Consider the following 144,179-nt stretch of genomic DNA (forward strand, 5'->3'; position numbering starts at 1 on the left):
ATTACATAGCTTGTTTGGGTGTGTCTGCTTGTCCACTCTGATTGTGAGCTCCTCAAGGGCAGGGACTGTCTTTTGCCTTTCTTTCTAACTTCAGCGCTTAGCACTGTGCCTGGCACACAGTAGGTGCTCATTAATTGCTTGTTATTAATTGCTTATTAATTGACAATGCTTACTGATTGACAGACTCCATTGTAACCATCGTTAGATACCTAAATGAACACATGCCAGAAAATTCTGAAACAATGCACAGCCCCAAACCTCAACATCTTAATAATTAGAGAAAGAAGCATTCATTGTTTGGAGCAGGTCCCTGTCGTCTGCTTTTATAAGTGGGGACATTAGAATGCAAAAAACAAAACCGACTCTGACAACATGTCCAACTGGGATTGAGTTATAAGATTGTCAGCTTCTGGAGAGCAGGCGCCAGGTTTGCTATTTCTTTTCCATTATCACATACCCACAGCAATCCATTGTGATGCCATGTATACAGTAGGCCCCTAACATTTTGAAGTTCAGCAATTCAATGACTGTTAAGGCCTGCCTTCTTTCATACCCCTACCTACCACCTGTCTACTGTGAGGAGGGGACTATTTTTCACCATCAGTCCTGTGGAGTCATTGCATTGATCAATGTTCTGATTTTTTTTCGTGTTGTTTTCCTTTACATTATTGTGATCAATACATGTATTGTTCTCCTTTGTACTTGCTGCTCTCTGCATTACAAGTCTTCCCAAATCGCTTTCCTTCTAGGACAGTATGGAGCAGCAGAAGGAACACTGAACTTGAAATCACAGGACTTGAGTTCAAATTTACACTAGGCCATTTGTAACCTCTGTCACCTTGGGTGAGTCATTTAACACACACACACACACACACACACACACACACACACACACACCCCCTCCCTTACCCCTCCTCTGCTGTCTCACTTTCCTCATTTGTAAAATGAAGGGATTGTACTAAATGATTTCTAAGGTTCTTTCCAGTTCTAAATCTGTGATTCTATGACCTAGAGCCTCTCCCAAAGTGTTGTCCCCATCCTGTACTTCCCTCTTGTCCCTTAAAGGGAAGGAACAAGAATTAATTAAGCACCTACTATGTGCCAGGCACTGTGCTAAGTGTTTTACAGATATCATCTCATTCAGGCCCCACAACAATTATCTGAGGCAGGTGCTATTATTATGCCCATTTTACAGTTGAGGTAGATAGAGGTTAAGTGGCTTGCTCAGGTTCACACTAGTAAGTATGTGGCCAGATCTGAACTCAGGTCTTCCTGACTTAGGCCCAGCATTCAATCTACTATGCTTTCTAGCCACCTTTTGACTAAAGAGCCAAGGAACTCAATTACCAAACTGTCCAGATATGATTACCAAGCCCCTACCTCTGCCTCTCCCCTTTGTGCCCCCCTCCCAACATCCCCCTCCCCATTACCCGATCCCCACTGTTCTCATTCTCCATCATGGACATCAGACAAGATACAATTATCATAAAGGAAGCTGTTCAACAGAATAGGCATTTTATGAAGTTATGTTTGTTCGCCCAGGCACATTGGAATCTTTCAATTTTATCATCCTCCTGAGATTGTATCTGTTTCCTTCCCATTCCGAAAGGCAGCTGTTGATCTCTGTTATAATGGCCTGGTGATTTCTAACAAGCTCCTCACCCTTCCACTGATGGTCCCTCTCAATCACACACCTGAACCAGCAAGACTTGATTTTTTTCCCTTTTTGATTACCATTATTTTCCCCCTTAGTAAACAAAACCATCCCCCCCTCTCTCCACCACCCAGGCTCTCTTTTACTTAACCCTTCCAAGGCCAACCAGGAGGCCCAGTTAGAGTTTTCTGTGCCAGGTGCCTAGATTTTTATCAAGAAGCAATACTGCACAGACAATATAGGCCATATCTCTTCTCTCAGGCTGTGTATGTATATAACTCCAGCATTTCAAAGCTAGAAGCTTCATTTTGATGAGACCAGATTGGGAAGGTCAGTGGAATCAGTTGTTGGAGGAACAAACTGGAAAAATCCAAATGCCAGTCACCTTGGTAAGTGGGCAGAGCTGCTTATAAAGGAGCCCAACTGAGCTGCCCTCAGCAGAAGTCCAAGTCTGTCTCATCAGCTCAGCTATCTCCATCCACAGAGCGATCAATATTCTCCCCAGACATTCATACACCCCCAACTGAACTCATGAGTATGGATGAGGCTTCCCCAAAGTTCCCCTTGCACATCTAAAGGGGGAAAGAGGGGGTTGTAAAGCAAATTCCCAAATGCAAACCAGGTTTCAGGGGGAATGTTTGACCTACTTAAAAGAAACTGTTTTCAAGGACATGATGAGCCCTAAGCTAGGAAACAGGAGACCTGGGTTCTCATTCCAACTAACAAGTCTCCGCGGACCTGTTTCCTCAGCTGTGCAGGGGGAAGAATACTATAACACTGGCCCTCCCAACCTCACAGGCTTGCTGTAGGGAGTCACATATGATAATGGATATGAAATAATCTTTCCCAAACTACTTTTTGCCTAGTCTAATGACCAGATAAAAATGGCTTGCATTTAGAATATCAAAGCTCCAACCTAGGCAGTCCAGAACTCAAGCAATTACATTATTTGCATTGAATTGCTTCCAAGGCCAGGATTGCCCAGGTTGGTGCCTCGATATTCTGATTCCAAATCACTTTTATTTGGCCATTACACTAAAGACACTCAACTTCGTTCAAGTTACTGCACATACTTGCATTCATTCCACAAGCACTCACCAAGTATCTATGTTGTACCAGGCACAAAGGGTGCTAGGCTACAAAGGTTAAAGAAAAAAAAAAGTTGAGGCTCACTCTCTTGTGCTCCAGGAATTTGAGTTGGGGGAGAAGAGGCGTACAACACGTTTGCTAAGTAACACTGCTTCTTTTAAAATGTTAGTAGAATTTGGACTTTTCCTAGTTTTCCTCCTTGCCCCATCTCTCATCCCCTAAGGCCGAATAAAGAGAGTATTTCCTCTGCCAACTCAGATTGGCATCTTAGAGAGTTGCCTGGGCCGCTTAGAGATTGAATAATTTGTCTAAGGTTACATGGTCAGTGTACTCAAAGGGAGGACCTGAACCCAGGACTTTGATTTCCAAGGCTGGCTCTCAATCTACTCTATCTACAATGCTTACACAGTGCCTGGCACAAAGTAGGTGCTTAATAAATGTTTATTGATAGATTGACATACCATCCTGCCTCTGGCTATAGGAGAAGAATCTACTCCTAAATCATGTAGGATTGACGTGGTCCCCAGGCAGTGGAAAGTTATCCAAGAACTGGGGGAGCCTCTTATTGGAGGGTGGGATCCCCATTTTGTTGCACAGACTCTATCAGTCATGAATCAACTAATCAGCTTTGATTTCCCCTACTCTCCTCCCAGCCTTTTTCATTCTATCTTCCAGCCTTTTTCATTCTGCAGAAGACACATTGGATTGTATTTCTTACAACACTTGATACTGAAACAGCCTCATTTATTGGGGGAAATTTTCAAGACTAAATTTTTACTTTAACAGTACATGGAGCAATGGTTTCCCTAAATGGTTTCCTGGCCTTAGGTCTCTCCTCTCCGATTTATCCTCCACACACCTGCCAAAGTGATGCTCCTTGAGTTCTGACCATGCCCCAACTCTACTGAGACAGCTAGTAGTACAACAGATAGAGCTCTAGGCCTAGAGTCAGGAAGTGCTGAGTTCAAATGTAGCTTCAGACCCTAACTCACTTTGTGACCCTGGGCAAGTCACTTAACCTCAGTTTCCTCAACTGTAAAATGGGGGTAAAAACAGCACCTACTTCATAGGGTTTTTGTGAAAGTGAAATGAGAGGTGAGGGAAAAAAGGGGAAGAGAATAAGCATTTACATAGCACCCAGTATTTGCCAGCCACAGCCACTGTGGAGTGGTTGGCAAATACTAAGTGCTATATAAATGCTTATTGTCTTCTCTTTATTTCCCCCACTCTTACTCATTAACTCCAGTAAGACAAGCTCCTCTGTTTAGCTTTTAGAGCCCTTCACCACCTGGTCCCAAACCTATCTTTCCAATTTTATTGGTTGTTTCTTCTTGTCCTGCACTCTGCAATCCAGCCTAAATGTCCTTCTTTTCGATCCTACCCTCCAACTTCCAGACATGCCACTGTCAAGTGATATTTAGGAAGTACTTTTTTTTAAACCTCCCACGATACAAAGCCTCCTCACCTAGAGTTTGTACTGAGGGGCATCACTATGCTACAGGCTCACATATAATCTCCTAGGAAATGTGATAACAAGGAATTTCCCCCATGCAGGAGGATTTCTCGCTCCCAAGCATTGTGGGAAATGGAATCCATGATACCTTCTCTACAATTCTAAAGTCCTAGAGCCTGGTGGAGTCAGAAAAGGGGACCTAGACTTTGGTCCTGGTGAGTCAGAGCTGTTCTTGGTGTCTGACAAGTTAGGGCAAACTGCTTAAGGGCCGGGACTTTGAGGAGGAAGGGCCCTTGTTTCTGGGCAGTTTCTCAAGGAGACTGTTCTCAGAGAAGATAGCTCTACCTTTCCAGTGATGCTAGAACAAGTCTGAGGCTCAAAATAATCACGTCCAAAGCTGAACTCACTATCTTTCCCTCCAAGCTCTCACTTCTTCCTAACTACCTTACTACTGTCCAAGGGACCACCAGCCTCCCAGTCACCCAGTCTCCAAACCTACATGTCATTCTCAATTCCTCACACTCTTTCACTCCACCTATTCAATCTTTTTGTCAACTCTTACCATTTCTATCTTCACAATGTCTCTCCTACATGCCCCTTTCTCTCCTCTGATACTCCCACCACTCTAGTGCAGGCCCTTATCATCCCCATTTTGGATTGTTTCAATAACCTGCTGTTTGGTCTTCCTACCTCAAGTCCTCCCCATTTCTTGTCCGTCCTACACTCAGATGCCAAAATGACCTCGCCAAAATGCTGGTCTGACCAGGTCACTCCCCCATCCCCATTCAATAAACTACAGTAGCTCCCTATCACTTCTAGGATCAAAAATAAAATCCTCTGCCTGGCTGTTAAATCCCTTTATAACCTGGCTCCTTCCTACCCTTCCAATCTCCTTGTACTGCACTTCTCTTGTTCTTTCCATCTAAATATTCCATCTCTGTAATCTGTGTCTTTTCACTGGCTGTCCTTCAAGCTTGAAGTGTTCTCACTTGTCACCTCTGTTTTACTGGCCTCTCTGGCTTCCTTCAAAACTCAAATCAAATCCCACCTTCTACATGAAACCTTTCCTGGTCTCCCCTCCCCATTACCCCCATTGCTAGTGCCTTCTAAGATTACATTCCATCTACATTGCATTTATCTTGTTTATATGTTTTTTCCCCCATAAAAATTAACTACTTGAGGACAGAGACTGTGTTTTTGCCTTTCTTTGTATTCACAGGCCTTAGTGCGTTGCTCAGCACATAGTAAGTACTTGTCGACCGACTACATTTCTACCAGTCTATGGCTTCAGGAGTGCTGGCCAAGGAGTCCAAAGCAATATTCTCAGACTAGTCAAAGGAAGGCCAGGCTGATGCTTATACTGAGTTTTGAATTTTGGCATCCAGGGAAACTGATTTGTTTTTCAAAACATTACAGTTATCTTTTAAGGGGAAGGAGTAAGGCTATGCACCAAGGGTACATGCGTACATGCCCCCTCCCTGCCTTACGCCAAGTGAGTACTGCTGTGGCAGCCTATGCTTCTTTTTGCAAGGCAGGGTGAGAAATTGGACCAAGCCAAGCGGAGTAGCTATGTTTGCTGAGAGGGAGATTGATTTTGTCTCATTCCAGGCTGTTTCAGGCTGGGCAGGCAGAACGGGTTTAGAAATAGCTGATAGTCAGAAGCTCCTAAATGTTATTGCTGGAAGGGGACTTACAGATCTTCTAGTCCCACCCCTTATTTCATAGAAGAGGAAATTATATTCTAGAGAGGGGAAATGACTTGCCCGAGGACACAAAATGTGTTAGTGAGAGGACTAGAACCCCAATCTCTTAATTCCCAGCTCAGTTCTCTCTCCATTGCACTGTGAGCCACCCCCTACCCCCAGCTTTTATGGCTGATACATGACCTTCATTCCCCAACAACCACCATTAGTCCATCAGGGATGACATCTCTTCCCTATCCCTACCTTAACAATCAAACAATTCTCAAACACAACATACAATTTCCCTTCTCTCCCACCAGTTCTCTTGTGAAGTCATGTCAGGTCCATTATACATGTCAGTCACTACCTAAAGCTAAAAGCTCCCTTCCCACAACCATACTTCTCAGAGCTCACTACAATTATGGCTCTTGTAGCATTCCTCTGCCCTTCACCCAAGCCAGATGTTGCTACATGTCCTGCCCACACTTGGGGACCAGGTCATTCAAACCCCACTAGAGCTATAACTAGGAAGGGGTAATCAGGGCTTTGGCCAGTATACCAAATTTAGAGGACACTGACAACTATTGAATTTCTTTAGCAATTAGCATCAATAGAATTTAGCACCTAGTTAGCAAGAATAATAAGTGAACCAGGTGGGGTTCAGGCTCATCTTTTGGCACACCCAAGGTCCCAGGGGTTCCCTTTATTTTCCCCCGTCACCTAATTCTTGCACTGAGTTTGAAGTTCACTAAAATACGCATCCAATAAACTTGTAAGCCCTTCCTGCTCCTTCCTCAACTTGTGGGGGGGGAAAATGAATGATTAGTGAAAATAGGAACCTACCAGATGTTAACTAGGGTGAGCACCTTCCCAGCTTGTCATTCATGCTAGCCTTTCCAACTAGAATAGTATCACAGGGTCTCTGTAACTCCCTTCTCAACTAACAGTGTGCTTCAGGCCATCTTGCAGGCCACCATTTACAATTCCCCTCCCCTTTTGTAGCATCCCTCTGCGTTGTTTTCCCCCATTAGAATGTAAGACCCTCAAAGAGAGGGACTCTCTTAGAATTTCTTGTAGTTCTACCCAAAGTACTTAGCACAGTGCCTGTCAAATATAGGAAGCACTTAATAAGTGATTTTTCCATTCATTGGTCCACCCTTTCTATTTGCAATTGAATTTCTTTCATGATGTAAGGTCTTCCAGGATCCCAAGTAGCCATCATCATCATGGTGTGATGCAGCAGGGAGAGCATAGGACTGGGAGTAAGAAGGTCAAGGGTCAGCTTCTGCCTTGCTTTGGTCAACTCTCAGTTTTGTCACTCTCAGCCTCTGTCCTCATCTGTAAAATGGGATTAGGAGACTTCACTACTTAGCTCAAAGAATTGTTGATGTTTTGCAAACTTCAAAGCTCTGTACCGATGTATGTTGTCATCATTGTTACCTGGTACTGCAAATGGACACACCAAAGGTGTAAGAGAGAAGGCTGTCTGCCCACAAAGCCCAGGACATGCCTTAGAATTCCTTTTATTTGGGTGAAGGGGAGGCAAGGGAGGTTACTTACTAATGATAGACTCATAGACTAGAGCTAGAAGGGAGATTAGTGGTCATCTATCCAGCTCCTTCATTTCACGGGTAAGGAAACTGAGGCCCACAGAGGTTAAGTGGCTTGCCCAAGGTCACATGGAGACTATAGAAGTGAAGATCAGGTTCACTCATTCCAAATCCAGCATTCTTTCCAGTGTATACCATCCCTCAATGTGCATTCACTCTTTTGTTATTTGCCTTCTCCCAAAGTGGAAGGCAATAATATTGTCATTAACTAAGGCATTAAAATTTGTAAGTATATATTTTTTCTAAAAACAATACTTCTATTATTTATACATCACCTTAAGAGGTAGTATGGCACTGTGGATAGAGGCCCAGTCTTAGGAGGGAAGGTGTGGATTCTAGTACTGCCCTTGACATATATTGACTACTGGGACCATGGGCAAAGTCACCAGTCCTCACTCTCAGTATCCAAGGCAACTCTATTAAGTTAAAGAGATTACAGAGAGTTGGAGAAGGAGTCTTTATACCCAGGAGTTTCCCACTCTGTTGAAACTGACAAATCCAGACCCAAATCAAACAAACAAAATATTGTCAATATAGACATAGAAAGGTGCTGAAGACTGGATAAATTAACTTGGTTTAATATAGTAAGGAGTTTGCCTTATCCTCCCTGTCATCCCTGAGGTCCAGGGAGGGTGGGTATTAAATAAATGTTATATATAGGGAAATGAGACAGCAAGGGATTCTCTCTGGCAGGAGGCTAGCCTCTGTTTTATCCCTGGTCTGAGAAAAGGTTGATTCCTAGCTGCCCTATACTGACCCTTTCTTTCTAGGCACAGAAGGTCAAAATGAGAGTGAAATTTCCCAGTTAAGTTTTGGATTCAACAAGGTATCACAACGTTGAGAAAGAGAGCTGAAACATCCTTGCAGATAGCCTCATGCCCTGGGCCAGTAACAACTCCTAGTGTACAGGTAGCAATAAAAAAATAAAAATAAAAATAAAATTTTTTAAACGATTGTGTGAACTTTACTGTCTACGGAGTATAGGCATAGGCACAGAACGTTGGGATAGACCTTGCCCTAAGCAGAATTACGAAGCAAGCAAAGTCATTTTGATGGGAAAAATACTAAGGCTAGCATTAGATGATATGGGTAAAAGTCTGCTCTGCTGCTTATTAGCTATATGACTGTAAGTCATTCTACTCTCTAAGACCAAATTTCCCCATCTGTCAGATGGGCATAATAGCAACTACACTATCCTATCCCACAGTGTAGTGAAGAAAGCACTCTTCTATTACATAAATATGAGGTTATTATGATTCCACACTCTCTAACTACCCTTTTTGTGCCCTTTTCCTTCTTTACAGCAAATCATTGCCTGCTCCAGGCCCTGAATATCCCCACCCTGCTACAGAGTTCTTGTATAATCCAAACTGATAAATTAATTCATAGCAGGAGTGTTTGTGTTCTTCTTCCAAGATGTAATTGAAATTCAACTATTTAGAGATTCATTCCTTTGGGCTAAGGATAGGGTTTGCTAGGATTTTCTTAACCACCAGCTGGGGGGGGGAGGGTGCAGGGAAAGACAGAAGGAAAAGTGTGCTCACAACACACTTTTCAGTTTAATCTGAATTACTAACACTTTCTTAAGTCTAGACTATGAACAAAACAAGCAAGCTCTGATTTGTAGTCTTTGCCCATTTCCAAAGTATAAATGTTCACACTGGAAAACTAACAATTGGCCCCTGATCAAGTCAGCCCCAGTCTACCCCTGGCTAAGGACCTATGTCCTCTTGGAAAATGCAATCATCACCATACCTGGGGAGGCAGATGGTGAAAGATTTCTAGGTAGCGGCCGGCAAATCACACAATGTAGGCAGCTGCCCAGTCTCCCCACATGGCAGACTAGCCCAGAGTAAGCCAAGAGCAGGCTGACAAACATTCCTGGTGGTCCAGTAAATTCGATGCATTCACCCACGCTCTCAGCACAGTTAAGTAGAGGGTAGGAATTGGCTCTTTCATCCTCGACTTGTGTTTAACAGTAGCAGGGGTTTTAGGATGCTGAGACTTGGACCAAGGCCCTTTCAGGTGACAGTTATAAAGTAACTTCATGATGATGCATTTGGGTAGGAGAAAAGGTGCAGCTGTTGAAGGCCCCAGGAATCACTCATGGTCAATTTGAAACCATCTGGTCTGGGTCCTCCTCAGTTGGAATATGGTTTCAGCACAAAGGGCCCTTCACATTTCTGACAACAGCCTTCTTAGCCCTCTCTAGAAAAGATATGATCAGACTTGATGGTCTTGGTGCTATGGTGATAGCAACTAGGGGAAAAGGGAAGAAGAAAGAGCAAGTGTTTTCTCTTTTTTTCCCCTTGGTTACATCTTGAATGGCTACATTTCCTTCTTCCCTTGGGACCCAAGAAGCAGAAGTATGTCATGGATAAAGATCCCTACCTCCTAGAAATATGTCACTGAGTCATAGATTGTGGAGGCCACTCAACTCAATAAAAAGTAGGAATACTATCCCAAAGGAAATCGGCCACTGGGTAATTTTAAAAAAAGGAATTAGAAAGTGACTAATTTCAGTTGTTCCAATCTTCTTTTCTAAAATTGACTGTTCAGAAAGTAGTATCAGAGATAGTCCAGGCCATAAAGGCTAGGTACAGATAGAAATTCCCTCTTCCCAGTAAACTTCAAGATGGAACTCAACCCATCCATCCATCTATAGTAGACACATATAGCCAACTCAGGTTTGTCCAGGCCTTCAAAGGATGGAAGGGCAGAGAACCCAGAGGTGCTGAACCCAGGAAAGAAAGTAACGGCAGGCAGGGGACAGACGCCTAGAGTGAAGTTGAAAGCAAATTGCTTCCGAGTACATTTATTGGAACCATTGGTTAAGCGTGAATATTGGTCGCTGCCCCCACCCTTTTCCAGCCCTATTGGTGAGTCTGGACCAGGAATACAAGGGGGTTAAATTTTCTTTTTTTCCATTATAGACAACATTATTAAAAAAAATAAACTTTACAATAATACATTTCGCTCATCTTTTGGGAATTTTTTTGTTGTTTTGTTTCTTAAAAAAAGGAAAGAAGGGGGAAACCACACAGTATATGTATATGGGGTGTATATATACATATATGTCAATAAAGGAGAGTTCACTATATACATACAGTCTATGTATTTCTCAGGAGGGGCTGGGGAAGGAGAAAAGAGAGAGAGGGAGAGAGAGTCAAACATGTATAGACTTCTAACTGTGGCCTTTCCCGCTGCTCTCTGCTCCTCTCCCTAAAGGGAAACCCACCAAATGAACCAATGAGAAACAGAGTAAGTATTTGCTTTGCTTTGCTTTTTAAAACTCTCACCATGAAGATGGAAGTAAGGGTCCCACCACCCCCATCCTCCAGGCCAAGGCTTATTTTGGTGCCTGATGCATAAGCACTAAGGAAGCCTGAGCCCCTCAGCCTCAGCAGAGACAGCCTTCTGTGATGAATCACAATGAAGGATCCAGCCTCAGAGGGTCTTTCCCCAGCACCTCCCACCTCACACACACACCCTTCACAGGTATCCTTAAGGAGCAGAAACACCAGAATACAGATTGACTGGAACAGGTAATGCCTGGCCCCTCTAAGGGCATGGGAGTTGGGGGGAAGGAAGAAGAGAAAAAAAGGGAGAAAAAAAAGACAGTTCTTGAAGGCGCCATGAGGAAATGCTAAAGGCTGCTGAGCTGGTTCCCCTGGCCACGCTGCCAGGTCCTCCCCCAGCCTCAGTGGCCATGCACACACTGATGCCAGGCTGCTGAGTTTGGTCCCATAGGCAAGTTCCAAAGGTAGAAATGTACCAGGAGCACATCTCCCTCCAGCCTTTTCTGGTCACAGCTTTGGGTCCTTCCAAAGTCAAGTGCTTCACGGTATCACCTGTGTCTCTTGTTTCACAAAGGGAAGGAGAAAGGAAACACGGAGAAAATGCAAAGAGCATTTTGAGAGCCGATTGCCCTCCCCCAGCATTGGGGGCATCCAGCACCAGCTCTCAAGCCAATCACCTGTTTTGTCTGTTGCTTTAGAAAAAATTCTCCAGAGCAGAAAGCTAAGAGGAGATGAGTTCAGAGACAAGGTGAATTTTTTTTTTTGCAAGGAATGTGTGTGTTGGTGTGTGTCTGTGTCTGTACATACTATCTGTTTCCATTTTGTCAGGCAGGTTCATGTGTGTGTGTGTGTGTGTGTGTGTGTGTGTGTGTGTGTGTGTGTGTGTGTGTGTGTTATGTTTTGTAGCTTTTGGAAATCTTCAGATATGGTTCTCCCCATCACCTACAATGCCAGAGTCAGCAATAGGAAGGTGACTGCAGTCAGGGTAATCACAGGTCTGGGCCGGCCATCAACTGAGTCAGGAGATCCCACAAAATCGGATCCTGGAATGATGTTCGTGGTGAGCTGTATGCATGAGATAGCAGGAACCCAATACAGACAAGAAAAACCAAAGTTAGTATCACTGCAGAGTCAATATGGCTCTCTTTAGTGATTCTGTGGGGGACGGGAGGAGATTGAGACCCTGGAAAGAAATGTGGCTTGTGGGAGTAGTGACTAGGAAAGAGAGGGCAAAAAATCTCAAGAATCCTGCCCTACCAAACCCCACCCCCTTAACCCCCGCCAAGTCCAGGCCCAGGATGTATCCTTTAGACTAGGCCACCTCACCCTTGAGGCCTAAATGCAGGTACCAACCTTTCTCAGGGCTGTTCTTAAGGGCAGACAGGCAAAAACGCTGCCTTCTGGCACAGAGGCTGCAGGAGGGCTATGATGGTCCCTCAGGATTAAAGAGGCTTTTCCTCCCCCAACATTTGGGCTAGGCTAAACTAGAAGAAAACCCATCTCCCTAGTCCTGGGTTTGAGTAAGGAGAGTAGAAACTGGAAGCTCATACTAGCATCTTTCCTAGACATCTCCACAGGAGATGCTAATGTCACCCTGTCTCTTTGAGCCCTATTTCCTTGGATTCTTCATCAATCTTTTTAACCTTCTCTACTTGTTCACATTTTCCATAAAGCCTTTCCTGATTACCCCAGCCCTCAGTGAACTCTCCTCCCTCCAAATTCCTCTACCACCTCTGGTCTGTACCTCTCATTTGACAATTAGCATATGCTACCCTGTACCTTAGGCGAGTATGCCTTATTTCCACTCCCCACTATACAACAAGCTTCTCGAGGGCAGAAAGCCTTTGCCCACAATAGATACTCTTTAACTGAATAGTCAATTAACAAGCATTCATTCAGTATCTATTATATATGATAGACACTCTGCTTGCCTCTGGGGATACATACACAAAAGAGATACAGTTTCTGCCCTCAGAGAGCTTATGTTCTATCAGGAGAGGCAACATGTACATATATAGGTACATGCAAAATTAATTAAAGATAATTTTGAAGGGAAACGTACTAGCAGCTGGGGGATTCAGGAAAGGCTTCATGTAGAAAGTGATTCTTGAGCTGAGAAGAGAAAAGGACTACAACCGACCAGCCTCTCTCCTGCGGGGATGGCTTCAGGCCCTTCATGGCCCCTATCCTGCAGTAAGTTCATAGAATTTGAAACTGGAAAGGACCTTAGAGATAATCTATTTCCGCTCCCTCATTTTAAAGATGGAAGGAGAACTTGGGCAAGAGACAGTAGTTAGTAGAGGCAAAATTTCAGCCTAGGTTTTCTGATGCCAAATCCCATGATGTTTCCATTACACTATGATGACTACTTCCTCACTTCTAGAGGTGGACATCTCTCTGTCTTCGGAGTAAGCCCTGCCCACCATGATTTCACTAATAGACAGAGTAAGTCCCTGTTCAACTTAGAGTTGAAACCTAAGCACAGGCCTAACAGGGTATGGTGGGACTGGGTTAGGTTGCTTCTAGATCCCTGGACCAACCTGACCCCATCTTCAGGTCTACTTCCTGCCAAGTACTTGTGGTTTCCCAGCTATTCCCCTTCCTCTGGCTTCCCCATTTCAGCTCTCCGGCCTCCTTACCTCTGCGAAGCACATGCTCAACTCTTTGGACTTGTTGAGTTTCAGTCCCTGCTCCTGTGGAAGAAAAAGCACCATATAAGAACTGAGTCACTGGGATTTGGGCAAAGGAGAATACTGGGCCCAACCTTCTGCCTTAGGATTTCAGAGCTGTCATCACTTTTCCTAACATCTGGATGGCCCTTGATCATTCACAAAGAATTTTCACAAACATTCTCTCACTTGAGCCTCATGTCAGCAGGTCAAGTCTTCTCTCTTCCATTTTAGAGATGAGCGAAGTGGTACAACTAGAGCTTGAACCCAGGTCTCCTAATGGTAGTCTCATATTTAGGCAGTTACAGAATCAACAGAGTGCTGCACTTTGAGTTAGGAGTCCTGAGACACTTATTAGCAGCATCACTATGGGCAAGTCATTTAGTCTCTCAAGGACTATTCACCCTTGAGATTAACTAATCCAAACATGCCTGGCACATAGTAAACACTTAACAAAGGTATATCAAATTGATTTCAATTAATTTATGGGTTTTTTTTTCATTTATGAAATGGTAATAATACTTATACTACCTACCTCACAGAGTTACAAACTTTAGAGTACTATGTAAATATGAGTGATTATTATTACTATTATTTCCTCCATATAACAATACCTCTGCCTCTACGTGTGAAACCCACCTCCCTGCCTTCCTTCTCAGAACCCTCTTTCCTCTCCTCTCCATACATGTTTTGATCTTTCCCCACCAGCATATGGCAAACAGCTACATTCTTTTTCAGCAAATCCATTGTCTACACTCACCATTTCTAGAAGGCCTTTGCAGAATACCCGGCTCCTTTCAATAGTTACCATGGCTAATAAATTCCTGATTCTTTTCTCCCTCAATTCCATCCCACCTGACTCCCTTACCTCCTCATATCTATGGGTAGGGAGCTGATTTCATCCAATTATTTGGATAAGGTCATATGTTTTTCTGGGTGCTCAGTATTTCCTCCTTTTATTAACATCATACAACAAAGTACTAAAGTTCTGAAGTCAGAGTGCAAGGGTTTAATCCCTGGACGGGCCAGTTAGCTCCAAGCTGTCCACAGACTGACTATACCACACCTCCCTTACCCCAGCCAAATGTCTTAAACATGAGTGCACAAAGTATAGTAGGGAGCAAAGAGGAATGAAGGCTGAGAGAATGAAGATCGCTCAGTACAATCTTTCCTTGCTACTGGTTATAACAAATCAAAGCCATACACACTATAGAAAGCATTCCTTTTGTGTGAAGAAGAAAAACTGGCATTTAGGTAGTTTTTAAAAATTCTTTGAAGTACTTTACAAATATTACTTCATTTAAATCTCACAAACCTTTGAGGAAAGGTACTACAGGTAGCCCCATCTTACAGATGAAGAAACTGAGGCTTAGAAAGAATAAGTGATTTTCCTAGGATTATACTACTAGTAGGTTGTCAGGGGCAAGATTTGAACTCAGATCTTTCTGAGCCCAAGTCCAACATTTTATCCATCATATCATACTGCTTCTTTATCAAGTATGACACATCTGAGGAGTGGAAGCAACTCTATTCTATTGCTATCAACACCAGAAACCATAGGGAAGACTGAGAAACCACACCCAGACCACCAATCTAGCCCAAAGCATAGACAAGTCCTTGGACGTTACAGGAATGCTATAGCACAGAGAATCTGGGCTGCTAAATAAGGCCTCCAGCTGTCCCTGAGAGACCCATACCCATAATGCAATCAGTGATGATGGTGGTAATGATGGCTCCTCTTAGTATCATAGGAACATTACAGGGAAATCTATCTAAGGCAGAAATGTATTGATGTCAAGAAAATACAAAGAATTGTCAGGCCTGATAATGTGGTCCTAGCTTACCTACTCAACCTTATTTCCACAGCAGGAGGAGGCAATTTAGGATAGGAAAGAGCAGTGGATTAGGGGTCAGAAGATAATGGCAGAAGCAGCTAGATTAGAACCCATCTTTTTGTATGACCTCTTCACCTCCAGGTGGTCGCTGACATGTTCCAACAAGAGCCTTCTGTCTCTTAAGGAGAACCCAGAGATCAAGCCTATTTAAGAAAGTCTAATATCAGGTATATTGGATTGCAACTCAAGGTGAACCCATGGAAAAAGAAACCAAGGGAAGCCCCGCCATCACCAACTCATCCAGGCCAAAGTCTCTGCCATCTCTCAGCCAGCAGCTAAGCCAAGTGTATGTAAATGAAGTTTGAATTCTAATGTGCTCTGAATGGAGCCAAGCACGTGATTGAATTGACCGGACTTGTTAGGAGCCTTCAAAAGAGAGGAGGTAAAGGAAAGGAGGAAAGAGAAAAGATGGAGAGAGGGGGATACTGGAGAAAGAAGAGGATGAATAGGAAAAAGGAGGATGAGAAAAGGTTATAAAAGGAGAGGGAAGGAAAAGAGAAAGGAGAAAAGAGGAATGAGGGAAGAAGACTAGGAAGAACAGAAGGGAAAGAAGAACAAAGTATAACTCCAATCATCTGACCTACGCTGTCATAAGAACATTGATAATACATACTTGTTCAGGTACACTCAGCCTAGGACTCCACCTCTTGACAGATTGTGGCTCTAGGTAAGCTAGGACCAGGTAACCAGATGGTTCTCTTCTACAATGTTACCTCTAGAAGGTTAAGGATGACCTCATTCTCCCTTACTAGCCCGATACAGATTCAAAATTTATCTGAACCATACTTAAACACATACTGATGTTTCTAAGAGTGAATTAATGAATGAAAAGGCAATTATGAAGTGCTTGCTTGCCATGTGCCAAGCACTGTGCTAAGTGCTGAGAATACAAAAAAGAAAGTTTGATCATTTTTTTAAATTTTTGAGTTCTAAATTCTCTCTCCCCCTCCTACCCTTCCCCCACTCATTATGAAGGCAAGAAATGTGATGATATTACATGTGAAATCATATAAAATATATTCCCGAGTTAGCCATCTTGCAAAAGAAGAAAAGAAGGAGAAGAAGGAGGAGAAGGAAAATAAAGGAAGAGGAAAAAGTATGCTTCAATCTACATTCAAGCTTCATCCGTTTGTTCTCTGGAAGTAGACAGCATTTCTCATTGTGTCTTTTGAAATTATTTTGGATTATTTTATTAATCAGAATAGCTAAGTCAATCACAGTTGATCATCATACATACTGCTATTACTGTATGCAGCGTTCTGGTTCTGCTCACTGTACTTTGCAACAGTTCATATAAGACTTCTCAGGTTTTTCTGAAACCATCCTTTTTTTTTTCATTTTTCATTTTTTTGTCTTTTTTTTTTTTTGCTTTTTGGTGAGGCAATCGGGATTAAGTGACTTGCCAGGGTCACACAGCTAGTAAGTATTAAGTGTCTGAGGCCAGATTTGAACTCAGGTCCTCCTGACTCCAAGGCCACAGAACCACCTGGCTGCGCCCTGCTCATCATTTCCTATAGCGTAATAGTATTCTAACACAATCATATATTGTAGTGTAGTCTTTAGCTAGATACAGGAAAAACTGGATAATCTTGGAGAGAAGGCACTAGCATTAAGGAGGATTGAGAAAGTCTTCTTGCAGAAGGTGGAATTTTATTTGGGACTTGAAGGAAGCCAGGGAAGCCAGGAGGCAGAGAAGAGGAGGGACAGTGTTCCAGATATGGGGGACAGCCAGTGAAAATGCCCAGAGTTAGAAGATGGGTATCTTGTTTGAGGAACAGAAAGGAGGCCTGGGTCTCTAAAGTGAAGAAGATTTAGCCATAGTCCCACTGAATACCACCCTGGCCAGATCCCATTTGAAGTATTGTGCTGAATGCCTGAATGCCTCATCTTAGGAAAGCCATTGATAACTTGGAGAGTGCCAAGGGTAACTGGGACAGTGAAGGGGCTCCATTTATACTTTATGGAATTGATTGAAGGGACTGGTAGGTTTAATGTGGGCAAGCAAAGACTCGGGGGAACATAGGGAAATGCCTTTGAGTATTGGGAAGGCTGTCATATAGAAGATTAGACATATTTGATTTGGTACCAAAAGAACCAAGAGCAACGGTAAAGTGCAAAGATGTAAATTTAGTCTTGATCCAAGGAAAGACTTGCCAGCAAATAGAGCTCTCTGAAAGTGGAGTGGATTGCCTTGAAAGGCCCTGGATCCCCTTCACCTGAGGTCTTCATTAAGAGGCTAGATGGCTATTTGTTGAGTGAGTTGAAGAGAAGAATCTTCTTCACTTTAGAGACCCAGGCCTCCTTTCTGTTCCTCAAACAAGATACCCATCTTCTAACTCTGGGCATTTTCACTGGCTGTCCCCCATATCTAGAACGCTGTCCCTCCTCTTCTCTGCCTCCTGGCTTCCCTGGCTTCCTTCAAGTCCCAAATAAAAGTCCACCTTCTGCAAGAAGGCTTTCTCAATCCTCCTTAATGCTAGTGCCTTCTCTCCAAGATTATCCAGTTTTTCCTGTATCTAGCTTACTTGCACATGTGGTCTTCCTCATTAGACAGTGAGCTCCTTGAGGGCAGGAATTGTCATTTGCCTTTCCTTGTCTCCCCAGCACTTAGTACAGTAGGTACTTAATAAATGCTTATTCACTGACCAAATCCTTTTTAGGTAAAGGTCGAACTAGATGGCCATAGAAGTCCCTTCCAACTCTATAATTCCATGGGTACAGAGATAAATGTCATACCAAAAGTGCACTGCAGTATTTGATCTGACAACCCCCTCCTTCTTGGAAATCTCCGGTCTTTTGATTTCCATGACACTACACAAGCCCAGATTCTCCTCCTATCCCTTTGATCATTGCAGTTCCCAGTCTCCTGTTCCTCTCTTGGCCCCTTAATGGAAACACTTCCCAAAGCTCTGTTCTTGATTCTCTTTTCTCCTATGTTTTCCCCCCTTGGCAATCTCATCTATTCTCAGTAGCAGGATGGAGTTAGGGGTGGGGGTGGGAAGCAAATTCATGAGATCTAAGTATCTCAGGCTTTAACAGAAGTAGTTTGCAGGTGTTTATGGGTACAGGGAGCAGAGAAGAAAAAGAAATGACAAGAAAGAAAATGGAATTGCCTAGTGATGTGGAATACCAGATTTCAGTTCTCTACATTGCTGGAGCCCATTGGTCTGAAAGTACCAGTGAAATTCTAAACAGGGTGTCAAAGAGTTAAGAGGTACAAGTCCCACCCAACATGTTCCCTTTGTCACATACAGACCCCCAATTTAATTCAGTACAGAGCAAGAATAGGACAAAAGGTTTGTCGATACCCTGAGTGAATCACCTCACTGAATAGAGGAGAATCCCCTGGCTTGGGCTTCCCAGAGGAAGCTGAAGCTTGCAGCTGCAGCAGGTTACCTCACTAGATGGACAGGCTGAGGGGGAAACAGTCAGCAACTCTGAATCCCATCTCAGCTACTTTACTAATCTATGTGACCTTGAACAAGTCATTTGCTGACAAGTCATCTAAACTCCCATCCAACTGTGGTTTTCTATGTTTCTGAAAGACTGCACATGAGACACTAAATCCTTTATAGAGGTCTCAGCAGGGAAGCCCTAACCCTGGACTTAGAAACTTTCATCCTTACCCTGCATTACCTTCCTCCTCTCCCCACCCACAATCCTGCTGCCATGGCAACACAGGAGCTAATGAGGGAGGGGAGAGAAGTAAGGAAATAGAATCTTTAGAACATCTGTGCATTCAGAATTAGCAGGGGTGAGAAAGGCCCCCAGATTTTCTGGATGGGGCGCCTCTCATGGAGCTAACCTGTGCTCAGGGGAGGCATTCCAGGTCTGATCTCAGGGCCACCAAGAAAATCTCCTCGCTTCAATCCTATATGCTTATCTTATAAGCAGCCACCGCTGCTTGGGGTTAGGGAGTGGGGGTTAGAACTGGGGAGAGAAGGGAAATCACCCTCCTCAAAATCCAAAATTGAGAAAGCTTGCACAAAGAGAGAGAAATCTCAAAAGTAAAAGGAGGAGTTAGTTCCATGGCTTTCCTCATAGACTACAGGAGGAGGGGGTCGATCCTCTCTGATTCTCATTCACCAACCATCTTTGGTACAACCCTCTTCCCTACTCACTAAAGACCAATCAGAGTAGTTCACTACGTTGTCCTAACAAAGGGCTAGAGCAAATGTCCTTCAGCAAGGAAGCAGAGCCCATGTCCAAATCCATGGGAAGCACCCCAGTCCAGCAAATAAGGGGTCCCCCATCATCCCTGCTACACAAAGAAGCAATGAAGAGCAGAATTTGGGGGAGCTGACCCTGTGGGTAGGTCTGCCTACTTGGTGACTTTTGGTCCTCCCCATTTCCACATAATCCGAATTTCTTCACTTCACTTTTCAACACTGCCTGAAATCCCAAAAATTAAAGTGGCATTTGGGTTACCAAGCCTCTGCTTTTAAAAATGTTAATACCCCATGGGAAGGCTCAGAGGCCAGCATCAATCATTAACACCTTGAAGGGATTCACATTAACTTCTAGATAAGATCCTAGGGGGATTGAGGGGATGAGCATTTGGGTGGTGATAGGATGGTAAGGGAAAGGTGGCTGTTTTGAAACAGAACACTTTAGGTAATAGGACAGGCTCGAGTGGGAGATAGCCAAGGCAAATTCATGGCTGCATGAAGATCCTAAGTATCAGGGTCCCTTGAGAGAGACAGAAGTACTACAAAAAGATTCAGAATGTAGGGGATGAAAGTATGCCAAAGACAAACTTCACTTGATTTTAAAGTGGAACTGGGTCTGGCCCTGAAGGCAGGAAAAGACTGAATCATTGCCATAGACTTGGAGCTGGAAGAGATTTCAGAGGCCATCTAATCCATCCCCTTCCTAAGCAGAAACTCTCTCTACCATAGGCTCTGTACTCTGTACTCAATGACTTCAAGGGATGGAGACCATTCCCTTGGTGGAAAGGGGAGATATTCTTCTTTCTGGGACTCAGTTTCCTTATCTGTTGGACAAGATGATCCCTAATGTCTCTTACATCACAATCGATCAATATACATTTATTAAGCACTCACTATATGCCAGGCACTATGATAAACACACAATTGTGTGGTCTAAGACCACCTGGTTCCCTGCTCCCAAGAGCCACATCACAAGCCCAGCACTATTAGCACCAAAATTTAACCACCCTCTAAGTTAAATAGACCATTGTGGGACAGTCTATGGATCTACACTAGAGATAATAGTGTATGGAAAAATGCGCTACAACTTCCCAACAACTGACTTATAAACTTTTGGAACACACCCTGTTCAAAGCTGGAGGCCACCCATATTCATTTTTATGGTATTCATTATACTTGCTTATTCAGTTCCCTTGTCCAACAACTTCTAGTTAAATCATCTTACATAGCCAAGCTGGCTAATGCCTCCTGTTGAGATTTCAGGAGGAGTGTATATCTGGTAATAGATTCATTACAGGCACTGGGGAACATTAGCAGTACAGGAAGAGGCTAGCTGGCTGCAGTCTCTGATGATGGGGAGGGCTACTGCCCTATAGTCCAATCAAATCTATTTCTAACTCTGCCAGGGACTTATTTGGCAACACAAAGGGTGAGAGCACAAATCAGTTGGGGTTTGGATCCAAGAAAAACAAAGGCGGCATCTGGTCAGGGATTCTCCTGGATTTAGAGAATTTTGGGAAGGGGAGCAAGAATGCAAAAGCTTTAACTAGATTCAGAATTTCAGGGCCCCCCAGAAGCTTGCATCCAGAATGCTGCCTGATGCAGGAAAGTTAGAAAAACTTCACTCAAACAGAAAGTTAGAAAAGGTGAAAATAAGAGGTAGCATGGGTCCCACCTGTCCCAGTACAGAAAAATCAACAAGCTCCCAAGAAGATAAAATGCAAGTGTGTACCACAACCCAGTTGGAAACTCAGTTAAGAAGTCTGTTGTTGGTTCAGTCATGTCCAACTATTCATAACCCCATTTGGAGTTTTCTTGGCAAGGATACTAGAGTGGTTTGCCATTTCCTTACTCCAGTTCATTTTACAGATTAGGAAACTGAGGCAAATAGGGTTAAGTGATTTGCCCAAGGTTTAACAGCTAGTAAGTGTCTGAAGCTGAACTCAGGTCCTCCTGACTCCAGGCCTGGTACTCTATCCACTTCTACCACCTAGCTGACTACCCTCTAATTAAGAATTCTAACTTTGGACAAAGCTACGTTGAAAACGTGCTCTTAACCTTGTCCTCTGACTCCTCATCAGGGATCTTCTTTTTTCTAGATAAGACTATTTTAGGGTGGGGGAGGGGCAAGATGGGGTAAAAATATGGAATTCAAAATCTTGTGGAAGTAAATGTTGAAAACTAAAAATAAATAAATTTATATTTTAAAAAAAGACTATTTTATAAGGGAGTCAGTGTGATGATGTCATGAAGGACTATGGAAGTTCAAATCCCAGCTCTTCCAACATCATCTGTATGACCTTGGGGAAGGTCCTACATCTCTCTAGGCCTTAGTTTCCTCATCTGTAAAAATAAGCGTGTTAACCTCTTTCATTTCTCAATCTGAAGAACTATGTCTTCTATATATTTAAGACAAATTTGACCTGTATCTATTCCTGGTCTATAGTTAATTGTTTCAGTCTGCTTTGCATCTTCTGCCCTGCCCCGTTTCAACTCCATGCAACAAGCCACCCTTCCCAAGGTAAGCTCATCCCTTCTAAATTCACCACCAGGCAGATAACTCAAGCCTTGATTGACACCACCTCCCTCAGCCTTCTCTACCCCCTCACTTCCTTTGTTTGAAGTTTGTACCTGGAGAGCAGGGTACCAATTTCCTCTCTATGCCTTCCTTTACAGAGGGCAGAAATTGGACTCTAATCACTCCCCTTTGCATCTGCTGCTCTTCCTGGTTTCATCTCCATGGAACAAGATTCCCCCACAGTAGTTACTCCCTGATATCCGACCCCCCACCTCCCCAGCCCCCCCCCAGGTTTCCAGCCTCCTTTTTAGATTTGTGTCCTTTTTAGATTGTAAGTGCCTTGAGGACAAGGACTGCCTTTTTATTCATTGTATCCCTAGCATTTAGCACAGTGCCTAGCACATAGTAGGTAATTAATGTAGAGTGGGATGCCAGGAGATTCCCCAGGATATCAATGAATAAGGCCAAAAAATCCAGAAAGAACTGCTTTGGTGGGGGGAGAATATTACATATTACATATATATATATGTAATTATATATATATATATATATTACATGTATATATATATGTAATATATATATATTACGTATATATATATATATATATATATATATATATATATATATATATATATGTATACACATACATAAAATAACGTCTGGCATTTATGTAGCTCTTATAATGTACATTATCTCTCCTAAGCCTTATAGCAATGCTATGAGCAGACATTTCAGGAATTACAATTCCCTCTTCACATATGAGGTAAATAAGGCTCAGAGAAGCTGGCTAATTTACCCATGGTCTCATAGCTAGGAAGTTTAAGAGGTGAGATTCCAACGCAGACCCCTTACCCCCTCAGCATAAGAACTACAGAAACCAAAGAACCCCCAGCCCTGGAAGGGAGTTCAACCTGTAAGAAAGAGGAGGGGAAGGAAAGAGTTGACAATGTGACAACATAATCAAGCTTCCAAATAAGTCAACCAACTAGGTTTAAACAGCTCCCTGATCTCTCAGTGCCAACCCAGAAGCCCAGAGAAAGGTAAATCTAACACCTCTCCAATCCTATTTCAAAGCATCATATCCCTGTTCATCTACTCCTACATTCCCTGGTCCACATGACAGAAATAAGTTTACCCCATTCCCCAATCCATCCCCAAGGCCCCAGGGTTCTGCCATTCAAAGACTGGACAGAGGGGGATTAGGAAGCTGAGGAAGCTGTCCTATCTCCCAAGTTAGACAGTCACAGCCAGGGGCATAGGGGTGTTGTCCTAATTTTTTGCACAAGCTTGAAATACCAGGAATCTACGTGGAACCCCACAAACCACAGCAGAGAAATCCCACCATGGTTTTTCTGGCAGACAAGTAGTGGGGCTTCTATACTCAGCTGTCAAATAGGGAAAAGGGAGAGGGATACTGCTCCCCACATTCCCAGAAGTAAATTGTCTTCTGTTGTGAGCCTGCATCCACCAGCCTCATCTCTGAGCCCCAATCCAGGTGCCAGACAGATGGATCTGGACACAAACATTCAGAGCTGGAAGAACTAGGCATCAGAGGAGAGCAGAGATTCAAGGGATGAAATGAGGACCTGGGATATGCAGCTTGATGAAATTTTAGTATCAAATTCTGGACAGGAGCCACAGGACTTCTTTCTGCTGCCATAGGCTTTTTGTAGTTCCAAAATGTTCAAGCCAAGATGCACAGGTGAGCATGAGCAAGGCACATTCAGAAGACAATGAGTCCATTGAAAGCAGAAACTCTCTTCCACAAAGCCTTTCAGAAAAGGAACTCAAAGAGTAGATCTGAAAGGCATTGAGCCCTTGGTTGCAAGTTTCTTTCTTCTGTACTCTAAGGGTGGATGGGAGTTCACAATTGTCTACGATCTTTCTATTGCCCACAGCAAAGTCACCAAAGATCTCAAAGCCAGGTCCAAAGATGGCAACAATTTGTGTTGTATGAAGACTACGAATGATATTTCACAGACTTACCCCCTATAACTTCAAGAATTAAATTAGCCATGCAAATAAAGATAAGCCCCACCAGACCCAGAGTCTAGAAGAAAATCAGGCTATAGAGAAGTATAACTTTGAAAAAAATTAGAAATCTGTGGGAAAATACAGATTTTTAATTTGATGTTTTATATATTTAATGTTAATAACTCATACCAACTCTTCTTCTTCAGGTAACTGATGATCACTGTAATCAGAAGCTCCATTGCTTTGACATTGATAGAATTGCAGACAAATTTCCAGGTGAGCAAAAGGGTTTATTATGGCCTGATTTCTTTTTTAACTTGAGAGACTAATGTAAATGCATTTTGGTGGCAAGTTGTTCTGTTGAATCATTGCATTAATTTGGGTACACCACCTTTGGCTACTTAAGAGAAGAAGTGTCTGACAGGCAGCTGACCTAACTGGCTGGTGAAGAAGGAACAGGAACAAAGATCTGGACTTACTCAAGCATGCCTGATCTAATTAGAAGCTGTCCCTTTCACCCAGCCTTAACAGAAGGACTAGGAACAACTCTGGTTTCCACAGGAATACTCTCCCCCTCCCACCAATAGGCAGCAGAACAAGGACAGGAGTCCTATCTGGGTGCTTTCAGTCATCAAAAGTAACCTCACTTAAAAAAGGAGAGGAAGAGGAAGCAGGGACTTTTGCTGGCAAGAGACAGGTAAAGGAGAAAGAAATGCACCAGCAGGGCAAGGTATCATGCATGCTGTTTCTCTTGCCAAGTTCTGGCATTCAAGGCCTTCCAGAATTTGTCCCAACCCTACTTATTGACCCTACCTTATCTCCTACCTAAGTTCAACATAACTCTCTGCTTCTGTCAAGTTGGCCTCCAGAGGAAAAGGGGAAGGAAGCGACTGGGTGTTATATTTCTCTTCTATTCCCTAACTCTTATGTATTATATCTCATATCCCTTATATTCCCCAGTGCTTAACACAGTTCTAAGTACAGAGGAGGTACTTAATGAATACTTTTTTAATATATGAACAAATGAATGAGTGAATGAATGAATGAATGAATGCAGTGTCTCCAGGGGTGACCCAATGAAAGGTAACACCTTCTTCTCTAAATTTTCCCTTCCATTCTAATCCTTTGGCCCTAAGATATTTCTCTTGATTGCCCAGGCCATAACTCCATATCTTGGAATGCTTTCACATGAATTGGGTCACACCTCCTCACCTGGATAGATGTACAGGTAGTGATGACACTAGTCCCCAGGCTGGTGCTGTCATTGAGATCATCTGGCAAGGATGGGGTCTTCTCCATCTTAGGAGACTGAGTAGCATGGAACAGGGGATTCTTGGGGGACACATTCACATCCGTGCCATTGCCAAAGGCCTGGATGGCATTTCCTAGAAGGCATATGGAAGAAGGGAGACAAAAAGATTCCAAGCTCACAGTGGCCACCTCATACCACCTTTCCCTCCTGGTACCCCCCTACCCTCCACCCTCTTTCAACAGCACCAAAACTACGGATGGAAGTGGGGAATTCCTCTAATGTCAACATCCAAAGACCTATGTACAAAAGGATTACTGTTATTACTGGTATTTTGCTCTCTGGAGAGGTGGTGAGAGGAAAGAAAAAACAGGGAAGGAGAGGAAAGGAAAGAAAAATGTATGGTGGAGAAAAGGAAAGAATGAAAGATAGGGGAAAGAGAACAAAATGGAAGTAATAAGGAACTACAAAAACCAGGGGTGGGAACATAAAAACCAAGAGAGGATTGCCATGCTCTGGGAGTTCAGCCACCTCCCCAGCTGTGACACCACTAGACAGGAGGTGCCACTTCTATTGCTGTCTCAGATGGGGTGCTGGATGACTTTCAAAGGACATAGATCTGATTCCATGACACAATGGACTCACTAAATGGGAAACGCCACCATGGACAGTGGCATGGTAGAAAGAGTATCTCCAGTGGCTAAGTTAACAGGGAAGATTTGACTGGAGCCATCAGGGCAGTTGCATTAGAGGACAACACAGTTTCAGGCCCCCAGAACATAAATCTTAAACGACCAAACACCAAAGTTCAGACTTGGAGAATCTGTGAAGACTGGATCTACTTTATATAAACTAGCCACCCCTGCAGAGACGATCCATGTCAAGCTGTCAAGAGATGGAGCAAGGGCATCCATGAGATGGAACTTACGGAGACATGGGTTCTCTGTGAAGTCCTTCAGGAACTTTTCACACTCTTCCTCCATGTTTCCACTCCCTCGGCAACTGCACCAAGGGGACACCACGATGCTGGTGGGGTTGGAGTCCACATAGTTTGGTGTCATATCAAACCCTGAGGAAACAGGGAAAGAGGGGGAGAAGGGAAGAGGAAGGTGAAGATGGCAGCAGATTTTTCCCTTTCTCCCTCTCTTCCTAGGACCCAAGGACACTATATACCCTAGGGTAGATACATGCTCTCTATCAGCATCACAATATTAATTCAAATGTCGCTGTTTCTGTTACCACCAGGGGAGAAACTGAGGCATAAAGAGTCACCTGCTTCCTCACCCATTAAGGCAGAAAAGAAAACCTAAGAATCCTGTTTCCTGACTTCCAGGAAGTTTGCTTTCTCCTATTAGGGCAGTTAGGTAAAAGCTGATAGAAAGCTGGGCCTAGAGTCAAGAAGATCTGAGTTCAAATCTAATCTCAGGCACCGACTGGCTGCATAATCCTGGGCAACTCACTCCAACTCTGTCTCAGTTTCCTCAACTGTAAAATAGGGATAACAATAACACCTACCTCCCAAGGTTGTTGTGAGGATAAAATGAGATATCTGTAAAAAAAAATGTTTAGCATAATGCCTGGCACATAATAGGTGCTTAATAAATACTTGTTTTCTTTCCCTCCCCTTTCTTAACCATCCTTCCTTTCCATCCTTTTCCATATTTCAAGTTCTACCTGTTGACCCCCAACTTTGATATCCTTTCAAAACCTCTGGATATCCCAAGGGCAGCCAGCCTATTCTACCACATAGAAGAGCTGGTGCCATCATATCTCTAAGTGGCTCCCTAGTAAGGAAAGAATATCCTCTGGTTCCCACTATTAGCTGCCACTGCCTGAATCCTCGGTGAGGTCAACACACACCCATTGAGTAACTGACTCAATCTACAAACAATTCTAAACCCTGCAAAGACTAGGAAAGGCAAAAAGGTCACCTTTACTCCAGGGAACATTAGCATAGAGGCTTACCAATCATGCCTGCATAGGAGCCCAGACATGCCTGGTAGTTGTCTGAAGGGCAGCTGGTCGTTGTCTGGAAAGAAACTCGACAATTGGCATGGAAGTCTGCCAGCCGGGACCTGATGAGATGAAAAACAGAGGAAAAAAAGTGTGATTTGGCTGGGTTTTTTTTTCTCCTCCTTTTTCTTTTCATCTGGTCCAAAGGAGAAAGTTCTCTTTCCCATACCTTCCAAGGAGTACAGGGTTACAAAGGGAGGAAAGAAAATAAGGAAATGGGAGGAAGAAATAAGAGGGAATAATTTTATGCTGTCTTATATTGTTCAGTGCTGTTTCACGTGGGGGTGTAAGTGTTGTGTTGCTGCTAGATTGTAAGCTCCTTGAAAGCAGGAACCCTGCATTTGTATTTTCCTGCCTACCTCAGTCGGTCCGTCAATAAACATTAAGTAAGTCCCTACTATATGCCAGGTACCATGCTAAGCAACAGGGATACAGAAAGAGGCAAAAGACAATCCCTGACCTTAAGGATTTTACAATCTCATGGAATTGTGAAGAAAGTCCTAAAATACTATAGACTATGAACTACAAGTAGTAATAACATTCCTCATTATATCCCCCCAACCCCCACCCCCGCACCGTGTGGAGCACAGATAGTGCATCTAATAAAGTATCGCATATGTAATTATATACATAGCATTCATTACATGAATTGTAGGTGTAGAGCTAGAAAGGACTTCGGTTGCCTTCTAATCTAGTTTCCTCCTATTACTAATATGGAAACAGTTCTGGTGAGATAAAATTACTTGCTCAAGAGCACACAGGTACTAAGTAGCAGAATCTGGATTCAAGCCCAGGTCTTCCAATTCCAAATCCAGAGCTTTTGCCATAGTAGCATGCTGCCGGTAGGGAAAAGAATGGGAAAGATAAATAGGGAAGGGAAGAAAATAGAAAAGAAGAAGGGAAAGGGAAAAGGGAATGGGAGAGGAGAAAGAAGCATTGGGAAAGGGAAAGAGAAAGGGAGATGGGAAGGAGCATAGAAAGTATTTGTTTTCTGTGGTTCTTTCACTCCAAAACAAAATAATGGCCCAGTAGACTGAGGAGGGAAGGAAGGAAGGAAGGAAGGAAGGAAGGAAGGAAGGAAGGAAGGAAGGAAGGAAGGAAGGAAGGAAGGAAGGAAGGATTTATTAAGCACATACTATGTGCCAGGCACTGTGCTAGGAACTTTACAAATATTATCTCACTTGATCCTCACCACAACCACAAGAGGTAGGTGCTATTATTATCCACATTTTATAGTTGAGGAAACTGAGGCAGACAGGTTAAGTGACTTATCCAGGGTCACACACTAGTAAGTGCCTAAAAATGGATTAGAATTCAATTCTTCCTGATTCTGGGCCCAGGCTTCTGTCCACTGCACCACCTAGCTTCAGGAAGAGTTAGGAAAAGTGACTTGGGCCTAAGGCAGGAGACCCAGGTTCTAGCCTCTTCTTTATTCACCTGAGTGAGCTTGGGCAGACCACTTTGAACATCAGTTTCCGTATTTATAAAATAAGGATAATACCTCCTCACCATCTACCTCCGCTGTGTGGAGATTAAATGAAATCTTCCTTTATCAAACGATCCAAATGTCCACCCAAATATCAAACATTCATATTATTTATTGGTCTGTCTCTGCTTCAAATTTGAACAATAGAATCTAACCTATGTAGAAGTTTCTTCTCCTGTTCTAGCTTCCCAGGCCTGAATCACCCCACCCTGGATTCCCAAGTCAGTTCTGAGTAGCAGACCCCATGGTATAGTTGAAAGAACACTAGACTGGTAAGTAATCCTGACAGCAACACTTATTATCTCTGTGACCTGAGGTCAGTCACCCCCCCACCTCAACCTCAATTTTCTCATCTCTAAAATGAGAGGGTTGGATAAGATGATGCCTAAGGTCCCTCCCAACTCTATGACTCTAGAAAAAAAACTCAGCTTCTCATCATTTACCATTGAAAATTTGGGGAAGGGGGGAAAAGAATCCAAACACAAATGGTTCTTCTGTGGAGATGCCAGTGGAGCTCTAAGTGAGAAGAAGAGGCAAGATCTGTGACTTTAGCTGGAGGTAGTGGCTTTCTTTCCCCCTTTTACATTACGAAGGAAATGCCATTCAGGCTGGCTGGAAAGAAAACATTAGGAATTTTACCTGCCCTAATCACCCAGCCTCCTCACTTCCCACCCTCACCACCACCTAGCTCATGTACCAGTCAGTCTAAAAACTGTGTGAAAAATCTCAGGCTTCAGAGTCTGTAAAAACTTACAGGGAAAAACCTATCTGGTCTTTCAGTGCTTAATGTTCTCATGGTCTCAGGGGGAAGTCTCTGAGAAAAACTCAGATTGAAGTTGAAACCCTTCCAGACATCAGAATCTCTCCTTGCTTTCTTGTCTCCTTTTCTGGCCCTGAGGACACCTTTGCTTGTCCTCATGGCCCTTCAGTCCCTGAGCACATTTGGAGTCAGATGCTTCTTTGTCTATTCAGGCCGTGTCATTCCACTGGTTCAAGCACTGGGCTTATGGAACCAGGGTTATTTGCTGTGACCAATAGCCACAGAATCACCAAATCACAGAATTGGAAAATTTGGAAGAGACCTCAGCAGCCACCTAGTTTAACACATTCGTGAAAGGAACCCTGACTGTGCTTGAAGACCTCGAAGGACAGAGAAACTCCCACCTCTTGGGCAGCCCATTCCTCTTGTGGACTGCACGAATTGGTGCATGGTTTCTCCCGACCTCAAGCCTAAGTTTGCCTCCTTGATATTTCTATCTACTATTCTTGGTTCTGTGGCACAGTGGATAAAGCACTGGGCCTATTAACAGGAAGGCTTGGTTGAAAACCAGCCTCAAACACTGGGTGACCTTGGGAAAATCACTTAACCACTGCCTGTTTCAATTATCTCAACTGTTCAATAGGATAATAATAACACCTACCTCTCAGGGTCGTTTGATGATCAAATTCGATGTTTGTAAAGTGCTTAGTACAGTGCCTGGCACATAGTAGGCATTTAGTAAATGCATGTCCCTATATGACAACCCTCTAAATCCTTGGAAATGGCTATCATATCCCAGTCTTCTTTTCTCTTGGCTAAACATTCCCAATTCCTCCAAATGACACCCCTAAGTCATGAACTTAAAGTCCTTCAACATCCCAGTTGCCATCCTTCAGACACTCTCCAGCTTGTTAATTAATTTCTTAAACAGTGGTATACAGAAATGAACCCAGTACTCCAGATGAAATCTGATGAGGGTAGAGTATGATGGGATGATCACCTTCCAATTCCTGGAAACTATACTCCCCTTAATGCAGCTCAACATCCAATTAGCTTTCTTGGTGCCACATCACCCTATTGACATATTGTGCTTACAATCCACTGATACCCCCAGATTCTTTTCAGAACAACTGCTGCCTGTCCATGCTACTCGCAGCTTATAATTGAAAAGTTGGTTTTTTGCACCTAAGGGCAAGACTCTATGCAGATCCCTATGAATTTCATGTTATTAAGGGTTATTAAGTTCCTTTTGGATCACTCTGTGTACTAACTAGCCTTCCCTCTTCCTCCCACCCCTCCCCATCCTTACCTCAGCTTTATGTCATCTACAAATTTGATGAGCATGCCATGCAGGCCTTTAACTCATTCATTAAAGTGTTAAACAACACAGGTCCCTGGCATACTCCACTGGAGATGTCCTGCCATGTTGACACTGAACCACTACTCTTTAGGTCTGGCCATACAAACTAGTCTGAATTTTATCTCATTGTATTATCTCTTTATCTTTTCCACAAGAATCATAAAGCTCTGCTAAAATCTAGGCAAACTAAGGCTCAGTTGTCCTCATCTATTATTTTTGTAATCCTAGGAAAAAAAGAAATGAGGTTGATCTGGAATAACCTGTTCTTGATAATACCATACTGGCTTTTTGGAGAGAGACAGACAGACACAAACACAGAGAGAGAGAGAGAGACAGACGGAGAGCTAGCAGATGTCTAGATAACTGTAGCCACCCCCCTCACAATTATATAGGATGGCCCAAAAGTCTTAGTACAGTTTTAAGCTTTAAAAGCTTTCATAGCTTTGGAGACAGACCTAGATTATGTCTTTGTGCTAGGTTTATGATCTGTTTCTCAGCCTCCTCGTCTATTTCCTCTTTTTATCCAGGTGGTCTATGCCTGGCACATAGTAGGTGCTTAAAACATGCTCATTGGCCTGTTACCTTGACAAAATAACTTTATCTCTTCCTCCTTTAACCAAATATTCTCTATCATGCTTCCCTCTTCTTGTTCCTGGGTTTCCTCACTTAAGTGCATCCTCTTAATAAACAATGCTACCTTATTTCCCACCACCACCACCTTTTACCTATACTATTCCTTTTGAATAAGGTACAATCATCCAGAGCTAGGGTCCAGTCATGAGTTTCTTCCCAACTAGTGGTCTCAATGATATCCATGAGGTCAAATTTGGCCCCCTGCATTAGGACCTTTAGTTCTTCCCATATGATGCCGCCTATATTTTAAACATTAGCATAGAGACCCTTGCAGCCATGGGTTTCCTTTCTAGTTCTTTTCTTGGATTTTGTTTCCTATGTCTGTCTGGATGTCTCAGATACATTTTTTTTTTGCTATTCTCTATATAGCATCTAACCTTGAGGATATATGCAGGCAGTCTTTTCACTTCCCTAACCTTTTTAGTTTAAAACCTTTTTTATTATTATTATATTTGTTAGGCACCTGACAAATATGTTCTTACCAGCCTCTGTTAGGCATTCTCCATCTGTCACCAAGAACTTGTCATTCCTATATTGTAAGCTATGATCCAGAGATCCAAGTAGTCCCATTCTCAGATATCATCTCATTATATTAGCTATTCACCTCTCAAATTAATTTTTCTCTTCCGCAGTTCTTGCCTTTAATGGGTATCTGCTTTAGGTTTCATTTATACCCACATGAATCATCAAAAGCATATCATCATCATCTGTTTTGATAAGTTTCAGAAGGTTCTTTGTTATGTCTTGGATCTAGACATCTCTACTATTGTTTCAGATCAACAAACAGCTACCTCAGTAACCCTGAGTAGCCCTTACCAACTATTACAACTCTACTCTTCCTTCTTCCTTTATACTTTGGTGAACGACTTACCACCTGATAGCTAGCATATAGATAATTCATATAATGCTTTATAAATATTATCTCATTTTTATCCTCATAACAACTCTGGGAGGCAAATTTTATTATCCCCATTTTACAGATGAGGAAACTGAGGCAGGCAACTATTAAATGTCTTCTCCAGGGTCACACAGCTAGGAAATGTCTGAGACCAGATTTGAATTCAGACCTGACTTCAGGTCCAGTGATCCACCTAGTCAAGTCCACTGAATCACCTACCTGCCTCTAATCATAGCTTGAGGAATTCTACCAAATCTTTCCTGGAAGGACAAGCAGCTCCCTCCTCCTCAGTGCATCTGCCATCTCTTCTTTAGGAAGAACCTGAAATCTCCTTTTAAATACTAATTGTACAGGTACTCTTTCCCTTCCACTTCTTTATGTAATACTCTCCCACTCTCCATCACCCAAACAAGAGTCAAGACTCCCAACCTCCACTTCAGGTTCCTTTTTCCCATTGAAGCCTTGTATCTTTCTATTTCCTTCAGGAAGCCTTCATTTTCCCTAACAACCTAGTATATGGAGAAGCATTCTTTGAGTTCCTTCAATCTTCTTCTCCAGGAGAGAGATCAGTCTACCCTTGGAATACAGATGATAGTCACTCAGCTGCATCAGAAATACTAACATCACATTGCATAATTTCCTCTACTGTTCATAATAATTGAGATTTGCAGGTTTGTTTCTTGAAACTACTTGTGGATATTTACACCTCTAACCTAAGTTAGAAATTTTTTGCAGCCAATTATTACTTCTTCATAACTTAACAACTCTGAATTGCTTTCTGTTTTCTCCACAACTCCACAGTCCCAACCCCATGCATCTACCCTTTAGCCTTGAACAAATTTTCTATTTCAACAATTTGTCCCATCCACCTACTCATTCAATTAATTTGCTCACTACATTAATACTTACACATATTTTCTTAGCTTTCCAACCAGCCAACTTCTTGGCTTGCCAACTACCTTTCCCTTATCTTTCTTGAATTTACCTCTTCCAGGTTCTACCCCCCATAATCTTCTCCTTAATCCTACTTCTTTCTTTTATATCCTCCTTACTTGTCTTTGATCTTACTTCTCTTACAACCAAGCAGTGGTATCTGGAGCAAAATCTGGATCTGGAGATCATTTTTCAAATTTTACTCAACTTCTTCCAAATTCTGCCAAATTTCTTCTTCCCAAATTTAACTTCTGACTTAGTCACCAGTCCAAACTATTCCAAGTCACATATGTGATTTTCTTCTCCTCATCCAGCTTAAGTCTTTCTCTCACTTTCAAAGCCCTTCATAACCTAGCCCTCTCCCACCCTTCCAATTTTCTTACACCTTATTCCCCTTGATGACCACATACTCTTACCTATTCTACAAACAAGACACTCGGTGTCTTGATTTCATGAATTTTCTCTGGCTGTCCCCCATTACTGCTTTTTGTTGCTCAACTCTACCTATTGACTTCCCTGGCTTCCTCTAAGTCCCAAATAAAGTTGCATCTTTTACAGGAATCCTTTCTTAACTCTTCCTAGTGCCTTCCCTCTGCTATTATTTCCTATTTATCTTGTGTATAGTTTGCTTTGTATATACTTGTTTGCATGTTGTCTCCCTGATTAGATTGTTAGTTCCTTGAGGGCAGAGAACATCTTTTTCCTCTTTTTGTATCTCCAGTGCTTAGCACATTGCCTGGCACGTGATCAGCACTTAATAAAAGTTTATTGCCTGACTGATTACAACCTTATCCCTACAGACAATGGAAGTAGAGTGCTCCTTCCAGCATAGACAAAGCAAACTCCTAAGCCAAGCTGGTCAGCTAGGGGTAGAATCATGACTATCATGCTGAACTCAGAGTGACGGAAAGCTTGGGAAGACCAGCAGCTATATGACTCTCTCTCAGTTTCCTCATCTATAAAATAGAGATAGTAAAAGTGCCTACCTCACAGAGGATCAAAAGAGATAACACACAAACTTAAAGCACCATATAAACGTCTGCTAGCAGTAATAGTAATAGTACAAGGAGATGCAGAGCTAGACAAGGGTATGTAGATGATTCAAGACAACCCCATCCTTATTGCTGCAAAAGCAACTCCCAAGGCATGCCTGAGTAAAGACATGTGAGCAACATGCTCTGTACATATGACTAGCCCACATTACATTATTAATTTCCTTCCAGGAAGTCTGGGGAAAAGGCAGATGAAATAAATCCCATCTCCCACATTACAGTAAAAGTAAACATATATTTATTTTCATCCCTTCCTCCTATGTCTGAATGATATATCCCATAATCAGGCCCCAGAATGGAAGAAAAGCAGCATTTTAGATTGTTCCTTCCCCTCTGTAGAATCTATGGGACTTCTTTGCCAGACCAGGATGGCTTTTGCCACAAAAGTGCAAAAAGAGAGATGCAATGTGGGCTAGATCAGAATCAGTCTGAACACTATTTATATGACTGGAATGAAGAATAGCTGTACGTACATCCCTGACCTTTAGAAATCTGAATAGGGCTTGTAGCCATAATAACAAAGAAGAGGCAGTTGGTATTTGGGGGCTCAAAGGAAGATAAGTAATGTTTTGGCCCTCATTCTTTGGACTCATCGTTCCCTCCACAAGATATTAGAGGAGCAAGGTCTCAGCCCTAAGGAGACCATAGGACAGGGCTGGGAAACTCACTCTAGGACATTGTGTTGGGAAATTCAACTGAGATTCTAAGGAGACCAGGAGAACAGGGAGGAGGCCAGGATAGAAATGAAAGGTCCAGAACAGAGCTGTCAAGGACAGGATCTCCAAAGATCTAGCCAAATTCTATATCCTATAAAGGGGGGAAAGGGTATTATTCCAATACTTCAATGATCCCCCACAGCATTCAAGATTCCTAACCCCTTCTTCTAGCTACACACTACCCATCATCCAAGGCCCACCTCAAGTCCCTCCTCCATGAAATCTTCCTTCACTCTTCCAGATGCCATTGATTGACTGAGAGTAGAGATTGTTCCTTTCTTTGAATTAGTATCCCCGACAACCAGCATGGATCTTGGTATACAACAGGTACTTAATAAATGCTTGTTAAATTATCAGTCTCTCCCTCCCTTGGGAGCCCACAGTACATTGTAATCAAATAACACGATGTAGCAATAAACTCTACCATGACTTGCATTATTCTCTAATTGTTTCACCTATATGACCCTCCTCTCCATGACTTAGAGGTCAACCCCCCCAAATAGGAGAAAACTACTTCTTTCTTTCTTCTTTTGTATCCCCCACAATCCTGGTGGAAGCCCAGATACAGAATAAACATTTTATACTTACTGGTGGACTGGCTGACTGAAAGGAATGGAATATGATACATCACAAAAGGTTTCCTCAAGGCCAGTTGATGTGTGTTAATCAGAGGTGATAAAACACAGTCTGCTTTCATCTTCCCAGGAATAAACATATTGTCCGTCACATTTGGCTTTGCAAGAGCTGGAAAGCTCCCAGATGCTTTAAATTTTAGCATGACATACTAGACATCTCTCTTTCCTTCAATGTAGTCATTTCTCCCTCTAACTGGATTGCCTCCCTAGCCTGCAGTGTCGACCTCAAGCTCTTCCAACAATCTTTTCTCTCTTCTCTCTCTCTTGACTATCATTGGTTCCAGTTATTGCTTAAGAGTATTCAAGGGGTAGGTGTAAAAGCGAGGGAGAAGAAACTTTACTTATAAATGAAATCTCCAAGGAATGAAAATATTTTCCTAAGAGCCCTAAAGGAAGGAGGATAAGCCATCTGTAGAAGGAAGAAAGTAAAAGAGAAGGTAAGAAAGGCCATGGCCAGGCACTTTTGACACTGCAAAGGCCTTTGGGGAGGGAATCAGGATATATCTCAGGTGGCTGGGAGCAAGGCAGTATTACAGTACACGAGTATGCCCCCTCAAATGGGCTTGCTGATGATTGTTAAATTTTAAATGCAAAACCTCAAAAATTCCATTTCCACCTCAAAAATCAGCAAACTGGGGCTTGAATTATTGTTTTGTTGATTGTCTAGGCTTGAGAAAGTAATGGAGAAAACGTTAGCAGATTAAACTTAAGAGTCTGTTGTAGGTCCATTCTCCCACCCTACCCCACCCCACACACACACACACACACACTTTACTGTTAAACATTCATGATGTCGTTGGTCCTCTTTGAGAATGAAGGATCAATGACAACACCAGCACACACCTGAATGGAAAAGGTCACTGGACTAGGACTCAAGGCCAAAATCTAATTCACAGAATAGACAGGGCAGTTTGTCTGGAAAATATCTAGATTTTACAGGGGACTAGAAGCTCATCATAACTCAATGGCATGATATGGCAACTCCAAAAAGGTAATGCAGTCTTGTACTTCATGAAGATAGGTTGATGAAAAAAGGGGATGATCTAGAGTCCTGCTGTACAAATATCTGGAATTCTGTGCTCAGTTTAGGAGGAAAGCTGATAAGCTGGAGAGTCACTAGAATGGCAAAGGGACTCAAGTCCATCGTGTATGAAGCCCTTTTGAGGAACTAGGGATGTTTAGCCTGGAGAAGAAAAGAGTGGGGGGAGGGAAGCGAAGGAAGTTACCTTAAAGTACTTGAAAAATCTGTGAGGGAAAGAGTGCTTGTCACACAGTAGGTGCTTTATAAATGGTCTTTGAGAGAGATAACTGAAAAATCATTCCCTGAAAGCCATAAACACAAACAACAGCAACAAATAGTCTAAACATTGTATTTTAAGAAATTATAAAAAAAAAAATAAGAAAAAATCTTAGAACCTGAGGGTGAAGAGAAATTGAAAGAATCCACCAGTTATCTCCTGAAAGAAACCCCAAAATACAAATGCTCCTTGAGTTAAATTGAATTGAATTTAGCTGAATTCAATTCAATTGATGAAGGGCACTTATTTTGCTTAGCCCCAGAAGATAAAAGTAGAAGCTATGGAAGAAAGGGACAAATTTAGGCTTGATGTTGGGAAAAACTGCCTAACAATTACAGCTATCTAAAAGTGGAATTAGCTTCCTCAGGAGGTAAAGGTTGCCCCTCACTGAAAGTCTTCGAGCAAAGGTTGCATGACCACATATTGGACATGCCATAGTGCAGCTTATTACTGCCTTGGTAGCTTCTCTCCAATATGCCCTTCGTAATCTTTCCAACCCCTTCCTAGCTTTCTAGTCTTCTTATTCCTTACTCTACCCATACACTCTTCAATCCAGTGACACTGGCTTTCTCGTTGTTTCTTGCACAAGGCACTCCATCTCCTGATTTCAAGCATTTTCACTGGCTATCCCCTATGCCTGCTATGATGTCTGTTCTTATCTCTACCACCTGGTTTCCCTGGCTTTCTTTATGTCCTGGCTAAAATCTCACCTTCTACCAGAAACTGTTCCTAGTCTCACTTAACTTTAGTGCCTTCTCTCTGTTGATTATAACCAATTTATCATATATGTATATGTATATATACACATACATATATGTATATGTATATACACATATACATATGTGTATATGTACACACTTGTGTATACTTATGTTTGTTTATATAAACACATGTGTATACATACATCTATGTGTTTATATGCCTCTATATGTATGTATACATATATATAGACACTGTATGTACACACATACATATGAATTAGATAGATCAATGGATCGAATGATCAATGGATGGATGGATGCATGGATGCATGGATGGATAGATAGATAGATAGATACATAGATAGATAGATACATAGATAGATAGATAGATAGATAGATAGATACATAGATACATAGATAGATACATAGATAGATACATAGATAGACAGATAGAGCGAGCTTGTTTGTACATAGCTGTTTGCACATTGCTTCCTCCATTAGACTGAGTTCCTTGAAAGCAAGGATTGTCTTTTGCCTTTCACCTTTCTTTGTATCCTCAACACTTAGCATAGTCCTTGGCATATAGGAGGTGCTTAATAAATGTTTATTGACTGACTGACTAGATGACTGCTCAGATTCCTTCCAGTTCTGACATTGTGTTACTCTTCAGTGACTTCTAGCTCCTGCTCTGTCACTCAATCTCTCTGGGGCTTCTTCTCATTTGTCAAGCTACACCACTGTTCTCTGATAAGCTCCTTTAGGGCAGGACTGCCTCTGGTTTTATCTTTGTATTCTTAGCACTCATGACAGAGTACTGAACATAGTAAGTGCTTCATAAACATTGAATAGAATACCTGCCCTTAGATCCCTCACAGGGTTGCCATCAGAATCAAGTGAAACCATAGAAATGAAAGTGTTTTGGAAAAAATAGAGGGTCATGCAAATGTGAAACAACATTATTTTTATAACCCTGCTTGACAATGACATTGAAATGGGGGGTGGGGGGGCACACTGCTGTCTACCACTAGTATTCCTCTAAAAGTAGAGGAATAGCTTCTTTTGGGATCAGCTTTGGATATGAAAGGAACCTTTCTGCCTTGAAGATATGAGACCTTTCATCTCAGAGGAGTGAGCATATAGGAAAGAAACATCTGTTTCCTCACCACCTGGCCAGTACCAAAGAGTCTGGTGGCACAATGCCATGAACCCAGAAGATCCATTGTTCACCTCCAAAAGCCCTCTTCATGCCACACTGGGAGGTGGGGGGTAAGCAAAAAAGACCCCACAAGTAGTATGCTCTTGAGCTGGCAGGGGGTCCTATACCAACTACTCAGCAAAATCTCCCCAATCAAACAGCTCCCTTCTTCCTCAGGTTGCTGTTTTCCCCCTATGACAGAAGGATCTTATCAGTCAGAACCTCAGGACAGGGCACCCTACTCAATGAAAATAGAGGAGAAATTAGGCCTGAGAAGAGCAGAAAAGATAGGCAAGGTGAAAAGAAATGATGAAACCTTCTGTTCATTCATTCATTCTTCATTCATTGCCTTGGGTCCAAGGCAAGCTAGAATGATAAATGATGGCAGTTAGAAAAACACCAGGTCCATATCACCACGGGTCACTGGGTTGCTAGGATTTCTCTCTACAACCCCACTTAAACATGATAAATCCACCATATTGGATGCCTTCTGTCAGCATCAGAGACTGAGTAGTATCTGTTTCCTCTGAGGCACATGAAAAGTTGCAGGCCCAACTAGGATGCAGGGCTGCTGTACAAACACTCATGGCCTCAGTCTTGGTAGCCAGCATTCTCCAAGGCAAATGTTATTCTTTTCATAAGATATGACATGCCAGCTGGTAATCTCTGCACAATCTCTGAGCCAGATGTCACTCTTCACCACAATACACCACGAGTTAGTTGGTTTCTTGGATGTAGTTCTAGCTGCCAAGAATAGACCTTTCCTGGAATGGCCTCATGGTTTCTCAGATTGCTGCCTTTTAATGCCTCCACAAAAGATAGAGCAATGGAATGTGTGTGCACATGAACACGTGTGCATGCACGCACATGTACACAGACAGAACACACACACACACACACACACACACACACTCCATCTTGGCAGCAAAGTGAGGAGAATGAGCCAATTGGCTGCTCCCAGCACAAGGCACCAGGAAACTAACCTCTTTGGGTTTGCATCCTCAGTAGCTGTGGCCATTTCAGCCAAAGAAAGGGCACTGACAGAGGTGAAAAAGAAAACTGGACTTCAAATTATTTCTGTATAAGATGTGCACAGAGGGAGTGAAGGGAAAAAGAGGAAAGGGTTGGATTTTCAGAAAACTAATTTTTCAGCCCCACCTGTCTCCCTCTTTTTCCTCTCTATCTCCTCGCTCTCTCAAACTCAGCCAGATTATGCGTTAGATTGTGTTTTCCTTCCTATAGCGAGTGCCTCAAGCAGGCATAGCACAGGTTTCAAAACTCCACTATGATCACCGTTTAGATTCTCTCTCTCTCCCTCTCTCTCTGTCTCTGCCTCTGTCTGTCTCTCTATCTCTTTCTGTCTATCTCTACCTTTCTCTCTCTGTCTCTGTGCATGTGTGATGGGTGTGTGTGTGTGTGTGTGTGTGTGTGTGTGTCTTTCCAGCATCAGGCTTAAAGGCCAAAATGACAGCCCAGACACACACACACACACACACACACACACACACACACACACACACACATACATTTGGGGACAGAACTCAGCCTTACTCCTAGAAAGCCAGAGATATAAAACAGGATGACCAAAACCACAGAATGTCAGACCTAGAAGGCACCTCTGAAGCCTGTACCTGAATAGGCATGTCTCCTATGAGATCATCAACCAGCCCCAGCTAGAAGGAGAACCTTCATGTCCTAGGGCAGCCCACTCCACTCATGGATGCCTCCAATGGCTAGGAAGCTTCCCCTCACACCAGACAGAAATCTTCCTCTCTGCTAGTTCTGCCCATTGCTCCTGAATGAAAAGTGGGAACTACAAGCCCTGAAACCAGCAAACTTCAAACCACTAAACCCAGACTGATGAGAAATGTCCTGAGCTACTTTTAGACTTAAGAACCTGGACAGAGAAAAGGGCACCCACTGACAATAAATGAGACCTCATCGAGGTCGCATTTATAAGCATCTCCCCCAAGATACTTTTCAAAAGGATTCCTGTCTAGAAAAATTCAGAAGAAGCCTGAAGTAAGACTCCCCACAACAGAACCCTGTCAGCCAAAGTTGCGAATGTTTACAGAACAGCTTTGTGGTTTGAAGGCAATGGGAAACTGTGGACTCAGGCATCCTCAAATTTAATCTCCAGATTTCTACCGACCCTTCTCAAGGAGGGAGACAAGTGAAATTTCCCCTTATGCCCCTGACTCAGAATCCAAACCTCATATGACCCAGATGCACTCATTCACACTCATACCCAGAGCTTTGGTAGCTAGGAGAGCCCTTGCCCCACCCCAAGCCCTCTTTTCTCTAGGAAAGACTCAGAATTTAGTGATAAAGGATAAATTGAGTTTTCTCATCACAGTCCTCAATACTGATATCCATCCCTACACTAGGGGCCCTGGGCAGCAACCTCCTACTTCTGGGTTCAGTGCAAGCAAAGCCAGCTTTCCCACTTGTCTTAGTATTCCTGCTCCTTCCTGCACACAAAGGCACCCCTGGGGCTCTGAGATCTCAAGTACTACTATGCTTGTCTCATACACCAAACTGACTCACGTTCACACCCCACACTAGTCCCTGCTTCTGTTCAGTTTCAATCACTCTGGCCACAAGGCCAACTGTTCTCCTGAATTCTCAGGAGCCAGCTTCTCCCAGCCATGCTTCTCAAACACCAGCACCACAGGAATTTTGATGCTCCCTTAAAGGGCCAGGCCATAATTAGTTATTGCAAGCAGCTTTGTTCTCCTACAGTCTGGAGCGCATGAGCAAACCTCCCTTTTGCCTACACTCCCTGACTCTGGCACTGTTTTCCTTAGGATATAAGCCCAGAAGGCTCCTGGATGGGAGTAGAGGGCCCAGCCATCTCTGAGGTCCTCTGTACAGGAGATGGTCATCCAAGACCATATTTCAGCCAGGGCTTCCATTTTCCCCTCTCTTCTTCTGTAGTCTATCTGGTTTTTGTTTGTTTGTTTTGTTTTGTTTTATTTTGTTTTGGTTTTGTTTTGTTTTTTGGTGAAGCAATTGGGGTTAAGTGACTTGCCTAGGGTTACACAGCTAGTATGTGTCAAGTGTCTGGTCTGAGACTGGATTTAAATTCAGGTCCTGCTGACTCCAGGGACAATGTTCTATTCACTGCACCACCTGGCTGCCCCTCTGTAGTCTACCTGACCCAGAACTATGGTCCTTCCTGCTCTTTTGAAGAAAAGAATCCAGGATAGCTGAGAGACAAACTGCCACCATCCTCAGAACTCCAGAAGCAGCTTTGGCTAGCCAGAAGGCTGCCAAGTACTACACAGACCCCTTGGGCAGCAAAAAGAAATCAGAGCAGCAAGCTCCAGAGGTCATCCCCAGGAGCAGCCCAAACTGCTACCTGGTGCAAGCAAACAAGCAGAGTATGCAAATATTGTGTGCCCAGGAAGAAAGATCTCTCAAGAAGCCTAGATTATTCCATAGGGCTTCACAGATAATTTGCAAGAATGCGGGAGCCGGGAATGGGGGATGACTTTAATAGAAGTGCCTTGGAATGGCTTTCGGATGATTCACTCCAGAAGTACAGGGGATACCCGAGCAGAATCAATGTTCCATGGCACCAGGAATGGGGAAAGTGAATTTCACCAATGGGGCAGCTCTGCCTTGCCTTCCCAGGCACCCTATTCACCTCCATCCAGACTCACCTCTTCAGACCCAGACACCAACACAGTGAAGAGTCTGCCTTTCAGTGGAATAGCTACCTGTCTTTTGACCAGAGCTGTAAATGGAATTTCTATGCCCAGGGCAAACTACAAACTGTACCTAGGGTAAACAGCACAAGGTGAATGGGGAAGGTACATAGCACTGTGGGGCAGAACACTTCTAAGGCATGGACATGAGTCTGCTGCTGGATAGATAGTCTTCCCTGAAGAGGAGGCAGAGCAGGATGGGGTGCTCCACCCCAGGATACCCTCTGGTAGTTTCCTATTTTAATAATTATTCCTGTTAATTAAAAGCTAAGCTTTGAAGTTCCCCCTGCCCCTACATTGCTGAAGGACTGCAAGTACTATTAGCCCTTTCTAAATTCAATGCTCCCTAGATTCATTACCCTGGGTCAGATTCCTAGTTGCCTTGCCCTAGGTACATACATCTCGGCTTCCGATATTGCTCTCCCTAGAAGGGAAGTGCCACTGATCCTGTTCTTCTCTCTATGGCTTCCACTCATGAGTGAAACTTTCAATCCAAATTCACAGAAGCCAGAATATCATAAACTTTAAAAGACTTAGGCAAAAATCAAACCAACATATCTGGTGTTTAGTACAGTGCCTGGCACATAGTAAATGTTGAATAAACATTTGAGGTGCCTTGACACTTCTGTTCCTACCATCACCTATACCTCTTAGTTCAATAATAGGAACATTTCAGGAATAAAAGCTGTGAACAGGGATTGGTGAAATCTGGGGTGGGAAGGGAATGGGAATCCTGGCCTTCAGTGATCTAAGGATACAAGGACAAGGAGGAGATTCTCTGTATTTGTCCTTCATGAGCTCTTCCCAAAGTCAGACAGAGGACCAGCCATACTAATCCACCAGGAGAAGGAATCAAAGCCCCACTGTTTCCCACTTCCCTGTCTTTGCTGTTGTAACATTACCAAAGTGGGTTGTGGTAGATTATTTCAACCAGCTCAAGCAGAAGAAAACTGCCTCTCTGCTAAGGGAAAGCCAAGAGATAAATAACATCTCCAGGCTACAAGTCTTTAATTCCTACCCTTTACACAAAGCAAAATGAGTCTCATGAATAAATGTCTTTCTCTGGAGTCACCTAACAAAATCACAATCCCTTTCGTCCACCATCCCCCTACTTCTCCATTTCATCCTATGCCTAAGTAGGACTTCCTTCCCATTCAGTGAGTGCCACAAGGATTTTTGTAGGAATCAAGGAGCAGAAATCAGTTTCTAAAGAAAATGATCCCAATTGACCAGAAGCAAATGATAGGGTATAGGTCCTAGTATGGACACACACAGTGCAACTCCACCAGGACACACAGAAAGCAATAAAGCTAGGTGGGATACAAGCCATGCTAAATCCTTATGGCTCTGACAGTTCTCTATTCCCTTTCTCCTCCCCAGCACCACCACCATCTGCACACATGTGGCTGTACACATCCCCATACATGCATGCATGTACTCACAATCCCACCACCAGCTCCTAAACAGAGGAATAGGTGTTTCCTTACTCAGGGCACTGACTTGGAACATGATACCATATGGCCTCTCCAAAAACAGACAGACATGCAGATACAGTTGCCTCCATTCCCCCCACCATCTCTTCACCTATGTTCCAAACCTATTATTACCCTGTAAGAGGAGAAAAGAATTAAACATATGCATCATTTGATTTTAATTGAAGGACTGTTCTATTTCATTGAACTGCTAAGTAAGCTGAACAAGAGATTGTGTTTACATAAGCAAACCCCCTAGTCACTATAGACTTGCTGTCACATTAAGTCAATACTTATGAAGGCTCTCTATTTAATTATTCAGTGAGGATTGACTTATTGTGTTAAGAGTGTGGTTAGCCTTGAGCGAGGTAGCCAGCCAGCTGAAAGATTTCTTTCAACTTTCTCTGAATGCTGATACGGTCCCTGCCAATGGTTTGAGGTTGCTTTTCTTCTCTATCTCACAGAAATGTTTTTCAGGTCTGATACCCTTGGGTGAGGGTGGCAAGTACTTGCGGAGGCAGTAGGAGCAGGTGGGCAGGGATAGAGAAACTAAGCAGGTCAAATTCCACCAGTATCAGTGGGTTCCTGAAATTCTCCAGCCTCATCCTGCCATCTGTCCGACCATCACGGATGGGCCATGCGCAAAGGTCCATTTTTCTGCTTTTTTTTTTTGTGGGCCTGGCAGTTTTCAGGCTTTATTTTTTCTTTGCTCAACAACAGCTCTGAGGGTCTCTGACTCAATGTCATGGGGCACTCTTCCAATCAACATTCCTACCTCCATTTCCCATCCCTTCCTAAACCAGGAAAAGTTTCTTTGTCTTCCTGATCTAACCATTATAGCCTGGCCAGTTACTACATGAATGCAGATATATGTTCATTAATGGCACAGACATGTCAAAAGGATCCAATGTCTGCTCAGTTCCTGAGAAGGAGAAGAGAAGAGAAAGGAAGAGGTAAAATATAACTAGCACTTTAAGGACTAGAATTTTAAGAATACCTTGAAGAACAAGGCTGAGTCCATTGATGCAGTACATCCATAAGGCACAGAAAATAGAGATAGGATGAAATTTTTTTATTTCAAAGTAAAATTATAATAAAACGTTCACCTGATCCTTCTAGTACTAAAAGTTGGATTTTATCAATGACCTTTCAAGCAATGAGTGGGGTCAGTCGTTGCACTCATTAGGGCTTTGGCAGGAATCTATTAAATGCCCCTGATGTAGAAGCAAGAAATAACCAAAGGCAAGGGAAGGAAGCCCAACTCAGGAGCCCTTCCAGAAAAAGAGCTCACTCTTGTGCAGTGTATATATGCAACAGTAAAGGCAACACCAGGGCATCTCACCGTAGCAGTTAGCAATAAGAGCGGCAGACAATTATGGATCTGGTATCAGCAATTAGGGAAGGCAAGGAGACTATTCCTGTAACCTGGGGGAAACTGCATCATTTGGTTTTCTGCCCATGCCAGGCAATAACTACACATGCACAAAAGTCCAGAGTGGTATTAGATAAAAGAACTAAAGGAAATGCTCCTCTGAGTTCCTAATTATGAGGAAGGATGAAGCATTCCTTTAAAGAATGGAAGGAGCATTAAAAAGGGGGGGGGGAAGAGGAAGGACAGCTAGGTGGTACAGTGGATAGAGCACCAGCCCTGGAGTCAGGAGGACCTGAGTTCAAATCCAACCTCAGACCAAACATTTGACACTTACCTAGCTGTGGGACCCTGGGCAAATCACTTAACCCCAATCACCTAAAAAAAAAAAAAAAACAAAGAAGCAAAGGAGAATCCCAACCCGTGTTAAGAGGCTAGACTTTCTATGAAGGAAGTAGCTTCTCATTCTACTTATGAGGCAGGTAGATGCAATGGATAGAGCTCTGGGCCACAGAAAGACTCGAGTTCAAATTTGCCCTCAGATACTTATTAACTATGTTACCTTGTGCAAGTCATCTAACCTCTATCTGCTTTAGTTTCCTCAACTGTAAAATGAGGATAATAATAGCACCTACCTCCCAGAGTTGTTGTGAGGATCAAATGGGACAATAATTGCAAAGTACTTAGCATGTGCCTGGCACATAAGAGGTACTCTATATATGTTAGCTATTATTATTATGCTCCACAGAATGATTATGAGAATCCACAGGATAGACATCTACTATACTGGTTACAAAAAGCAAAGAAGACTCATGGATATTGATGACTTCCCAAGGGGTACCAAGGAAGCCATGTGGAAAAATGGTGGTGATTGTCAATGAACAGAAAAATAGAAGTCATATACTACAACCCACCCAGTCAGAAGGTGGAAACAGCTAAGTTCTGAAAAACAGATTACAAACTGAGCATGTGAGTATGACATAGCAAAGAGAGAGGACTTTGACCATCTCGACATATGCTATGCCTCTCTAAACACATAAAATAAATAAAAGAGCGGTACGGTTCTATAAAAATAACATCAGCATGAGCTAAAAACTCAGCAGGAGCTGAGCCTTGCAATGAATGCTAAGGATGACAAAAAGAGCTTTTTTCATTCCTTAAGCCATGCTTGGGGCATAGACAAGATCAAAGAAAGAATAGGACTGCTATTTGGGGTAGACTAGATGACATTCACAGACATCTGAGATAAGAGACAAGGCTTCAGAACTGGCTAGATTTCATTATTTTTTCTCTATGGAGGAGAATGATTATCAGACAAGAAACTCTAGACCAAAAATGGCTAATAGGTCATCAAGACCCAAGGTAAGTGATAAGATGGCACAATATCTAGTTATCCCCAATGAATCCAAGAACTAATCATATCTTATGGAATTTCAGATGTGATTACTGAGCTGCTACAGTGATCTTTAGAGAGGAAAAAGACCTACGGGAAATAGAAGAGATACTATGGGACTAAAGATATGCAGAGACTGTCTTGATTTACAAAAATTGGAAGATAAATTCTTCAAAACCTAAGATGATGAGCTTGACATTTATTCCTGGCAAAATTCTAGACTACGCTGTTCAAGAGGTTTTTGTGAACACTTAGGAAGGAAAACAGCAATCACTAAGTTGGGTTCCTTGGGTCCTCAGGGAACCTGAATTCAAATCTGCCTTCAGGCATTTACTAGATTTGACCCAGAGCAAGTGACTTAAACATCTATTTACCTCAGTTTTCTCAATGGTCAAGTGGGAATAATAATAGCACCTACTTCCCAGGACTGCAGCAAGGATTAAATGAGAATATTTATAAGTGCTTAGCACAATGTCTAGCATATTGTTGCTCAATACTTTCAGTCACATCCAATTTTTCATGATCCCATTTGGGGTTTTCTTGGCAAAGATACTGCAGTGGTTTGCCATTTCCTTCCCCAGCTCATTTTACGGATGATGAAACTGAGGAAAAAGGGGTTATGTGACTTGCCCAGGATCACAAAGCTAAGAAGTGCCTGAGGCCAGATTTCAGCTCAGGAAGATGACTCTTTCTGACTTCAGACCCAACCTAGCTGCCCATGCCTGGCATATAGTAGATGCTTAATAAATGCTTGTTTTCTTCCTCTCTTTCATCAAGGACGTGTCATATCAAAGTAATCTTGTTCCCCTTTGTCCAGGGCTACTAAACTTATAGATCAAGAGAATGCCATAGACTTTGCATAACTACATTTCAGGTATATATTCAATGAAGTCCCTCAGAATTAGTATCTTCATGGATGAAATATGGAGACATGAACTAGCTAAGTAGTTTGGGAGCTAGTTGAATGATCAGTCTCAAAGACTGCTGACTTTCAAAGAAGGATGAATTTCAATGTCGAGAGAGATTTCCAGTAGAATGCCACATGGCTCTGACCTTGAACCCATTTGGTTCAACATTTTTCTTAATGATTTAGATGAAGGCATAGATGGCACAAATCATTTTTGTGAATGACATGAAATTGGGAAAGATCACACTGAAACAAGCAAAGATCTTGCCAGTCTAGAGCTATGGGCCAAACCAAATAAGATGAAGTGCAAGAAGGATAAACCCAAAGTACTATGTTTGGATTTTTTTTAAACATACTGCCCAAATTCAGGTTGGAGGACACATAGCTTTGCAATCATTCATGTGACAAAGAAAGGGATTTTCACGGACTGCAAGCTTAATAGGAATCAACAATGTGACCAAGCAGTCACAGAAGTGAATCTGTCTCAGATTGCAGTAATAGAAGCATAGTGTCCTAACTAAAGGAGGGTTGGTTTCGCTATACTCTACCCTGGTCAGGCCACAGATCGAGTGCTGTGCTCAGCTCCTGGTATATATTTTCAGAAAGACACTGACCAGCCAGAGTACAACCACCAGGGGAAGGCAACAACGTAGAGAAAACTTTTCTAACAATCAGTGCTATCTCAGAAATGAACAGGCTGCCTTGGGAGGTATGAGTTCCTTATCGCTAGAAATCTAGAGAAGGCTAAATTACTGAAGATCTTTTTTTTTTTGGCTTTTAGGCAATTGGGGTTAAGTGACTTGCCCAAGGTCACACAGCTAGTATAAATTACTGAAGATCTTGCAGAGAAGATTCCCGCCTAAGAACAGTTTAGAATAGAAATATCTAAAACTCTTTCTAACTATGAGGTTCCATGACTATACTTTCAAGCTAAATCATCTCATTTCAAATCCCAATATAGGAAAAGCCTGTGAAACAGTTAGATGTTAGCCCTCTCATTCAACAACAAAGGCCTCCCTGTATTTAGGGCCCACTCTACGTGCTCCTAACCTTCCCCCCACTCTCCACAAATACCTACCCACTCTGACTTTTCTTCCTAAAGGATGGCACCCTCAGGTTCTCTTTTTTTTTTAATGTTGACTCCTCAAACATCTCAAAAAACAAAATTCAGGTAGATATTCCTAACAAAATTCCAAACAAAATTTGAGTCAAGATCTCAGGTTGAGGAGACATGGCATTGATCTGGGGACTTCAATTCCAATCTAACTCAATGCCCACAACATGCCCCAACATGTGCCATCCACTTCATTGATCAAGAGGATGCCAGGTAATTCACTAAGGAGCATGAAGAAGCCCCTTTCATTATTCTCTAAAAGCTGAAGTGCCCCAAAATGAGGCCACATTGGCTAGAAAGAATTACTAGCCCCCCTTAAGCATCACTAAACTCTAACAAGTATTCTGAGATGGGGGAGGGGAGGGAATCTAATGGGTCAAATGGCAAAAGGCAAGTGTCCACTCACAGAATCTCAGTTAAAGGAACTTCAGAGCCCATCTGGTCCAGTGGAGGTACATACCTACACTGGAATCCCCTCTATAAATTCCTGAAAGGTTAGTCATCCAAACTTCACTGGAAAACCCCTTGTCAGGAAGAACCCACTACCATCCAAGGCAGTGAGTTGGACTTTCAGAAGACCCTAATTCAGGCATTCTTAACCTGAGGTTCATAAACTTGGTTTTTAAAAATATTTCAATAAGATTTGTTTCCTTTGCATTTATGCATTTAAAAACATTATTCTTAGAAGCGATCCATGGCTTTCACCAGAGAGCCAAAGGGGTTCAGGACCCAAGAAAGGCTAATTGCTAGGAAGCTTTTCCTCACACAAGTAGACAGCCCCATTCTCTCTTCTACTCAAACTCCCGTCGACTAACTCAGTAGACAAACCCTCTAAGAAGGAAAGGCAAGATAGTCCCCCTGGGATGAAGGAAGAAAAACAGAGGCTAAGGAGGGCAGTAGAGATAACAGCCTGCCAAGTTACAAGGGGGCACTGGGGTTTTGAACCTTCCACTGATTTCAAAGGAACAACAGAGGACAGTCTAACTCAAAGCCCTAGTGGGCCCCAGGCTGTAGCCCCTGAGCCCAGAGAGCCCAGTCTCCCCTGCTCACAGGCTCACACTGTATAGGCGCCTATTTTTTTTTTTTACTACCAGGCAAATATCTGGGCAGCTTTGCCACTGCTCAGAGACTCCTTCATCATATAGACTAATGAGAACACCGTATTCCTCAGGAGCAATTTATCAAGGCAGCATCCATTATGAATGACATTTTTCCTGAACTAACAAAGGGTGTGAGGCTGGGGAAACTGGTTAAAAGGAAATGTTTAGCTGATTCCAGAAACCATTCAGAAATTAATTACCCACCCCCTTCCTGGCCCAATACTGTTTCTCCTCCGCTCCCTTCTATTCTGACTCTGTGCCCTGTCAAATGGGCTTCTCCTCCAGTCCAGGCAGCTAGGTTGGGTAGCGGGGAGACGATGAAAAATTAAGTTTCCCCTCATCCCTGGCTCTTGTGAATATACTGCCTTTGGAGGATAAGAAATTCTTAAGCGGCAGCATCAGTGAAGCATATAAGACCAGATTATTTGTGGTCCCAACTTGCTGATGCAAGATGAAAAATACAGCAAACTGCAGCTGCTGAAGTCAGCTTTTCTGCTTTTTCTTCTTTCTTTCCCCTTAGCTGTGCTTAGAGTTTTGAAAAAGAAGATACATAATCCATACATGCATATAAATATATACTATTGTGTATATGTGTTTTTTTATATATCATGTATATTTACATGCACATATATACATATATGCATGTCTGTGCATATGTATAATCCATATATGCATATAAATATATACTATTGTATATGTGTTATACATCATATATATTCACATGCACATATATACATACACATACACATATACGCATGTACATACATATATATAACCCATATGTGCACATAAATATATACTATTGTGTATATGTGTTTTTTATATATCATGTATATTTACATGCACATATATACATAGATGTAGACATATACATATAGTCCATATGTGCATGTAAATATACTCTATTGTGTTTATGTGTTGTATATCATATATTTACATGCACATATATACATATATGCATGTCCGTGCATATGTATAATCCATATATGCATATAAATATATACTACTGTATATGTGTTATGCATCATATATATTCACATGCACATATACACATACACATATACGTATACGCATGTATATACATATATATAATCCATATATGCACATAAATATATACTATTGTGTATATGTGTTTTTATATATCATGTATATTTACATGCACATATATACATAGATGTAGACACATACATATAGTCCATATGTGCATGTAAATATGCTCTATTGTGTTTATGTGTTGTATATCATATGTTTACATGCACACGTATACATAGACGGACATACTTGGGCATGCACATGCATACACATAAACATACAAGCACGCATAGATACACACATACACAGACATATACACGTACATGCACATAGATACACATATAGATAGATAGATATAGATATAGAGGGTTAGACCCGGTTAGGTAAGCTCAAGCACAGAGAACATGCCTCTTCATCCAAGTCGCGTCCCCACACTGTCCCCTGCTACGATGTTCATGACCAGGGCATCTTCCTGATGCTCCTCTTACACACACCTAGGCACATAGGCATGCAAGTTCTGTTGACACACTCCTAGGTCCCTGGGTGCAGCCTTTTGACAGAGTCCAAGTTTTACAGAACAAATCCTTTTATCAAGGGGATCTGTGCTGTGAAGTTTGGATTCGGTCAAAGGGACGAACTTGAGGGACCTAGAGGGCCACATGTGGCCTCGAGGCCACAGGCTCCCACCCCTGTACTGAACAATGAAGTGGGCCTCCTCAACTTCTCCCCTCAGCTTCCAAGGCCAGCCACTTTTGCTGCCACATTCCTGTCTCCTCCTAGCCTTACTAGGAAGATGGAATGAAATAATGAATGGGAAGAACTTTGTAATGCCAAAGCGCTATGTACATGTGAGCTATTCTTTATTTTATTTTTTTTTTTTTGGTTAGGCAATGGGGTTAAGTGACTTGCCCAGGGTCACACAGCTAGTAAGGGTTACGTGTCTGAGGCCGGATTTGAACTCAGGTCCTCCTGAATCCAGGGCCGGTGCTCTATCCTCTGTGCTACCTAACTGCCCCATCATGTGAGCTATTCTTAACACTAATAATAATATAACTGGCATTTTAGAGCATTTTAAGGTTTACCTACATTCTCTCAACTGACCCTCACAATAACCCTATGAGAAAAGTAAGATATCTTTATTTCCATTTTACAGATGAGGAAACAACAGCTGAAAAGTTAAATGACTTGACCAGGGTTACACTGCCCTTAACATCCTGTCCCCCATCCTGCCTTTCCAGTCTTCTTGTATAATATTCTCCTCCCACTCACCACTACCCCCATTCTCTACAGATTGATCAATACTGGCCTTCCTGCTATTCCTCACACATGATACTCCAGCTCCTGACTCTGGGCATTTGCATTGGCTGTGCCCCATGCCTGGAAGGCTCTCCCTCTTCACCTCTATCTCCTTGCTTCCCTGGCTAAAATCCCACCTTCTGCAAGAAATCTTTCCTGGTCCTACTCTCCTACCCACCCAGTTGCTAGTATCTTTCCTCTGAGATTACCTCCCATTTACCTAGTCTATATCTTGTATGTACATGTTTATTTGCATGTTGTTTCCCTCATTAGAATGTGAGCTTCTTGAAAGCAGGAACCTTGGGGGGGAGGGGCAGCGTTAACCTATCTTCATATACTCATCACTTAGCTATGTGCCTGGCACTCAGCAAGGTTTATAAATGTTCACAGACTTGGTTTGATACCAAGTGAGTGTCAGGGGCAGGCCTTTAACCTAAGCCTTCCTTATTCCAAGCTCCAAGTACAGCTGCCACTGGTCACTGGAGCAATAAGATTCTATCCTGCCTAAGTCCTAGAGTTGCTCCATTCTAAGGTTTTAACTTGTGCTGTTCTTTATGCTACATTTCCATCACAGAATCTCACAGCTGGAAGTGACTTGAGAATTTCATTGTTGTTCAGTTGCATCCAATTCTTCATGATCCCATTTGAGGTTTTCTTGGCAAAGATACTGGAGTGCTTTGCCGTTTCCTTCTCCAGCTCATTTTACAGAGGAGGAAACTGAGGAAAATGCAGTTAAGTGACTTGCCCAGAGTCATGCAGCTAGTAAGTGTTTGAGGCTAGATTTGAACTCAGGAAGATGAGTCTTCCTGACTCCAGGTCCAGCACTCTATCCACTGTACCACCTCAAATGTAGAAGTGTAAAAGATACCAAAGTGGTGCTAGAGATGTCAGAGAAATAATAGGGGTCCACAGACAACCCAGAGGAGTAAGACCAACAATACTTCAAGTTCTAGCCTTCAACAGGCTTTCCCTGAGAAAGTCTGAGCCAGGAGCTGTCTATTCCCTTAGGCCATCTCAGCTCCAGTAATCTGGGCATTTCCCATCCAAGGCCTCCCCTGGAGACAAGATGGATGCTGAGGAACAGGGGAGGGGGAAAGACCTAAGGAAGCATCGTGACAACCCATCCCCAATCATTGGGGTCCAGGGGACCCTGCCCAGACAGGCTCATGATGGAAGGCTCAGGTGAGACAATCCACAGCAGCTGCCTTTCAATCAAACAATAAACATTTATTAAGTACTTACTATGCCACTAAATGAAGCAGTGGATAGAGTGCTGAGCCTGGAATCAGGAAGACCTGAGTTCAAATCTGGACCAAACTAGCTTATTAGCTGTGTGACCCTGGGCAAGTCACATAAGCCTGTTTCCATATCTCTCAAATTAGAAGGAGAAGGAAATGGCAAACCACTCCAGTATCTTTGCCAAGAAAACCCCAAATGAGGTCAAGGAGATTCAGACATGACTGAAAACAACACAAAAATGTGCCAGACATTGCTAATAATGTTCCTTACGTACAAGTCCAGCTATGTCACTCCTCTCCTTCAGGAAGCTTAAGTGTCTCCTTGTCTTGAAGCTAAAGTACAAATTCCTATTTTCGCATTTAAAACACTTCCCACTCTGGCTTCCTTCTACTTTGCAGGCTTATTTCAAATAACTCCCCTCCACATAGACTATGTCCCAGCCAAACCAGACTCCTTGCTGTTCTCTAAATTTGGCATTCCATGTCTGCACAAACTCTCCCCCTATCTCCAATGGGCTCCCTCTTCACCCCTTCTCAGAATCCTTAGCAACCTTGAAGATTCCATTCCTCTACTACCTCTCATGGAAAGACTTTCCTCATCTCTCTAGTTATTACAAAGTTTCTCCTTCAAATTATGGTGTTTATACTAAACTGTTTATGGCTGTATCCTTGCATCAGAATGTAAGTTTATTGAGGGGGGGAAGGGGCTGTTTTGTCTTTGAAGCCCCAGCACCTAGAAAAACAATGCCTTACCCCAAGAATGCACTTTGCAAATTCTTATTGCTTCGGCTTAGAGTGAAATCTACCAAAAGAGCCCCAGAGATAAGCTCCAAGTTCCCTATGTCCCAGCCTGCCAGTGGGTGTGCCTGCCTCAATCTCTCCCCATGCCAATCCATCCTCCATTCAGCCACTAAAGTGATTTTCCTAATTGCAGGTCTGATTATGTTACACACATTTCTAATCAATAAGTGCTAGTGACTACCTATTGTTTCCAAGATCAAATACAAAATGCTCTGTCATCCAAAGCCCTTCATAACCTAGCCCTCTCCTACCTTTCCAGTCTTCTTACATCTTACTCCCCATCACAACTCTTCCATCCAGTGGCACTGGCCTCCTGGCTATTCCATGAACAAGACACTACATCTCCAGGCTTTTTCTCTGGCTGCCCCCCACACCTGGAGCATTCTCTCTCTTCCACTTCAACTATGGACCTCCCTGGCTTCCTTTAAGTTCCAACTAAAATCCCATCTTTTACTGGAAGCCTTTCCTAACACTTCTAACTCTCAGCACATTCCCTCTCTCCGTTATTTCTTATTCACCCTGAATATAGCTTGCTTTGTATGTATTTGTTTGCTTGCTGTCTCCTCCTACTACATGGTGAACTATTTGAGTGAAAGGATTGTCTTTTGCCTTTTTTTTCTTGTATCCCCAGTGTTTAGTCCAGTGCCTGGCACATGGTAGGGGCTTAATAAATGTTTATTGATTGACTGGATCCTCTCAACCTTCCTTCCCCCAAAAAACAATATAACTCTGGACCACTTTTCCTGCCTCTTGCCCCAGATGCCAAAAATCCTAGTTACAGTTCTGATTTCCATGATATTACAAGGTTTCTCTTCTCTAAACAGTCTCATATACATATGTGACTCAAAACATACACATTGAATATCCAATTGCCAACCTACCTAGAAGGATCTAATTACATCAGCCAGAATTACATATAAAAATCACTCCCTTTTTAAGATTTCATCCTTCTGTTATTCCTCCTCCTCTACACAGAAAGCATACACACACACACACACACACACACTTCATTCCCACTCATCTCCCAACACCAATTCCCCTCTTCCCTGCCCTTTTCATCTCCCTTTCATTTATTGTCTTCCCCCATTAGAATCTATGTTCCTTGAGGACAGGGACTGTTTTTCTTTTTGCTAGTCTTTGTATTCTCAGCACTTAGTATGGTGCCTGACACATAGTGAGCACTTAATAAGAGTGTTTCCTTCCTTTCCTCTCTAACTTTGAGCCTATTTCCCCTATAGACCCTGTGTATAATTGTGAGACTTCTGAAGGGATTGGCTTTGTACTTATTGTTCTTATCACAACATCTTAGCAAATACCCCTTTCTGAAAGCTAATTAATCCTGGCTGGCTAATTAATAATCAATGAGGAGCATATCTGATGGGGGCTCATTAGCAACAGTACCAGAAGCCACGATTCTTCAAGGTTACCCCTAGAATCTTAAAGCGAGGAGTAGTCCGCTATTCTCTGGGGACCCAACCCAATAATGTAAGTAAAAGTTAAGGAGGTAGCTCTGGAAGGGCTGCTACATTTTTCAAGATCTCCAACTGGAGCTCCCTACCCCAGCGAAGTTGCAGGTCCAAGCCAACAATAAAATAAAATAATTATTAATAAGGATTTATGCAACATGATATAGTGGCCTGAGAGCCGGCCTCAGAATTCAGTTTCAAACAGTCCTGAGTTCAGGTCTTGTCTCTGATACACACTGGCTGTGGGACCTGGAGGAGCCATTTAACCTCTTACTACCTTCCTGGCTACTACTGAAGGTTACAGTAGCAGAATCGCTTCAGATTATAGGTTTAGAGCTGTAAGAAGCCTTAAAAGGCATGGAGCACAACACTTTCATTTTATGGTTGAGGAAATGAGATCACAAGAGTGGGGTAGGCAGTACAGGTCCTCTGACTCCAAATCCAGGCTTTTCCACCATACTAGAGGTGGCACCATGCCACCTCCCTAGTAATTTTTAATAAGTCACCACTTCCTACCTGGGGTTTAGCCCCACTTTGGAGGTGTCATTTTAAAAAGTTTAGTAACTACAAAATTATAATCTCCATCTCTTTGTCTGATGGCATATCACAATAATGCCCTTCGTTCAACCTCCTTTTTGTAGTCATAAATCCAGCTGTTTCTCGGATAAGCTTAGTTAACCCTGGGAGCAGAAAACTACCAGGGCTCTTTTTTAGCTACTTTGAAAATGTAAGGGAGTTGTGATGGGGAGTAAGATGTAAGAAGACTGGAAAGGTAGGAGAGGGCTAGGTTATGAAGGGCTTTGGATGACAGAGCATTTTGTGTTTGATCTTGGAAACAATAGGTAGTCACTAGCATTTATTGATTAGAAATGTGTGTAACATAATCAGACCTGCAATTAGGAAAATCACTTTAGTGGCTGAATGGAGGATGGATTGGCATGGGGAGAGATTGAGGCAGGCACACCCACCGGCAGGCTGGGACATAGGGAACTTGGAGCTTATCTCTGGGGCTCTTTTGGTAGATTTCACTCTAAGCCGAAGCAATAAGGAGTGGGCTGCAGCTAGCTCTGGCTACTGGCTAGCCAATTGTTAAATTTCCAGTGTCATCCTGGAAATTGGTAAATGCCACAAATTAGGGCTTCATTGATTATTTTGTTGATTGTCTCAACTTAAGTAAGTGACGGAGTAAATGTTAGTAATTCCCATTAAACTTACGGGAAGAACCAGTTGTTAAACATTTACCATTTATAACTATAGTATAAGCCAAGTGAATATAACAAAATACTAATGATAACCAAGCCAAACTTTTATTGGGTTTAATATATTAACAACAGAATGGGTTTCATATTTTCTATCTTACTAAATCTCCTCCTCATTTTAGCACTGAATCTATTGTTTTTGGAGGCAATCAGGGTTAAGTGACTTGCCCAGAGTCACACAGCTAGGAGGTGTCAGGCCAGATTTGAACTCTGATATTCCTGACTCTAGGGCTGTGCTCAATCCACTTTGCCACCTCACTGCCCCGCAAATCTATTGGTTAGTTGCAGTCCATATCAATCAATCAAGAAGTATTTGTGAAAGGTTACTGTGTGCAAGACACAGGGCTAAGTGCTGGGGATATGAAGAAAAATCAAAAATAGTCCCTTCCCTCAAGGAGCTTTACATTCTAATTGAAGAGACAGCATGTGCATAAATAAGCATATACAAGATATATTCACAGTAAATAAAATAATCTTAGCAAGGAAAATATAGACAGACCAGAAAAGGCCTCTTGCAGAAGGTGGCATTTGAGCTGAGTCTTGAAGGAAACCAGAGGGGAACCTGTGGCCCTTTAGGTCCTCAAGTGCAGCCCTTTGACGAGTCCACCTTTTACAGAACAAACCCTTTTATGAAGGGGATTTGTTCTGTGAAGTTTGAATTCAGTCGAAGAGCCACACTTTGATGGAGGTGAGGAGGAAAAGGATTCTAGGAGAGATTATTGTGTGTAAGGAACAGCAAATAGGACCTATGGCTGAAGCATGGAAGGGAGCAATAGTATAAGAAGCCTGGAAAGGTAGGAAGGGGCCAGGGCGTAAAGAGTTATATTTGATCCAAAAGGTAATAGGGAGCCACTGGAGTTTATTGGAACTCCTGCATTTTATAAGCACTTCCTGGAGCATACTGGAAACTGAGTTAAATTTCTTGCAGTAGCTATAGTTTCTCTTTCATACCTCAACTAGTTTTTCTTACTCTGACATTTTTAAGAATTGAAGATCAAAATAAATAAATAAATCTTTAAAAAAAAGAATTGAAGATCATTCTTCAAACATAAAGTCTATTTTATAATTTAATCAACAGGTTGAGAGATGGCCAAGTGGAATGGATTCAAGATCTGCCCTCTAACAGACACTAACTATGTGACCCTGGCCAAATTATTTAACCTCATGGTGCCTCCCAAGCAATTCTCTTTATACAGTGGAGAGCAAGTTCTAATGTGCCTTGGAAGAAGTTTCCTCATTGAAAGTCTACTGGGATAGGAAACTGAAGCCTGGGCACCATATTTGGCCCTCTGCCTTTTTTTTGTACCGCTCTGAGCCAAGAAGCATTTTTACCTTATTCGGTTAGTAGGCCCTACCACTGAAATCACAGTTCTGGTCTGGAAAACAACAAAAGGTGAAGAGAATGATTGAGCACCCTTGGTTTGGTTTCAACATTGGTGAAAAAGTCCTGCTGCCCACACTTACTTAAACATTCAAGGGAAATTACCGAACTTTAACATCATATTTTCAAATTATGCTCTAAGAAGAAAAATAAATTTAAATTTTACTAATTCAAATATTAATCTGAGGTCACATTTGAACCCAGGTCTTTCTGACTCCAGGCCCAGCACTCTATCCACTACACTATCTATGTACTACATAATTCAGTGACACCGGCCTTCTAAAATGCTGCTTCTCATGCATGACAAGCCATCTCACAATTCCATGCCTTTTCAATGGCTCTCCATTGCCGTCCCTTCTTGCCTTCATGTCCTGGTTTCTCAGGTTTCTCTCAAACCTAAGTTCAAACCCCAACTTCTATAGGAGGCCTTTCTGGATCTCCACGCCTTCTACAACTCCTTGCTGCTAATGCCTTCCCTCTGAGATTTTCTTCCATTTACACTGTCTACATCTTGGATGTAGTTGTTTGTATATTGTCTTCCCCCTTAGAATGTGAGCTCCCTGAGGGCAGGACCCTATTTTTGCCTTTCTTTGTATAACCAGAACTTAGCTGGCATGTAATAAGTGCTAATGATACCTGGCACACAGTAAGTGCTTAATAAATGCTCATTGGCTGACTCTACTCCACTACCTTTCCTCATCTAATCCAATCCCCATCATTTTACAGGGACTGAAATGGAGATTCAGAGAGAGAAGCATCTTCCCCAAGGTCAGATAAGTGGAATAGCCATGCCTGGAACCTTGGTCTTTTGCTTCTAAGTTCCTTGAGGGTAGGAGCTGTATTTTGCTGCTATTTGTCCTCCAGAGCTTAGCCTGTCACATAGTAGGCACTTAATGATGTTTATTGACTGACTGACTTGACTGTGTTCCTTCCCCTACATAATTCTGCCTTTCTTTAGAGCAAACGACAAAGACTTCAAAGCAGCCAAATTAGATGTCACAAAATTCAGACACTAAAACTTTTACAGTCACTCACAGGAGAACAGAGCCCCTGTGGCCCTTATTCACAACTTTCTGACTCTTATTTTATAAACTGTTTTAGTAAGCCTGATTATCTCATTTCCTAGCTAAAAGATGAGAAGCAATAAACAGAGAGAGAGATCTATTTAAAAACCTGACAACAAGAAAGAGACAGAAATATTATTCAAAGCAGATACCAGAACTTTTTTTTTTTAAGGCAATCTAGGGCCATTTAGCACAAGGACAAACAATTCTACACACTTCAATAGCCCTTGAGGATGTGGCTGTATTACAACATGAGTACAATGCCTGGTAGTGTAACAATGAACCTGAGTCATCAAAACAAGCTTAAATTATGTTCAGCATTGTCTGCTTAAGAAGGCAGGGAAGTGTGTAATATATTTTATAAAGATTTTCACTTAAAACAGTTATTTTTTTTAACATGAGTGCATAAAATGATAAGCTTCAGTTTTCTGGAAAATCTGCTTCTGTGAAACAGTTCATTCCCCAGTGGTACTGAATTAACAATAGTAATGACAATAATAGCATTTATATGGTACTTAATAGATTGAAAAGTATTTTACATGGGTTAACTTCTTTAATCCTAACAATAAACACTTGATGTCGGCACTATTATTTCTATTTTAGATAAAGATACTAAGACTAAGAGAAGTGACGTGCCCACCTTGTAAGAGTCTGAGGCAGAATTCAAATTCCGGTCTTCCAGACTCCAAGGGGAGCACTCTACCACCTGGTGTTGTTCAGCTGGGTCAAACTCTTTGTGACCCATGGACCAAAGGGTTTTATTGGCAAGGATACTGAAGTGGTTTGCCATTTCTTTCACCAGTGGATTAAAGCAAGCAGAGGTTAAGTGACTTGCCCAAGGTCATACAGCTAGTAAATGTTTGAGGCCAGATTTCAATTCAAGTCTTCCAGACTCCAGGCCCAGAACTCTATCCACTGAGCCATCCAGCTGCCCCTGCTGTACCATCCAGCTACTTCTAAATGAGGCATAATAAAAGAGGTATTACCATATGCACATAGGGTACAGACTGACCACGCTCCTGAAAAGTCCAGCCCTGTGGTTTGCAAGACCCTTGAGGCAGGACCTTGGATAGAATTGAGGAGAGAATTCCTAGGACTCTCTGACAATGTATTAGATTGCAAATTCCGTGAGGGCAGGGACCATCTTTTGCCTTTTTATGTCCCCAGGGATTAGCACAGTCCCGGCTCTTAGTAGATGTTTAATAAATGTTTGTTGATTGATTGATTAAAACTATCAAATGATCCATTCTCTTCCCAAGTGGGGAAGGTGCAAAGGCTCTGGTCCTATCTGCCCTTGCACCAGAATTTAGGGGACAGGAAAGCCATATTGACTGGATTCAACAGCAGTCAGAAGCAAACCTCTCATGTAGCAGCCAGCTCCTATCTTATCAAACCTTTCAACCCCTCCTCCATTGCTTCTGTTCACACCATACTCCACATCTGGAATGTTTGCAGTGATGGTGGTAAATATTTAACAATCAGCTCTGGGAGGAGGGTATGCAGGACATACTTTTATGTTTAATCTGCATTATTAACATTTTCTTGATCACTTTCTTAAATCAACACCCAACAGAACAATAAACCAAGGCCAGATTTATAGCCTTTGTCCATTTCCAAGGAGTAAAGGGTGGCTGTGAATGTTTAACAATCGCCTCTGAAGCACCAGTTTGAACTGGCTCCGGCAAACCCCGAATGTCTTTGCTCATCTCTCCCATCTTTTCCCTCGGAGTTGAAGTATGGTATAGTCAGAAGAAAGCTGATCTGGGAACCTAGAGGACCTGGATCTGAATTCTACCTCTCACATGGACTCACTGTGTGACCATGAACAAGTCACACGACATCCCCAAGCTTCAGTTTCTTTTTCTGTAAAATGGGAACAATGATAACCTGTCCTTCCCTGCCTCCCACAGTTGTTGTGAGTTACAAATTAGCAAATATATATAAAGCACTTTGCAGATTTTAAAACACAATAGAAATATCAGGCATTATTGTTGACCATGTGACATCCTTCAAGGCCTATGTCAAAATCTGTCTTTTGGGGCAGCAAGGTGGTGTAGTGGATAGAACACCGGCCCTGGATTCAGGAGGACCTGAGTTCAAATCTGGCCTCAGACACATAACGCTTACTAGCTGTGTGACCCTGGGCAGCAAGTCATTTAATCCCATTGCCTAACAAAAAAAAAAAAACTTGTCTCCTCCAACTTCCCTAACTCACAAGGATCTCCTCCCTCACCTAAATTACAGCTCTCAGTGTCTGTACCAGCCCCTGAGGTTTATCCTTTCTTTGCATTGTTAGCTTTTCATTTTTGTCTACCTTGTCTCCCTAACTAGACTCTGTTCCTGAAGGCAGGGACCGTCTGGATTCTCTTTGTATCCTCTGAGTCTCCAACATGTGCTGGGTATTCAATAAACACATGGTTATCAATTGATTCATTGATTCATTGATTGATGTGGTTGTTTGGTTCCAGAAGTCCCCAAAGGCTGGAGAGTCTTCCAAGTTGATGACAATGAAGAAATATTGGAAAGGAGAGTAGTTACATAGTCAACACACTTACTTTATAGTTTATACTCTTTGCCTAGGAATATATGTATACACATGTATGTGTGTATGTGTATATAAAGACTGACAGACAAAAAGAGAGAGACAGTGAAAGAAAGAGAAAGAGGAGAGAGGAATAGTGGAATGGAGAGAGGAGGAGAGAGGGAAGGGGAAAGGAGAAGAGAGAGAGGAGGGGACAGAAGAGAAGGGAGAGGAGAGGGGAGGGGAAAGGAGGGGAGAAGAGAAGAAGAGGAAGGAGAGAGAGAGAAAAAGAGAGAGAGAGAGAGAGAGAGAGAGAGAGAGAGAGATCTTCTTCTCCTTTATCTTCCATAAAGCCAGAGATTCTGGATCACAAGACTACAAAGCAGCCAAAAAAAAATTCCCCCCACTGCTAACCTTGGGCACATCACTTCTACTCCCTGGGCCTCAGTTTTCTCATCTGTGTATTGGAAAGGAAGAATAGAACTAGATCATTGGTTACCATTCTTTCCCACCAAGATCTACTTTTAGAAAAAAAAAATTGTCATAAACTCCTATAATAGTAATTGTACTTTTAGAGGCAAGTAGGTGGCATAAGTAGATAGATAAAGCATTGAAAGTGGAGCCTAAATTCAAATATTGCCTCAGATACTTACTAGCTGTGTGACCCCGGAGAAGTTCCTTAATCTCTGTCTGTCTCATCTGTAAAATGGGGATAATAATAGCACCTACCTTCCAGGGTTGTTATGAGGATAAAATGAAATAATATTTGTAAAGTGCTTTGCAAATCTTAAAGCAATATATAAATGCTATTATTAATATTAGTATCCACTGATGAAGGAACTAAATAATTTGATAGGGAGCCCTTCAGGGCCCTCCCTCACCTTTCCCCCAGGAGCCCATCGTGCATAGGTTGGGAACCATTGAATTAGATAATCTCTAAAGTCCCTTCTGGCTCTAAAATTCTGTGATGTCATCCTGGAAAACCCTGGGGAAAGGGAAGGGGCAGAGAAAGTGATGGCTCATTTTGATGGGCCCCTCCCCTCTTAACCACCTGGCGGTTTATCCCAGGCAAAGCCAGGCCCTGGCTGAGCTGGGGACTGCTGGAAGCCCTGCACTAGTTAAAATACATCTATCTGCAGCATTCAGAAAATAGCTATCTACAGTATTGCTTTCAGCTATAATGGAAAACTGATGGCTTTTATCTCCCCAAGTTTATGACTATTGATGGGATGGAAGCTGGGGTTTGATGACCATTTAATAGCCGACCCTGCGCAGTTAGAGGAGCAGCAGAAAGCAATGAAAGCACCAAGATGATTGTCTGGCAGAGAATTCTCCGCTGACGTCCAGGAAGCAAAACAACCTCCCTCCCCGGGCTTGGACAGAAAAAAAAAATCAAAGTCATCATCATTTCTCTTTTTCCCCTCCTTTCTGCCACTGACCTCTAGGAGGCTGATGTAAGGGTGGGGGAGACAATGCCTGCCTAATCCTCTGTGGATGCAGAAGAGGCAAGAGGAGGAAGCAGGAAAAGGAGCTGGAGCCAATAACCCAAATAAACACACACCTCCTCCCCCTCCCTACCCCGGCCCACCTCCAGTATTCTGGGCTGCCAGGGTGCCAGGATCCTTCAGGTGCCAACATGTCTTGGTGATAAGGTATGGCTGGGCTCTACTAGCCATGGAAGAAATCTGCTAATAATCCAAAGATCCCAGAGAGCTCTTCAAGGAGAGTGGTGGTAAAAGAAAAACAGGGAGTTTTGTACTTTTCCTATCCTGGGTCCTTCTACACTGTCCTGAGAACCACAAGGTCCTACTAGCCCTGAACACTACTAGAGTCAAAAGTCTATGGATTCTACAAATCACTAACCCCTTTCTCTCTTCTTTCCATGGTCCAAGTCCACCCTAAGCTGATGTCCCAAACCAAAATCCTTTATTTTTTCAGCAGCCCTCTGAGAATCCTCTAAAAACTTTGATAATAAGCTGGCATCAGAAGGTATAATCACAAGTGCCACGAACCCTTTTCATATGGAGTCAGCATGAAGTAATAGAAAGAACATCAAGCTAGGATGAAGAAGACCTGAGACTGAGCTCCTTCTCTGCTTCCTTTACACCTCAGGGTATCCACAATTGGCTAGAAAAGGAAAAAACTGCTTTCTTCCTCCTGAAGATATTTATCAAGCAAGAGAATGGAAGTGTAGGGGTTAGGCAGGCATTCTCTCCTCAACTCTTCCATCAACCTCCTAGAGATAAGTTACACAAAGGGGGAGGGGGAGAGAGACATAAATGATGATGAGTACACCAAGAAGGCAGCAAGGAACCTTACCAAGAATAAGAACTGGATAGTCTGAGAACTTGGAAAAAATTGAAGCTGGGTTCACCAAACCATCTCCATTCATTAAAAGCAGCCAAGCACCATTCCCAAGGAATAGAGGGCAGGTAGACCTTAAGCACCATAAAGCATCAGAGTTCTTTGATAGCCACCACTTTTTAATAAGCATCTTCACTCTAGGAATCTTTTCAGAGCTTCCAATCCCACAATTTGACCCAAAGTACTCTCTACAAGGTTACTACTAATGACCTCTTGACTGCTAAATCTGGTGGCCTTTTTTCAGTCCTCCAACTCTTTTTGCCTTCTCTGAGGCTTTTGATAGTGTTAATTATCCTCTCCTTCCTTGATTTCTGTACTATTTCTCTCTCCTGGATCTCTTCCTATGTGTCTGTCTACTTTGCTGGATCACCATCCATCTCTTCCACCCTTAACCAATGCTCCTCAGGGTTCCATCCTGGGCTCTCTTCTTTTCTCTCTTTATACACCCTCTCTTGGAGATCTCATCAGCTCCCAAAAGTTCAACTGCACTTCTGTGTAGATGACTCCAAAATCTATTTATCTAGCCCTAAACACTCTCCTAAATTTGAATCATGCACATCATTTGCCTGCTGAATGAATCTCCTCATGGATGTCCTATGTGTATTTCAAATTCAACACATTAAAAATAAAATTATCTTCCTTTTTAAAACTATCCCCTGTCAAATTTCCCAATTTCTGATAAAAACACTACTATCCTCCCAGTCACCCAGGTGCATAGCCTCAAAATCATCCTGAATCCCCCCCCGCCACAAACACACACACACACACACACACACACATACACACACACACACACACACACCCCAACGTCCAACTGGTTATCAAGTCTTGACAATCCTCCATGCCTGCCAAACTGAGCTTCAACTTGACATGGTATCTCCCATCTCCACACCTTTGTATAAACAGACTCTCTTCCCTTCCTACAATGCACCCCTTTAGCCCCTCTACATCTCCTTCAAGCTTCAGTTCAGGTGCCACCTCCTATGTCAAGCCTTTCTGATCACACACACACCCCCAGCCAATTTCACCTTCCTGAAATTACTTAGTATTAATTTATCTGTGTGTATGTTGTTGCGAGTCATAAAACTTCTTGGGGAAAGCAAGTATTATGTTCTTGATTTTGGATCCCTAGGACCTTGGACAGTTCCTCTCCAATGACAGGAGCTTCATATTATGTGTTGAATTCAGTTGAATCCTATCTCCACCACATCTCTTACATATGTCCCCTTTTCTCCAATCATACAGCCACCACTCCAGTTCAGGTCAGATGGATGACTGTAATATCCTGCTAATTGTTCTCTCTCCTTCTTGAGCCCAACCTCTGTTAGTCACCAAAATAATCTTCCTAAAGCACAAATCTGACCATGTCATTCTTCTTCTCAAGAGTCTTCATTAGCTCCCCATTTCCTAGAGGATAAATACAAACTACTTAGCCTGGACTTTGAGGATCTCCACAAGCTGGCTGGTGCTTTCCCATCTGTATTTCATACTACTTCCCTTCATGAACTCTCCATTCCCATCAAACTGAACCACTAACTGTTTCCTGAATTCAACACCCCATCTTTCACCTCCCTAAATTCACACGAGCCATTTGGTAGCTTGGCTCCACATTTGCCATGTATGCAACGCCCACCCTGGATCCTCGTCCACTTGTCTGGATCCTTCTCTTCCTTCAAGCGTCAGCCTTTCCTTAGCTTTCAAATTGTTAGTATTCTCTTCTTTGTCTTATTTGTGTATATGGCACATTCTCTGAGTCAGATGTAAACTGCTCTTGAGGGCTTGGACTATTTATTTTTTCAATTCACTTTACTACACATTTATAAGTGCCTACTATGTGCAGGATTTCTGTTAAGTGCTGCAGATACAAGGACTAAAACAAAATTCCCTGCCTCATGGAGCTTACATTCTATTGGGGCTAGATTACTCCAACACTCTATTCCTTCACTCGTATTCCCTAATGGGTAAGTGAAACTGTAGAAAATCACAAAGCTGTGCTTATGGAGTCCACTCCATATTTGTGTTACATCATCTTACCTAGTTCATCATTGTGGCAAGACAATCCTTTTACATCTCCCTCATTGACTTCTAAGCCCACTCACCACAACAACTGCTCTAAATCTTTTCATCTCTCCTCAAACCTCCCTTTGCTCCCCACTCCCCACCCTGACCCTTTCACCTGAGAGCCTTGCCTCATATTTCACTGAAAAAGTTAGCCTGGTACCACATGGGTTAACTCACACCATCCACTAAGCATTCTCCCTTCCTAGCCCAAGTATTAGAAGATAAAGGTCCACATCTTCTCCAATTGCTTCTTCCCATTAGTGAGGAAAAGTTGGAGGCTTGATTACCCCTGCTACATCAGCCTCCCAAGTCTTATTTGCTCACTGGTTGCCACTCAGAAGCCATTGCTAACAGATTTCTCAAGGAATTTCAAATCAGCCTTCCTGAAACCAGGAGAAGATTGTTGTTCAGTCCCCAATTTGAGTTATTCTTGGCAAAGATACTGGAATGGTTTGACATTTCCTTCTCCAGTTCATTTACAGATGAAGAACCTGAGGTAAACAGGGTTAAGTGATTTGCCACAGCTAGTATCTGAGGTCACATTTGAACTCAGGTCCTCCTGACTCTATTCACTGCACCACCTCGCTGCCCAAGGGGAAGATTAGCAAATATCAATCAATAATCCTTGCTTAGTATATTTAAAGCTCCCCAAGTAAAACAAAATACTTAGGAAATGGAATGAAGGGATCCAGAAACAGGGGACAGTGTGAGAGCTAAATACCCTAAAACCACTTTGGTTTTCTTGGTTTTCAGGCATTATACCTTAGCATACAGCCATGGGTAGGGAGAGCACACACCCTATTTAGTCTTCTCTGGCAGGCCTGATGGTCCCTTCTTGGAACTCTCTCACTGATAATATTGTAATCCTAAATTCATTTTTTAACCATTGCCCAATACTTATCCCTCTCCCGTGTTTTGTATTTTATTTTCCTTGGAGTCTTGGAAAATTGTTAAAGAGTATATGGTATGTTCAGTGACTCTATTATTACCCCCAAGCTGTTTTTTTTCCCACAAGAAGATAGAGGCCACATTCTCCCTAAAGACCAATGCTTAATGCTTTTATTCTCTTTCTTTCTTAAGAGAGTGACCCAAATCACCAAACAGATATCACACTCAAACACAATAACAATAAAGGGTATTTACATAGACTTTACAATTTATTAAATGCTTTACTTACTTTATCTTTGTCATGGCAACCCTGTGAAGCCAGTAGGACAAGAACCATTACTCCCATTATACAGATTTTAAAAAAACTATGATAGAGAGAGGTTAAGAGATTTGCCCCAAATCACATGATTAATAAGTGAGCCAGCATTTGAACCTAGGTCTTTCTATTCCGAATCTAATACTTTGTTTATTATACAGGAATATCAAACTCAACATGTCCAAAATGGAACCATTATCTTCCCCCCCCACCCCTGAAACCCATTCTTCTTCCTACTTCCCCTACTTCTATCCAGCTGTTCACAACTTCAGTCATCCTCCACTCTTACCTCTCCACATCTAATCAGTTGCCAAATCTTATTGATTCTACCTCTGCAACTTGGCTTGTGTCTCTCCCTTCTCTCTATTGTTACCACAACCATCCTTATTCAGGCCCTTACCACCTCTCACCTGAATTATTGCAATAGCTTCACAATTGGACTCCTTGCCTCAAATCTCTCACTTCTCTAATCAATCTCCCACAGAGTTGCTGGATTGATCATTGAAAAGCCCAAGTCAGACCATAACATTCACCTACTTGAGACTCTTCAGTGCTTCCCTATTTTCTCTAGGATATGATATAAACTCCTTTTTGGCCTTTAAAGTCCTTCACAATCTGATTCCAACCTGTCTTTCCAGGCCGATTTCATAATACTTCCCTTCATGCATTGGACAGTTTAGCCAAATGGGCTGTCTTGTTAGTCCTGTTCTCTGTACAGCTCCATACCTTTACACAGGTGGTCCCCTATGCCTAGAACACAGTCCCTCCTCACATCTAGCCCTGGTAACCCCAGTTCCCTTCAAAACTCAGTTCATATGGCACCTGCTATACAAGCTTTTTCAGATCCTCCTCCCCTGCCCCATCTTCAGTAGTTAGTGGTATCTCCCGCTCATTTTTATATTTTTCAATTTACTTATCTTGGTATGTATTGTTTTCTTTCCCCCAGCAAAACATAAACTCCTTGAGGGCAAATACTATTCTGTTTTAGTCTTTGTATGCCCAGTTCACAGGCTGTGCCCCTTTTAGACTTGCTCTCTCCCCCTCCCACACATACTTGAATTCACAGGTTGTGTCCACTGGTGAAATCACTAACCCAGGTTCAAGATACTCTGCGGATCTTCACACCTAACCCTATAACTCAGAGGCCCCCACAGATGTGTTTACCTTTTAGTCACCAGTCAGACAGAGAACACAATTAGCCCAAAGCAAAGACATTTACTGAAATGGCAAAGAAAAGAAACAACCAAACATCTCCTCAGAAATCTGGGGTGCAGTTTCCCTCAAATATAGCCAACATCAGCAGGATTAGAGGACACAAATAGAGGTCGTGAACAGAAAGACACACACTGGAGGAGCTTGAGTGTGTTCAAGGAGGATACAGAGACAGAGGAGGGGCCTAATGGAAGCTTGTTGTTGTTATACAGCCAACCTCCTGGCAAAAACAAAAACAACAAAATGCCCTTGACTGTTGGCCATAGCATCCACAATAGAAACTCTGCTCCTTCCCCTCACCCCCATCCTTCCCTTTCAGTGTCTCCTGAATCAGTGGCACAAGAGTCTTCTCTTCAGGTTATGTGGCTTCAACATCGCTTGCCTTCCATGGGATGTGAGTTACTCCCCAAGCCCTGGACAAGTGACCTCAATTGGTTTAAGGCACACTATGGTCCATGAGGCTTCCAGTTAGAAGCAACAAAATAGAGTAGGAAGCATTGCAGGCTTAGAGACCTAGAGTTTTATTCCAAGCTCTGCCAGGTACTAGCTATGTGATTATGGGTAAATCACTTCAACCTTTTTGAGCCTTGGTTTCTTCATCTGTGAAGTGGGAATAAGAATGTTTATACTACCTTCTCCATAGGATTGTCATGGAGATCAAATGAGATGTGCATATGGCGATCAAATGAGATGTGCATATGGCAATCAAATGAGATGTGTATATAAAGGATTTTATGACTACTAAGGGTTATAGAAATATAAGTCTTCTATATCTATCTTTAAATGGCACTTTTCGATGGCCCAAAGCAGGATGTAAAGGTAAAAAAAGTGAGGACAGAATTAGAATGCCCCAGGTACTCACTATTCCAGAAATGAGGAGGTAGGGGAGTCTACCTAGGTTTTTCTCTGTCCTGCCACCTGGCCTCAGGCTCTGCTCCCAGATTCTGTCTTGAAGATCATAGATTGAGGCACAGACAGTCCAAGTGACTTGTTCTCCAGGGTCACATAGCTTATTAGTATCTGAAGTGGGATTGAAACCCAAGTCTTCTTGACTTCAAGGTTATGTAACTTCATCTCTCCTATACAGTACACACTTCTCTTTTAGGCAGGGGAGCATCCTCAGTGTCTCATTAACATCCCAAGCTCATTCCTTGTGCAATGTCCTCATGTATGTTGTTCCATCTGTTTGGAATGACTTCCTCTCTTTCAGTCCCCAAATCACCCACCCTTCATAGCTTATCTCAAGTCTCACCCCGTCATTGAAGCCTTTCTTAACCACTCAGGAGCTCAATGATCTCCCCCTTCTCTGAACTTCTCCCCAATGCACTTAGAGTCTGTACCATATAATTTAGCACTTAATCATCAAAGTATCCAGCAGGACTTCTTACTTCTAGCAGCTGACCTATAACAACCAAGCTATTCTGTAAGGAGATAAGATGCAGCCTCAGAGTACCACCCAGAAGAGTGTGAGTCAAACACAGGATTCCTAAGACCATCTCTCAGTCACTAGCAGCCCTGATTCCATTGCTGGGGACACTAATCCCTGTACTCACCTCCTTCTTGTCCTACCGAAGGGCCTGAGGGACTTGAGGCTATCCCCGGATTGGAGTCCTATTTATATTCATCTGCGGTGACTGGCATTTTTAAAAAACAGCATGCCAGGAAGTGAGGTTTGGGCCAGCACTGAGTTGTTCATAAATCTTTCACCCTTGGCCCACCAAGAAAAACAAGTCATTTTTTCCAAAGGTCTATCTTAAACAGGATCTTAAGAAGCACTGTTTATGGAAAATGCACCACCCTTCAGTGCCCACCAGTATACATGAATATAAGCTTCTTAAAAGATGGGGCTATTTTCAATTTGTATACCCAATATCTAACACAGTGCCTTGCACACAGCAAGCATTTATTAATTGTTTGTTGGATTGAGTTAAATGAAAACGAAGGTCATTCTTTAAGTGGCCTTGCATCCATAGAAGCAGAGGCTGGCAAAGGTTATGGGGCCAAATGAGGCCACTCTGGGGTTCCTAGTCACATTCCAAATCCAAAGGGTTCCCTGAATTTCCAAGATTCCAGTTTGTAAACCCTTCCAAGAAAAAGGAATCTTTTGGCATTTCCTAGGATCCATCACTGATTTAATGTGAATCTGGAACCCCAACATCACTTGGACATATGAACCAACTAAAATTTGATTGAGGGAACCAAACCTTAAAACCAGTTAGAATTAGAGGTAACCAACCACTTCACATCCTTACCCCTTCTTCTCACTCCATTTATAGTGAGTAAGCATGAAAGCTCAGTGGTGAGATGGGTAACTCATTCCATTTAATTCAATAAATATTCATTAAAAATCTACTGTGTGTAGGGCACTGTGCTAGATGGGGGGGGGAGGGGGAAAAGGAGTGGGAGGAGAATAAGCCAAGATACAACATATCCACAAATAAGCCAATATAAGTATAAATATAAGTAAGACAAAATAATTTCCAGAAGTGATGGTGATCATGAGGAAGGATATGAAAAGGCCTCATGCAGGATGTTGGACCTGAGCTCTGCTTTCTGGCTTGGACTTCCCAACCCACCCCCAAGCTTCAACAAGGAACTGTCAATGTTTAATCAGAGACTTCTTCGGATGCCTTGATCTTAGGAGAGGCTTAGACACTTTATCGTTAGTGACATTTAATAAGATGGCATGGCAGAGTCCGCTAAATATCACCCCAGTGATGTATTAGATCTGTCAAAGGTGTTCCTAGCAGCGAATCAATGAACCAGCTCTAATTTGGGGCTGGTCCATGTGAGCTGTGGCAGAGCCTCCTTCCCAAATTTCATGTCAAAGCTTTAAATGACACCAGGGCAAAGTCAGGTGGGCTCCCTGTGTTGAAGGGGAGATGGGAAATGATAGTTCTAAGAAAGTCAGTAATGAGTAGCTAAAGCACAAGGCATATGTTGGGAAGATATCCAAGGTGGAAGCTTCACTTCCAAATGGCCAGATCCCAAGAGGCATGTTTGTTATTCATCAGTACTGGCTTCAGCTCGTCAGCTCCAAAAGGCAAAGAAAGGTTCATTCCACATCCACCCACCTCCACCGTCACCATCATCATCACCACCATAGTTCTTGACTTCTACCATGTGAATCAACAAGATTTTCCACGTAGAGAAACAAAGTTCTCCATGGAGGAATCATGTTGCTTAACTAACAGGCAAAGCTGGAAAAGGAAGGGAGGTGCCCATGACTCCACAGTAAGGGAACTGAGGGAATTGGGAAAATAAGTGGCTAATTGGTGGGAATTGAATGAATCACACTGACACCAGCTTGCGACTCAATTCTGAAGCTAGTTCAGTTTCCTTTTTATCCAATTATGGGTCTAGTCCAGGAGTGGGGAACCTGTGACCTCTTGGCCACATGTGGCCTCGAAGTCACAGGTTCCCTACCCCTGGGTACAACTTCTGTCCTGTGAGAAAATGTTTTTCAGTTGTAGGAACTGAGAGAAAATTCGGTTGTGTGTTTGAACCTAGCCCTGCATGGCTAGGAAGCTGGACCATCCTGCTCAGAGCCCCTTCACTAAGGACCTAGGTTATGCAGACCAGAAACCCAGTCAGATTCAAAGAAAGATGCAAGGAGTTTTCTCACAATTGTACAACTCAAGCCACCCCCATGTCTTATCTGAAAACTGGCCCCACACTTAGTAATCAGTTAAGTTAAGCAAAGGAACCACATTCCTTTGACTGTTTACAGACACCGTGGGAGGTAGGACACCTCTTTTTCTCATTTCAGGGAACGGCACCTGTTCACTCTCTCCTTCCCAACTTGGATAGTCCCTAATCTCTCATCCAATTAGAAATCAGATTACCTAATGTTGTATTGTTTCCTTTTAATTAATTGGCCTTATTTGATCAGTTGTTTTTAATATATAGAAGTCTATTTCCCCCTGTATTCAGGGTCCAGAACTAAGCTGAGGAGGTCTGGTCCCCCCTTGTCAGGCAATTGGCATGCATTGCTTAATAAATTAGTATGCTTAGAAGACAATAAACTTTGTTTCCTCAGTCATTTCATCTTTCACCCACCACAACAGTCCAACAACTAAACTCAGGTTGCGCATTCTCTAGATTCACAGTCGGGGCTCACACCTGTGAGTGGGTGTGTCCAGGGCTCCAGCCTGTGGTAGCCCACCCTGGACCTTCCTATGGAGACTAGTGGAGGAAGGATGAATGCACTTCTCAGTGGCCTGACCAAGGTGGGTTTGCGGGGTGAGGCAGGGAGGCAGCTTGAATCAGAGCCTATGGTGAAATTTTCAGCATCAGTATTTATACCTCAGAAATTGTCAAACACTACGAATCAGGGCTTGATTTATTGTTCTGACAATTGTCTAGACTTAAGAAAGTGATGGAGAAAATGTTTGTTTTTTCAAGTGTGTCCTTTTTCAGAGCCGGTTGTTAAACAAATAACCAGCATACTCCTGCCTGAGTGCAAGGACTCCTGGAAGAAGAGAGGGAATCAAAACTTTCTTTTCTCCTTTCTCCCAGCCCTTACCGTATGGACATGTGAAGAGCTCTCCAAATATACCCTCCTGCCCTGCCAAATTACAAGTTAGAGGGCTTACAGCAAAGTCACTTCCCCAAGAGCAAATCAGGAGTAGAAGATGAAATCAACTGGTGACACCATAAAACCATAGAATTTCAGGTGTGGAAGAGACTTAAAGAGAGCAACTATTGTGTATAGTGATCTTTGTATACAGCATCTGAAACACATTAATACTTATTGATTGGTTGATCTATTCCAACCCTCTCTTGTTAAATACAAGCAAACCAAAACCAGTGGAGGAAAAGCTATTTTCCTATGGTCACTTAGTGACAGAGTCAGGATTAAAACCTATATCTTCTAACTCCCAGCCCAGTGCTACTGCCATTACATGGTTGTTCAATTGTTTCCAACTCTTCATGACCCCATTTGGAGTTTTCTTGGCAACAATACTGGAGCGGTTTTGCCATTTCCTTCTCCAGCTCATTTACAGATGAGGAAACTGAGGCAAACAGAGTTAAGTGACTTGCTCACACAGCTAGTAAGCATCTGAAGCTGGATTTGAACAAGCCTTCCTAACTCCAGGCCTGTTGCTCTATCTACTTCACCACCTTATTGCACACCATTATATGGTAGTGTCTCTATTTGCTATCAGTCTTCTATCTCCTTCCTGCTACCCCCATCTCAATTCTGAACTTTGCTATGGCTAAATTTAATTTCAGAAGGAAAATTATCTCAAATGGAATACACTGTAAGAGCAATTCTTGAATTTTTTTTAATATCATGAAAGCCTTTGGGCCCCTCCTCAGAGTTTTTAAATGCATAAAATAAAACATGTCAGAAAGTAATGGAAACCCACCGTATTGAAATTAAGACGTAACTTTTACCATCGAAGTTGACAGAGCCCCTGAAATCTATCCACAGATCCTCTGGTGGGGGAGGGGGTAGATCACAGCTTTTTGACCTGAGATGTATGATGGATCCCAGTTCAAGAATGTTCTATATGGGGCAGCTAGGCGGAGCAGTGAATAGAGCTCTGGCCTTGAAGTCAGGAGGACCTGAGTTCAAGTCCAGCCTCAGACACTTGATACATACTTAGCTGTGTGACCTTGGGCAAGTCACTTAACCCCGATTGCCTCATTAAAAAAAAAAAAGGAAACAAACGAAAGAATGCTCTACAGCTTCATTTTTTCCTAATCCCCTAGCCATCCAAGATTCCAGAAAGCAATTCCATCCCTGCCTTTCCCCAGCCACTTCAATGGTAATGTATGAATAGCAGATAGCTTGGTGATAGTAAACAGTCCTAAGAGTTAAAGCTTATCTGGTCACTGCTGTAAGCAAATGAAATAGCCCACTCATCATCCTGGCCTTAGACTATTCCTCTTCTATGGGATAGAACCCCTTGAAACTTTAGGAAAATGTTTAAACCACAAAAACGGCAATACCTCTTCCATTACCCAACAGTGAATCAAGAATGCATTAGCTAGGGAGCAGCTAGGTGGCACAGTGGCTAGAGTGCCGGACCTGAGTTCAAATCTGGCCTCAGACCAAACACCTGACACTTACTAGCTGTGTGACCCTGGGCCAGTCACTTAACCCCAATTGCCTTAAAAAAAAAAAAAAAGGATGCATTAGCTAAAAGTTACCCTGAACAAGCTTGGTATATCTGGTTTAGTGCCTCCGCTTAGTGTGAACTCTGAGTTCCTTGGTTTCTTTGACCCTTAATATTCCCCACTCTTTGGTCTTTTGAAACACTCCCTTCTGTTTTATCCCTATTTTGTCCTAGTAGACAGTTATTTGTCTCTTTAAACTGTTTCTCTCTGGGGCGTAATACCTACTCTGAGCATGCAATCATAGCCCTATATGAGAGCTGGAAGTGAACCCCCTCATTTTCTAGACAAAAGAACTGAGAGAAGTGGCCTGCCAAAGGTCATACCATCACTTGGCAGCCAAACCGTCACTAGGACCCCAGTGTCTTTAATCTATTGTTCTTTCTGTTACTCAAAACAACCATGATTCTTTCTACTCGTCTTTCTATATGCTTTCTGATCTCACAGGCTCAAATGGAAAGCCCATGCAGGTGACTCCCAGATCTGCAAACCCAGCCTTCACCTCTCTCCTTAGCAGTAGTCCCTAATTCTCAGCTGCCTGCCTGACATCTCCACTTGGGTGAACCATAGGAATTTCGAATTCAACATGTCCAAAATAGAACTCATCATCTTTTCCTCTAAGTCTATTCTTCCTCCTAACTTCCCTATTTCTGCCAACTGCACCATAATTCCTCCCATCACCCAACTTTGTTAACTAGGGAATCTTTCATAACTCTTCATTCTCACCCGCCCCCAATATCTAATCAGATGTCAAGTTTTGTTGATTCTAGACTGTGAGCTCCCAGAGAGCAGGGACTGTCTTTTGCCTTTCTTTGTACTCCAAGAACTTAGCACAGAGCCTGGCCCACAGTAGGTGCTTCATAAACACTCATTGAGTAACTTCCATTTCTCAGATCTGTCCCATCTCTCTACTTGCCCCATGGCCACCTTAGTGTAGACCTTCCCCTTTCCAATCCACCATACACTGATATTCCTGATGCACAGGTATGCCGTGTCACATCTTTAGGTCTTCTGTATAAAATGAAGGCTTTTCAGACATGTAAAGCCCTCATAATCTTGCTCCAGCCTAATTCACTAAACTGATCACTGTTCTCATGCATTCTACACTACAGTCAAACCACATCCTTGCTATTCCCTTTACAACTTCTGTCTCCAGACCTTGGCACAGGCATGATCTGCTCCTTCAAGAGTGCTTTCCTGATTCCCCTCGTTACCAGTGCCTCCACTCCACCTCTCCTCTGTGAATATGTTGGATCCCTCTAAGAGAATGTAAAGTCTTTGAGGGCCAGGATTTTCTGATATTTTTTCTTTATAACCTCAGCGACTAGCCTAGTAACCTGACATATAGTAGACACTGAATAAGTGTTTGCTGTTTGACTGATTGATCCAGGCTACCTCTTTCATGAGGAAATGTTGTACCTTCCTTTTCATCCACTCACCTCCACTTGTCCACATTTAGGCCCAATCTCTCTCCTGAGCTCCAGATCCATATCTCCAACCACCTCATGGACTTCTCTACCTAAAAGCCTCAAATTTAGCATCTCTGAAATCAAACTCACCATCTTTACTACTGAAACAGCTCCCTTTCCTGAGTTTTCTTTGTTGGGTTGTTGTTTAGTCTTCTCCAATGCTTCTTGACCCCATGGATCATAGTGTCTATATGAGTTTCTTGGCATTGATACTGGAATGGTTTGTCATTTCCCTCTCCGGCGGATTAAGGCAAACAGAGGTTAAGTGACTTGCCCAGAGCTATACAACAAGTAAGTGTCTGAGGCCAGATTTGAACTTAGGTCTTCCTAACTCCTGGCCCAGCGCTCTCTTCACTGTGCCACCCATCTGCCTCCTCTCTCCTGATCATCATTTTCTGTTAATGTAAAGTTCTTAACCTAGAGCCCACAAACTCTTTTTTTAAATTTTTTGAGAACTGTATTTCCATATGATTGGTTTCCTTTGTAATCTCATGTATTATATTTTTGCATTTAAAAATATTCTGACCTCCAAAGGGGTCCATGTCACAAAAAAAGTAAAAAAACATCTGTTTTAAAGCATCCATTATTCTTCCAGTCATCATAATGCCTTCTCCTCCACCCCCCCATATCCAACCAATTATAAAAGCATTTCACAGAATCACAAAGTTAGAAGGTATCCTCAGAAGTTATCTAGTCCAAGCCTCGATAGAAATCATTAATCTCATCTATAATGTCTCCTAGAAGGGATCACTCAGCCTCCATCATCACCCATGCCATCCTATTCCGTGTAATTATCTAGAAGTTGTTATTATATTGAGCTGGAATCTACTTTCCTATTAATCCTATTTCTACCCTCCAGGGTCAAACAGAATAAATTTAATCTATTTTCTACATGATAACCCTTCAAAGACCTGAATGCAGAAATCATATTTTCCCTAAGTCTTTCCTTTTTCAGGTTAAACTTCCCCAGTCTGTTCAACTACTTCCCATTTTAATCATTTCAAATCATTTTACCATCTTGATCATCCTCACCTTGACACACACCAGCTTGTCAGATATCCTTCCTCAAATGTGATGCCCACAATAGACAGATATGCTGACCAGGGCAAAGTAAAACCTGATAAAAATCTGCCTCATTCTGAACACAATGTCTCATTGTGTTAGGTCCCATATGACCTAAGATCATGGATGCTTTTGTAGTTACCATCCCATACTATTGACTATATTGAGTTTATCATCACTTTCACATGAAACATTGTTTAACCAAAACTCTCCCTTCCTATATTTGTGAAGGTAATTTTTTTGGACCCATACATAGGACTTTACATTTATTCCCCCATTATGTTTATTTTATTAGATTTAGCACATTTTTCTATCCTGTCAAAATCTTTTTTTATGCCCTTTCTGTGATCCCAACCCAATGGCTATCTCTTTCAGCTTTGCTTTACCCTCACACTTAATAAGCATACCACCTATGCTTTCCTCCAAGTCACTGATAAGAATGCTGAACAGAAAAGAGCCAAAAACAGAGTCTAGGAGATTCCACTAGACACTGCCCTCCATAGTTACATCTACCATTCATCACCTCTTTGTTGTGCAGGTGGGGCAAATCATTCATCCAGTTCAGAATCCATCAAAAGGAATTCTATCAAAACTCCTCTTAAACCTCTCAACCATACATTTCCCTTTCACTCTCTCTACTATCTGCTACCCTCATTACTTCTCACAGAGATGATGAAATAGTCTCCAACTGGGCTTATATCCTCTCTAGTTCCAGCTCCATCCCATCCATCCTATTTACCACTGCCAGAGATCTAATCATGTCACTCTTCAGTTCAAAAACATTCAGCAGCTCCCCATTGCCTATTTGAACTTCTATGAACTTCTTCATCATGCCTTCCTTTCCCAAGAATCTTATCATTGGACAATTTCATTATCCTGCAAGACTGAATCAGCCTCAGTATTCACTCAAGTCTTATCACTACCCTCTGTCCCTCTGATTGAACATTCTGGCTAGAGGGCAGGGATGTGGGCTGTAGGGCCCCTATTCAAGGAGAGGGCTCAGCATTGTTTTCTCCCTACTTCCCACCAGTTACACTGCTTTTGGACTTCTCCAGCATGTCCCCACACTAAGTACCTTCCCCTTTCCCCAACCCCCAACTCTGCTTTTCAGCTTCCTTCTAGGTGTTGTCTCCCCCCCCATTAGACTATAAGCTCCTTGAGGGTAAGGATTGTCTTTTTTTTTAACTTGAATTTATATTCCCAACAGAGGCTGACACTCAGTAGTCCCTTAACAAACGTTTACTGACAGCCTGATTACAGAATAAAGTAAATCCTCAGCCAAGTATTCAAGAACCACCATAATTTGATTTTGTTATTTATTCCTCTCTACTCAATGGTATGCTGGTAAATGTTTAACAACTGTCTCTCCAAAAAACAATTGTAGATGTCCCTATGACATACTTGAGGTTTAATCTGCATTATTACATTTGCTGGATCACTTTCTTAAGCTTAGGAAGTCTACAAAACAAGAAAGCAAGTCCTGATGAGCAGCATTTGCCAATTTCCAAGGTGTAAATGACCACACTGAAAACTTAGCAATCAGCTCTTCTGAGCCATTTTGAGCTAGCTTCAGCACAACCCTGCCTCATCGGTAAATTTTAACTCCAGGCAGATCTCTCTCCCTCTTCTGCCAGCCTTCCCCACCCCTCTCACCCCAGCCCCTGCAGTTTCTTAGGAGTTCTCTGCTGAACTTTCACTTTTTTTCTGGTACTATGCATGATACAGAAGAAAGAACATCGAACTTGGAGCGAGAGTTCACATTCTGGCTCTAAATATATTAGTTATGTGACTATAGACAAGTCACTTAACCATTTTTAGAGCCTTGGTTTATGCATGTAAAAATGGTGGGCAATAATCTTTCATGACCTACCTCGAAGGGCTGTCGTGAGAAAAACATTTTGGAAACCTTAAAGCCCTAGACAAATGTGAATTATCTTCTGAGCTATTCATGCACATCTCAGCACAAAGGAACATGGAGCATGATCATTTAAAGTGTTTAAAGGGTTTTCAGGACTTCATTTGGACCTGTTCACATTGGATTCAAGTGTTACTGTAGCAGAGGCATGCATGACTGAGCAGCTCAGTGTATGCACCATGGAATGGCCTCTGCAAACCCATCCCCTGAACATTCCACACACTCCAAGCCAACACTGACTACATTATAATGTGTGTGCATGTGCATGTGCATGTGTGTGTGTGTGTGTGTGTGTTGTGTGTGTGTGTGTGTCTCTCTCTCTCTCCTACTCCATCTCCTTCCTTTTTCTTCTCTCTGTCTCTCTTGGTCTCTGATTCTATCTCTCCTTCACTCCCTCCCACTATGTCTTCTCTCCTCTCTCTCTCTCTCTCTCTCTCTCTCTCCTACTCCATCTCCTTCCTTTTTCCTCTCTCTGTCTCTCTTGGTCTCTGATTCTATCTCTCCTTCACTCCCTCCCATTATGTCTTCTCTCCTCTCTCTCTCTCTCTCCTACTATCTCTCTCTCCCCTAGTCTCTCCCTCCCCTAGTCTCTCTCTCTTTCTATCTATCTCTGTCTCTAACTCTCTCTCTTTCCTATTCTCTCTCCTTTCTCTGCTCTCTGTCTCTCTAGGTCTCTGATTCTGTCTCTCCTTCCCTCCCTCCCACTATCTCTTCTCTCTCCTCTCTCCTCTCTTTCACTCTGTCCTTTCTCTTACTCTCTTAGTCTCTCTACTCTCTTTTTCTCTTTCTCTCTCACTGTCTCCCCCTCTCTCTCCTACTCTCTCTCTCTCCTAATCTCTCCCCCCCCCCCCCCCCCCCTCTCTTTCTGTCTCTCCCTCTCTCTCTTTCCCCTTCCTTCCCTCTTTCCTCTGTCTGTCTCTCTTGGCCTCAGATTCTGTCTCTTCTTCCCTCCCTCTCATTCTGTCTTCTCTCCTCCCTCCCTCTCTCTCCTCTCTCTCTGTCTCTGTCTCTGTCTCTGTCTCTCTCTCTCTCTCTCTCTCTCTCTCTCTCTCTCTCTCTCTCTCTCTCTCTCTCTCACACACACACACACACACACACACACACACACCCCTGCCCAATACTCTCTGGTAACAGAAGGCCACTGAGCTGCCCTGACCCTCCCTAGGCGGCAGCAAGCGCCAGAGGCGTTCTCACCGGCACAGGTGGTCAGTGCGGCACACGTTCCGCAGGTCCAAGCAGTTGGGCTTCTCCTTGTCCTCGTAGGAGCAGCTGGGGAGGATGGTCTGTCGGCGGCGCTCGGCACAGGCCTGGTCGCGGCAGGAGCAGAAGAGCATGCGGTAGGTGTACTCGCTGGGCACCCTGTCGAAGAACTGGCGCAGGGCCTTGTGGCACTTGCGACGGTTGCAGCGCTCAAAGTTGGAGACTTCGCGGTTGCAGGTGGAGATGTAGGCCGAGCGCAGCCTCTTGCAGTTCTCGTTCAGGTTGCAGGCCTTGGCGGCGTCTAGGCAGTGGTTACTTTTCGCACTCATGGCCGGGTCTGCCCCTGTCCCTGAGGAGGAGGAAGGGGGTCAGAGGTCATCAGGAGCATGGCACAAAGGCAGAAATATAAATAATAATAAGCTCTCATAGCCGCACAGTACTTCATGCCTTTTAAAGTACATATACATCACCCAGTATCTCACGGTGTGACTGGCCCATTGACAGATGAGGAAGCTAAGCCCGGAAAGGCTACGTAATTTCACATCAGACGGCTTAGGTTTGAATCCTAGCTTTTATCTCTTGACCTATGCGACCTCGGGCAAATTACTTCTACAGGCCTCAGTTTCCCCATCGTGATGACCACTAAAGTCCGACTCTAAGTCAATAATCCTTCTTATTTAGATGACAACCCAGTTCTACTGATTATTTCTACTCTACTTAAAAATTATCCCTATAATAGCTGACATTTACTATGGACTTTAAAGTTTGCAAGCACTGCCCATCCATTATTTCACAGGGTCCTCATAACAGTTCTACAAAATAGACACTACAGGTACCCCGTTACCCCCATTTTAGAGATGAAGAAACTGATGGCCAGAGAGATGAGCAAGCTGAATCACAGGATCACAGACTGAGAGCTGGGAAGGGTCTCTCTCAGAAGCCATCCAGGGGCAGCTGGGTGGCGCAGTGGATAGAGCACCAGCCCTGAAGTCAGGAGGACCCGAGTTCAAATCTGGCCTCAGACCAAACACTTGACACTTACTAGCTGTGTGACCCTGGGCAAATCACTTAACCCCAAATGCCTTACAATAAAAAAAAAATTAAAAAAAAAAAGAAGCCATCCAGGCCAACTCCATCATTTTACAGATGAGCAAACTGAGACTCAAGGGCATTTAGTGATTTGATTTGCCCAGGGTCACACAACTAATAACTATCAGAGGCTGAATAGGACTCCCAGGTCTTATGGCTCTAGGTCCAGCTGTGTGGCCACTATCTCACCCTGCCTCAGTCCAGGGCTCTTCCATCACAACACAAACTACACGGCCCCAGCCAGAGCAGGACAGTTATGGCTGACAGGCTCATAGACGTACAGCTGGAAGAATCTTAGAAGTTATTGAGCCCAAGCCCATTTTATAGATGAAGAAACTGAGGCCTAGAAAGGTAAAGTGATTTGCTCAAGGTTACACAAGAAATGAGTGTCAGAAGCAGGATTTGAATCCTAGACCCACTGTGGCACACTGCCTGGCTTGGAGCAAGGATATCACACAAACGTGGGCAGAAAGCTAAAGCATGAGATGGAACTGAAACATCCCTGGACAAATCAAGGTGTTAGTCTTGCTACTACTATCCTGGGGGGTCTACCTGACTGAGCCCAAGGAGGATGTATCACAAACACCACCATCATACCAGCGGCTGGGGACAAAAAGACAAAAATCAAAGAATTCACATTCCATCATGGAGAACAATGTGTATACAGATGATTACGTACAAAATAAATACGAGATAATTCGGGGTGTAGGGAAAACAGCTAGCACCTGGAGGATGTCAGAAAAAGACTGGCATATGAGCTAGTGTTTGAGCTATATTCTGAAGGAAACCTGAGATTCTGATAGGTAGAGGTGAGAAGGAAGTTCATTCCAAACATGGGAGCCAGATTGCGCAGAGATGGGTGACAGAAGGTGGAGTTTCATGTGGGATGAGCAGCAGGAATGCCAATTTGAATGGATCAAAGAGTGCATGAAGGTGAGAGATGTATAATAAGGCTGCAAAGGTACTTTGGTGCCAGGTTTTTTAAACCCAGCATTTACAATAGATCCTAAAGGCAATAGGGAGCCAGTGAAGTTTACTGAGCAAAAGAGTGACAGTCAAATCTGTGCTTTAGGAATATCACCTGTGTGACGTTGGGCAAATCACTTAAGTGCACTGGGCCTCAGTTTTCTCTTCCGTTCAGTGAAAGTGTTGAGCTCAATGGCACTCCTGGAATGCAATCTCTTTCTTCTCAACTGGCGTTTCTCCATTGGCAAATAGCTTAGGTTCAAGTAGTTGCTAGATAATGACTTGGATCTATTTGGTATATGCTAAGTAAAGAAAACTAGAATGAGATTCAGAGGAACAGGGTTAAATTCACAGCTCTGCTGTGGATTTATTTTACTACCTAGTAGTCATTCAATAAATATTTATAGACTGACTAATTAACTATCTGTGTGACTTTGAACAAATTTGTTGTAGTTGTTGTTTGGTTATTTTTCAGTCCAACTCTTCGTGACCCCATTGGGGATTTTCTTGGCAAAGATACTAGAATAGTTTGCCATTTCCTCCTCTAGCCCATTTTACAGATGAGGAAACTGAAGTAAACAGTTAAGTAACTTGCTGAGGGTCACACAGCTAGTGTCTGAATCCAGATTTGAACTTATGAAGATGTCTTCCTGACTCCAGGCCTGGCACTGCATGAACTGGACCACCTGGATGCCCCAGAACAAGTTAATTCCCTACTATGTGCCTCAATGTCTTTGTCTGCTGAATGATGTGGCTGGACTAGGCTCCTTCTGATACGCCTCATAGCTCTGACTCCCTGATCTATGATTTCTGGGGTCCCTTCCAGATCTAAGTACAGGACCCTCTGATTGTGGTGTTCTCTGAGTCTTAGAAGCTACTAACAAGTTGAGCCTCCAGGGCTAACTGGAGGTTTTGCACTGGTGATCTCTCTCCCCTCTCCTAAATAGCATGAATAAGAATCTGACAATGTATTTTATCATGTACGTAATCAGTGAACAGAATCCACTGAGCCCTTTGTACTCAGCCTTCCTTCTATCCCCTCAGCTATGCTGTTACCTATTAGAGTCAGGAAGAGCTTGGTTCAAGTTCTGTCTTTGTCTCTAATGTTGATTGTGTAGCTATCCAGCAACTAACCTCTGAGTGCCCCTAGGCAATCCTTTGAAGCCATAAGTCACAGAGAGGTTACAGACCTTGTATTCATTTTGTATATAATTTTTTATAAATCGAATGTAAGCTCCTTGAGGGCAGGGACTGCTTTTTCTTCATATTTCTATCGTTCAGTTGTTTCAGTCATATCTGATTCTCCTTGACCCCATTTGGGGTTTTCCTGGCAAAGATACTGGAGTGGTTTGTCATTTCCTTCTCCAGCTCATTTTATAGATGAGGAAATTAATTCAAACAGGGTTAAGGGACTTGACCAGGGTCATACAGCTAGTAAGCATCTGAGACCAGATTTGAAGTCAGGAAGATGAGTTTTCTTGACTCCAAGCCCAGAGCTCTATCTACTTGGCACCTAGCTACCCCTCTGCATTTCTAGCACCTAGCAAGTAAGCATTTATTAATTGCTTGTAGATTGATTGATCTGCATTCCAAGAGAAGTTCCCCACATAAGCATGCAAACCAAAAAAAAAAAAAAAAAGAAAAAAGGAAATCACAGGTCCACCTGTTAGATTGTGGGGATAAAACGATTAAGTCCTGTCTCTCTAAAGATTTATAGTGTATTTAGGGAAACAAGAGCCATCAATCAACAAGCATTTATTAAGCACCTGCTAGAGAAAGGAAAGTGAAGGAAATAGGCGTTTATTAAACACATACTATGTGCCAAGTACTGAGTTAAGTGCTTTTTACAAATATTATCTCATTTGATCCTCACAACAACCCTAGAACTAAGTATATTATTACCTCCATCCTACAGTAAAGGAAGCTGAAGCAAACAGAGGTTAAATGACTTGCCCAGAATCACACAGTAAGTGTCTGAGGCTAGATTTGAATTCAGGTCTTCCTGATTCTAGGTCCAGAGCTCTATCCATTCCAGGCACTATGCTAGGCTCTGAGGGTTCAAGTCCAAAGAATGAAACTCTCTCTACTGGCCTGTCACACAAGAAACAGCACAAAACCATAGACGGCAAATTATAGTCAAGTACCAATTCATGGTGTGTCCTAAGAGTGCTAAAGGCAATTCAGAGACAGGGGTGAGTGAGGGGTGAGCTCTGCCCAGCAACATGCCTGCCCTACAACAACCCGTAGAAAGAGAGCAGCTGTTCAAATCCCCTTCCTTTTGAGCACTGGGAAAGGACGCAGAAAAGGAGCAAAGCTACTACGAATGCTATGATAGGAAGAGGCAGTGCTTTCATTCCCCCAGCTCCCAAGGTACTCACTGCCTTGCCAAGCCTCCACCACCAGCCCAGGATGGGGGAGGGAAGGCAGAGGGAGAAAGGACTCACCAGGGAAGGGGCAACTCAGAGGGAACATGCCACGGTGGGAAGAGCTGTCAACGAGCAGCCAGGTTTCTCTTTCAAACCCCATCAAGCCGTCAGGGTGGCTTCTGGGCAAGGAGGAGGCAATGGCCCAGAGCTAAGGTGAAGAAGACAGACTGAAGAAGTAGGGCTTGGGGAGAGAAATTGCAAATGGGAACGGTAGCTAATTTAGGCCTGTGGTTGCTTTTAGGTTTCCCAGGTGCTCTGTTCCCTCTCCTCTCAGCATGTTCCTGTGCTAATGCCCGTGTAATTATAGCCTCAGTTGCCTCCATTTGGAGCTTGAATAAAGAAAGCATTTGCTATGGGGGAAAAAATGGAAACCCCTGGGCCAAAACTTGGTAAATTTCCTAGAAACAAACAAACAACAAAAAAATAAAAAGGCAGGAAATAAAGCGGTAGAAATAGGCAATTGCCTTGTTACCAGGAAAACAGCCCCTTCCCTCTTGCAGGAGGGGAAAGGGAGGGCAAGGGACCCAGGGTCCCTTCTATGTCAGCAAATTTATGCCTGGCACATAGTTGGTACTTGACGTGTTTATTGATTGATTGATCTCAGAAGAGAGGCCCACTTCAGAGCTCATCAGGACAATTGCCTTCTCTCCAGGCTCCTTCTCCAAGCGAGACCTTTGCTATTAAAACAAGTGGCACTCATTCCTAGGTTTCAGAGCTGGGGATCATATAGCTTGAAGTCTATCTGGCCCAGCCTTCTCCTTTAACAGACGAGGAAACAGAACCAGGAATGGACCTATAACCGCCCAGAGTCCATCCCAAATTCATAGGATTATCAATCTGAAATTGGAAGGGGCCTTAACACTCTAGACCAACATTGTCCTTTTAAAGATGAGGAAACTGAGGCTCAGAGAAGCTAAACAAAGGATCACAGATGCAGATCTAGAAGGAAACCAAGAGATCATGTAATCCAGTTCCTTTATTTTACAGATGAGGAAACTGAGACCGAAGGAAGTAAGATGACTTGCCCAAGATCAGATGGTTGGCAATTATTCCAAGTGGAATTCCAACCCTTGTTAGATCTAGAGGGCTTGGAACCTCGTATCAAGCTGCCTCCCATAAGCCTGAGATCACAGTCAGGGAACGAGTCAAGATTTGAACTCAGATCTCTAAATATAGTACTCTTTCCACTACAAACAATGTAAGGAGAATGGGGAAGTGTCCTCAACCATCTCACACCAGAAGAAAGAGCTTTCCTGCCAGCAAAGAAGGAGGCAGGGAAGCATACCCCAAGGAGAATCCTACCCCAGTCTTTGGCCCCCTCAAATTCCTTTCAACAAAGTAAAAATGTGAACCAAGACCTCTCTGCTGCCACACATTCTCCTTTCTAAGCTCTCACTACCTTACATTCTACCAGCTAAATGGTAGAGTTGATACAGTGCTGGGATTAGAGTCAGGGAAGACCTGAGTTCAAATCTGACCTGAGATGCTTCCTAGCTGTATGAGCCTGGGCAATTCATTTAATCTCTGCCTCAGTTTCCTCAACTGTAATAATAATAGCACCTACCTCTCAAGGTGGGTTATGAGGATCAATAAAATAATAATATTTGTGAAGTGCTTAGTATAGTGCCTGGCACACAGTAGATGCTTTATAAATGTTATTCCCTCCCTCATTAGAATTTCATTCCTTTGGGTCTTGGAGCCTTTCCCTTCATCAAGGATTCTCTTTCAAAAAGGAAATAGTGCCTGGAGGAGTCCCACTATGATATCAGCTAACACTTTAATTACTAGTTGATCCCTGAACAGAGATTAGTTAACAACTATCTGAAAGCAAGAATGGGACAAAGGATTGGGGGTAGAGGTGCAGCATCAGGAAAAAAGATGGGAGGGCATCAGAGATAACACATCACCAACTTCCCAATTCTGTTCTGGCTATGTCCCTCAAAAGCATGTCTGTCACCAATTGCCAACCTCTTTAATGAAATCAGAAAGATCTGGCTAGAGCCAACTCATATGAGTTGAAAAAAGACAATTGTTAAATTTTCAGTATGAGCATTTACACCTCAGAAATCAGCAAAAGCTACTGATTAAGACTTCATTTCTTATTCTGTTGACTGTTTAGACTTAAGAAAGTGACAGAGAAAATGTTAATTATACAGATTAAATGTAAAAGTATGCCACCTGTACATTTTTTGAGATCCAGGAGTTAAACATTTCCCCATATGTGTGAAGTCTCCCACTAGTCCGAGAAAGCTGCGAAAGAATAAGGGTGCTGAGAAATGAAGTTACTGGAGGGCCACCCATAACAAACTAAGATCACCAAAGATGTAAGAGGGAGTTCTAGACTCAATTGTCCCAGGTCAAGAGGAACCAGAAACACAAGGTCATACCCATAATCCTTCCCAAGCAAAGCCTCCCCAGCTTGCCATAAAGGCTGGTGAGGAGGGAGGGAAGGGGTAAGCCTCAGGCATAGGTGGCAGATGAATAGAAGGCAAGCAGCTGCCTAGGTGGAAGTCTAAGCTTTAATGACATTTGGCACTTTCCAAAACATTAACAAATTAATCCTCCCAGCCTCTGGGGGTGCAGTTCTGATTCATTATCCTCACTCACCCTATTCCACTGAGGAGAGGCAGGTGTAGAGAATCAAGGAGAAGCCAAGGCCTGGACAGGGGCAGGGTCTCTTACATACTACCACAATACTTCGTCTCAGCCTTTCTTACCTTCTCCCCTCTTCCCCCCCTTCTTCCTTCTTCCAAGCACACACTCATCTTTTTTTCTCTTCTGACAGTTACTGGAAATAATGCTTTAATCTTTCTTGGGGTTCCACAAGTCACTTATTAGACACACAAAATATTCATTCCTAAACAAATTGCCCAATCCCATCAAACACCCAACAGTTGCCCTTTTTCAGTCAAAAGCATTTATTATTAAATCCTTATGTGCCAGGCACCATCCTAAGTACTGGTTACACAAAGAAAGACAAAAACATGGTTCCTGCCTTCAAGGAACTCACCTTCTAATGCGGGAGAGACAGCATGACAATAACTGTGTACATACAGGATATATCCAGTGTAAAAGGAAGATAATATTGGAAAAACTAGCAATAAGAGAGATCTGGGATGGCCTCCTGTAGAAGGGAGAATTGGAGCTGAGTCTTGAAGAAAGCCAGGATGAAAAGGGAGAGGCATGAGAGACCGCTAGTGCAAATACCTAGAATCTGGACATCGAAAGTGGGAAAGAAAGTCAGTGGAGCTGGATTGTAGAATTCAAGAGCAAAATGTAAGAAGACTGGGGAGGTGGAAAGGGCCAGATTGTGAAAGGCTTTAAACGCTAAACAGAAGATCTTATAGGTGATCCTAGAGGTAACAGAGAGCCACTAGAGTTTGGTGAGTTAGGAGAGAGAGATGATGAGGTCAGAAGCATACTTGAAAAAGATCATTTTGGTAGCTGAGTGGAGGATTGATTGGAAAGGGATGAGACAGGAAGACCAATTAGAAGAGTGTCATAAGAGTCCAGGTCCCCAGAGTCTAGAACCCATTGGTTTCCTACCATGGGCTATCCCTACCTAAGGACAAACATAGGGACCCCTCTGACCTTCTACCTTCTATGGGTCACTGGGAAGAGCTTCTAAAAGAGAAAAAAAGAAGGTGCTGGAACTCTCAGGAGTTGGATCTAGGGCCTAGCAATTTCCTCTGGATTCCCCCATCCACGAGAGCCTCAGTCGGTCAGATGTGCAAAAAAAAGGAGAGATTCACAATTTCTTGAATCCTGCCCTTTTCTGAACTTCCTCTCCATCCCTCAGATTCCCCAGGTGCTTTCCTGGGCACCAGGCTAAGTTGCAAAAGGCAGACATATGTCCCCAAAGGCACCCCCTGTCTTCCTTGTGGCTATCAATAGCAGGACAAGGGTAAGATCTGCTGATGTGGCTTCTCCATGTGGTCCAGGGGAAAGGGGTAGGGCCTGGATTTGGTATCAGGGGATGTACATTAAAGTCCTGGCTTGTGTGACCAAGGACAAGTCTCCTACCATGGGCTACCCCCACCTAAGAGCAAACATAAGGACACCTCTGACCTCCTGTGGGTCATTGGGAAAAGCTTCTAAAAGGGAAAAAAAAAAAGCTTTATTTATCCTTCTATCTAAATCTATGATCCTGATAGCAGAATTTGTCTTTGACCCTCTTCCTCCTTCAGCCTCCTCCTGCTCCCTTCAGGGTACTAACACTTAGTCAATCTGCATGGTTTACGGTATTCCACCCTGTGGTTTCACCCATGAGGTCCTGAAAACCAAGAGGCTTTCAAAACCCAAAGGACTCTATTTCTAATAGTGAAAATTCAGACCAGTGAGAGAGATATTTGTAAGGGGAGGAAGAGAGGGTGGGCAGAAGGGCCTCCCTGATATTATAGTAATCTGACTGGCGTCTTCCTAAGACCAGCCCTGACTAATTACCACTAAATGACAGAACACCATCTCTTGAGCTCCCAAAGCAAAAACAGACAACTAGAGGTCACCTAGTCCATAGGCCATGCCTCTTTCTCCGAGCAAAACAATATGCTCATCACCCCCTCAAAAATAAGATTCTATCCTGAAACCTCCAGAGACCTCCACACATACAAATATACAAACATGCAAAGCATGTGTGTACATGTGTATGTGCAGACACACAGGCTTACAAATAAAACCATCTGATATTCTTTGCTATATGAGATGGCTCTCTGGGAAGGGGAAAGAGAAGAGATGTTGGGAGAGATTTAGACATTATAAAAACCAAAGATAGAGCAAATAAAATTATTTTTAAAAACAAATTCATCCCCCCACATCTTCTCTATCTGCGGCACCTGCAAAATGAAGGAGTGGGGATGGGGGGGGCATATTCAATGGCCTCTAAGGTAGGTTTTCTAAGCTCCACCATTCTCTGCTTCTGTGATCTTTTGGGCCCCACCATCAGAAGAGCGTGCTGAGGGCAGCCAGCAGTGAGCAAGGTTGCCAAACAAAGAAGATCATAGTAAACACATTCCAAGCTGGGATGGCAAACAGCTGCCCCTGAGGTTGCTTCTCCCCAGCCCCAGCCTGTGCCTGCAGGAGTCCGGGCAGCCTCTACCAGCCCCACCCCTGAAAGAAAAGGAGGGAGGCAGGGGGGATCTTACGGCAATGATGAATGCTTTAGTTTGTCCTTGGCCTCTCCATTGGCTCCCCTTTGTTCCCTCCTGGCATCCTACCCCACACCCTGCCATGCCCATCCTGCATCTTGCTCTTGCTCTCACCTGGTTCTCTTTCATCCCTGCTAAGGTGTTAATACATAATTAATAGCAGGGCACTCTGATATAAATTGGCTGGATAACCAACGCCTCCCATCTCCTCTCTCTCTCTGTCACTGTTTCTGTCTCTGTCTCTGTCTCTCTCTCCCTCTCCTCCTCCCTCTCCCTCTCTCTTTCCCTCTCCCTCTCTCTTTCCCTCCCTCCCTCTCCCTCTCTCTCTGTCTCTGTCTCTCTGTCTCTCTCTGTCTCTCTCTGTCTCTCTCTCTCTCTCTCTCTTCTCTCTCTCTCTCTCTCTCTCTCTCCCCTCTTCCCCTCCCTCTCTCTTTCCCTCCCTCCCTCTCCCTCTCTCTCCACACACAACTCCTGCAGAGAAGGTGCCTAAGAGCCTACATGCCAATAAAATGAACTACAAGAAGCTTCCTCACATATGAAAATGGGCATCACTGGGGGGGCAGGGAACAACTCTTCTCCCAATCTGCCTAGGCTTACCCCAGCTCTCCTTCATACCACATAATAATCCTTCTCCATTTCTCCAGGTCTGACCCAAAGCACCTAGAAGAAATGCCTCCGTCCTGCTGCACAGCGCCCCTAGCAGCGAAGTAAGTGGGGCTATGGAGAGGCAAGACCTGCTCACCTCAAACACTGGTGAGACATTAGGTTGTGAGACATTAGGGTACACCCACCATCTTTACCTTCCTATTGCCTTATTTTCCCTACTGCCTTTCTTCTCTCCCCATAAACCACAAGCCATTGATGAAGGCCCTTTTATTATAAAATCATATATCCAGGGCAGCTAGGTAGCACAGTGGATAGAGCACTGGCCCTGAAGTCAGGAGGACCTGAGTTCAAATCCTGCCTCAGACCAAACACTTAGCACTTACTAGCTGTGTGACCCTGGGCAAGTCACTTAACACCAATTGCCTAAAAAAAAAATCATATATCCAGAGATGGGAGGGACCACAATGAGTGCTTACTCCTGTTCTTTCAGTGTACAGATGGGGAAACTAAGGAGGGAAGCGGAGTAAGAGTGAAATCAGTTGCCTGAAGTCAAACAGGTAATTAGCACCAAAGTCAGGATTTGAACCCAGGACCCTAACTATAGAGTCAGTGTTTTTCTACTCTGCCATGCTGCTAGCCTCTGCACACAAACTCTGACCTCCATACTTACTCCATGTCCCTTCTAGTCCTTAACACACACACACACACACACACACACACACACACACACACACACACACACACACATACACACATATACCCTCTAGATATTTATCCCTCCAAATTCACTGAATGGTAGTCAAGGAACAAGCACGTCCATGTAGAAATTCCAACTTTGTCCTTTACTTAGATCTATTCTTCAGAGGGGGTAAACAGTCCCAAAGAAGGGAAGTTACAACCTCTGGGAAGAACATAGTTCAGTGGTTAAACCACGTACAGAGAAACCTGACTCTCAGACAGAATCTAGGTGACTGGTATGGTCAGACTAGATCCAGGAATTGAGAAAGTATAGTTCTTGGTCTTCGAACTAGGAAAAGACAAGTCATGCCACACATTGGCTGCCAACAATGCTGATCTTACATGTTGGTGGTGGAGTAGGTGGCTCTGTAATATGTAATTTAAGGGAATTTAAAAGTACCTCTCAATCTCTTGGGCCAAAAATATCTGTCCCGCTTGGTGCTGTTCAGTCATTTTAGTCGTGTCCGACTCTTCGTGACACCATTTGAGGTTTTCTTGGCAAAGATACTGGAGTGGTTTGCCATTTCCTCCTCTATTTCATTTTACAGATAGGGAAACTGAGGCCCACAGAGTTAAGTGACTTGCCCAGGGTCACACAGCTAATAATTATCTGAGGCTGGATTTGAACTTCAGATCCAATGCTCTATCCACTGTGCCACCTATCTGCCCATCTCTCCCACTACTGTGCCTGAAATTCTACTACTTAAGATTTAATTCCTTTGACTAAAGTTTAAATTCCCTAGAGTCCTTAATGCAAATCTTCCAGGGGTGGAAGGCAGGGAAGAGGCTCCGAATTGAACCTTATGAGGGTCATAGCTCTAGAGATGAAGGGACTTCAGCGGTCACCTAGTGCAAGCCTCTCATTTTCCAGATGAGGAAACTAAGGTTAGCATCACATTTAAGTGAAAGTCCTGCCATCATTCTCCCAACAAGGGGCAACAGGAACCATCTGTAAGTACTCACAAGGTACCTGAAGGCAAGGGATGGGAGGGAAGAGACAGAAAAGAATCCGCCAAAGACCAACTTCACAAGCAAGACAGCTGGCTCCCTCTCAGATAGGCCCAAAGGTTTCTCTCAGGGGGCACAGCAGGTCAGCATGAGCACAGCACCATCTGCTTTCCATACTACTCCCAGGACTCCCAAAGCCCAACTAATGGGAAAGGAGGAATACTGGGCGGATCTCCCAGTTGCATCCCTTGTCTCTCCGAACCCCACGCCACCACCTTCCCCACTCCCCCAGATGATTTCCCCCTGAAGGGAGAGGTGTAAGAGGTGACAGAGTTCTGCTAAAGCCCCATTTTTGTTGACACTCAGAGAATCTGACAGCTGTTAGAAAAGGAAATGTGATTTAGAAATTTAAATAACACACTTCTGCATTCGGCTGGGGAGACAACCTGAGGATAAGCAGTTTATCTCCCCAGTCACAGTGAAAGGTGAGCAGGGAGCAGGGCTAATGATTTCCTCTCTAGTCCCTCTCCCCTTCCTTCCAAAGCTTCACTCCCTCCTCCCCTCCCCGGTAATGGGAGCCGCCCCAAGACCTACCCCCACTCACAGTGCTCTGGGCCACACCACCCACACTCCATGTATCTGCAAAATAGCCCAGCGAGGAAATACGGGCAGGGTTTCTCCACTTTCAGAGGCACAGCGAGGGAAAAGATCTTGGTCCAGAAAATTGAGGAGCAGAACGAGAAGCCAAACCCTACTAGCAGCACCATACACTGGGTGAGAGTTGAGCATGAAGGACTGAAGTCATGACTGCTATCTGTAATCTCTTGCCTCTGGAATAGGATTAGGGATGATTGCTCCTCTTCCCAAATGTTAACGCTCCCTGTCTTCCTGGTACCAAAACCCACCGTGACAGACCAACACTAAGAGCCAGGGAAGACTACTGGAGAGCCTAGCAGAGAAAAGGGAAGAAACAATAGCCCAGAGCTTGCTGGGAGAAGCCTGATCCCAACTCCTCCCTTGGCTTCCATTCCTCCAGCCCTACCACATAGGTCACCTCTCTATTCCCTAAACACACCATACACATCCCACCTCTTCACTTTGGCCCCCATGTCTCTGAATCCTACCCATCCTTCAAAACGCGACTCAAATCCCTCTCCCTCCAGGAAGCCTCCCCAATTCACAGGGCCTTTCCCTTGCTTTCAACTCCCATCACGTGTATCATCTTTGCCATTTCCTCGGCCCCTTCCATCTAGAGATTTGTTTTTAGTTATCTTTTTTTGTTCATTCCGCTTTCCCCATCAACAAGACTGAGAGCTCCTTGAGGGCAGGATCCTCGTCTTAGGATCGAGTCTTTGCGTTTGCCGCCAAAGAAGAACCTGACAACAGTGCTGGACACATAATAGGTTCTCAGTGCACGAGCTGGTTTATGTATGACTGATTGGTTCCCTCCTTTTCTCTTGGGCCCCTCTGAATAATAGCTAGCATTTAAATAGTGCTTTAAGGTTTACAAAGTGCTCTACAAAAATTATCCTTCCAACAACCCTGTGAGGTAGGTGCTATTATTATCATCCCTACAGATGAGGAAACTGAGGCAGACACAAAGAGATTAAACAACTTGCCTAGGGTTGCATAGCTTGGTAGTGTCTAAGGCAGGACTCAACTTACGTTTTCCTGATTCCAAGTCCTGAGTTCTAACCACTACACTACATAGCTTCCTATGGGATGAGGGATAATACTTTAAAGAAAGATATCAATAAAGGGACCCAAGAGGACTATTTTGAGTCCCAGCTGTCTCCTTCAGAATATGATCTCTTACTCCTATAGAAATGGGGGCCACTAAGCCATAGATGGCAGCCAGGTGGTGCAGTGGATAGAGCAAGGCCCTGGAGTCAAGAGGACTTGGGTTAAAATCTGGTCTCAGACACTTACTAGCCGTGTGACCTTGGGCAAGTCACTTTATCCAGTTTACCTCAGTTTCTTCATCTACAATGAACTGGAGAAGGAAATGGCAAACCACTCCAGTCTCTTTGCCAAGAAAACCCCAAGTAGGGCCACAGAGAGTCGGACATGACTGAAACAACTCATCAACATAAAACCATAAATAAGGATGCCTCCGAATAACATGTACACTTAGAAAACTATGTATAAATATTATATATGTTTTATTGTGTTGTTTATTTTGTTAAATATTTCCCAATTGCATTTTAATTGGGTTGGGTCACACGCCCCAGGCTGCAGATCTGATACTTCTACCCTAAGGCATGCCCTTCTAAGGAGCTCAGCTGTGTGCAGGTCCACCATTGTGGGGTTTCTTCTACCCTCAGAGATCCCTCTGAAGCCAGCTAACATCATCATGACCTCAGAGTGCTGTCACTGGGCTCCTCACTTACAGCATAGAGCCCATACATAGTCGCTCTTCTCTGAGGGGGATCATGATTCAATAGGGCTACGCAGTGTGAACCAGGAGAAAAAACATTGGACTGGGATTTATGAGGCCATCAGGGTTCCAGAATAAGCTTAGTCAGAAACTGGCTGGGTAAACGTGGGCAAATCATCTCATCCGGGAGCTCTTAACCTGTTTTATGTCATAGACCTCTCTGACAGTCCAACGAAGCCTCTGGACCCCCTTCCCAGAATGTTTTTAGATGCAACAAATAAAATTCACAGAATTACATGGGAAACCAATCATATTAAATCAAGATGTAATTTTTTTTTCCCTTCCAAATTGACACATGCCCTGAAACATGCTCTTAGACCTGAGGAACCCAAGTCAAAAACTCCCTTCTCTAGGCCCCAGTGGTGTCCTCATCTACAAAATGTGGAGGTGGGGCCAGACCAGAGGTATCAAACACACAGCCTACCAGAAACACTCCCAGGGGGGTTCTTGAACCAGACTAAAAGGTAATTGGGAAATATTTAACAAAATAAATAAAAATAAGAATAGAACATAGATAATGTTAATATTTGGTTTTCTAAGACAATAGTTGCAGAGCCCTATTTCTATATGAGTTTGTTGACACCACTGGGCTAGACTCTCCCTAAATTCCCTTCAAGCCCTAAAATCATGCAGTGCTTCTGGGACTATTAGCCAGGGCCCAGCCTGAGTCCTCCAGTTTTGCCTCTGGTGGGGGAAAAGGAGGGTGGCGAGGAAAGGGAACCTATGGCTCTATTCCCTCCCTCCAGGAGAATTCACAGGCAACTCCCACTGACAAGCGAAGGCCATCTGCCTGTCTTGTCTCTCCTGTCACAAAGCCCTGAGTCCCCATTGCTGTTTCTGAGAAGAATTCTTTTCATCCTAGCTTTGATCTCTGGCTGGGCTCCTCCAGCTCTGTGTACCTACCTCACTCCAACCTATCCCAAGCAGAAATCCTCTCCCTCCTTTCCTCCTCTCCTCCTCCCCCATCCCTCTTCCTCCCTTCTCTCTCCCTCCCCTCCTCCCTCCGTCTTCTCCACCCCTTCCTCATTTTCCCTTCCTTCCCTCCTCTCTCTCTCTTTCTTGTACACACACACACACACACACACACACACACACACACCCCTGGTGTGGTTCCCCATCACCTGTCTCCTCCTCCAGAATCACAGCCCCCTGTGCCTGCCTCTGCTTTAAAAAGCCTTTTTTTCTGATATACCTTCCTCTTGGATCCGCCTTCCTTTCACACCTAGCCCAGCTATAAGCACTCTGACTTTCGGGAGTAGGGAGACTTGGATTTGAATTTCAGCTCTGATAATTATCAGCCTTCCAACCTTAGACAAATTGCTTTAAACTCTCTATGCCTCAGTTTCCTCATCTGGAAAGCAGGCATGGTTATTATGAGAAACATGCTTTGGAATTCTTAAATTGCTACCAAAAAAGGGTGGTTATTATTATTATTATTATTGTTGTTGTTGTTGTTGTTGTTATTGTTATTGTTATTATTATTTTAGATGTAATGCAAGAGAACTTAGAATGATAATTATTATATTGAGTCACCATGCACGACCTTCCCCAATGATCTAGGAGACAACTGGCTTCACAAACCTTGGAGCCCAAAAACAGAGCAGCTGGTTAAGGGACCTCAGATCCCATAATTGAATCCAAAGTCTGGTTAGCCAGGCACAAGAAGAGAAAAGAATGAAAAATAAACCACCCACCCCAATCTACCTGGGTTAGGACAGTATTCTGAGGGGGTCTGGGCACCTTTATTGCCCCCCCAAAAAAAAAGCCTTGATTGACATATTCTAGTGGGACACCAGCAAGTGATCAGGGGGAGGAGAGGTAAAGGGGATGGTACTTGAAGTAACAATAATAGCTGTCATTTATAGCAAGCGTTGCCAAACGTTTTATGCACAGTATTCCGTGTGTGCCTCACAGCCATCCTGAGGTAGGTAATACAGGTGTTAGTATCCCTATTTCACAAATAAAAAGATGGGCTTAAAAGGGGTTAAGTGACTTGCCCAAGATCACCCAGCATCTAAATGTCTGAGCTGGGATTTGAAACCTAAGTCCCTCCTGACTCCAGATTCAGCATTCTGTCCATCACAACACATTTCCTGACAGCAGGTGCAAGTACCCAACTGAAGGTCCTCCTGATTCAAGTAGAATACAACATAATGAGACAAATCAGTCCAAAGTCCTCAAGGAATAGGCATCAGAAAGAAGAGAGCAACTGATCCAAAAACCAGGATACTGCCCTTCCCCACACACCCTGGTATCCCAGGCTTGAAGAACAACGCTGCGGGAATAATGCTGTGGGTGTGATCTACACGCACTTATACACTAATAGAGCACGTTTATTCAGAGTGTAAATGAATACCTAGAGAAGCCTTGAAAGGGGAAAAAAAACCATTAGCAGCCTCAGTCTTGCACACACCCATAAACTCACACCACACATATATCCAGAGTATAAATGAACACCCAAGAGTAGCACTAAAGGGGAAAGAAAGCCAATAAGCAGCCTCATCCTGGCATGGCAAGAGGGAGAGTAAGGCCACCTAATTCTATCACATCACAAAATGGCGGCACTTAGAGATGGTCTAATATGGGCCCTTCACTTTTAGACTTGAAATAGAGGCCCAGAGGGGAAGTAAGTTGCCCAGGATTATTCAGCAGTTAGGAACAAAAAGTTTCTTAGCCCTCACACCTCCCAGTTCCCAGTCCTGTGTTCCCTCCACTACTCTGGGTTGTTAGCTCCTACCTGGTTATCTTACTGCTCCATGGCCCCATCGAGCATATGCTAGAGGGGATTAACACCCCCAGCAGCATCAGCCCCCTTTCCTCCTTTCTTCTCCTCCCTTTCCCCACTACTCTTCAGACTTACCACCCAAATAAGACTACTGATTCATCATATCCTAGGGATGTCTCTAATTAGAGGTGAGCTGGTAGAGGCAAACAGAGGGCTAAAGAACCTCAATGAAGCCTGGCCTCTATACTAAGCAGAGGTGACATTTATCTAGCCCTTTAAGGCTTCCAAAGAACTCTACATGCACTATCAGATTTGAACTTTCAAAATAATTCTGTGAAGAAAAAACTAATGGTATTATTATCCTCATCACATAGAAAAGGAAATTGAAGCCCCAGAGAATATCTGATTTGTCCATGATCAAACAGCTAGGAAATGTTGGAGGGAGGATTTAAATTGCAATCTCTCTTAAATACAACAACAGCAGGAGGACCTGAGTTCAAATTTGGCCTCAGACATTTTACTAATTGTGTGACCCTGGTCAAGTCACTTAACCCCAGTTGCCTCCAAAATGAATAAATGAATGAAGGAATGAATGAACAAATAAGCAAATGAATGAATGAATGAGTAAATAAATAAATAAATACAACTGCAGCATTTTTCCGTCACATGCTTTTCCTGATGAGGAGGCACCAGTGTTCACTCTGAGTCTCATAGTTCTGGAGCCGTAAGCTATCTGGCTTCCTGGTTTTACAGATGAGGAAATGAACAGGAGTATGACAATAAACATCTAAATACCAACTCTCAAATATCTATAGATATAGATGCATATACATATATACACACATTTTAAAGTTTCATCTGCATTATTAATATTTTCTCCATCACTTTCTTAAGTCTAGACAATCGCCACAACAATAATAAGGCCCTGAAGTAGTGTTTGCTGACTCCTGAGACGCAAATGCTGACGCTAAAAATTTAGCCATCAGTTCTCACAACAGGTTAAGAGCTGGTTCCACCACGTTCCTGAAACCGAGGCAGAGAGACATTAAATGGCTTGCTTAGGGTCACCCAGTAAAAGTAGGAGGCAGGATTTGATCCCAAGTCTTCCTGACTTCCAGTTCAATACTGCGTCCACTATGCAAAACTGCTTTCCATTCCCTAAAAGTGTTGTTCTATATGTGTAGGGGAGGTGGGTAGGAGGATAAGAAAAGTGTCTAGGGAGGAAGCGGAGGGGGAGAGAAAGGGAAAATGTATGTCTGACCCTGCTGCCTGTAGGCAGCAGATAATAGGGAGCTGATACTGTGGGTTAGAGACCCAGTAATTTGCTCATTTGTCTTGTTGACATCCTCGTCTAGCAGAATGTCAAGTCCATTAAGTAAAGATTTTCTTCTAAGAGGACACTTGGGCTTAAGCTCAGAGTCATCTGATGTATGGGCTGGGATAGGGGCCCAAGCTGTTCCATTGCAAGGAGGCACGTTGAGGCCCACTGGAGGGTGGAGCACTGGATGCCCCCTCATTTGGCCTGGAATTCTTCCAGAGTCCCTCCTACTTCTGACGTCCTATGGCTCACCTCCCTTCTGCCACCCATTCCTCAGGCTTCATGATGTCTTTCTTTCTCCCTTAGAATTTTCCCTTGATATTCATTTAGACATGATTTCACCTACAAGCCTCATTTGGCATCTGTATTAATATCAGAGTTGGCCTTCAGGGCCCAGAGAGGGCAGGGAGGACAGAAAGGGCCCAGTTGGTGTAGCCAGAGTAAAAGCAGCCTGAGCATCCACAGGTATAAGAAGGAGGGCCACTGATGCCCATGACTTTCATCGCATCAAAACACCTCTCTTTCTCAGGGGAAGGGAGTGACCCAAGGGCAAGGTCTTTTTCAAATCCATTCAAAGAATGCAAGAAATCACATCTGGAAGGGACTTCAGTAATTATCGAGTTCAACCACCTTACAAATGAGAAAAATTAAGCCTTTGAAGAGGAAAGGACTTAGTCAAGGTCACACAAGTGCAGAACCAATATTATCATGCAGATCTCCTAATTCCCATTATAGGGCTCTTTCCCCTGTACCACAACGCATGTAATGTAAGGGCAGGGTGGAGGGAAAGAAAGGAGGACTCAATTCACATGCCAATCCATTTTTATGGTCTCCAGCTGTATTCCCAGTAGGGGTCCAGAAAGAGAGAGATCCTTAATTGGCTAATTTGAACTGCTGCAACCCTGCGCTTGTGGGTCCAGAATTATTTACACACACACACACACACACACACACACACACACACAGAAGTCATGTTTGTCATCTCTGCCCTATCTTCCCTTCTAGAGAAGCCTTCATTCGTAAAGCTTCAAGATCATGCCAGGAAGACACTACTTACAAAGCCACAATACCCTCAAGCCTTAGAAGATGACAAAGTTATCCTTGGATAGCCTAACAGCCCTGGGTACTGAGTTACACACCAAGAACACTAAGGAGAAAGTTCTCGTACAACACTTTTGCTCCCAAAGGCTTTCTTCCCCCATAAAGAGTTCTACTGAGAGACTTTCCCTGACTAAGAGAATGCCCCAATACCCACAGATTCATCTCCCAATCAGAGTTCCTACCACCCTCCAGCTATGGCAAGACTTTCACATCTTTCATCCCTTAGTTCCCAGGAGCAGGAAGAGAATAAGGTGAAAGAACCAAGATATATCTAGTCCAGGTCCAATAACAGACAGCTACCCAGTGAAGAAGCCAGAACAAAGTATCCCTTTTTCCTTGTTCCCTATAGCTGACCAATGAGTAAGAAAAAGCACCAGCCCCAAAGACTCCTCCTTTTAATCTACCCCTGTGAGCAGTAGCAGATTTAAAAGCCGAAAGGAAAGAATGAGTTGTCGAGAAAGGCAATGGAAGTGGAGACCAAGATGGCAGGATGGCCAGACAAGGACACCTGGGAGGTACATATGGTGAGATAGCCACAGAAGTGTGATGCACATGAGGTCGGTGAGAAGGAAAGCTATGACATTCAGGGCTAACACAGGGCTTCCCAAGGAGTCCACTTACCTGAGAAGATTGAAGCAAGCCTGAAGATATCTGAGAGGCGTGAGGTGATGGGCTCATAGGGTGAGGCTTCATAAAATTCCTCTCCTAAAAGAGAGAGAAGAAAATGAAACTGATGGAGATAGTCTTGGCAGAGCAAGGGGATAGAGGTTAGAAAATCAAGATCTCCTTCCCTTCTTCTGCCGTAATCCGAATGACGTGGGTTCAAATCATGCCACTGTCACTTGCAACTTGTGTGGCCTTGGGCAAGGTATCTAACCTCTCTGGGCTTTGGGCTCCTCACCTGTGAAATGAGGGGGCTAGGCTAGATGGCTTTCTAAAGTCCCTTCCAATTATAAATCTTGTAGAAGAGGGGTTCTTAGCCCTTTTGTGTGTCATGGACCCCTCTGACAGGCAGTCTGGTGAAACCTACAGACCCCTTTTCAGTGTAACATTTTTAAATGCATAAAAGAAATGTGATAGTATTACAAAAGAAACCAATATGTTAAAAGAGAGTTATCAAAATGTTTTTAAAAAGAAAACAACAAATTCATGGACTCCAAGTTGAGAACCCCTGCTGGAGAGAAGGGACAAGAGCATTGGCCAAGTAGGAATCCAGGTTCTCCCTGACCCCTCTACACATATAGTGCTTTGTTCCAGGCTCTCCTTCCAAGAACCTCAGATCCCTCCCTTCTCAAACCCCATTCATCCTTTCTTTCTCCTGTTTTTCTCCATAACTTCTTCTGTCAACTCCCTCTGAGTATCTCTCTCCTTCCCTCCCATACTGTCACACTCCCCAGCTTCAGAGCTTTGTCATAAGAGGATAGAAAGAGAAGAGAAAAGAAAAGATGGAGTGGCAGAAGACAATTGGAGAAGACAGAAGACAAGTGGTACATTCTAGCCTCCAGCAACCCAATCCAGGAGCATCTCTCCCTCCATGACTTGCTAGAAATCTCTCTTCCCACCCTCCACCCTCAACTCCAAGTCCTCATTTGGAAAGGAAAGAACCCCTTTAGATAGCACTGAGAGGAGAAATCAGTGGATTCATAGTCAGAGGGGAAGGAGAGGAAGGAATGACTCACAGCCTCACCCATCCATTTCCAATCTGTCCCAAGCTCCTGGCACAGTACAGGCTGAGGCTGGTCTCTAGGGATCCACCTCTTCTAGGAAGCCTACCCTGACTACAGTCAGCCCACAAAGAGCCTTTCTTTCTCTGAATTCCTAGGACCCTTATTATCTCCCACACTTATTGGGCTTGCACAGCCTGCGGGCATCTCTTGTATTGATATTTAACTATCATATAGCTAATTTGCAAGATTCAAAGTAAACAACATGGGAACCCGCCTTCAAAAGCACAAAGGTTGGGGGCAGCTAGGTGACACAGTGGATAGAGCACTGGCCCTGAAGTCAGGAGGGCCTGAGTTCAAATGTGGCCTCAGATCAAACACTTGACACTTACTAGCTGTGTGACCCTGGGCAAGTCACTTAACCCCAATTGCCTAAAACAAAACCAAAAAAAAGCACAAAGGTGCTATGAGCAAAGTATTGGAGTACTGGACTGAAAAGAATAGAAATTGTTTTGATGCATGGCACTGTTATTTAATGTAGGTTGTATTCCTCCAGCTAGACTGTAAGCACCTAGAGGGAAGGAAGGAAGTCTTATTCATCCTTATACACCGCATGGCAGCCAGTATTCTCTCATGCTCAATAATTGAAAGTAGGTTAAATGGAAGAAGATGGCCTTTAAGGAGTCATTCTGAAGTGGGTAATTCCATTATGGAAATTCCTACTGATGGTTGATACCCCATAAGGTTTGAAGAGAATCCTCAGAAAATTGAAGGAAGCAGCAAGCCCAGGAACACTGCATTCATACATTCATAGGATTTAGAGCTGGAAGGCGTACCTAGTCTTACCCTGTCATTTTACAGATAAGGAAACCACTGAGGTTCAGAGCTAAGTCATTTATCCAAAGGTCACACAGGCAGGAAAAGGCAGAGTTGACTTGAACCCAGGCTCCCAATCCAATATTTGACTCCCATGCCTAAAGTATGGCAGGATACTGATGTAAGAAGGACCTGGCTGAGAATTTTGTGAGAAAAACCTACACCGTTTCCATCTGGGACTCGTGGATAGTCCCTAGTTATAGAAGGATCTTTTTCCAACACAGAAGGAGCGGAGCGAAATGTACAGATGCTGGCAGCCTGAGCTGTGTAGATAATAGGAATAGGAAGGATAACGATTTAAAAGGAGGAAGACAAGGAACACGAGGTCACTAAAGGAACAACTTCCACCACTGGAAGGGGATGGGGTGACCAGGTGTTAGCAGTGATTCTGCCACTAACTGGGTTACCGTGGACAAATCCCTTCCCCTCGGCAAGCCTGAGTTTTCCTACACGTCAAGTGAGGGTGCTAGACTAGATGATCTCAGAGGTCTTTCTGGTTCTCTGGTTCTTTGATTCTATGATTATCACAATCTGAATAGTAACACCACCAAAGGGAATTTTGATTTCATATTCATATCACGCAGCATTTCCCTACCGCCTCCTGTTATCTTCCTAGCTCCAAGGTCCTCAGATTCCAAACTTAACTTCATCTCTGCTAAAGGCAATAAGATTTAATAAAACCCCACATCTAACCTTGCTCATCAGAAGACACTAAGAAAGTGAGAGGGGAGGGGGGCACACACTTGGAGATGGGGAAGAAATCAAATCCCAGCAAGCCCTTCTCCCATCTACAATTCTTCCCCATCCCTCGGCCCAAGGCCAAGCAAAGTTTGTTAAGGAGGTCTATTAAGAGGCATGGAAGAGTCACTGCAACCTCCCCTCAGGAGACAGTTCAACCTAGTCCACGGATAATTAACTCCCAGGTGGACCTTGCCACTCACTGAAAAATTACCTTCCATTCAAAGGCTCCCAGCTTTCCATGGCCAGCTTTGAGTGTATGAATGATCCCTGGCCTGGGCCCAGAAGAGGACCCTCTTGTGGCTTTAAGAAAGGAGCCCTGTTCCAAAGAGGAGGGAGGAAAAAACTGAGAGATATAGACAAGAGGAGGCAAGGATAAGCCTGTCCTTCCTGAAAGAATTGTGGAGGAAAAATCTCATTGCAGATAACTTTTAAAGAACCAGTTGTGCGCTCTAGGAATTTTAGCAAATTCAGGCTTTAGGAGGCTGCTGGGAAATGGTCACATAGTAGAAAAAAACATTAGATTTGGGGTCAGAAGACACAGATTAGAATCCTAACTCTACCCATAACTGTGTGAACTTGGGCAAACCACCTCCCTACTCTAAACTTAAATTTCCTTTTCTGTAAAATTAGAGAGTTAGACTCCTTCACATAATGGTAACAATAACAGCTAGCATTTACATAGCACTTTAAGGATTATGAAGTGCTTTACAAATATTATTATTTCATTTGATCCTTACAACTTCAGGATTATTATCCCCATTTTACAGGCAATGGAAGCAGGCAAAGGTTAAGTGACTTGTCCAAGGTCACAGAGCTAGTAAGTGTCTGAGACTATATTTTAAATCATGTCTTCCTGACTCTAAGTCCCCCACTGTACCCACTGCACCACCTGGCAGCTTTATATCCTATGAAGATAGGGGGAATAAAAAATTATCTCTAGGCCTTCTATCCAGAAAAGAGGTATCTGCAATCAGAAGCTCCAGAGATGATAGATGTTAAAGCACTTTCAAAAACTTGGACTCAGTTCTATATAGTATAAATGTAGGGCATTACTCGGCTGCACAACTTATTAGAATCAAAGAATTTCAGAGTATGATGGCACCTCAATGGTCATCTGGTTCACCCCATATCTGAAAAAGAATTTCATCTGTCACATAATCCAACCAGTGGTCATTCATCCTCTGCTTAAAGACCTGGGGTGAAAGAAGGACTCACTATTTCCCAGGGTAGCCCATCCCACTTCTGGATACTTTGAATTGTTGGGAAGTTCCTCTTATCAAGGCTAAATCTACCTCTGCCACTTCTAGCTAAGGCCAATCCTCCTTCCACAGAATATCCCTTCAAATAGTGGATGCCAGCTAACCCTTCTTGGCAAAGATACTGGAATTGCATTTTACAGATGAGGAAACTGAGGCAAATAGGGTTAAGTGACTTGCCCACAGTCACACAGCTAGTTAAGTGTCTAAGGTTAGATTTGAACTCATGAAAATGAGTCTCCCTGATTCCAAGGCCAGTGCTCTATCTACTGCACACCTAGCTGCCCCACTAGCCGTCAGTTGTCACCAGTTACTGAGGAGACCACTTAAAGTGGACCTTCTTTGTCCTCTCCCCACCTGCAACTCTCAATCTGTCTCCATTCCCATTCTGCTTTCAATAGAACTTAAAACAGAACTAAAAGTTTGCAGGAGAAACCAGATAACTAAGCTTATTAAATCAATAATGTTGATTTTACATGAAGCACTAAGTCAATCATTTTTGACCTCCGGGTGTTCCACCTTGGCTAGGAATAAGAAGCAAAATGTCTATGGTGGGTCTCTCTTCCTTTTTCCTCTGTGCTAACTGGAGCTGTCTGCGAGAGAGCTGAGGATGATGAAGTGGAAGGCATTTCAGAGGTCGTCTCATCCAGAAAATGCAGAAGCTCTGAGTTCAAATCCTGCTTCAGACATTTATTAGTGGTTTGTGGCTCCTGTTGGAGAAGTCACTTAATATGTGATCCTAAGTAAATCAAAAGGAAGTTGCACTTGGGGGCTTTGTAGAGCTCCTTCCAGGAATTCTGAACAAAGTCTTCTTGGGAGGAAGAAGCCACCCCCTGCCAAAGGCTGCCCTTTGCCATTTCTGGAGAGCTATAATGGTTCCCTCCCCCTTTCCTCTAACCCACTCTCTTCCTTTTTCTTCCACTACTGCTAGGCCTGCTCTCTGGGGCCAAACAGAACAGTCAAATCTCTCTTCCACAGGAAAATCCCGGGAAGTCTTCTCACCCCTGGGTTAAGTATCTCTATTTCCTGCAAATGATCCTCATATGGCAAAACCTGGACTCGATTACAAAACAAAGCTATTCTATTTTGTGATGTTACACTATCACTTTTGACTACATACTCCAATTTCTATTTTTATGGTAGATTCAACTTACATTCCCCAAGTCTATTCTATCCTAGGTGGTCAGTTTGGCCTGAGTGGGACTTTGGATGAATCCCCTAGGATTTTGAGCTTTCCCTCTACCCAGTCCCTCCTCCCAGGCTCCAAAAGGAGACCCAGTACTGGGAGAGACTCAGATTGGGTTTGGGAGTCAGGCTAACATTGTGGAAGGGTCATCCAGGACTGGGTAACTCAAGCTGGGTGATAGGTCCTACTAATAGTGCAGCACTCAGGTCAACAATTCAGGTACCTGGAGCTGCCCCCAAACACGCATAGCTTTGAAGCCAGGCTAACGATGAAACAGGAAGAATTGTCCTAAGAAGAGACCTACTGAGAACAGGAGAATTTCTCAGTGACAACAATGCATTTGGGCCACCATTTTATATATGTATAAACCTAGTACAAGTCTTGGCACATGGTAAGAGTTTAATAAATGCTTTATCTGTCCATCCATCCATCTATCTGTCTACCTATCCATCCATCTATTCATCCACCTATCTATCTATTGATTGATCTGTCTCCAATAGCAGATTTCCTGATAGAGCATCAATCTGAAGACCACCTGCTGATTCTATCTGTGGCAAAGGGCCTCACACTCAGTCTCCCTCCTATCAGTTCTTGCCTCACCTTCCCATCACCCTTCATCATTTCTGTATATGAGAGAGAAATGTGTCTTTGTGCTTAGAGATCTTCTGATTCTTTTCCACTCTCTTGGTCATTTTTCCCCCTCTCTTTGTCTTTCTCCTCTCCCCCCAACATCCCTGGCCTCTTTCCACCTCTTGTCTTTGAGTTCCCCTGCCAGTCAGCTATACATCACCCTTTCACCCACTTCTCTGCTAACGCTGAAGACTTAGGAATCAGGCATGGGCTGCCCCTCTGCATTCACATTGCAGGTCCCTTTGAGTTCCACAGGAACATAATGGAAGGATCCCCGGTCTTACAATCAGAAGACCCAGGTTCAAATCCAGGCCCTACTACTCATCAGCTGGCTGGGTGTCCTTGGACAATTCACTAAACCTCCCCACCCCCAGCCTCAATTTCCTACCCACCTTTCAGGGCTCTGTAGAGATGCTGCGATTATTAATAAGCACCAGCCTCCTTAATCTATTGGCCCATTCCTTAGCATCCAAGGCCCTCCAGGCCCTTCCTCCTCTGGGCCTTCACCATGACCACCCACTTCCATCCCACCCCTTTCACTTACCCTCTGTAAGCCCCAGGTGATGCTCCAATAGATCTGTAAACACTGCAGCTCCTTCTTCATGCCCCGCTTGCACCGGCAATCATACAAGGGACTTTCCTGTAGCACTTCCAGGGCGGCCTGACACTCCTTGTTGGCGAGCATGGTGTTCCGGTCGCGGCCAGCCAGGCACTGCCGCAGGGTGCGGTACCTGGAGCTACAGTTGGACTCAGCTGCACACAGCTCATTTGCCCGGACACAGTCTACAGGGGGCCGCCAGCCGTGGAGCTCTGAGCCCTGCAGGGAGGAGGGGCTGGCCAGGGAGCGCAGGGACTCGTCTGGGAAGTGGGGTGGGGGTGGGAGGGGAGGGAAGAGAGGTATGAATGACAGCAGCCAGGACCACCGACCAAGGGAGCGGGTCTAAGGAGGTGGTCTTGGGCCCTACCAGGGACTTCACACCCATTTTACAGGAAGGAAAGGTGAGGCACACTGAGACTTTCTTTGCTCTGCCTCCCCTTCGCCTACACAGAGAATCACTAGAAAGACTAGGAAAAAAAAACTCAGAGATTCTGCCCACAAAGTGAAAAAGGCACACTCATTCTCTAAAGCCAAAGAAGATTCAGGAGTCATAAATTCACCAGCCTAGCTCTCACCCAAAATCCAAAGAGAAATCCAAGAATACTACATCTCAGACTAGTTCAGCTACACAGTGGTACTTGGCCCTTCTTTTCACTCTCTTTTGCCAATATACTTATTTTCACAAACGTTTATTAAACAACTACTGTGTATAAAGAACTATATCAGGTACTAGAAGAGATGTAAGTCTTCACTAAGAAAGGGCTCCCACCTCATGAAGCTCACATGGAAGATGGGGAGACAGGTGGCTGAAAACAACCCTTACTTGGATAGAGCCAAGGCAGTTTTACTCAAAACAACCCTGTAACAGTGCAATTATAGTCCCCCATTTTACAGATAAGAAAACTGACTCTTGGGAGCAGCTAGGTGGTGTAGTGGATAGAGCACTGGCCCTAGAGTCAGGAGGACCTGAGTTCAAATGTGGCCTTAGACATTTGACACTAGCTGTGTGACCCTAGGTGAGTCACTTAACCCACATTGCCTCACAAAAAAGAAAAGAAAAGAAAAAAAAGAAAACTGACTCTCAGAGAAATGAAATGACTTGCCAATGGACAAAGCAACAAATAAGATGAGCCTTGAAGCTAGGCCTTTGGACATCACACTACTAAAACAGCACCCACATCAAGGTGTTTTAGTACAAGATAAAAAAAAATTGTAAGAGAGAAGGTCTCCTCCTGGGTCCTGAGTTCTAAGCTGAGGACAAGTCCTTTATGGGAGTCCTGAGAGTTCATTCAAGGCCTTAACAGAAAAGCTGGAAACTAGGACTTCCTTGGACCCAGAAGAGGGAGATTCTGATTGCTCTGCCCCAGCCAATCTCCAATCCATCTAATGGTCAACAGCAACACGCGACCACCAGGATATGACATAATCCTGGGGAGCCCAGAGCTTCAGAGACCCAGGATCTGGGGGCTGCCCTGATGTGAGAAAAACTCAAATCCTATCTCCCAACTCCTCTTACTTAGGCCTAGAAGTAGGTTATTTTCGTAATCCTTCCCTGATCCTTTCCATGGGACCTTACCAAGATACCCTCTTCATCCATTTACTGCTTCAGTACTGTACTCCACTAGAACCCCCTCTCCAACATTTTCGCTCTTGTTTGGCCTTTCTCCATTCTCTCCATGTCTCTTTTTCTTTCTGATTGTGATGCCTGCTGGGAAAGAATTTCCCTTTTAGTGTTCCTGTTCTCACTCTCTCCCTCCTTTCTCCTCTCTTTCAACTGTTCTCTCTCTCTCTCTCTCTCTCTCTCTCTCTCTCTCTCTCTCTCTCTCTCTCTCTCTCTCTCTCTCTCTCTTCTCTCTCTCTCCCCATGCTTGTATGTGTCTGTCTCTTTCTCTGTCTCTCTCCGTCTCCCTCTTCCTCTCTCCCCTCTCTATCTTCTTTCCCTCTCTCTCCATTCCTTTCTCCCTTCCTCCTCTCTCCCTCCCATTCTCTCACCCTCTCTATCTCCACCTCCTTCCCCCCCTCTCTCTTTCCCTCTCTGTCTCCATCCCTTTCTCCCTCCCTCCTTTCTCTCCTTCCCATTCTCTCCCCCATCTCCACCTCCTTCCCTTCTCCCCCTCACTCTTTCCCTCTCTCTCCATGCCTTTCTCCCTCCCTCCTTTCTCTCCCTCCCCTTCTTTCCCCCTCTCTATCTCCACCTCCTTCCCCTCTCCTCCTCTCTTTCCCTCTCTCCATCCCTTTCTCCCTCCATCCTCTCTCCCTCCCATTCTCTCCCCCTCTCTATCTCCACCTCCTTCCCCTCTCTCTCTCTCTCTCTTTCCTTCTCCCTCCATTCCTTTCTCCCTCACTCCTTTCTCTCCTTCTCTATCTCCACCTCCTTGCCCTCTCCCCCCTCTCTAAATGGCCTTAGTAGTAAATCAAATATAAAAGACACAACTTCCTCTAAAATCAGAGGCTGAAAGTAAGGAAAGGGACTTCTTATTTTGGACTGTCATCATCAAAGGGGCTGAACCACCTCCCTTTGGATTACAAAACTCCCAAGCCTCACCAGTACAGGGAAGAAAACCACATGGGAACTGTCACTGACACACACACACACACACACACACACACACACACACACTTTAAGTAGCAAACTCCAGCCCTTCTTCCTCTGCTCAGATCTGTTCTCTGGTCTTCCCTAACTCTGCAGAATTGCTCACTCCAGCCCCAGTCTGGTCCACACAGCCCACCCCAGCTCCAAGGCCCTGCCTCAGGGGCCAGGGAAGAATTCTAAGGGAAAAGCCTTTAAGGTGCATTTGAATTTCCCATCAAAACCTACTAGAAGTAAAACTGATTTCCAGTGAATTCCACCTTCCCCACCCAGGCTGGTTCTTTCTTCCCACTGCGGCCCTGTTTAGGGGGTGCTTCAGCAGGGAGACAGCGACACCTAGAGGCAAAGAGTTGGATTGCCTGGCCTTCTGGATCCACTCCCTCCTCCCCACCAAAAATAATCCAGCTCCCAATACTGATGACTGTGGACTAGGGTTCAGGCAGAAAAGAAGAGAAGTGGGGTTTCTGGGTAGAATGAGCAGATGAAAAAATGGCAGATCAAAAGGGGTTTCCTTCACATGCACTGAGCACTCCTCTCTCCAAGACAAATCCCCAAACAAGGATGGAGATGGGAAGAGTATTAAAAGGTTCCAACCTAGGCTCTTTGGGGGAAATGGGATCATGGGTGCTCTACAAAGCTAGGAAGAGAGTAATTTGTCCATTAGCTCCAAGAAGAAGCATTATTCCAGTTTCTAGAACATTATTAGGACTGCACCCATGAAAGTGAGTCAGTCTTGGATGTCCAGGAGCAGCTGAGCTGACATAGCCCTGCCAAACCCATCCAGCTGTCCAGCTAGCCTGCAGAACCTTCAGTTCTTAGACTCCCCTGGCCCACACACAGGTCCAATTCTCACCTCTTCCTTTGGCAAGCTGACCCAATGCTGGTCCCTGACTATATATAGTCCCTGACTATAATCTGAAGTTTCTTTGCTAACATGAGACCTAAATGATATATTACTGAATCCTTGGACGCTCAGTGCTCAGAAAACCTTTCCCTTAAGGGACAGGGAAGATCTGCAGAGAATAGAAAACAGAACAATTCTAACCCTGCAAAAGCATCTAGAACCCAAAAAAGCAATTCTTATCAGAGTTCTCGGCTTCAATGTCTATAGCAAAGGCCTTCGTTATCCTTTAGGGGTCCAGTTTAATAGTCACAGATCATCAGTGTGATGATCTCTGAAAGATGCCAGTTCCTGTTCCTCCTTCATTCCTCCACCTTTTTGTCTACCACCTGCTTCTTCACCTTCTGATTGCCTTGATGAACACCCAACAAGGATGACAACTTCTAAATGCAGATGCAATTAATTCTAGGAGTCACCAAGCTCTGGGCAGAAGTGGTTCCAGGGAGAGCTCCAAACTCTAGAACAGGAAGAAGTTCACATCCTCCAAGGAAAGAAACATATAGCCCACTAAACAGGAGCTGACCAAGAATGAGTGAGATAATGCCACAAAAAGTGAAGTATCTTTCCTGTAAAACCAAATACCAGCCCAAAATGGGACCTCTGACCAGTCTAGTCCAGGTGGCTTTCTTTTCTATTTCACAGTCACTCTGAGCATTCATCACTGGAAGTCCATTTGGCCAACACTACATAAATGCCACTCAGTTAATGGTGCCACTCCCTTTGTTGAGGCACCAGTCAAAACTAAAGCTATTTAGAACACACCTCACCAAGCCTTCTACATTCTCATGTTAGAATCCTCCTCATCTGCCCCCCCCAAAGGGATTACTTTCTCTTCAAGCTCCAGGGAAGCCTTAACTCAAAGGGAAATCATGTAATGGTAGTCCTGGACCAAAGTTTCCTTGAGATTAATCTGATCTCTTATGCAATTAGCTTGATTTTTACCCCTTGTCACTTCCAGACCTCTCAATACTGTCCTACAATGTGGCCATGAATTGCCTCCTCCCTACCCCAAATCCTACTTTAGTAAAGAGGTTTCAGAAAGGGAAGAGAAATGAAAGGCAGAGATCTGATCTCCCTTACTCCTTTTTCCCACCACCCAGCACATAAGGATCCATCCAACATTCATAATAATTCCTTTCATCTTCATCCCCAAGAAGCTGCAAGGGGTGAAGGAATCTTGCACCTTCCCCAACACATCCATTGACTCAAAGCTCTACCTTAGTACCTCTTTCTGGGAGATGTAGCAATTTACCCCTATCTTAGTTCAGAAAGACTACAATATTGGCAGTAAAGTCAAATCTTGCCCCTTAGGTGCCCTGGAGGTCACTGAAGGGACCCAGCCAGCTTTGCCATGTCTGAAAGGCACAAATGCCTATAAGTATTACTTATGATGTGTGTCTCAGTGATGGGGATCCCCAGCTAATTTTCCTGAAATCCAATTTTTCCTTTACCCTATTCATACACCCTTCAGGGCCATAAAAGACTAAGACTTAAAACCACTAAAAGGAGAGAATGTCAAGTTTGTAAAAAGCCCCTTCAAGGAAAGAAGCAACTTCCAGGGGTTTCATATTCTGCCTGAGTCTATAGACAAAGCCTGTAAGCAAAGGGGCAAAGAGGCACAGGAGCATCCTTGGCCAACTATCTTTTCTCACCATCACCTATCAACTCCAAAAGAAGAGTAAGTGTGGGTGAGTAAATCTAAATCTATGCCCCGGGGCAGGGATTGAATGAAAAGACCAAACCAGGCCAAGGCACTCCTTACTTTGCTCCCAAACCGAATAACCCCACCAAGGCTCACTTCTTAAAGCAGCCAGCTGCCTCTAGGGTGGAGCAGGGTGGGGCTGGGAGGGGTCCAAGAGTTGAAACAATTCAATTGATTGGCAATACGTTAGAGTAGGGCCACAGCAACCCAGGATAGTCAAGCTTCCTCAGGGCAAAAACTCACCTAGATTACTGAGGCCCCAGCCTCCCTAGTCAGGTGAGAGAGCTCTAGTCCTTTTTGTCTCTGTCCTAAGCCCCTGTATCTGGTGATCACCCCTGACAACATCTACCTCCACATCTTCTTCCCTTGTTGTGCGGTCCTCTCTCTGGGTGAAAGGGAGCACCACAATCCAAGAGAACTAAGGGTGCCTCGGATACTGGGGCATGCTATTCTCTCTCAGGTGTGCCCCAACACAAGGGGGCACCTTGGCATAAACACTGGGACCCTACAGGGACTAGGTTGTTTTTGCTCACTTTTTTTCTTTTAACAATACCAGTGTGATGGGAATATGAGATATAGATATGTATGTGTTCTTAATTTCTCTCGATAAATAAACTCCCACTAGCCAAGAACCACTCCTCTGTGGTCACTGCAAACAGAAGGCCTTGCAAGCATGCATTTCTTCCCCTCCCCCACACCTTCTCCGCCCTGGGCACTCTTCCCTTCCTTCCTCTTTTCTGAGAAACTGTAGCTCCCAAAAGTAAAGAGGGACTATGAGGTGGGGGTGAGAAGCTGGAGAACAGCCGTTGGGGCTCATAGACTGTGGTAGGGTTCCCCAGGACCAGCAGGAAGGGGCTACAAACCCTAAAGTGATTTCTGTCGCTGTCCAACATCAACTTCACCCTACCACTTCCATCACTGCCCCCTGCTCCCAGCAGCTTGGGCCCTCCTTGCCAAGGAACTAAACTTTACACATCCACTTCTGCTATCACCAGGCAAGGGACCAGGCCCCCAGGTTCAACTCTGACTTATGGAGGAGCCTGGAAGGAACGTTTCCAACTCCAGCTAATTCCCACCCACCCACCTCAAACGGACCCCTCCCTAGCACTCATAACCCCAGAGGCAAAGATTCAAAATAAAAAGTCAAAAGGTTAGGGGGCAAGAGGTGTCAAGGCGGGTCCGCCAGGATGTATCTTGCAAAGTCTTAAAAGGTGATCTGTGGGGAAGGGATTGGAGCAGAAAGAGACTGATTATTTTCTAAAGATTGATTGGCAGGTCCCAAAATATGTAGCAGGAGGGTCCTCGATATTCAGAGCTTTCCCCGTGGTAGGCAGCCAGCCGCTTTGGAATTCGCTTCGGAATCCATGCCCTCCCCTCCACCTCCCGCATCTATATTTGGCTTTGATTCTGCGCTACGTTCCATTCCCCAGTTCTTTGCCTACCCTCCCGTTCTGACGAGGCGTTTAAAAAAGAAAAAAAAAGTTGTCCCAATTAAAAGCCATTGTTTGGGGGATAAATTGGTCTCGTGATTGTAATGATAATGTTTAAAGGGAGGAGCACGGGTCCTTTTCATTTTTTTAATTTCTTTTTTCTACTTATCCATCCATAACCAGCTCTCCGCTGATTCGGGTCCAAATCCCTAGATTTCTTCTAGTCCCCTAGTACTGCTCTCCTTGCCCCAGTTCTGCTAGGATCCCGGGCCCGTAGCGCGCGTCCCTCCGCCTAGCTCTGGCTGTACGCCCGTGTGTCCCCGGCCCCGCTCCCTCTCGCTCTGACTCTCGGTCTCTCCCGCGCTCCCCAAGCTTGCTGCTCTCCCCCACCCCCACCTTGGCCCCTCTCGCTCTCGCTGGCCAGGAACCTAGCTCTCCCAGCCCGCGATTACTCACCCAAAAAGAAGAGGATGCAAAAGGTGTTTGCTAAGATCATGTTAAATAAATCCAACAGTTTTTGCCCTTTCCCTCCTGGGCTTAAGAAAAATAAAAACCAATAACAATAACAGTCAAACAGTAATAATCAGTCCCAAATCCAATGCGGTGATCCCAGATATTCCACCAGATGACGATCTTGTGTCCCTGCTATTCTCTCCTCTGGCAGGAAAGGGATGTTGAAGGGGAGGGGGGTAAAGGCAGGGTTGCTGGGGTGTCTCTCGCTGGTCCCTTCCCCAAAAAGAAATAAAATAATTTTTTAAAAAACCGATATCCCAGTCTTTCTGTCAGACGCCTCTTTAGCCCTTCTCCAGGGATGCGCGAGTCACAGCCAGTACTATTCCAGAGCCCTTCCAAATGAGAGGGACTGGGCTAGGGAATGGAAGGGGGCGAGAGAATAGAAGGTTGGAGAAGGAGGGATGGAACTGGCTGGGGGGTCGCAATAAAATGCAAAAACCGAAAGAAATCCAAAAACGGGTGGTTAAGCCAAGGAGCAATCCAATAGGAGCTTTGGTCAGAAGAGAGTGGAGTCGCTTCTTTCTCACCAAGATGAAGAAAGGATTAGAAAAATCTTCTCCTGCTAAGCCCTGCTCGCCTCACTTTTTTTCTGACGGAATTCCAGTGGCCGTATGTGTCTCTGCGCCTCTCTCTCTCTCTCTCTCTCTCTCTCTCTCTCTCTCTCTCTCTCTCTCTCTCTCTCTCTCTCTCTCTCTCTCTCCCTCCCTCCCTCCCTCCCTCCCTCCCCCCCACACAATCTCTCACTCAAATCTCTCTCCCACTCCCCTCTGTTACCCTTCTACTCTCTCTCCTCTTTCTCTTCTACCCTCTCGCTCTCTTCTACAGGGCTAGATACTCTGGCATCCCAGTCGGCGCGAGAGAAAAAGCAGGAGGCGCTGGGAAAAAGCGAAGGGGAGTCGAGGAGAGCACGGAGCAGCGACAGCCCTACAGCTGCAGCAGGAGCTGGAGCCGGTGAGGCAAAGGTGAGTTCTGTAGTCTATTCCGCCTGCCTTCTAGTGGGCAGCTTTCCCACACACCTCCTGAAACTGACCAGCTCCTTAGGCGGAAATTGACCAGCGATCCAGACCTCTCAAACTGCCTCAAGCTTCAGCCTGCTAGCTCTCCTTCCTTCAACTGAACCGCTCCCTCCAGCGGATTTTTCTCTCAAAGCCCCTGCTGCCTGCACTCTCAGCCCCCACACCCATCCCCTGGTACCCCCCAGAGAATGCCTGAGCTAGAGGTTGAAAGGCCCGGAGGCTGAGCCCGGAGTGACCTAGCCACCCACCTTCCGCAACATAAAGGGGCTGGTGAAGGCGTGGGGCAATGAAAGGGGCTGTTCTTGCGGCGCAGCCTGAATGACTGGTTTAACCCAAAGCACATTTATTTTTAACTCTCTTCTCTCGGGCCAGGGGCGCCAGCTTTATGGTGCGAACGGTGATCCAAGAGGGAGTAAATGGAAAGAGCCAAAGGGAGTAACCCCTGGGTGTACACACACACACACACACACACACACACACACACACACACACACCAACCCCCATTCTGTACACGCGCGCGCACGCACACAGATATACACACACGTGCGCCCTCCACGCGGAACGTGGGAACTTTCCCCCTAGCGATGGTGGCGCTGGCTGGCAGCCCTTAGCCTCGAGCTTCTGAGGGACAGGCAGTGACTGACCGACTTCTCCCCTTGCCCTATGTACCTCCCCTCCCCGATTCTGCCCGGAGCTGCTGGAAGACGGGAGGTGGCTGCTCTTCTGGAGCCTGACCGAGAGGCTTCGCTGGGGCGACGAAAAAGGAAATGGGAACGGATTAAACTGCTGGAGATGTGAAAGGCTCGAGACAGAAACACACACACACACACACACACACACACACACACACACACACACACGGACCTTTCTCCCGGACCTGAAGCCGGGGAATGGCAGCCTAGGTAAAGTGTTCCATTTGTTCTTAGATGGTGGCCTCGCCTCCTACTGTCCGCAGGAGCTACAAGGAGAGAGGACCAGATGCCTCCCTTGACGAGGACTGGGATGAGGACGAATCTTCCGCCAGTGGGCCCCTTTCCCGTCATTGCTTGTGTGTTTATTTTATTTATAGACGTGTAAATCATCATCATCACCCCCTACGAAATGGCTTACCGAATGTGACTAAGGAGACCCATGTAGGGCTAGCGCTAGAGGGAAAGAGGGGTCAGTCCTGTGCCAAACCCAGTGGACACAGACAAGCATTTGATTTGGAAACACACATCCTCGCCCGGCGCACACATCTGCACACTCAGCTTCTTAGCCCCGTTGCCCCCGTCCCCTTACAGTCTTCTTCGAATAGTGGCCCTTGCTCTCGGTTTTCCATTGCACGGAAATTCTTTCCTCCTCCTCCCGAACACGATCTTCCACTTTCTTACACACACACACACACACACACACACACACACACACACACACACACACACACTGCATTGAATACAGGTATTTACTGGGTGTTTCTCAAACTTTCCAGGCTGTCCCCACCCCCGACAAAGGGCCTGTAATTGACTGTTCAGTATATTTGAGGTTGCTTTTTGAAATTATCTTTTCAACATTCAAGAAAATGTTGAAAAGGTAAAGCCAGAAATAAGCTGATTGGGAAAGTGGTGGTTAGCCTATCTCTGTAGGCTTAAACACGAACTTCCTGGGCCAGGAATTCTTCCCACTGTGGAAAAATCATCAGGGACCCACATGCCTTTGGTATGGGAAACACCAAATCTTGTCTCTATTTCTTCCATTAGCCTAAGCATCATTCCTAGTAACATATCATTGTGTCTCTTCCCTCTACTCTTAAATGGTTGCTGGTCATTGCATTAGGACCTCCTTATCCCTGCCTTTTCCTCTCCTTCACCTCTCTGGTGGTGGGCTGTGAAACTTGCTACTAGTGGTAAGACGGCATCTTGGCCCCGCCCAGCCTCTGACAGAGGTGAAGATTGAAAAAGGAAGATAATTGAAGTTGAGGGAAGTCATTCCACCCTACCTTCCCTCCCCCCTTTGTTTTTTTCCTTTTCCTTTTTCCTTCCCAATTCCAGTAAATTACTTCATGTCATGTCAAATAGGGCCTCCTGGCTTCTTTCAAAAACACGAATTAAGACCAGGATTTGCTAAGAGAGGAGGAAAGGCAAAGATAGGTACCAAGAGATGGGCAAGTGATCAGAGTTGGCCCAACAAGAAAACCAATGGGAAGGGCAGCTAGGTGGCCTAGTGGACAGAGCACTGGCCCTGAAGTCAGGAGGACCTGAATTTGAATCCTGCCTCTGACCAAACACTTGACACTTACTAGCTGTGTGACCCTGGGCAAGTCACTTAACCCCAGTTGCCTAAATAAAATAGGATCATCTGCCTGCAGCAGCACTTTTATCTTTGACCAAGGCCAGCCCTGAGCAAAATTACTGAGCAGTTTGTCTTTAGGACCTTCCCACTTCCCTTTCTGAGCCATCTCCATCCTTGGAGAAGGGGTGCCCAGGTCAATGCCCTGGTCTTAGTGGTACAGTAGAAAGAATGCTTTATTTGTAATTAGCAAACCTGGATTCAAATCCCAGCTCTGTTACTGTTTAATCTTTGGCAAGTCACTTCACTTTTCTGGGCCTCAGTTTCCTCGTCTGCAAAATAAAGAGTTGGACTCTCCTGATGAACATTCTCTCCTTTCTGGGTTTTTATGATAGTGTTCTCTCCTGGTTCTCCTCTTACCTGTCTGCCTGCTCCTTCTCAGTCTCTTTTGTTGATTCATCATTCATATCATACCTCCTAACTGTAAATGTACATCAAAGCTCAGTCCTGCGCCCTCTTCTCTATTCTTTCTATATCCCCTCACTTACTGATCTCATCAGCCCCCATTGGCTCAATTACTATCACTATGTTGATTATTCCCAACCCTAGTTTCTCCTAAATTCCAATCCCATATTCTTCTTTGGAGTTTCCTTACTAGTATGAAAGATACCACTATCTTCCCAAGCACCCAGATTTCCAACCTCCATTTCATCCTAGACTCCTCAGTTTCACAAAACCCACATTTTAGATTTTTGACAAATTTTGTCTTATTTTTACACCATTTCTTGCAGGTATGTCCTCATTTCCACTCACTTAATCACCACCCTAGTTCAGGACTGCAACACCTATCACCTGTATTTTTGCAATAGCCTCCCTGCCTCAAGTTCCCTCCCTTTCCATAGCATCTACCACACAGTTACTGAAGTAAATTCCCTGAAGCAAAGAGCTCATTCTGTAAAACCTCTTCCCCCTGCCCTCCACTCAGCAAACTGCAGTGGCTCTCTATTGCTTCCAGGATCAAATATAACTTCCTCTGTGTTGAAAGCTCTCTACCAGCTGGTTGCTTCCTACCTTTCCAGTTTAATCACAAATTACTCTACTCTTTGAACTCTGATGTAGCCACACTGGTCAGGTGCTTGCTGTTCTGCACACACGGGCACACACACACCATCATCTCCTATCTCTATGATGGCTGTCCCCTAAGCCTATAATGCACTCTCTCCTCACCTCCCTGATGTGATTCTCTTGGAATCCTGGGTTTCCTTTGAGACTCAGCTGAAGATCTACCTTCTACATGAAGATTTTCATGATCCCTTAGCTGAAAGCTCTCTCCTTCCCATTGCCCCCCCCTTATATTCACTGTGTATAAATCATGTACATACTTAGAAGCATACATGTTTTCTCCCCCATCAGAAGATAATATCCTTAAGGACAGTGACAATTTCACTTTCATCTTTTTATGCCCAGTATTTTAATAACTGCATGTTGGTGGATGGATGGATGGCTAGATGGATGGATGGATGGATGGATGAAACTATGTCAAAGGACACTTAGTGCTTTGAATTTTATTATCCCATGAATAAGCAATCCCTCCTCCTCCCATTTTGTTGGCTGTGAAGAAGCAGGCTGTGGTTGTAGTATAGTAATCTCCGGATGATACATAAGGTGATTGGTTACTTGAATGCAAGGTGGGGAGAAGCTCCAAAGTCACATCTGATGACAGGACCACTCCCAATGAGATATAGGCATGTGGAAGGTTTTGAAACAAAGCAGTAAACAGCTCTCAAGGAACCAAGAGCTAGACAGAAGAAAAAGAAGCACCAGTGGACTTTTTGGACATCAGCAAAGCTTGGAAGGAACATCAAAATGGAAAGGGGGAGTCTTTTCAGGTGTAGAAGAAAGACTCCACAATTTTAAAAGTGTCTGAGGCTTGAATAGATCAAATTCACGTGAAAAGGCAAGTTGAGGCAATGCCATTAAATGACAGTGCCCCCATACCTTTGTTCCTTACCACTCATTTTCATAAGACTAAAAAGAAATCTAAGAAGTGTAATTTGGATGGTTACCCTAAGGCAAGATGGGGGCATTCACTGAAAGAGTCCTGATCTAAGCCAGAATTATTGTTGAGCATGAGAGGTTCTTTTTCCTGTCTCGAGGTGACAGAACTCAGACCTGAGGAGTCCCTGGGGGAGTAAAAGAAAAGAGGCTTCTTCCAAAAGCCATTGCCCTTGCTAAAAATGACAAGTAGCATCCAGCCAATCTAGAGACTAGAAACAGTGATGACTGCAGCTTCCCAGCAAAGAATGAGTCCAGGGATTCCAGTGGATCAATCCATCCAGCAGAGACACCATACTCTCTGAGGAGTCCTATAGTCAATTGATTTATCCAAGACCCCAGCAGCAGCCATTTCTAGAAAGAAAATAGCCCAGAAACCTATTAACATATATCCAGTAAAATCCATGGATTCCTATGTATTTGTGGGAGAGTACACTTCAGGTTTAGGGGAAAAAGGGATGGAAGATGTTTTTTAACTACTGTGCTTGCAATGTCATTTGAATAAATGCTTTTTCTAAAAAGCTAATTCAGTCTCCTGGTTGATTAGTAAAGGGAAGCACATGGATTGGGTTCATGAGCTACAGTATTAGGACGATAGACACAGGGTTAAGCCAAGAACCCAAGCAGTAGCTGCCCAACCCACCAATAGAGTGAGAGTTGGGGAGCAAGCCCAGAAGGGGTACCCAAAGGTAATTTAAAAAATGGTAGGGTCATGGGAATGGGAGCCAAGACTATATGCTAGAAAGATTTGGGTGGAGTTTCTAGCTTATAACTAGCATAGATTTAATAAGTTCAGAACCACCCTATCAGGCACTGAGCACACTATTTTGTTAACAGTTTGAACGTGCTTATTATTCCTTATTATATAAATAAGTTGTAACTTGACTCTTCTTTTATAAATAAATAAAATCCTTCCAAAACTCACTCTGGCTATAAGGAGGAAATTGGGGGCCTGGAAATAGGGAAGTTAATGCCAGAATAAAGGCATCTAAAAAGGAGGACAGGGCTTAAAGAGGAATAAATAATAGATGTTAAGGTAGGGCAAAACATTGAATTTCAGACTGGTGAGGTTTTAAGGCAATAGAAGAGACCCATTTGCCCTCCTGGAAATTTACTTTTGATCTGTGATCCCTGATCTGTGACCCATAAGCCATAAATGCAGCTGGAGCCTGGGAAAGTATCTTTACAGTATCCTCATTCAATTCAACAAACAACCTCCCCGAAGCAGCTTCCTTGTCCTCTTACCCCTCTCTAAAACTTCTATTAATAGAATCATAGAGTGACCAAAAAGGGACCTTAAAGACTATCTAGTCTAACTCCCTATCTTACAGATTATGAAACTGAGACTCGAGCAGGTTAAATGACTTCTCCACAGTCAGTCAGATTGCAAGTGGCAGAAATAGGGTTGATCCAGGTCTCTTGACTCCAAGTCCAGTGTTTCTACTATGTGCTGGGCATTCATCCAACTAGATGTTAGGAAGAAGGATCCTAAATTCATAATGATAAATAATTAATGATGGACCCTTCAGATTTAACCCCAATGATTGGCAGAGATCAAACAGCAGAACTAAGTAGTAGACTTATTCTAGGGCTAGATAGGATAATTAACTGGTCCTATATTGAGTAGGAGGAGTTCAGACTGTAGCACATTTGGGAAATTATGAAGTGCTTTCAAGGATCCCAAACTGTTTGTTAGCACAAAAGCCCATCTCTAATAATAACACTCTCTTGATGGTGAGTATGGCTATGAATCATGGTGCACCATGAGTTTGGAAAATTCACAATTACAAGCAATGAGAAGACACATGATGGCTGTGAGTGGGCTACAACATATTACAAATGATGACTTGCACACAAGAAGAGGTATAAAGGGTGTCATCAAGGACATACGTAACTGGAAAAGGAGACGGGCTGATTGTGTAGTAAGAATGACAGACACTAGACAACAGCCCAAATGCTACATTGGTACCATTGGGATTTTAAAAGAACTAAAGGATAACCTTCAGTGCCCTGGATAAATCTTTTATAGAGGAATTATGGAAAGGGATGAATAAGATCATCTGAGATAGAAACTGTGGAGGGGTTATAATTACATTACTGGAAGACATTCTTACAATGATGCAAACACAGATATGTTAAAAGTCCAATGCATCATGAATCCATCGCCTAGTCCCTCTTTGCTACTCAACCATCATTCTCTTCTACTTAGTTGGCTCCCAATATCATCATGCTCTGTAATTTCTTTTTTAAGTTAAATTTAACTTATTTTCAAAGATCAGCTTTCTCCCCCTCTCCCTTCTCCACTCCCCCAACTTGAGAAAACAAGAAAAACAAAAGCTCTGTTACAACATGTATAGTCAAACAAAACAAAATTTCTCATTGGCCATGTCTAAAATATATGGGTATATACATATATATGTGTATATATGCATATATATATATTATATCTATATATCTCAGTCTGTGCTCTTAGTCCATCATCTCTTTGTGAAGAGGTGGGCAACATGTTTCACCATAAGTTCTCAGAAGTTGTGACTGATCATTGGGTTGATCAGAGTTCCTATCTATCTGTCTACTTATCTGTCTGTCTATCTATCTATCTATCTATCTATCTATCTATCTATCTATCTATCATCTATTTGTGTGTGTATATATGTGTGTGTGTGTGTGTGTATATACATACACATACATTATCACTTCTACATCACAACTTTCCCCATCTCAGTTTCAATATATCACAGGTCAGCATAAAAAATTACATGGGAATTTGGGGGGAGTTTTGCAGAAACCGCAGACAACACTAGAAGGCTAGCAGATGACACAGAAAAAGTTTAGAAACTCAGAAATGCATAAAATATATGTATAGGATTGTATAACGTCAATATATTTAATCTTTTAATATGGTAAACACCTCACAAAAGAAAAAGAAAAAATTCAGACTTCTCTGTTAAGAAAAAAAATTTATACAGATTTTCCAGATCACAGGGGTGCCAAGCCCCTAATCCCTGTGATGTAGAAGGATAACTGTATACACACACACACACACACACACACACACACACACAGAGTTTTAATCAGACACGGTCTGCCTTCCCACCCTCTCACCCCAACCCCTCCAAAGAGAGAACATACACACAAAACAAATTACACATATGCATAATCAATCCAAAAAAAATTCCACATTAACCATATCCTAAAAAGTATTTGTCTCATTCTGCATTCTGAATCCTTAACCTCTCTATCAGGAGGTGAATAGCAGGTTTCATCAGAAGTCCTCTGGAATCCTGGATGGATGAACACTGATAAGAATTCAGCATAGTAGTATTTCATCACATTTATACACCATAGCTTGTTCATCCATTCCCCAATTTATGGGCATCACTTCAGATTCCCATTCTTTGCCACCTCAAAAAGAGCCATAAGTATTTTTGTACAACCTTGAAAGTTGTTTTGCTTAAGACTAATCCCTCCCTTAATTACTCTCTCTCTAATTTTTCCTCCCCTCTTCTCCCCTTTTCCTCCTATTTCACTGTTGAGTGAAACGTATTTTTATACCCAACTGTGCATCTATTCTTCATTCTTTTGACTAGTTCAGATGAGAGATAGGTTCAAGTGTCAGATGTTTCCCCTACCCTCCTCCTTGTTTGTACAGATGTCTATTTGTGCACCCTGATTATGTGAGATAATTTTCCCTAACCTTCTTTTCCTTCTTAATTCTTTTCTTAAGGTCATCAGGACCAAACAGAACCACTCCCAGGCCTTCTCTATTAGGCCTCCTTCTATGATGACAATAATAATGATAAGGATCAGAGGGGACACATGTGTCATCTTCTCAAATTTTGATGTAAGCAGTCTGTCTTTATTTAATCCTTCATCATTGTTCATTCATCTTTACATTTTTATGTTTCCCTTCACTCCTGTGTTTGCAAGTTAGAATTTCTTCACCACTCTGATCTTTTCACCAGAAATGCTTGGAAGACTTCTATTGCATGAAAGATCCATTCCTCCTTCCCACCTCCCCCCAGCATTATATTTAGTTTTGCTACGTGTTATACTTGGCTGCAAGCCATGTCTTTTGCCTTCTGAAATATCATGCTCCAAGTTCTCTGCTCCTCTATAGTGGTGGCCACTAAATCGTGTGTTCTTCTGACTGTAGCTCCTTGTTATTTCAATTCTGGCTGCTTGCAGTATTTTTTCTTTGACCTGGAAGCTCTGAATTTTGGCTATGACATTGCTGGGAGTTCTCATTTCAGGGTTTCTTTCAGGAGGTGACCAGTGGATTGTTTCTATTTCTACTTTGCCTTCTAGTTCTAAAAGATCTGGGCAGGGGGCAGCTAGGTAGCACAGTGGATAGAGCACCAGCCCTGAAGTCAGGAGTACCTGAGTTCAAATCTGGCCTCAGACCAAGCACTTGACACTTACAAGCTGTGTGATCCTGCGCAAGTCACTTAACCCCAATTGCCCCAAAAAAATTAAAAAATAAATAAAAGATCTGGGCAGTTTTCTTTTAAATTGGTTTTTTTAATGGGATGACTAAGGTCTTGGGGGAGGGGGGTCATCATTCAAATAGTCCAGTGATTCTTAAGTTTTTTTTCTCCTCAATCTATTTTCCAGGTAATTTACTTTTGTTATAAGTTACCTCACATGGTCTTCTATTTTTGTTTTAGCCTTTTGACTTTGTTTTTAATATCTCTTGTTGCCTTTTGAAATCATTAGATTCAAATTAATCCATTCTAATTTTAGGCAGTTTGTTGCTTCGGCAAAGTTTTGTACCTTTTTGGCCAATTTGTTAATTTTCTTTCTAATTCTTTTTTCCATAGGTCTCATTTCTTTTCCAATTTTTTTTTCCTGAAGCACTCTCATTCCATTTATAAAACATTTTTGTTTAATTCTTGCTTTATCTCTTCCAAAAATTCTAGTTGAGTTTGTGCCCAAGCTTTGTTTTCCTCTGAGGAATGTTTTGGAATCATTCTCTTCTATATTTGTGTCTTGAGTGTTTCTGCCACTATAACAGCTCATTATGGTGGGGTTCCTTTTTGGTTTGCTCATTCTTCCAGCCTCCTTCCTGACTTGGGATTTTGTTAGGGTTGGAATCTGCCATACTTCCGGAGGGAATGTCGGAGCTGGTCCCATTGCTGTTTTCTTGGGATATTGAGTGTTGTGTTATTTCAGGATCTCAGGGACAGTCTGCAGACCTGCAGACTTTCAGATCTGCTAGAGTTGTCTGATCCAGGGCAAGGCCTGATTGCTGCCCCCTTGGTATGAGTTCTGAAAGTTCCTCACCTGGGTTTGGGTCTGAGCAAGAGTAGATGCTCACTGGACTCCACACCTATCAGCTAACTAGAAATCTCTGTAGACTCACCATGGCAGAACTGTAGGTTTCCCTTTGGTCTGGGGTTCCTGCTTTGGTTATTCCTACGCAGGCTAGGCATGAGAAGTGAGACTGCTTTGTGCCGAAGATCTGTTACAGTATTACTGCTGTTGCTGACTTCTGAAATTCCTCCTTTATCTCTGCTTTGAATCTGGGTGTTGTTATTCAGTCATTTCAATTGCGTCCAACTCTTCATGACCCCATTTGGGGTTTTCTTGGCAAAGATACTGGAATGGTTTGCCATTTCCTTCTCCAGCTCATCTTACAGATAAGGAAACTGAGGCAAACAGGATTAAAGTGACATGCATAGGATCACACAGTTAGTAAGTGTCTGAGGCCAGATTTGAACTCTGGTCTTTCTGACTCCAGGGCCCAGAGCCCTAGCCACTGCACCTCTTAGCCCTCCTATCTGAAGAGGTGACAAAACTGCCAGTTGAGACCCATCAATAAACAATAAATGTTTATTAAACACCTACTAGGTGCCAGGCACTGTGCTCAGTGCTGAGGATACAAAGAAAGGTATAAGACAATTTCTAACTTCTAGGAGCTCACAATTTAATAGAGGACACAACACATGAAAAAGGAGAGACTAGGGGAAGGAGAGAGGAGAGAGATTATTCTGTGGGGACATGATGAAGTCATGCCACTGGGGTAGGAAATTATACGAGGAGATGTGAGTGTCTGAGGTGATTTCATCTTACAGAATTAGTTTCTGGAGATGATGAAGTCCAGGAAAATAGTCAAGTTGGAAATAATGTCCCAGTGGTAGTATCCAGTGTGGGTCTGGGAAATGTCTGGTATGGGTCTGGATCCTTGTCTTGCCCTAATGCACAACCTCTCCCTGGGTCCTGGAAAGCTCTTCCTGCAGCATGCTCCTGGCTCAACCTGCCCCCAGTGTCTGTAGACTCCCTGTCTCCCTCTGCCAAACTGGGCAGGCCAAAGATTCACTGTGACTTTTTCTGGATTTCCACATCAGGATTTGGTCTGGAGCATTTTCTAGATCTGTTAGGAGAAGTTTGTGGAGAGAAGCTCAGCTACATTGCTTCTTATCACTCTGTCATCTTCAAACACACACACACACACACACACACACACACACACACACACACACACACACACACACACTCTGAAGCTGTCCTAAAGCATTTCTTCTTTCCTTAAGCCCACAACTATACCTCCCAACCCCAACCCTTACAGCAGAAGACACCTTACTTCACTGAAACTGAAGCCATCCAAAGGGAGTTTGCTTGGCACCCCTCCTCCAGTCCTGTCTGCAATATCTCTTGCATCTCTCCCTTTCTATTTCTACAATCATTCATTAAAAATCTTTATTACTTCCTACCTGAACTATTTTGATAGTCTACTAACAGGTTTTCTCCCTCTTCAGTCTCTTTCTCCTGAAATCCATCCTTCGAAGCATTGTCAAATTAATCTTCCTTATGCAAAGATATTATCATATTCCTCTGCTCAAAAATGCTCAATGGTCTCTATTAGCTATATGTAGAATCTTCACCTCCTACCAAGGTGGGTACATATCTACACCAATTATTAAGAGCTGTTGACAGGCATAGGGGGAGAAAATGCATCTCAGGGGAAAAGAGTAAGGAACAACTACAGTTACCTTACCATGCTATATCAGGGGAAAAAACAAAACAAAACAGTGGTTTTGGCATCAGAAGACCCAAGTTTGAATCCTAACTCATTCATTTCTTAGCTGTGTAATATTGTGCAAATAATTTAATCTCTCTTTAACTTGGAGTTTTCTGCTTTCTGCTAAAAACAAACAAATAAATAAATAAATAAACTCAAAGTCCAAGCTCAGGAACAGGTCTGATTATGAGCTTTCCCAATCTTATTTGCATTTAAAATCAAGAAATTCAGTTCTAATTATAGAATTTATTGGTCAGCTTCTCAATGACACAGGCATAATTTTGGTAAAAGATACGTGTATGTGAATGTGTGTGGGAAAAGAGAGAGAGAGAGAGGTTTATGTGTGTGTGTATACATATGTGTACATATGTTGTAAATGCAGCTAGTGTGTTATAATAGGAATTCTTGCTTGGTTATGGGTTGGACTAGACAGCCACTCATGGTCCTTCCTATTCTAAAATTCCACGATTCCATGAGTTCATCAGCAGTCTCAATTCTGTTTTTCCAGTCAAGGATAGCCCAGAGGTTGAAATGTTGGTCCACAGAAAACATAGAAGAGCTAAAGATAATAGTCACCCAGCATTCAACAGAAAGAACAATAACGCAGAATCCCTTTGGCTGACTACATAAAAAATGAAGACTTTTGCTGGCCAGTGGGGCAGAAGGCTGATGGAGAATGTTTATTGTGTGAAGATACAATGGGCAGAGACACTGGGGGAATCATTGCAAGGAGGATGGACCCATCCAACTTAGACAGGAGACCAAGAACCCAGCAAAATTATAAGTGAGTCAGATATTCAAATAGAAATGTTAGAACAGTAAGCCACGGGATCATAGATACTTAGATTTGGGGAACCTTCCTTCTCACCGTATCTGGCAATAATGGATTCTAATGAAGTAAAATGATGTCTTAGTTCAGACTTTCATCATCATCTCTCATCAGGATAATTGCAATAGCCTCCTAATAGGTCTTCCTACTTCCAGTTTCTCCTGTCTCTGATCTAGCCTCTACATAGCTTCCAGATCAATAAGATACAGATCTGACGATGCCACTTCTCTGCTCAAATATCTTTAATGGTTTCCTATTGCCTCTAGCATCAAATGCAAACTCCTCAAGCTGGCATTTAAAGCCCTCCACGAACTGGCTCCCACCTACTTTTCCAGCCTTGTTTAATTTTACATGCTCTCTCCATTCAGGTCAAACCAGCCTATTTCCCATCCTCAATGCACAATATTCCATCTCTTATCTCTGTATCTTTACACAGGTGGGGTCCTCCACGTCCATAATGCACTCCCTCCCCACCTCCGCCTCTTAGAATCCCTAAGTGCCTTCAAAGCAAAGCTAAAAGGTCAGTTCTAACCAAGCATTTCCTATTTCCCACCTCTGTGCCCCTCTTCCTCTTGAAATTACTTAGGGAAACTTTGTACATGCTTTGTATTTATTTATCTGTGTCTATCTTGTAGCCTCTCCATAGAATTAGAGCTACTTATGGGTAGGGAATGTTTCCTTTTTGCATCCACAGTGCCTTGCATATCCAGTAGCAGACATTTAATAAAGATTTGTTGAATTTGTTTGAATTAAATAAATCCCATGATATATCAGCAGAACAAGTTCGACAAACATACATTAAGCCCTACTAAGCACAGCACATCTCCATTAAAGTCCTTCTCTGATGCTCCTTTGTAAGGCAGAGGTGACCCTTGGTTTCCAAAGGTTTTGCCAACACAGTATAAGGTCTAGCAGGATCTGTTAAGTTGAAAGGCTTTGAATACAGGTTTCTTAGACTAGCTAAGTCTAGAGATGAATATTTTGGCAACAGTAATTTTTTTAAGAGTGTATCTCCCCATGTCTTCCAAGTTGGAAGCTTACAAGGACTATTCACCACCCAATCACACGAGGGCTTTTACCAGCTCCTTCTTCAACCTGGGCTGGTTCACCTTTCCAGGGGTGAATCCCCACTCCCAGGGGCTCACAGCATTGATGCTAAACTTAGATATGAACATCTCATCAAGAGAAGCTCAGAACTCCAGGGCTCAAGATATCTGTCAGCCTCAGCCTCCCAAGTAGCTTGGGATTACAGATGTGTGTACCAAAAGGTCAGGAAACATAAGTAATTCTCAAAGACCGTGTACCAACCTGTGATCAGTGGATCAGTGGGTTACACTCATACCAACAAAACCAAGAATCCTTCAGATATATGCAGTTGTATGCACTAGACCCTGGGAAAGGTACAGAGATAAATTAGAGGAACAGGTACCAGGAATGTTTCTACCTGGACAAGAATCAGAAACCTCACCCAAGGCATGTGACATGAAGTGAATGTTTAGGTAAAGCAAGACACAGGCGGTTGCCCCATAGGGCGAAATGAAGCGCTGGGATACAGGCTTGTAGTCATTGCTGAAGAGACTTCCACACAAAGAATGATATGGGGCAGGAGAGACCCAGTCCCAACTTCCTTAACTAAGTTTTCTTATGAACTAGATGTTAAGCTCTATTGTTTCTAATATTACTGAGGGGAAAAAAGTGCTATACATATCCTCTAAATTTGGTACCCCAGGGCAAAGCCCTCATTACTCTACTCTTATTATAATTCTATAAATAAGACAGGCTCCCCCAGAATTTAGTAAGGGAGTGGGATACAATATGTAAACAAATAAATATAACACAAAATAGAACATAGTAAGTGCATGAGAGAAGTATAGACTGCTATTTCAGGTATAGCAAGAGAGGGGGTAAAAGCATTTCCAACTAGAAAGATCCTGTAAATAGGGCTTGTTCTTGGAATATTTTAACCTGCCTTTAAGTGAACAAATGGGAGCTCAGAAAAAAATCCTCAAAAATTATAAAGCTTCCAGTCCTGAGATTTGGGAGGAGAGGAGGGAGGAAGGGAATAAATCTTTTTATATAGCACCTACTATGTGCTAAGCATAGTGCTAGGCACTTTTACAAATAATATCTCATTTTATTAGTGCTTTTCCCCTTTCTTCCTTGCTCCCTACCCCCACCTCCACCCCCTGCCCATGCACCTGTTTTACTTAGCTTGTGGCTGATGCTGTAACAGCTGAAACTTAGTCCAAGCAGCCATATCCCATCCCACTCCACCCCCACCCAATCTCCATCCCCTGGAGCCCAAGCATAAGTAGAATCCCGGGGGTCACCAGCAAGATCTGAGATGGGAGGGGATGTGATTGCTTCTGCCAAGGCGCAAGGAGCCAAATCATGCTGTTCATTACCAATAGGAGAGCTCTCAGCCCCAGCATCTCTCTGCTGGGGCTCTGTCTTTTTTTAGCCATGACTGACAGTGCTGGGCAGAGTGTCACTGTCCCAGGCGGGCTTTTATCAGAACGCCACTGGCAGGCCCTGGACTAAGTCTCCAGCCTACTAGAAAGCAGCTCATCCTATCACTCGGACCCTAAGAATAGAGCAGAGCAGCCCCATCTGAAAGACAGTGCCTGCCCTCAGGCTCAGGGCCCACCGTCAGCAAGATTGGGAAGAAATAGAAGTCATTCTTAGCAGATGAAATCATGCTTTTGTCAACAATGAAAATTATTGAATACCACACAAGTGCAAAAATGGTTACTGCTTTACTGGTAATGGTCTCAACGACACCAAGGAGTTACCTTTCTACCCGGGGAATGCTGGCAACCATCCAAGCACACCCGTTTAGAGGAGCCAGTGGTTCACACCCAATATGACCTGGGGGGGGGGGGTACATCGTTCTCATGATGCAATGAAAATTTCAACTCTTTTAATGTTTTGGAGCAGATGAGAAAATTGAAGCAAGTGGTAGAAAGGCAATTTACTAAAGTTGCCCAACAGGCGCTGGATAAGAACTAAAATAATAACTAACACTTCGGTACAGGCATAGCTCGGAGATATTGCAGGCCGAGTTCCAGACCACCTCAATCAATTGAATATCACAATAAAGAGAGTCACATGAATTTTTTGGTTTCCCAATACATATAAAAGTTATGTTTACACTATGCTGTAATCTATTAAGTGTGCAACAATATTATGTCTGAAAAAATGCTTTAATTTAAAAATCACTTTATTGCTAAAATTGCTAACCATCATCTGAGACTTCAGCAAATCAGAATCTTTTTGCTGCTGGAGGGTCTTGCTTCGATGCTAATGGCTGCTGACTGATGAGGGTGGTGGTTGCTCAAGGTTGGAGTGACTGTGGCAATTTCTTAAAATAAAATAACAATGAAATTTGCCATCCCTTTCACTTCAATACTTAGAGGTCATTGTAGGGTTACTAATTGACCTAATTTCAACATTGTTGTGTCTAGAGGAATAAGGAGGCCTGAGCAGAGGGAGAGAGATGAGGGAACAGTGGATGAAGCAGACTACAATCTAGTAGTCTACAAACAGACGACAAACATTTGTAGATTAACTTTGCTGTTTTATATGGGTGTGGTTTGTGCCTCCCAAAACAATTACAATAGTAACAACAGAGATCACTGATCACAAATCACCATAACAGATATAATTATGAAAAAGTTTGAAAAATTACAAGAATTCCAAAATGTGACCCAGATGTGAGCATATGCAGTTGGAAAAATGGTCTGACAGATTTGCTTGATGCAGGATTGCCACAAACCTTCAATTTGTAAGACGAAGCAATACCTGTGAAGCCAATGAGATGAGGTATGCCTATAGCACTTTAAGTTTACAAAAAATTTTACATTTTTCTCATTTTGAGTCACTATGAGGTGGGCACTACAATGACCTATGGGGGGGGGTCATTTAATTTTAATTTTTCTCATTTTGAGTCACTGTGAGGTGGGCATTACAAGTATTATTATCCCCATTTTATAAATGAAGAAACCAAGACTCAGACAAGTTAAGTGACTTGCTAATTAGTGGTAAAGGCAAGATTTGAACCTAGGTCTTCCTGACTCTAGGTGTTGGGCAATATATTCACCAAAACATGTTGCATCTTTCAAACCCAGGAATCCTAGTTCCCACTCAGACTTCCTAACCATTGGATTTAATTCATTATAGTCTAAGTGATGGTAAATGCTTCTATTTCCCCTCTTTCCTTTCCTCCCCTCCTCTTCCCCCCATTTCAGCTTTCCTTGGGGGGAACTGATAAATCTGACCAAAGGAGTTTTTCCCCATTTAAGTCCCTTTAATAAAAACTAGATTGGCTTATGCTCCTAGCTTTAAAGTCAAATTCTATAAAGACTTAATGCATTAGACAGAGTCAAGCTCATTAGAATTCCCTATTAGCACAGTGAATGACCTTGTACTTACTTGTTAGATGTATAATCCCTCCACAATGACCAAAGTAAAAGCCTGTGGCAAAGGAAGACTCTCTTTTCTCTTTCTCCTGGCTCTGGCCCTAACCCAGGTCTTGCCTTCGTGTGGATGACAAAAGAGTGGTCCTCAGATGTCTCACAATTATAATAATCAAAAATCTTCTGGAAGAGGTCATTATGAGTGTCAACATAGGTTAGGCACTGTACCTGTCACAGAAGAAAACATATCTTCAAACAAGGCACTTACACTCCAAATAAGACAGACCAGTTACCTAGCACTAGAAATAAAAGAAAACCATATATTCCGAGCAAAACCATCCTTGTTAAAACCATGAAACAGGCCAAGTTCCTCATTGGTACATACACACTCCCAAAGCACCCACTACCTGTTTGTTGCCCCACAAACACACACACACACACACACACACACACACACACACACACACACACACACACACACACACAAAGAGTATAGTACCACCATCATCCATACTCAGGCCCACTCACATCACTCCAAAGGGTCCACTGCCTATTCTTTCCACAGGGAAAGTCGGAGCCTACCTCTCAAGATCTAGGCAAAACCAAGGATTTCTCTGGGGTTGTCTAGAAAACATTACAAAAGATATTAATTAGCTTTAAAGAAAGACCGCTAAGAGGAGGAGGGAATTTATTTAGTAAGACCTGTTGTTGCAAGAAAAAAACAAGGATAATAGGGGCTTATGAGCTGATTGGCATCGTGGGTCTTATAGTTCAAAGAGCTGAGCATTCCCTCTAAGCCTTGAGAGTCATTGGGACTATTGAGCTTTGAGCTGGAAAGCAGACTTGAGTCACATCCCAAGTACCTATGGCTGAAAAATGTATCACCCTGAAGGCAAAGTGAGGATGGGCCACTCTAAACTTAGAGTGGCTTGTCCTCAGGCAACAGATAATACGGTACTGCCTAACAACAGATCCAGTCTTGAAATCTTTCTGGTGAGGTTGTGCCTGCCAAAGCTTGTGCTCTGCTGGCATAGCCTCCAAGAACCCAGGGCCTCCACTATGCCATAATGAAACAACGGAGGAGGACTTTAGTAGAGGTCTTATAGTATTTGTATGTGATTAGTCCTGTTTTATTAGTAGACAAACTAAGGCACAGTAAGGTGAAGTGATTTGACAGGAATCGGGCAGCCAGTATAAGGAGTCAGTCCTAGGATTTATCTCTCCTGACTCCTAGTCCAGTGTTCTAACCACTATACCATGTTTGCCATTCTAAGACCTTATTATTAATAGCTATTTCATTCTCCAGACGGTGAGCTCAAGATGCCTTGCCAGGTTAATAATTTGTTCATTAGGCACCTAATGAATTACATGTTAATTGCAAACTTGATGAACAGCCAACAATCTGCACCTGCCCTGAAAAGTGGCTGCAAATAATTGAAGGACTGGCTAAGACTCAGTGGCTGAAAAGACACATTTGGGACCCAATGGAAGTATCTCTCTAGAGCAAGAAGCTCTTTGCCTGAAGCAGGGCAGGAGTGGAGGTAGAATGGAACAGATGCCTTTCATATGTCCAGGTTAGATGAATATATGCTTGCTGAAGGAGAGCCAGCTTCACTGGGGAAGCTCAAGAAATCTTACGGATATACAATAGGACCTTCTTATTACTAAATCCTTCAAGCTCACAACCCACCTCCTCCATGAAACCTACCCTGACCTCTGCAGTGCTCAATCATCTCCTTCTCTTCTGAAATCCAACAGCACTTACAGTTTGTTCTATACAACTCATAACTTAATGTCCTGATGATGTGCATTATTTTGTAGTGTTTCAGATGTATATCTTGTCTCCCCTAAATAGCCTATAAGATCCTTGGGGACAAGGAATATAGTCATTTACTTCTCAGAGTTCCCCTCAGCACTTAATGGACTTAAGTAACAAAGCAAGGCTTAGCAAATGTTTCTTCATTCATTAATCAAATGACATTCACTGAATGGAGATGGCCTTCCAATTGGGAGATAGGGCAGTTTCCTCTAGGCCAGGCCTGCACCACATATGGCCTATGCGATGCTTGTGGCCTGTCAAAGGATTTTGAGTGGCTGGCAAAAAAAGTAGAGGATGTAAAACAGGTCTGCTCAACATACAGCCTGTGGGCTGTTTTGGTGGGCCTCAAGCGGCTCATGGGCCACATGCTGTGCAGGCCTGCTCTGGGCCCAATCTAGGGTGACTCTAGGTTGAATTTCCAAACCTAGTTTTAGAGCTATATCCATCACCAGCAGCCCAGGGCAGTAGGTAAAGGAAAAGGAAAGATCATAGAATCACAAAATCTAAGAACTGGAAATTATCCCAAGGGTCGTTCAGTCCAGAGGCATTAAACTCTGGCTAGCAGGCCCAAGCCAGCAAAACTTCTGTCCTTAACTAGATGTAATTGGGGAAATATTTAACAAAATAAATGCAAATACAACATAGGTAATGTTAATTTGTAGTTTCTAAGTCAATATGCAGCCTGCAGGGATCTGTTTCTATTTGAGTTTGACATCACTGATCTAATTCAAACCATCCCTGGATAAGAATCTGCTCTAACACATCCCTGGCAAGTGAGTGCTGGGCCTTTGCTTGAAGATTTTCAGTAACAGGAAACTCACTACCTGTTCAAGCAGCTTATTCAACTTGTGGATAGCTCTAATTGCTTAAAGCCTGTTAGAATCATAGATTTTGGGCTGGAAGTTATCTTAAAGATCATCTAATCCAACCTCCTCAATTTACAGATGAGGAAATTCAGGTCCAAAATTGGTGAGTGATTTACCCAAGGTCATTCAGGAAGAGCCGCGATTCAAACACAGATTTTCTGATTCCAAATCCAGACCTCTTTCAATTACACCAACCTGTGTCTTTTCCCATGGCCCTTTCATACCATAACACCACCACGTGCCCTTCGGTCTCTTCTCCAAAATAAACATTTCTAGTTCTTTCAATGGATCTTATTATGGCATGGTCTCCCATACCCTCACCATCCTGGTTACCCTCCAGTGAATATCTGGAGGGATCCTTCATCCTTAAAAATTTTAATAGAGCCTCACCATCCCTTCAACTTATCATCTCATATCTTTCCTCACTTCTCAACCAAATTCTTAAAAAAAAAAGCTGTCTACTCATTGGCCCCACTTGTTCTCTTCTTATTCACTCGTCAACTCTTAGGAATCTAGCTTCCAAACTCAATACTTGACTAAAGCCGCTTTCTCTAAAAGTGTCAATTTCCTTGTCTGATGGTCTCTTCCTTGTCCACCTATCTGCTACATCTGACACTGATGACCACCCTGTTCTCCCAGATACTGTCTCCTCTCCAAGTTCTCAAGACACCACTCTCTCTAGGTCATCTTATCTGATGACTTCTTATCAGCTCCTTTATCTGGTTCATCATCCAGATCATATTCACTAATGATGGGAATCCCTCAAAGTTCTGTCCTACTCTCCTCTCTAATACTCTATTGGTGTGACTTATCAGCTCCCATGGGCTTAATCATCACCTCTACGGTGATCACTCCCAAATTATCTATCTATCTATCTATCTGTATCAATATATCTGCAGATATATACATATAATACCAATCTCTCCCCTGAGATTCAGTCCCTCGCCACCAATTATTTATTAGATAATTTAAAAATGGATGTCCCAAAAGACATCTCAAATTTAATATGTTCCAAACAGAATTCATTATCATCCCTCCCCAGACCCAATCTTTCCCAAGCATTCCTATTTCTGTTGAAAGCACCACCATCTTTCCAATTTCTCAGCTTCATAATTTTGACATGATCCTCAATTTTTCATTCTTCCATCAGTTAACAGATTAGTTAACATATCCTTCTGTTTCTGAATCAGTTAACAGATCCTTCCATTTCTGTCTCCGTAACATTTCTCACATCTGACTCCCTCTACTTACACAGCCACCACTTTAGTTCAGGGTCTCATCACCTCCCACCTAGATTATTATAACAGCTTTTTAACTGTTCCCTCCACTTCAGCTCATCCTTCACAATGCTGCCAAAGCGATATTTTTTATTATGTACAGATCTGACCATGCTGAAATGAGTATTTTATCTCAACGTGAGGAATTCTATTTTGTTTTAAGCCTCCATCTTATGACTAAATAGTTTTTATGTAAGTTGTTCCCTGCAATATATAAGCATTTGTGTATAGTTTAGGAATGATGTGTGTGTCCCTTAAATCTGGTAAGAGCTACTAATGACATGTGTATATTCCTCAAATCTGGTTGACAACTTACAAATGCCTGTTAACATCTGGAAATTAAAGCTTCCTTTCATCAAAAGTTTTGATAATTTATCACCCATCAGAACTTAGATATAACTTGAAAATAACCTTACTCAGAACCATAAAAACCCGCTAAAGACCCCAGCCATCCATTTACTTCTGGGCAACCACCAGAACTGATTCCTGCATTCCCTGCACTTGAAAATTCAAACATACTGTGTTCACTGTGCTGATTGGTGGAGATTTGTCAGAATACCTTCTCAGAGGGAGACACAGCCTCTGGTTCGGCAGAGGTGGAAATTGGTCATGAGGTAGGGGTATGAAACACACTTAAAAGGACCTTTAGGCATGAGGTTGGTAATGTGTTCCTAGAAAGGCTGATGTTTATATTGTTAAATAGTTAATAAACTTCATTTGCATGTTTTGATGAGTTTAAGTCTTATTAGCCCTAGTAAGCATGAATAACAGTAGATTGATTTAGTGCATACATTTAGTGACAAGGATGGGCTTCTGGTAAAAAGCATCCCATTAGGGTAGAGAGAAAAAAGAGGGATCAGGTCAAAGCCTGGCTTTTGATATTTCTATTTAGACCCATAAAGTTATTGTTGAGGACTGGGACTAGGATCCTTGGCAGGCAAACCTCTGAAGACAGGGCAAGGTCAACAGCTTTGCTGGCACCTCTAGTCTTCTCTAGAGAGAAAAGACAGAATCACTGAACCCCATGTCCCAGCAATAGGGAACCTTCTTTTTAACTGGAGTAAATACAATATCTGTACCTTTCCAACCTTGAAATAGAATTCTTTTAAAGGGATACCCAAAAGAGAGACGAACCTTTTTTCTTTTTTTTTTTTTAGCTCAAAACAGAATTGTTAAATCTTGAGAAAGGGTTCTTGAAAGGAAGGCATCTTACAAAATTCACTTCCTCTTTTAAAATTTTATTTTTAGATAAAAACCCCATCTTTCCAGCATCATAAAGATGAAGGGAGAAAACAAAAAGTAGAATTGTCTAAGTTTAGATATATTTAGAGAGAAAGTAGCCCACTAAACCTACCTCACCAGGTAGAATAGAGATAAGGTAGGACCTGTATGCAGCTGCAGAAGAACACAGATCTTGAAAGCACTCCATAAAGCATCAGTGATACAGAAAAGCATATTGGTTAGTGGTCAGAAGTCTTATGATTTTGTCAAAGTCAAAACTTCTGAAACAAAAAATTTTAAATACCCCATTGCAAGATGTTGAGAATTTTCTACTTAAGAAGTTAAGAGAAAAGAATAGATCTCGTTTTACAATTTTAAAAAAGTATATCTCTCCTTATGGAAATAGAAAATAAGCAAAGACGCTTTTTAAAAACAGTGAACAGATGATTTTGGTTTTATTAGAGGCATTATGTCAAGTAACCTTCAGACATAGGGAAAGTAGAACAGCAAGTAGAAGGCAAAGATGGAAGAGTGACCCACTTGATAGTGTCTCAAGTGATCCACTGCCAAGGGAACACAAGGATGTGGATCACCTCTTGGCAGATCTCCAGTCCTTGATCAACCCATGAGATTTTCAAGGACAGAAAGAAAATAGCCACTAACTCAGAAACTAGAGGCTATAATAGAAACAAACTGAGTCCATTTCATTAAGATTTTGTTTAAAAACATAAAGAAATAGATGTTGCCTGGTTATTTAGAATCAATCGACTAGGTAGAGAATCTATTAGGTTAGAATATCATGGAGAGGTTAAAAGTTTGGGGATAATTAGAAAAGATGAAAGGCTGGCCCAAACTAACAAAACCATACCAGTGGAAGATAAAAGACTGGGAGAAGACATTCTCCTGCATTTGACATTTCATGCATGAAGGAGGCGATGGCCCATATCTCATGCCAATGAAAACAGGGTTAAACCTTAGAAAACTACACCTGAGGCAATACAGCTATTATTTAAAATGGCCATGGTAAAATAGGTATATTTGGACTTGACCCAGGATATAGAGAGACCAGGACTAATACAGTGTACTGAGAATACAAAGCTATTATTGATTAGATCAGGTCCAAAGTATAAAACTGTATTCCTTTTCCTCTTGGGAGGAATAAAACCTATAGAACAGCCATGACAGCTTGAAGACTAAGGGAGGATATTCACTCAGAAACTAAATATGCAATGCCTCTACAGAATAGGAAAGGTAACCAAGGTAATTAACCAAGGTAATAATGCCTTGAGGGCATGAAGCTATAGGAACCAAGGCAATCCTAAGAATTTCAGCAAGGGACAGGATAGATTACAAAATGAACAAGAATGTATTAGGGGAGAACTCTGGTCCAAATTAATACAGAGAAGAACCTTTTGAATCTGTTAATGGCAAATCATTGTTGGAATTGAAAGATACTGAGAGGGAAATCCCACTTCCTCCTACACAGAATATAGGTGGAGTGTTGTATGTGAGAAACAGCAAGGAAGCACATGTCACTAAAGTGCAGTGTATATGGAAATGATAGAAGTATGAGAAGATTGGAAAGGTAGGAAGGGGAGCCAGGCTGTGAATGGCTCTAAAAGCCAATGTAAAGAGAGGAGCACTGAAGGCATCAGAAAGGGCAGCTGAGACAGCTATGAAAAGAATGTGGGAAGTGCCCAATCGTTAGTGAACCTTCCCCTAGCTGAGAATCTAGGCAACTAATGAAGTCTCCTTCCCCCCTCCTCAATCCCTTTCTTTCCAAGAGGATAGATGTATAATTCAGCTTTCTGGTCTTTGAAGTTATTTATTTGCGTTTTTAAGTGGTGCTTCTAAAAGCCATCACACTCTAGATAAAATCTGACCTATTTTAACTGGGTTTTATTTGTTTATTTCCTTAATTGCAAACAGGGGCTGCAAGAGGGAAGAATAATGTTTGGATATATAGAGATACAGAAAGGATCAAGGTTTAAGCTCTGGTCCAAATGTACCAGGCTTTCTCCTGGCTGGAGGGGAAACCAAATTGGAAGAGAATCTTCTGGTTCTGATTTATTGATTTTGGATGAACTTGCCAAAAATTGGATCCAGGATTTCCTTTTACCCCTCAGGCTAAAATGAGACAGAGCACCATTTTGCATTCAGAGACAAAAAAATAAGCTGTCAGGTCGTGTAGCCTCACTCACTTGTTCTCTCTTCTTTCCTTCGTGTATTTTTTTTTAAGCTCTCTGCAGGAGTGGGATCCAGTATAGTGACTGGAGAGCAAGAACAGCCTGATAGGAGAAGAAAAGGTGTGACTGGTCCTGGATGGCAACACCATTTAAAGGAAGAGGGGGGCGGAAGAGGGAGTCATTTTTAACTTTTGGTTTTACCTGCAACCTCATACCCAAAGAAGTACAAATATTACAGTATGTGTGGTACAAAGGAGTTATAAGACATAATCCCTGCCCTGGAGGAGCTCACATCTAGTTGAAGGGGTTAGAAAATGTTCATGACTGATGTGAAAACATGTTTAATAGGAATGGATATGTAGAGCCTATATCAGATTGCATGCCTTCTTGCGGAGGGAAGTGTAGAGGATGGGGGAGAAAATTTCAAACTCAAAAGCTTATGGAAGTGAATGTTGAAAACCAAAAATAAATTAATAAAAAAATTAATATGAAAAAGAAAATGTTCATGAAAAGACAACTACCAACACAAGGCAAGGAGTAATTTCAGCCATAGTTCAGGAGAGATGGGTAATAACTGTGAGCTGAGCTGCTCGTGGAAGGTTTCTTGGGGAAGATAGGGTTTGGACTGAGCCAAAAGAAGGATAGAAATTAGACAAGGAGGGAGGATGGGGAAGAGCATTTTAAGCTGAGGGAATGGTTCAACAAAGAAGTAAGAAAGCACTACACGAGCCTAGGCTAATTTGGCTGAACAAGAAGATTCTTTATAGGGGATTCATGGCATGTAATGTTGGAGAGCTATATCGAAACCAGATTGTGAAGAGCCTTGAGTGCCCATCTAAATGATGACTCTTTCAATATAATCATTTTCTTTTGTAATTCTATGCATTGTAATACATTTAAAAATCGTACTCTGAGAAGGGGTACATAGGCTTCACTAGACTGCCAAATGTAACATACACACAAAACAAAGAATTCCAGGTCCAAAAAGTTTGGATCAATCTTCTCAGGAAAATAAATTTATAATTGTAGAATTCTAGAGCTGAAAGAAACCTGGACAAAAGGAAACAAAAAGGGATTATCTAGTAATACCCCTTCATTTTATAAGTGGTGAAACCAAGGCCCATAGAAGAGAAATAATTTGTCCATGGTCACATAGCCAGTTAACCTCAGGGCCAAAACTAGAACCTGGGTCTCCTGCCTTCTAATCAAGTACTTTTTTCCACTCTGCTATCCTATCTCTTTAATAGACAAATAATTAAAAATGTAATATGATATTTCATAATAGGACAAATTACTACTGTCTCTCAGAAAAAGCAGCAAGAGAATAAGCATTTATATAATGCCTACTATATGCCAAGCAGACGGCTAAGCACTTTTACAGTATTATTTCATTTGATCCTTGCAACAACTCTGGAAGGTAGATGTTATTATTATCATCCCCAGTTGAGGAAACTGGGGCAAACAGAGGTTAAATTATTTGTCCAAGGTCAGACTTGAACTCAGGTCTTCTTGACTCTAGGCCTAGTGCTCAATTCACTGCACCACCTAGCTGCCCTAACAAAAGCACACACATGGGAAAAAAGACAAGAATGAGAAATGACAAGCAGTCCAGTCTGATCGACAAGCATAACCCCACATATCCCTTAACCCCTACCTTTGACAGACAAGAAGCTATTGAGACCAGAAGGTAATGAGGAAGTGAGTTTAAGTAGAAGAATCAAGAACACTTAAAATTGCAGTAGAGGGTAGGAATGGATCTTCTCTTCTGGGATTCAGAATGTTCATGCCAGTCACCTGAGTAAAGTACACCACTCCAATAGGTCCCTGGAAAGATATAAATTCTCTTTGGTGGATAAATATGTTATATGTATGAATGTTCTGTTAGGATTTTATTGGAGCTAAAATTCCTCATGCAAAGATATTATCTATTAGATTGACATATTTATTATTGAGCTAAAATCTCTGGAGAGTAATCAGCATATATTTTAATTGCATCTATCTGATAAATGTGTACTATAGTTTCCAAGGACAAATCTGTGTAAGATACAATCTGACACACTGCTGTCAAGTTCAAAAGACCTAAAGGAAGCATTCTCGAAGAGTAACCTAGCTCTGGTGAGTAACTTGCCAATTACAGAACCCTGTGGAATACAACTAGAGACTTCCCTTCATGATATCATCAATCCATTAATAAACACTCTTTGGATATGATCATTTAACTAGCTGTAAACCACCTAATCTGATGGTTCTCAAAGTATGATCAGTGGTCCCCCAAACCCACAAATTCAAAACTATTCTCATAATAATAATAATATGAAGACATTATTTGCCTATTAAAATACTCTTCCTTTTCAAACTATATATCTGTGCAAGACTGGATTTTCCTCATAGACTTGAACCAAAACAATACTTCACAACAGATTGAATGTAGAAGCAGATATGAAAATCCAGCTGTCTTCTATTAAGCCAGACATTAAAGAGATTTGCAAAAATTTGCAAAACAAGGCCACTCTTCTCACTAGATTTTTGTTTTGTTTTTTGGAAAATGTAGTTGGTTTGCATTTAAAATATGTAATTTATGCTAACATGTAATGGATTTGTTACTGTTATTTTTAAATGAATTAATAAATACATATTTTTAAATTTGCCGGTTTTAATTTCTAATATATTAAATATCAGTAGATAAAACTTATGTAAAAATAGCTTTGGGGGAGTCTCAAAAATTTTTAAGAGCATAAATGGCTCTGAAAACAAAAAGCTGAAATTCTTTGTACTAGACTATACTATCATGAGGCCCAAATTTTTCCATCATGTCCACAGAGATATCAGGAAAGACTTTGTGAGGTGACTTTCTAAAATCCAGAAATGCACAATGCTTCTTCTGTCATTCTCCTGATCTTTCCTCTATAATCTTCACTCTCTCCCTGGTTATTGACTCCTTCCTGGCTGCCTACAAGCATGCTCAAGTCATCCTATTCTTAAAAAAAAAAAAAAGCCTTCATTTGATCCTTCCATTCAAGTTACTGGCCTATATTTCTCTCTCTCTCTTTTTTTTCCTTTTAGGCAATTGGGGTTAAGTGACTTGCCCAGGGTCACACAGCTAGTAAGTGTTAAGTGTTTGGTCTGAGGCCGGATTTGAACTCAGGTGCTCCTGACTTCAGGGCCAGTGCTCTATCCACTGCGCCACCTAGCTGCCCCTACTGGCCTTTATTTCTCTTCCTTTTCTCAATCTCATAGAAAACACTTTAAAATAATTGCCTTTACTTTCTCTCCTCCCACTTCCTTTCCACCCCCTTGTAATCCGACTTCTCACCTTATCATTCTATAGAAACTGCTTTCTCCAAGGCTACCAGTGATCTCCAAAACTGCTAAATCTGATGGCCTCTTCTCACTTCTCAGCCTTCTTACTCTCTCTGAAGCATTTGACATGATTGGCCACCACTCTTCTCCTGGATAAAACCCCCAGGGTTGTTTTTGTTTTTGTTTTTGAGGGGGACATTGTTGTCTTCTGGCCTGCCTCCTGCCAGATAGTCACTCTTCAGTATCTTTCACTTACTTACTTTTACTTACTTTTATCATCATCCATATTCCACCTGGTGTATTTCAGAGCTCTGTTCTGGGCCCTCTTCTCTCTCCATATTCTCTATCTCTAGATGACATCATCCACTCCCATTGGTTCAACTATTAGTTCCATGCAGATGATTCCCAGATCTACATATCCAGTCCTACTTCTCTAGTCCTACATCAACAACTGCCTATTAAAAATGTCTAACTGTAAATCCCATAGGCATTTAGCATATTCAAAAGAGAACTCATTATCTTTTCTAAAAACCCTTTCCTCTTCCTAATCTCCCTATTACTAATGAAAGAACCACAATTCCTCCAGTCAACCAAGTCTGATATTTCAAAGTCATCCTCAACTCTGTCCTCTTCCTCCTCCATCCAGTCAGCTGCCCAATCTCATGGATCCTACCTCTGAAATATCTCTTACATCAGTTTCATTATCTCCACTCATACAGACACCACCTCAATTCAGGCTCTTATCCCCTGAACTGCAATTAGATATAATCTCATAGAATCACAGAATCTCAGAACTGAAAGGGAGTTCAGAGACCATTTGATTCTTCTTGTATTTAACCAAGGATTCCCTCCCCCACAAGAGAGGCTCTTAACCTGAGTTTCATAAACTTGTTCTTTTTTTTTTTGATATTTTGATAACTGTTTTTAAATATAATTGGTTTCCTTTACAATCCTATATATTTTATTTTATGCATTTAAAAACTTTTTTCTGAGGAGCCCAGACTACCAAAGGGGTCTATGATATAAATATGGTGGAGACCCCCTGCTCTAGAGCATACCCAACAGTCTTCCAGCTTTTACTGGAACACTTCCAATCAGAGGAAAGCCATCACCTCCGGGTCAGTCCATCCCACTTTTCGGGCAATTAGAATTGTTGGAAAGTTTTTCCTTCCAACATTCCTTAGCAAGCCTCTTTGTAACTCCCACTCTTTGTTCCTAAGTACTGCTCTCTGGGGACAAGCAGACAAGTTTACCCTCCTGCCTGGTATAGCTTCAAATACCTGAAGATAATTGCTATGTCCCAACCTCCTCATAAACCTCACCCTCACTGCCTCCCCTCACCCCAGCCTTCTCTTCTTGAGACTAAATATTCTCATTTCCTTCTACTGATCCATACTCTTTCCCATGCCTAGGGCATACAGGAGGTAACCCCAGAGTAATCCCAGGGCTACTCCAATAAGAACACGTCAACACAGGGATGTTTGAAGCTTAAGCCCAAACTTCTTGCAGTCAGGTTTCTATTTTCTTTTTATTTTAACCTCATTCAGAATTGCTCTGTCCTCTCTCCATCTCCCCGTCCCTGGAAAATGATGAATGTCTTTCTATCTCTGTAATTGTTACTGTGGCTAAGCAGGCCCATAATGGTCAAGG

General features: G+C 43.1%; 1 protein-coding gene across 1 annotated transcript; it reads right to left on the reverse strand.

Moving 5' to 3' along the window:
• Positions 1-10,266: 10,266 nt before the first annotated feature.
• GFRA2 (GDNF family receptor alpha 2) lies at positions 10,267-114,933 on the reverse strand. The gene is given in 10 exon segments (XM_020975777.2): positions 10,267-11,852; positions 13,427-13,480; positions 25,225-25,397; positions 26,190-26,330; positions 27,227-27,336; positions 80,669-81,023; positions 100,794-100,877; positions 107,070-107,090; positions 107,093-107,383; positions 114,203-114,933. Coding segments are annotated over 10 exon segments (1,392 nt in total). The 5' UTR covers positions 114,243-114,933; the 3' UTR covers positions 10,267-11,729.
• Positions 114,934-144,179: the final 29,246 nt, after the last annotated feature.

Source organism: Phascolarctos cinereus, unplaced genomic scaffold (genome assembly GCF_003287225.1).
Source record: "Phascolarctos cinereus isolate Bilbo 61053 unplaced genomic scaffold, phaCin_HiC Scaffold_2;HRSCAF=192, whole genome shotgun sequence".
Taxonomy (NCBI): domain Eukaryota; kingdom Metazoa; phylum Chordata; class Mammalia; order Diprotodontia; family Phascolarctidae; genus Phascolarctos; species Phascolarctos cinereus.